Source organism: Pelodiscus sinensis, unplaced genomic scaffold (assembly GCF_049634645.1).
Source record: "Pelodiscus sinensis isolate JC-2024 unplaced genomic scaffold, ASM4963464v1 ctg40, whole genome shotgun sequence".
Taxonomy (NCBI): Eukaryota; Metazoa; Chordata; order Testudines; family Trionychidae; genus Pelodiscus; species Pelodiscus sinensis.
This window is the reverse complement of record NW_027465932.1, coordinates 1,187,137-1,301,401: the sequence shown is the minus strand read 5'-3', so window position 1 is coordinate 1,301,401 and position 114,265 is coordinate 1,187,137. Positions and strand designations below refer to the sequence as shown.

General features: G+C 49.5%; 1 protein-coding gene and 1 pseudogene across 5 annotated transcripts; both read right to left on the bottom strand.

Annotated features, from left to right (window-relative positions):
* Positions 1 to 16,084: 16,084 nt before the first annotated feature.
* Positions 16,085 to 31,650, bottom strand: LOC102453282 (GTPase IMAP family member 2-like). 5 transcript variants are annotated; one of them, XM_075916900.1, is made up of 5 exons: positions 31,361 to 31,650; positions 30,282 to 30,443; positions 28,284 to 28,354; positions 24,219 to 24,255; positions 16,086 to 22,660 (listed from the first exon to the last, which is right to left on the bottom strand). In XM_075916900.1, the coding sequence occupies exons 3-5, from the start codon at positions 28,317 to 28,319 to the stop codon at positions 21,876 to 21,878; spliced, it is 858 nt and encodes a 285-aa protein (XP_075773015.1). In that variant the 5' UTR covers positions 28,320 to 28,354; positions 30,282 to 30,443; positions 31,361 to 31,650; the 3' UTR covers positions 16,086 to 21,875. The 5 variants fall into 5 exon arrangements, with proteins under 5 accessions (XP_075773017.1, XP_075773016.1, XP_075773018.1 ...); XM_075916899.1 differs by having other exon boundaries at positions 30,282 to 30,436; positions 31,361 to 31,647; XM_075916902.1 differs by lacking the exon at positions 28,284 to 28,354 and having other exon boundaries at positions 16,085 to 22,660; positions 30,282 to 30,436; positions 31,361 to 31,649.
* Positions 31,651 to 48,434: 16,784 nt separating this feature from the next.
* LOC142825174 (GTPase IMAP family member 8-like) lies at positions 48,435 to 72,580 on the bottom strand (annotated as a pseudogene).
* Between the last annotated feature and the right edge of the window lie 41,685 nt (positions 72,581 to 114,265).

Genomic DNA, 114,265 nt, shown 5'->3' with positions numbered 1-114,265 from the left:
CCTGTAAACATGACAGAGGGGAAATAACCTGAGGAGAGGGAGTGTGTTTGCAGAAACCAGGAGACGTGCGCACCCCACAGAATTTAACTCAGCTTCACAAAGGCACTAGAGGGTGGCTATAATGTATGAAAGATTGCATCCAAGTACAACAGAGTAAAGAAGCTACATAACTAAACCGATACACCAGGGTCACAGTTTCATATCACAGCAAAACAACTCTCTGAGCTTTATGCACTCGGAAGGGAGCTGACAAGCTCGGTGCAAACATTGCATCTGCCTCATGCTGTCCTCGAGTCTGAGGCTTCCTGTTACCTTCACATTTCTGACACTTCCTCTTCTGCTTAGCTTGTGCATCAGATGGGGTTTCACGAGGCATAAGGGACCGGTCGACAAAGGCTTCCCTTGTCAACCGATCTGCATTTTGACTGTCGTGTTGTGCCGACAATCAGCTGAGCCGGCACAGCGTGGCAGCCATTTTTATTTTAATGAAGCTGGGGATATTTAAATCCCTGCTTCATTGACTATGTTGGCATGCCTATTTTACATGCCTCTGTCGACAGAAGCATGTAGTCTAGACACACCCTAGGAGACAAAGGGAAGGAATAAACAGTCAGTTTTCAGAAAGGGGAGCGGTGACTAGTGGGGTCCTGCAGGGGTCTGACCTGGGACAAAGCTGATCAACATATTCATCGGTGACCTGGGGTAAAACGGGTAAAACGGGTAAAACGTGAGGGGGCCAAAACTGCAGATCCCACAAAGCTGCTCAAACTAGTGAAGTCCCAAGCAGGCTGTGAAGAGTTATGGATGTATGGCCTGCATCTGGGCGACTGGGTAACCAAGGGGCACGTGAAATTCAGTGTTCATAAATGTAACTGGTGGTGTCCCCCGGGGCCTGTATTGAGACAAGTCCCATTCAATATATTCAGAACTGATCTGTAAAAAAGGGTAAATGGTGAAGTGGAAATATTTGTAGCTGATAAAAGCTACTCGAGGAAGGTAAGTCCTGAGCAGACTGCAAAGAGCTTCTAAGGATCTCACACATTTGGGCAACTGGGTAAGAAAAAGGCAGATGACATTCATTGTTGATAAAGGCAAAGTAGTACACACTGGAAAACATAATCCCAACTCTACATAGACAATGATGGGTCTAACTGAGCTTTTACACCTCAAGCGAGATCTTGGAGTCATTGTGGATAGTTTTCTGGAAACATCCACTCAGTGTGCAGCAGCCGTCAGAAAAGCAAATAGAATTTGGGAATCACTATGAAAGGGTTGATAAGAAGTCTGTATATGTCAGACGGCTTCTATATAAATCCATGGTATGTCCACATCCTCAATATCATGTTCAGATGTGATTGCCCAAACCTCAAAAACATATATTGGAATTGGAAAATGCTCAGGCAAGGCACAGGCATAATTAGGGTTATGAACTGTTATGCCATATGAGGAGAAATTAAGAAAACCGGTACTTACAGAATTGTCACAAGAGGGCGCTGGTGCACAGGTGATCAGTCCGTACAACAGTCTGATAGGCCGGCTTACATGGAACGATGAATTCACAGCAGACAAAATATGCCTTTAACAACTTTCTTGCAAGCAATTAAGAAGCAGTTCAAAAGCAAGGTTTAAATCTAATAGTTAGCAATTAAAAAGCAGGTCAAAAGCAATACTTAACTGGAATAGTTAACAGTCTAATTCTTAACCCAGTTTGACAGTCTAATTCTTAACCTAGTTTTGATGCATACTCTCATAAGCACAATCACACACACATCACTCACTGTCTGGGGCTGGCCAAACCCCAGGTAATGTGGGTTAATTTGTTTGAGGTGGAAGCCTGACGTGCATGTCACCCCAATATGCCGTATTGATGGACTCCAACCCGTGTGGCAAATTGGTGTGGTATATACCTCTTGGTGAGGGGCAGTTTGAGTGGGGGTGATGTCTGATAATCATATCACCTGCGGGTGTGCTTATGACCAATCTTGGAACATTCTGCTTACAACTCCCAATTCTTCTTGCCTAGCCATGAGCAATAAGCAACGGAATGTCATTCGTCGAGTTCTTTCCTGACACCTCTTATTTGGGAACTTTGCCTCCTTTGTATAGTTTTGCTTCTCTCAGCACACACAGTCTTTTTCTCAAAGTGACAAACAAGTCCATAATCCACCGGGGTACTGACTCGGGCCTTGGCATGGCCTCTCTTCAGCTAGTTCGAACTAGCGGGGTAGTGTAGACATACCCTAATAGATTAGTAAGGCAGGATTTCCCTTTACAGAAACCATGTTGACTTTTCCCCAACAAATTATGTTCATCTACATGTCGGACAATTTTATTCTTTACTATATTTTCAACTAATTTGCCCTGGACTGATGTCAGACTTACTAGTCTGTAATTTTCAGGATCACCTCTAGAGCCCTTTTTAAATATTGGCATCACGTTAGCTACCTTCCAGTCATTAGGTATGGAAGCCAATTTAAAGGATAGATTACAAACCACACTTAAAAGTTCCGCAATTTCCCATTTGAGTTCTTTCAGAACTCTTGTCTGAATGCCATCAGGTTCCAGTGACTTGTTACTGTTAAGTCTATCAATTTGTTCCAAAACCTCCTCCTCAATCTGGGACAATTCCTCAAATTTGTCACCTAAAAAGAATGGCTCAGGCTTGGGAATCTCCCCAGTATATTCAGCTGTGAAGACAGAAGCAAAGAATTCATTTAGCTTCTCCACCATGACTTTATCATCTTTATTGTTCTAGGGCCCCACTGGTTGTTTAGCTGGCTTCCTGCCTCTGATGTACTTTACAAACATTTTGTTATTACTTTTTGAGTTGGCTAGCTGTTCTTCAAACTCCTTTTGGCTTTTCTTATGATATTTTACACTTAATTTGACAACATTTATGCACCTTTCTGTTTTTCTCACTAGGATTTAACTTCTACTTTTTAAGAAATGTCTTTTCATCTGCCACTGCTTCTTTTACCTAGTTGTTAAGCCATGGTGACACTTTTTTGGTTCTCTTACTGGGTTTTTTAAAATTTGAGGTAAACATTAAAATTGAGCCTCTATTATGCTGTCTTTGCAAAGTTTCTATGCAGCTTGCAGAGATTTTACTTTTGTCACTGCACCTTTTAATTTCTGTTTAACTTCCTCATTTTTGTGTAGTTCTCCTTTCTGAAATTAAATGCCACAGTGTTGGGCTGCTGAAGTGTTTTTTCCCACCACGGTGATGTTAAATTTTATAACATTATGATCACTATTTCCAGGTGGTCCAGTTATATTTACCTCTTGAACCAGATCCTGTGCTCCACTTAGGACTAAATTGAATATTGCCTCTCCCCTTGTAGGTTCCAGAACCAGCTGCTCCAAGAAGTAGTCATTTAAGGCATCAGGAAATGTTATCTCTGCATCCTGTCCTGATCCTGAGGTGACATGTATGCTGTTAATATGGGGATAGTTGAAATCCCCCACTATTATTGAGTTTTTTTTTTGATAGCCTCTCTAATCTCCATTAGCATTTCAGAGTCACTATCACTTTCCTGATCAAATGGTCGATAATATATCTCGACTGCTATATTCTTATGACTGGAGCATGAAATTACTATCCATAGAGATTTTGTGGACTATTTTGGCTCATTTAAGATTTTTACTTCATATAATTCTAATTTTTTTTCATATATTGTGCCACTCCCCCAACAACACACCCTGTTCTGTCCTTCTGATATATTTTGTACTCTGGTATGACTGTGTCCCATTGATTGTCCTCATTCCTGGATTCCCTGGAAGGCTACTATGAGGCGAAAAAGGTCCAGAAGAGCCGACTGCATTTTAAACAAACCGTACTGAGGGTTCAGAAACTAACCATCCCAACGTGCAGAAAGAAAAGTAAACATGGCAGGTGATCTTCTTGGCTTTGCAGAGAAATCTTCAGTGAGCTGGAAGAAAAAAGGCAGCTGGCAAGAAGTGGAAACTTGGAGAGGTGACTAGGGAGGAATATAAAAATATTCTTCGAGCAGACACTGGTGTAACCAGGAGGGACAAAGAATAACTGAGCTGCAGCTGGCAAGGGATGTAAAAGATAGCAAGAAGGATTTCTACAGGAATGCTAACAAGAAGAAGAAAAGCAGGGAAGGTGTGAGACTGAATGTGGAAGGCAACCTAGTACCAGCTAATGTGCTCAATGCTTTTTTTGCCTTGGTCATCACAGACAAGGATAGCTCCCAGACTGCTGCACTGGGCAGCACAATATGGGGAGGAGGTGGGCAGCCCCCAGTAGTGAAAGAACAAGGTAAGAACTATTACCCAGGAGGCCAGATCCAATGTATCCATTGTGCTCTATGAACAATAATTTTTGATGGGATGCCACTGCAAGAATTTGGTAAGTGATATTCATGGAGAGAGTTGGCTGATTGCCTTGTAGGAGTAGACAACCAATTCTGTGGATATGGACGGAAAGTGGTGGATGTGATATACCCTGACTTTAGCAAAGCCTCTGATATCATCTCCCAACATATTGTTGCCCACGAGTTAAGGAAGTATGGATTGGATAAATGGACTGGAAGTGTACAGAAACCTGGCTAGATTGTTGGGCTCCATGTGTAGTGATCAATGGCTCAATTTCAAGTTGGGAGCCAGTATCAGGGGAAGTACCCTCCACCCAGGCAGTCTTGGGTCCAATTTTGTTCAACATCTTCATTAATGACCTGGATGAGGGGATGGATTGCACCCTCAGCAAGTTTGCAAGTGACACTAAGGTAGGGGGAGAGGTGGACACGCTGGAGGGCAGGGATAGAGTCCAGAGTGACCTAGACAAATGGGAGGATTGGATCAAAATAAATCCGATGAGGTTCAAGAGGTGCAGAGTCCTGCACTTGGGATAAAAGAATCCCAAGTATTGGTACAGGCTGGGGACAAACAGGCTAAATAGTAGTTCTGCAGAAAAAGACCTGGGGTTACAGTGGATGAGAAGCTGGATATGAGTCTATAGTGCACCTTTGTAGCCAAAAAGGCTAATGGCATATTAGGTTGCATTAGGAGGAGCATTGCCAGCACATCTAGAGAAGTGATTATTCCCCTTTATATGGCTTTGGTGAGGCCACATCTAGAGTATTGTGCCCAGTTCTGGGCCCCTCAGCACAGAAATGATGTGGGCGCATTGGCGAGTCCAGTAGAAGAGAATCTGAAAACAAAGAGGAGAGTGGGGGGAACTACATAATTCAGAATCTGTACAGGTAAGATTTCTGCTGCCTTTCGACAAGGACCATGCTTTTGTAGCACCACTTCAGCTCTCTCATCCTGGCCTGCCTCCACAATGGGTAAGAGGCACAATTCATCCTCTAGGGATGGAAATTTCCTTAGAGGAGGTTATGTCTCGGCTTGCCAAAGCCCTGGCTGGGCTGATTGAGTTAGGCTTGGTCCTGTCTTGGGCACACGGTTGGACCTGATGACTCCTGAAGTCTCTGCCAGCCCTGGGATTCTCTGATTCTCTGTATCTCATGGGTTAGGGGTGCCATGGCTCTGGGATGGATCAAGGAAAGATGCAAGCTAGGCCATAGGTTCCCCACCTCTGATTTAGGGGGATGATAGATAACTGATTGGACAGGAATTGGCAGCGAGTGTACCTGAAAGTAGGAATAAGAGATCCTCCGGAAAAGGGCTTTATTCCGGAGGATCGCGCCAGTCTAGACGCTTTTTTCTGGCTTTTCCCCAAGCTGGAAAAAAAGCGGCGGACATGTTTATTTAAATCCCACGGGGGATATTTAAATCCCCCGCGGATTTCCCTATTCTGACTTACCTGCTTTGCATGCCTCTTCCGGAATTAGGGGCCAATCTAGACATAGCCAGGATGTCAGACCAATTTATTTAGCTTGTCAGAGGTGAGGGTGAGAGGCGACTTTATAATGCTCTATAAACGCCTTAGTCAGGGAGACATTTTAGCTCTGTAATCTAGTGGCCAAAGCACTGTAAGAAGAAGCCAGACAAACTGACTGGAAACACCGAGAGGAATGAAGGTGAATGTAACAGGGGGCCTGGTAAATCTTCCGCCAGCTGGATCCCTTCAGTGCGGCTCTTCCCAATGATCAGGCTCAGCCCTCCAGCTTTTGCCGATGGCTCTGTGAAGCCCAGAGGAGAGGGGTGTGCCAGGAAATGCCCTGGGAGATTTTGAAGCAGGCGGTGCTAGCCTCAGAGCCAACTGCCGCCATTGCTCTGCAATCCCAGCTCAGACCGGGAGAGGCCTGGTCTAGCCTGTGGACCACCAGGAGAACTGGATATGGAGGGAGGGACTGTTCAAGCCAGGCAGGGCAAAATGCCTCTGGGGACAGCCCTGAGCCGACCCTGGGGAAGCCTTCCAAGGGTGGGAGGAGGACGGCCGTTCTCAGAGACCCAGGAACAGACAGTCCTGCTGACCCACTGCTGCGCTAGCCTGGAAGGGCGACTGCTGTGCCTAGAGAGCCTCGCTCCCCAAGCTACCAAAGGAGGAGCCCAAGTGCCGGAGTGACGTCACGTTACTAGCTGGGGAGCTGAGCCAGTGACACCAGAGAGGTCAGAGCCCTGCTACACACTGCCAAGCGCATCGCTTGTGAGTGCAGGGTGGTTCCCCCATTTCTGGCCATGCCAGGGCAGTGTCTGATGAGCTCATTAACTCAGTGTCTGTGCAACCAATTGCTGCTCACAGTGACAATACAGCACCTGGGTCATTATTTCCATCCAGTCCACCAGCGGGGGGGATCTGGGCACTGTGGGCAGTTGCCCTGCTCAGCATGGCGAGTCTCCGTTCTTGTACAGTTGGATTGTCAGTGATGCTGTTATTGCTCCAATCTCCATTGCTTCCTCCGACCCCTGGGGGCTGAAGGGGAGACGGCTGCAGCCAAATGCCTGGGGAAGAGCCCGGAGCCACCGCAGGTTCCTTACACCCTACAGACAAATCTCCCGTCTCACACTGCCCTGCCCCTCCTCCCCGTGGGAGTGTCTTGCACCCTCTCTGGGTTGATCTGCGTGGGCCAGTCACAGACCCATGGCCAAAGATGTCTGGGCAAGCGATGTTTTGCGGTGAGAGGCAGAGGCCGAGTTCCCACCTTTCTGGAGAGCGGGGATCCAGCTGCTCTGCAGCCTCCTTTGTCCAGAACGGCAGCCAGTGAGCAAAGAGCTGGGCTAGGTCGGCCTGGCCTCTGCATGGCCACTCCTAGCTCATCCCATCCATGTGCCCAATGGCCACGCCCCTTTGGACAGTAGTTACACACTCTGCCTGGGCTTTTCCACCGCTCTGTGCCAGCCGGGCCCACTCAGCTACGCCCCAGAGACACCTTCCCTGCACCATTGGCTCATCCAGCCCCTTTTCAGTCCTGGCCCCTCCCCACGGTCCGAGTGTGAGACAAAGCACAGCCCTGGCACCCCCAGAGCTCCCTCAAGGGACGCATTCACTCCTTCTGGCCTCAGTGACTTCCTGCCGCTTCTTCCCACCACTGCCTTGTCGCCAGGCCCCGAGTGTCTGTTCAGTAGGGGGGAGCCACTTTCTCCTCCAGGAATGCCAGTCTGACCCGATCGCCCCCAACCCTCACGTCCTTCATGGAGTCCACTTCCAGCGCCACACAATGACAGAATCTTGTACTTGTCTTCCAGGGGGAGTCATCACCGTTCTTATTCTTTTGCTGCTATTTTATTTGTGTTCCAGTAGCTCCCACAGTGCCCTAGCCATGGTCTAAATATGCACACACACACACACACACACTCCCTCTAACAGCTCTGTCACAGCCATGGACTCTATAATGTGTCCCTCACTGCTCAGTGCCTGCATCGTCCCTCTCGCCCTGCTCCCTAGTTTGATCCCTGTTCCCCCTCTCTGCTAGTTCCTCCCCCTCCCAGCTCTGATGTCTCCTCTCTCAGGGGCTGAAACCCCCTGCCGGCCTCCTCTGCTTTCCCGCCCATCTCACAGAGCAGGTTCTGCTCTGCAATCCTCTGGCCCCTGTTGTCAGAGAGCTGTTTGTCAGCTGTTTGTATGCCTGATGAAATGCATCCTAGAATACTCAAGGAGCTGATAGAGGAGGTCTCTGAGCCTCTAGCTCTCATCTTTGGAAAATCATGGGAGACAGGAGAGATTCCAGAAGACTGGAAAAGGGCAAATCTAGTGCCCATTTATAAAAAGGGAAATAAGAACAACCCAGGAAACTACAGACCAGTTAGTTTAACTTCTGTGCCAGAGAACATAATGGAGCAAGAAATTAAGGAAATCATCTGTAAACATTTGGAAAGTGGCAAAGTGATAGGGAAAAACCAACATGGATTTGTAAAGAACAAATCATGTCAAACCAATCTGATAGCTTTCTTTAATAGGATAACAAGTCTTGTGGCTAAGGGAGAAGCGGTAGATGTGGTATACCTAGACTTTAGTAAGACGTTTGATATTGTCTCACATGATATTCTTATCAATAAACTAGGTAAATATAACTTAGATGGGGCTACTATAGGTGGGTGTATAACTGGCAGGATAACCGTACTCAGAGTATGTCTACACTACCCCACTAGTTCGAACTAGCGGGGTAATGTAGGCATACCGCACTTGCAAATGAAGCCCGGGATTTGAATTTCCCGGGCTTCATTTGCATAAGCGGGGAGCCGCCATTTTTAAAACCCCGCTGGTTCGAACCCCGTGCAGCGCGGCTACACGGGGCTCGAACTAGGTAGTTTGGACTAGGCTTCCTATTCCGAACTACCGGTACACCTCGTTCCATGAGGTGTACCGGTAGTTCGGAATAGGAAGCCTAGTCCGAACTACCTAGTTCGAGCCCCGTGTAGCCGCGCTGCACGGGGTTCGAACCAGCGGGGATTTAAAAATGGCGGCTCCCCGCTTATGCAAATGAAGCCCGGGAAATTCAAATCCCGGGCTTCATTTACAAGTGCGGTATGTCTACATTACCCTCCTAGTTCGAACTAGGAGGGTAGTGTAGACATACCCTCAGAGAGTAGTTCTTAATGGTTCACAATCCTGCTGGAAAGGTATAACAAGTGCGGTTCCTCAGGGGTCTGTTTTGGGACCGGCTCTGTTCAGTATCTTCATCAACGATTTAGATATTGGTATAGAAAGTACGCTTATTAAGTTTGCAGATGATACCAAGCTGAGAGGGGTTGCAACTAATCTGGAGGATAGGGTCATCATTCAAAATGACCTGGACAAATTGGAGAAATGTTCTGAGGGAAACAGGATGAAGTTTAATAAAGACAAATGCAAAGTGCTCCACTTAGAAAGGAACAATCAGTTTCACACACACAGAATGGGAAGTGACGCTCTGGTAAGGAGTAAGGCAGAAAGGGATCTAGGGGTTATAGTGGACCACAAGTTGAATATGAGTCAGCAGTGTGATGCTGTTGCAAAGAAAGCAAACATGATTCTGGGATGTATTAACAGGTGTGTTGTGAGCAAGACACGAGAAGTCATTCTTCTGCTTTACTCTGCGCTTGTTAGGCCTCAGTTGGAGTATTGTGTCCAGTTCTGGGCGCTGCATTTCAAGAAAGACGTGGAGAAATTGGAGAGGGTCCAGAGAAGAGCAATGAGAATTATTAAAGGTCTAGAGAACATGAGCTATGAGGGAAGGCTGAAGGAATTGGGTTTGTTTAGTTTAGAAAAGAGGAGACTGAGGGGGGACATGAGAGCAGTTTTCAGGTATCTAAAAGGGTGTCACAAGGAGGAGGGAGAAAACTTGTTCATCTTGGCCTCTGAGGATAGACCAAGCAGCAATGGGCTTAAACTGCAGCAAGGGAGGTTTAGGTTGGACATTAGGAAAAAGTTCCTAACTGTCAGGGTGGTCAAACACTGGAATAAATTGCCCAGGGAGGTTGTGGAATCCCCATCTCTGGAGCTATTTAAGAGCAGGTTAGATAAATGTCTATCAGTGATGGTCTAGACAGTATTTGGTCCTGCCATGAGGGCAGGGGACTGGACTCAATGACTCTCGAGGTCCCTTCCAGTCCTAGTATTCTATGATTCTATGATTCCTTACGCCTTCTCTCCCCACCCTCTCACTGGGCCCCTCAGACTCTCCAGCCCTGTTATCAGCCCTGCCCTGCCGTGGGAGAGGTGGGTGTGTTACACTGCAACTGGGCTGGTGCCCCTGAAACGGGTCCGTACGACCTCATGTGCTGGGGGCTGGAAGGGCAGGCTGGGAGGAAACGGCCATTTTGTTTGGGGTGACACACGGGGAGGTACCTTCCTGGCTGAGTCTCTGTCCTGTCTCTAGCTGCAGGGTGAGAGCTGGGGGGGCGGGTGGCAGGAGGTGTTACTTGCACTGTGAAGGCCTCTCTTGGCCTTCCTGTTTGTGTCACTGTGATAGGTGCCTGGGAATAAATGTGAGAAGTTGTGGTCACCAGCCCCTGCGGTGAGGCTTCTACTTCCTCAGTTGAACCAGCTGCAACTGCCGATCTCGCTCTGTTTCTCGCGCTCAGAGCAGTTTCTCTTTCCATTCCTGTCCCTGGCTGCTCTTTTTGTAAACAATCTGCAGTCTGTGTGTGTGTGTGTGTGTGTGTGTGTGTGTGTGTGTGTGTGTACTTGCGTAACCCACACTGAGGCAGACTGTGTCTTTCCCTCGCTGTCTCTGCACTTGGACCATGAGTCTGGGCCTTTAACACGGGATTTGGTTTCTACTCAGCTCAGGAGCTGCCTCCTTGGAGCTTCATGAGGGTTCTGCAGGAATTGCAGTTTTGAATCATAGAATCATAGAATACTAGGACTGGAAGGGACCTCGAGAGATCATCGAGTCCAGCCCCCCGCCCTCATGGCAGAACCAAATACTGTCTAGACCATCCCTGATAGACATTTATCTAACCTGCTCTTAAATATCTCCAGAGATGGGGATTCCACAACCTCCCTGGGCAATTTATTCCAGTGTTTGACCACCCGACAGTTAGGAACTTTTTCCTAATGTCCAACCTAAACCTCCCTTGCTGCAGTTTAAGCCCATTGCTTCTTGTTCTATCCTCAGAGGCCAAGATGAACAAGTTTTCTCCCTCCTCCTTATGACACCCTTTTAGATACCTGAAAACTGCTATCATGTCACCCACAACAGTGTCACCCCCAACCTGACCCCTCCCAATGCTCCCAGCCCCAGGCGGGCCCTGCCTGCCCCCTGCTGATGAGCCCTTCCCGCCCTCGGTGTGACGCAGCCTCGCCTCAGCCAGGTCCCCTCATCTCCCCCACAATGGCCCCCTGTCTCCTCAGTGTCCCCTGGAACGCCCCTCGGTGAGTGAGGGAAACGCTCTCTCAGGCACGGCGGCCTGGCGGCACAGAGGGAGTCAGCTGAGGGGGGAGGCCCCAAGGAGCTAGTCAGGGGCAGCCTCCTGCTTCTCCTGCCAAAGTCCTTCTGGGCCTGGGGATCCCTCACAGCCAGACCCAGCACGTTTCTCCCAGCCACGGCCAGGGGCAGCTTTGTGCGGAGGGTCCCTTCGGGGTCGGCTCCCACAGCCCCGCCTCCGGCATCTGCACCTGAGAGCTACGCTGCTCATCCCCCGCCATGAGGTACCCAAGCTGAGAGCAGAGTCCGGGTGTTGCCCTGAGTGAAACGGGAGTTCACGCCCTGTGGCAACATTGGACTCTTCTCCCCAGGGCCTCAGCAAGGGTGTGTCCAGACTCCATGCCTCCGTCGACGGAGGCATGTAGATTAGCCAGATCGGCAGAGGGAAATGAAGCCGCGATTAAAATAATCGCAGCTTCATTTAAATTTAAATGGCTGTCCCGCTCTGCCGATCAGCTGTTTGTCGGCAGATCGGGGCAGTCTGGACGCGCCGCGCCGACAAAGAAGCCTTTCTTGATCGGCACAGGTAAACCTGGTTTCACGAGGCATACCTGTGCCGATCAAGAAAGGCTTCTTTGTCGGCGCGGCGCGTCCAGACTGCCCCGATCTGCTGACAAACAGCTGATCGGCAGAGCGGGGCAGCCATTTAAATTTAAATGAAGCCGCGATTATTTTAATCGCGGCTTCATTTCCCTCTGCCGATCTGGCTAATCTACATGCCTCCGTCGACGGAGGCATGTAGTCTAGACACACCCCAAGTGTCTGAACAGCCCCAGTTTGTCAGTTCTGGGCTGCCATGAGCATGTGAGGGCAGCCAGGCTGGGGCAGACCAAAGGTCCATGTAGCCCAGCGTGTCGTGTCTGCCGATGCCAGGTGCCCCAGAGGAGGTGAACAGAACAGGGAATCCTCACGCGATCCCCCCCGTTACCCTATCCCAGCCTCTGACAAACAGAGGCCAGGGACACCATTCCTACCCAACCTGGCTAATAGCCATTGATGGACCTAACCAATTTTCTGAACTCTGTTAATGTCCTTGGCAAGGAGTTCCAAAGGCGGACTGTGCAGTGAGGGTACGTCTAAACTACATGGCTCCGTCGAACGGGTCCCATATGAGGAGAGGTTAAAGCGACTGGGACTTTTCAGCTTAGAAAAGAGGCGACTGAGGGGGGATAGGATAGAGGTCTATAAAATCATGAGTGGTGTGGAGAGGGTGGATAAAGAAAAGTTATTTAGTAGTTCTCTTAATAGAAGAACTAGAAGACACCAAATGAAGTTAATGGGTAGCAGGTTTAAGACTAGTAAAGGAAAGTTCTTCTTCACACAGCGTGTAGTCAACCTGTGGAACTCCTTGCCAGAGGAGGCGGTGAAGGCTAGGACTATAATAGAGTTTAAAGAGAAGCTGGATAATTTCATGGAGGTTAGGTCCATAAAAGGCTATTAGCCAGGGGATAAAATGGTGTCCTTGGCCTCTGTTTGTCAGAGGCTGGAGAGGGATGGCAGATGAGTCAGGCCTGTACAGCGGGGCCGCCTAACTGTCGTCGCACCCCGCTACTCCTCAGAAGGGGCAGAGTGGTCCATCCCTGCACTGCGGGTGGAGTGTGGGCAGGGCACCCACTGACAAAGGCACCGGTAGACTCCCGCCCAGCCTTAGCTCATAGGAACAGGAGCCACCAGCTGCCTCAGGGGAGGGTGTCAGTAGGCTGTGTCAAAAGCCTTGCTAAAGTCAAGGTCTATCACATCCACTGACTTTCCCACGTCCACCGAGCCAGTTACCTCATCATAGAAGCTAATCAGATTGGTCAGACACGACTTGTCCTTGGTGAATCCATGCTGACTATTCCTAATCCCTTTCCTCTCTTCCAAGTGCCTCAAAATGGATTCCTTAAGGATCCCTTCCATGATTTTTCCGGGGACTGAGGTAAGACTGACTGGTCTGTAGTTCCCTGGATCGTCCTTCTTCCCTTCAACTGGTCCAGAATGAGGCTGCTTGAGTTTTCACTAGAACTCATTATATGGAGCACATCTTGCTGGTGTTCTTGTACCTACACTAGCTTCTGGTGTGTTTCTGGGCACAATTCAAGGTCCCAGTTATTTATTTATTTGTTTGTTTGCTTCATTTAAATATTTTTATCCCACCTCTCTATATAAATTATTCAAGGTGGCTTACAAAAATATTAAACACAATACAAATATATATAAACATTTTAAATGAGACCCCGGGGGGACATAAAACCTGCTAAAAACCTTTCAAGGAGAGGAACACACACATAGGGTATGTCTACACTCCTCCACTAGTTTGAACTAGGAGGGTAATGTAGGCATACTGCACTTGCAAATGAAGCCCGGGATTTGAATTTCCCGGGCTTCATTTGCATAAGCGTGGAGCCGCCATTTTTAAAACCCCGCTGGTTCGACCCACGTGCAGCGCGGCTACACGGGGCACGAACTAGATAGTTCGAACTAGGCTTCCTAGTCCGAACTACCGTTACTCCTCGTTACTCCTCGTCAAATCCCGGGCTTCATTTGCAAGTGCGGTATGCCTACATTACCCCACTAGTTCGAACTAGGAGGGTAGTGTAGACATACCCATAGAGACTCAAACACCAATAAAAGCATGAGTAAAAAGGGCAGCTTTAGCCGAAACAATGCTAACATTGGTGCCATACAAATAACCCGAGAGAGAGAATTCCACGTCCTGGGAGCAAAAGCTGAGAAAGGCCCTGCTCCACAAAGACGTTAATCTTATCTCCATAAGTGGGGGAACAGTAAGCAGAGCCTCCCTAGATGACCTCAATCCCCGGGCAGGTTCATATGGGAGTTCTCTCCCTCGGAACATTCCCCTGGCACCAATACTGTCAGGCTGCGACTAGACTGGTATGTTTTTCCGCAAAAGCACCTGCTTTTGCAGAAAAACTTGCCAGCTGTCTACACTGGCCACTTGAATTTCCGCAAGAACACTGATGATCTCATGTAAGATTGTCAGTGTTCTTCCGGAAATACTGTGCTGCTCCCGTTCGGGCAAAAGTCCTTTTGCACAAAAGCTTTTGCACAAGAGGGCCAGTGTAGACAGCTCGGATTTGTTTTGCACAAAAAAGCCCCAATCGCGAAAATGGTGATCAGGGCTTTTTTGCACAAAAGCACATCTAGACTGGCACAGACGCTTTTCCACAAAAAGTGCTTTTACACAAAAGCATCTGTACCAATCTAGATGCTCTTTTCCGCAAATGCTTTTACCGGAAACCTTTTCTGTTAAAAGCATTTGCAGAAAATCATGCCAGTCTAGATGTAGCCTCACTGTTTTAGCACCAAGCTAAAACTACCCCTTTGTAAGCCACCTCAGCTATTTTAAATAGAGAGGATGGGTAAAAATCATTTTAATTAAATAAATAAACAAACATACAAATAAATACATGAAAAATAAACAACATACAAAGCACAGGATCCAGAAGTGATGGGGAACTTAATCTACCCAGACACATACTGAGAAAATAAATAGCAGAGTATGGATTAGCCAACAAGTTCTTGAACTGCATTGGAGTTTGTTTGTTTGTTTGTTTGTTTGTTTGTTTGTTTCAGAAGTGGGAGAAGGCAACTAGGGTCAGGGCTCTTCTAGATTTGAGTTTTGACTTTGCTGCGATTTGGAAGTGGAAGGCAGCTTGGGGGGACGTGGCTGTGAGCTGACGCAGTTCTAAGGAACGCTCAGGTAGAGTGCAGCACAGGAAGGACAGTGGATTTCAGGGAGTCAGACGTTAGCAGAGTCAGGGAGTGAGCAGGTAAGATCCCAAGGGAAGCAAGTCGAATTGGAACAACAGCTCAAGCCCTGGCCACACTAGAGCTTTATTCCAAAATAGCCCCCTTAGGTCAAATTCATAAACAGAGTGTCCACTGTGCCAAGCCTGTTATTTTGAAATAACTGGTCACTTGTTTTGAAATCTGCACTCCCACTTTTCTCAGGGAATAATGCTAATTGCAAATTTGTTATTTTGAAATAGCCATAGTGTGGATGAGCCAGTCCTGCAATTTTGAAATAACTCGTCCCCCGAGTAATTCATACTAAGTACTCCTCATTTCTTCCTGGGGCTCTAAGTCAAGGTAGCGTCCACAGTAACAGAGCCTGGCTGGGAATCATTGCAAGGATTCCTCTTAGTGGGGACACACTAGCTCAAATGTATCATTTCAGGAGTTATTATTTAGAATTTAGTTATTTTCAAATAATTTTCTAGTGTAGACTGGCCCTTTCAGTGCTACACTTCTATGATTCTATGACATCTCTCAGGAATAGGGTGAAGGCTTGGAGTCCCTAGAGATTGGCGGGGAGGGTGCGGCCGCCATTATGGTGAAGCTGACTCCTTTCCCTTCTCTCAGCTTTCAGTCAGTCACCTTTCCCCAGAAAGGGAATGATGAGCGGACTAGCACATCCCCTTATGTTATCACCACTTAATTCTAATTTGTGACACAGCAGTTTTGGTTCATTGATATCCAGTCCCACCCTCCTCGGCTAAGTCTAGACTGGCATGATTTTCCGGAAATGCTTTTAATGGAAAAGTTTTCCGGTAAAAGCATTTTTGGAACAGAGCATCTAGATTGGCAGGACGCTTTTCCGCAAAAGCACTTTTTGTGGAAAAGCATCCGTACCAATCTAGACGCGCTTTTCCGGAAAAAAGCCCCGATCGCCATTTTCGCCATCAGGGCTTTTTTGCACAAAACAAATCTGAGCTGTCTACACTGGACCTTTTGTGCAAAAGCTTTGCGCAAGAGGACTTTTGCCCGAACGGGAGCAGCATAGTATCCGCAAGAACACTGACAATCTTACAGAGCCATACAGTCCTAGAATCCCAGCGCTGGCAGAGACCTTAGGAGGCATCGACTGCAGCCCCATACAGAGCCAACCACTGACCCACAATGCACAGCACACAAAGGCACACACTGACACAATGCAGACCACACAAAGGCACACACACTGACACAATGCAGACCACACAAAGGCACACACACTGACACAATGCAGACCACACAAAGGCACACACTGACACAGAACCCAGAGCACACAAAGACACACAGTTCAGGGCACACAAGGGGACATGCTGACACACATTGCAGAGCACGCATAGGAACACACTGACACACAACACAAAGCACCCGCAGGCCCAGTCTCCCAGGGTTATGTGAACACTCACAAGCTTCCTCTACCCTGAACAACCCCCCACTGGGACAGTGAACGGGGCTGCAGGGGTTCCCAAATGGCTCAGTAGCTCCCTGCCCAGGTTATCAGAGATGCTGCCCTTGCACACAGCAGGATGCACAATCCCACATCAAATCCTGCATGGGGGACCAGGCCTGCTCCGGCGAGCAAGGGACCCCAGCTGAGCTGAGGCAGGAGGTGACAGCTGGCCAGGGCACCTGTCCCTGCGTGAGGGCGTAAGGGGATGTTTGGGGGGGAGAGGCTGGTCTGAGGGGAGGGTCCTAGGTCTGGCAGCAGTGATGTGGGAAGGTCTCGGCAGCACAGAGCAGCCAGGGGCCTGTCAGGTGCAGGTCTCAGCTCAGGGCCATGCTCAGTTTTAAGCTCCTGGGGTGTGTAGCAGGGACGCTGAGGTGAAATTCCTCAGAGCCAAGTGAGAGCTGCCACCGAGCCAGCTCCCGAACCGATTGGAAACCAGAGCCCCTGCACATGGCCTGGGCAGAAAGGAAGCAGCTGGACAGGAGCGTGTGCTCCTAGTGCAGAGACAGCAGGGACACGAACACCAGCTCAGTGAGGGTCAGTATGTCTGTGACACACACACACACACAGACACACACACACACACCAGTGACAGGAAGGGAAAGAGAAACCTGCCTGCGGGGGACACTTGGAGCCTGTAGCTGCTGCTGGGGCAGAGCCCGGAAGGGAGAGGGAGCAGAAACCGCAGCAGAGGGCAGTTGGTGACCCAGCCACTCAGAGACGTGTGAGTTGTGCACGATACAGATACAAAACCAGGAAGGGAAAGTGGAACTAGCACAGTGTCGCTAATCACCGCCCTTCCGCTGTCGCAGTGCAGGCATCCGGGCAGGAGAGACCAGACTATGTAGCTCCACGTTATTATGCACAAATCTTTGGGTGCTTTTTAGCTGTCCCAGCACATCAGACCCTGTGGGCGCATGTCATGTAACACAATGGTGGTGTGTAGTGTGTTGTTCCTGCAGCTCCCCCACAACACCCGGCAGTTAGGAGAGTGGGACGCTGCTGGACCGTGGTCTGATTCCAGCTGGGAACGCAGGCAAAGTGAGCTAGATGGGAATATGGGGAACAGTGTCCCCAACCTCACACACCCAGCACCAGGAGTCAGGCCCTAGAAATCCTGAGACAAGTGACTTTTGGGGTCTTTTCATTTTCTTCCTGGGTAGTTTTATTGTGATTGTTTCCTATTCATGGGACTGAAACGCTTCCGAGCCCAGGGCCCCATTGCGCTAGGCCCTGCACAAACAGCACAACATGGTGCCCCTGGTCCAAAGGGCTCTCGCTGTATCTCTACATCAGGACCCCAGAGAGGGCTACAAAGAGCCCAAGGGGAGCACACGCCAGCTGTGGGAGGCGAGGCCTGAGGCTTTGTGTGTGTGTGTGTGTGTGTGTGTCTGCATCTCAACCCAACCCCACTCAGACAACCCCCCTGCATGTCGAGTGCAGTTGTAGGTGTGAGTCATAGTCTCAACACAGTCCTTCCAATTTGCCTTTTGCTCTGCACACAGGGTTCCCAGCATATTTATGAGTGTTCGGTTGAACTGCTAAGTAATCCCATTCCCCTGTGGGTGGTAGGGGGTGGTTCTGCTTTTCGAGATCCCCAACAGTTTCCAGAGCTGAACAAGGAGATTACTTTCAAAATTCGTCCCCTGGTCTTCATGTTTCCTTTTGGGGATGCCGTAGCTGCAAATGAACTGTTTCCACATCACCTTGGCCAGGGTAGATGCCCGCTGGTCACGAGTAGGTTATGCATGAACATGGCAACTGAAGTGATCAGTAGTTACAAAGATATTTTCGATGCCCCCTGGGATGGTTCCAGGGTGAGAAAGTCAATACATACTAGCTCCAGGGGCCTACTGGTATGGACTGAGACAAGTTGAGCTCTGCTTCCAAAGATACCTCCTATTTAGACAGCACCTTGGACAGGAGAGGCACCACTTCTGGACAGTGGACTGCATGCCTGGCCAATAACAGAGTGCAGATGAGGTCCACTGTATGATCAATGTCCATGTGTCCCAGGTCTGGGTGCAGAGCCTCGAACACTTCTCTCTGGAGTTTCTCTGGCAGCACAACTTCTTGGATCTGTTCCTCTGATGGGATTATTGTTTTCACGTAAAAGATCCCTTTTACGAGTTGCAATCGCTTCCATGAGTTAAAATCATATAATCAAGTCCAGCCCCCTGTCCAAGGCAGGACCAATCCCAACTAAATCAACCCAGCCAGGGCTCAAGCCGAGATTTAAAAATCTGTAGGGATGGAGATTCCACCACCTCCCTAGGGAACCCATCCCAGTGCTTCCCCACCCACCTAGGGAAATCCTTTTTCCTAATATCCAACCTAGACCTCCCCCACTGTAACTTGAGCCCATTGCTCCTTGTTCTGCCATCTGTCACCACTGAGAACAGCCTCTCTCCATCCTCCTTGGAACCTTCCCTCAGGAAGTTGAAGGCTGCTATCAAATCCCCCCTCACTCTTCGCTTCTGCAGACTGAACAAACCCAAACCCCTCAGCCTCTCCTCGTAGGTCATGCACTCCAGTCCCCTCAGCATTTTCGCCACCCTCCGCTGGACCCTCTCCAGTGCATCTGTAATGAGATGTAGTCACAGAAGACCCCTTGGGAGGCTCCCCAGGGTGCTGACAAGGCCACTGCCACTTGCCTTTCCTGGTCTCTGGGGCTTCTCACCACCCAGTCCTGCTGGGCCAGCTCCCTGATCTCCTGCAGCCAAGACCCAGAGATGAGGTCCCTGCCTCTGCCAAGCAGCACAGACACTGAACCTCTTCAGGTCCAAGGAGAATCCAGTTTAGGGCCCAGCTTCCCAGAATACCACTCCCCAGATGGGATCAGAACTCCACATGAATTATAGAGGTGAGCCCCCATTAGCAATGAAAGGGGAATGTTCACACTGGTTGCTCCACCAGGTAACAATTATTTGCACTGGGCTTGATAGTAAATAAAAGTAATTTTATGAAGTACAAGCAGTAGGATGTAAGTGATAATAAGTGCAAGCAGGCAGAGTAAAGTAGATCACAAACTCAAAATAACAGAAAATGCTGAGCTAACTCTACCACTGAAATGTCAGTGCAAATGTATTACAAACTCACCCTAAAACTGTTCCTTTTTAAGCTAAGCCTTCAAACCAGGCAAGTGCCTCTCCTTGGCTACATCTAGACTTCAGGCTCCTTGCTCAAGAAGCTTTTTGGAGAAGAGATCTTCCGCAAAAACTTCTTGGGCAGGAACACGTCCATACTGCTAAAGCACGTCAGGAAAGTGATGCACTTTTGCTCAAGAGCGTGTCCAGACTGCATGGATGCGCTCTTACAAGAGAGCTGTGATTGTCATTAGCAGAATGGCTGTCAGGGCACCGGTGCTTCTTTTGATAGGCTCTTTTTGCACAATGAACCCGTTTACTGTCCATACAGGCCTTTTTCAATCATAGCCTTTTTCAATTCCTCTTTTGGGCAAGAGGAATAACTATTGTGCAAACCCCCCTCTCTTCCTCTGATTTACTGTAAATTTTCTTGCACAAAAATGCACTTGCAGTGTGGATGCTCCGCGAGTTTTTGCACAAAAACTCTGCAGTCTAGATGTAGTCGCTGAGGTCTCTGGTTCGTTCCATTGGGTGTGTTACGCCAGCCAGCCAAAGACCAAGACCTGCTAGTTTCCTATTGTTTTCAAGATTCCCACTTTTGCATGGGAAGTTACCTGGCCAGTCCCTACTAGTTAGGTGGGTCATGTGACTTCCTATGACCACCCACTTCGAAGACTTAAGGACAAAAGTCTATTTACACATGATTTGTCCAGACAATGAGACATCCCAGCATTGGAAACACCCTTGATGGTTTTCCTTTGCACATTTAAAACCCTAAACCATTCCCTACTCCATGGGTATGTCTTGACTGCAGGAGGCATAAGGGATCTGTCGAAAAAGGCTTTCTTTCTCGACAGATCCCCCTCTAGACTGCCGCTTTTTGCCAACAAAGTGCTGAGTCGGCAAAACGCGGCAGCCATTTTTATGCAAATTAAGCATGGGATATTTAAATCCCTGCCTCATTTGCAATGTTGACCTGCCTAATCTGCATCCCTCTGCCGACAGAAGGATGCAGTCTAGACATACCCCATATGTTTATTTTAACATACAAGAATAATACATACACGAAAGTAAGATCATAGAATCATAGAACACTAAAACTGGAAGGGTCATCGAGTCCAGTGCTCTGCCCTTACGGCAGGACCAAGCTCTTTCTAGAGCATACCTGACAGAGTCTGTCTGACCTGCTCTTTAATATCTCCAGAGATGGAGCTTCCACAACCTCCCTGGGCAATTTATTCCAGTGTTTGACCACTCTGATAAGGGGTAAGGGAAGCCGATGGGAGATGTGCTCTGTGGACACAACCGTGGCTAGCTTAAATGGAAGTCGACTCCAGCTATGTATTTTGTGTAGCTGCAGTTGTGAACCTTAACCCAACCTGCCTGGTCTCATGTTGACTTGGCCTCTGAGAGCCATAGCTTGGAGAAATCAATTTAACTGCCACAGATTTGCAAGTAACCTAAGGAAACTTAATCTTAGCATTGTAACTTTTAAATGTGCAAAAATCCAAGGCTGTAAGTTAAATGCCTTGTAGACACAGCCTTTCCTAGTATTTAGGCATTGCTGCACTCAGCGTTGCTGTGTCTAATTGGTTTCAAGGCATAAGTCTTTTTTTCAAATAAGATTTAAGCACGTAGAAGCCTAAATGCCATTGGCAGAAAAGCTACAAAAAGACATAAAACAATTCAGCAAATGGCCATTTTCGTGGCCACATCTTGGTGGGGTTGTAAGTTTGCTTTAAAAGTATCACAGTAGACTACAGCAGTCAGGCCAGGCTAATACTTGGTGTAACTCCAGGAAGGTCGATAGAGTCTTGCCGGCTTGCCCTTTGCCTGAATTTCAACCCAGCAGGGTCTGCGACTGTGTTTTTACTACCATGGAAGCTACATGTGAGCTACTGGACGTTGACCTGGGAGCTGACTAGCTCTCCCAGCACCAGCGAAAGGGCCAAACGCATCTCTCAGTCACCTCTCAATGCTGCTAGTTCCACTGCTGCTAAGGGAGAGGCGCCGTTACAGATGCAAGTTGAGAGCTGTAACGTGTGTAAACCCAGTCAGCCAGGCTGAAATTAATGGAATTAATCCATTCGAAAAACAGTGTAGCTGAATGTAAAAACTAGATTAGCACATTTAAATTATTCAAATAGACTTTGTTAATAAAGAACAGCGGTTACAGACTTTGTTTATGCATGGTATGAATGGGCGGCACTGGAGAAAGTGCGGGTGCTGAGAAGCTGAGGTGCGAGGTTTGGGAAGCAGTGGGGTTCTGTTGCACTGAGAGACTGTCAGTGGCTGTTAGTGTCGGAGGAAGATCACAAGAAGCAGGACAATGAGAACCCCCACAGCTGCCACGATGCCCCAAATCACTTTCTTGTACTTGATGCAAGCAGCTTCCACGGTTCTCAGCCCTGTTCTCTTATTGACTCCAATGTAACCTCTCACTTTCTGCTCAGTTAAATGGGGCTCCAGGTACATCTCATTGGTGTAATACCTGTCCCCGTTCGCCTGCACCATTCTCTGGATCACTTCCACCAGCTCCGAAACCTGCTCCGTCTGCTCGGCCCCGGTTGCTTTGTTGTTGAAAGCGCAGTAGTGGTTTCCACACACCTGAATCAGCCCCTTAAGATCTTTGTTATCTGAGTATCTCACGTAGTCATGCAGGGAGCCGACCGCTAGATCTTCTTTCCGGGTGAACAGGAGGACCGTGTGCCTCATGGCTCCATCTCCAAAGATCTCCCAGACTCGCTTCACGGCTTCCTTGTCCTCTGCAGTGTAACGGCCCAGCTGGGTCACCAGCACCAGCGCGTGGGGGCCTGGGGCGGAGAGCTCGACACAGCGACAGATCTCACTACATGTCACTGTATCACACACCTTACGGTCAAAGATGGCAGGTGTGTCAATCACCACGAGCTCCCTCCCGTTCCAGCCCCTTCTCCCCTTTTCACAAGTCAGAGTCACTGGCGTTGCCCTAAGCTTGGACTCAAATGTTTTTTCACCGAGGATGGTGTTTCCCGTGGCACTTTTCCCAGCACCGGTTTTGCCAACGAGGATGATTCTGAGCTCTGATCTCCTGCTGTTGTCTGCAGGTTGGACAGTCAGAGCATCATTGCACAGATAGAAGATACAAGTCCTACCCATGTACTATTTATATACCTGCTAATTAATGCACACAGCGTACCCTGGGGCTGAGAGGCCCAGAGTAACTAATGTCCCTCCCGTCCCACATCTCTGCTTGTCTCTGTCCCCTTGGATTTCCTGACAATGACCAAACCTGAGCCCCTTCTCCTCTCTCCTGCATCTTCTCCTCTTCCTTCTTCCTCTGTCACTTTTCTCAACCCCTCCATTCCCGCCACCCCCCAACCCTGCAGTCTGGGGAAAATTGTTGAGCCCTCTCTCACCTTCACCCTGAGCATGTCGGCCACATCCAAATCCACCCTGTTCTTCCCCCTCAGCCCCTCCAGGAGCTTCCTTCCCTCTCCAGCCCGACCTCCGAGTTCCTTCCCAGAGCCCATGTGTTCCGCCTGGATTATGCAGTGTTCTCCTCTCCGGCCTCCCCAACACGCCCCAGGACCTCTGTCCAGTCACAACACGGCCCCTGAATGTGTCTCCCTTCCCCGTTTGACTGAGCCAACAGGGCCAGTTCTTACACCGCACTCCTCACTGTCCAGCCAGAGCACCTGTCTCTGGCGGGACACAGATAAGCTATGGGAGCGGAGCGGAGCTGATGCTCTGCCCTGGATCCGAGAGTCAGATGTGAACACGAGGCGCGTCCAAAGAAACCCTTGTTCTGCTCAGGCCACGTCCTCCTGCGGACGGGGCTCGGGGCTCTCAGACCTCTGAGCATTTCCCCAGGGCGTTTCTGCTCCTTCTTGCTGCCTTTCAGAAATGTCTGCAGAACGCTGCCCCCTCACTGCACCTCCTCCCCCGCCAGCCCCTGCACTGTCCCAGCCCTTCCTCTGCACCAGCGCTCTTCACATGAGGTTTTCAGAGTGTTGCACGACTGCCCTTGGCCCTCCTCTTTCAGCCCCAGCTCAGGGCAGGGCCTTGCTGGGCTCCCTGCCAAACCCCTGCCGCGCCCACGCCAAAGTCCCCTGCGCAGCCCCTTGTGTGTGCTGCACCCAGGGAGCCAGGCCGTATTGGCCTCAGATTGCCTCCTGCTCTCCCCTCGCACTGTGGAGCAGGGCAAACAGGCCAGCCCACCTCACACACGTTTGTTTGCACGGTGCAGGGCTGGAGTTTGCCCAGCTTGGCAGAAATGCCCAAGGGAGCTGGGGATGGGGCATGAGTGGACTGGAACAAGGCCCTGCTCTGCCTCCCTTCTCGTCCCCTTTCTCAAAAGCTGCAGGGGCTGGTGTAGGTGCAGTTCCTGCATCAGCCCGGTGTACTGACAGAATGACGGACCCTGGGAAAGGTTTTCTCTGTGGGGGTTGTCCCTGGAGAAGGCAAAGTTACACGGGACACGTCACTGCCTCCCTGGAACGGCCGCCATGCTGGAGCCTCTACACGATGCTGTGTGACCAACGATGCCCTCGGAACCTGCCTCGGTCCCCGAGAGCTTGTGGACTTCACTTGTCTATGCCAGGGCTGAGCAAAATCTAGGGGGTGAGGCTGGAATAGGGCCCCTGATGTCTCTCTTACCAGGGTCTCCTCTCGGCATCTGCCCGTCCATCTCGCTCTGAAAGAGATGCAGTAAAATGTGTTATTTAAACACATGCATTAGCCAAGGAACTCAGCAGATCGAGAAATACCCAGCTAGACAAATCCAGGGATAGAAACAATGGGCAGTAGCATGGACAAGCAGTGCTACCTGTGTGATCCTGAGTGAGACGGGAGTTTGGGAGCAAGACACCTTGAGATTTCATGTTTAACCATGGTCAGCACATCTGCTTAGCTCTGAGCACTGGGGGAGTTCTACTGACGTCCAGAGAGTGACTTAGGTGTTGTACACACACGTGTGTTGGCTGCCATGAGCCACAACAGCCGCTCTAAGTACAACGAGTCAGAAAATCAGTCCTGTTACTGCAGCCTCGTGCACACAAACGTTTTCATCAGCCATCGAGATTCTGGATTCGAGAACTGTCAGCAGTTTGACTTGGTCCATGAGGCAGAGGGAATGTAGCTTGTGCTACAGCACCAATTTGGCCCTTGTAAACCCACTGGTACAAACCAGGCATCAGTTCTTATTCAGACAAAGCCAATACGGGGAGAAGATGGCCATAATGGAGCTGGGCAGACTGTTTCTGGTCCAGCTCCTTTCCCCTGGACAATGCAAAATTGCATCGACCAAAACATGTTGTAAATTTGAGTTGAAATTGCCTTGTGTTGGCCTGGAAGAAACTTCAGCAAAAAGTTGAAATATTTCAAGTCAAGTCGTTCTACAAGAAATGTTTAGATTTTCTGTTCAAATGCCTTTTCATTTTGAAATTGGCCTTGACTTTACTCTAAAAAAAAAGTTTAAAAAATCCCAAATGAAACAAAACACTGTGTTGGGCCGAACAAAATATATAACCCAACATTTTTTCCTTTTGCCGTTTGCCAAAGAAATTGGATTTTCCCCCAGTTCAATGTGATTTGTTTAAAAAAATTCAATCCTGCTACTGAACAAAAACCCTGGTTACTTGCACAGCTCCAGTCACATCCTCAGGATTGAACATCGTGTGTGTGTTGGTACCGCACTGAGCAACCTGTTTGAAACTGGGAGAGATGAACAGCTGCAAATTCATTCTTATCCCCACTCTGCCCCCTCGTGCAACTGAGCACTGCTGTCTGGGGAAAACCTTCCCGGTATCTCAGCCAAAGCCTTGGTGGAGGCCACTGGACTGAAGAGAACAATTTCCACCGGCAAAACCAATGTGCTCAGTTGTGCCGACTCCAGACAACCCAGCATAGGGGCAGGGCCCAGTAACACCCCCTGTTCCTCTCCCTTCCCTCCTTGTCCCCCCTCTCCCTTCCTCCCTTCCCCCCTTGTCTCTCCTCTCACTCCCTCTTTCCCTCTCCCTTCCCTCCTCATCTTCCTCTGTCTCCTTCCCTTCCTTTCTTCCTTTCTTCCTCCCACCTTCCCTCCCTCCCTCAGACCTTGTTCCAATGTTGGAGTTAGGTGATTGTTTAAGACACCACCTGGCTCTACGGGGAGGCAGGGTAACTGGGCAGGTCCCAATGAGTAAGGGGCCTGGTGGGAAGGTGCATCTTTGACACCACTTTGCCGCAAGTGCTGCTTGCTGGAGTGACCAACTCGGGGAAATGACGCGGAAACGTTCACCTGGCTCTGCACTTACTGTCTGTCTGAAGCCCTCGGCCAGGCCACTTGAAATGCTGCTGCAGGCTCCTCTTTGCCCATCTCTGAAATCCCGGGGATGCCCCCCTTCAAACGCATTCCGCTCACAGGCCTTGGCTTCATCCCCACGGCCCCTTGAAACTCGCCCCTTCCTCTTGTGCCCTGTGGCCTCGGCCAGCAGCGTCCTTCCCCCTAGAGGTGCCTTTTCCCAGCCCTCTCTGCCAGCTGGGAACCGACATGCTGGCCCCACCCACAGACGCCTTCTGCAGGCTCCTTCTGCAGGCCCATCCCACCACGGTGTCCACAAGCAGGTCGCAAAGAGGGCAAAGGGGGCAGGCGCCACCAATTCAAAAGGGCCTGGGGCTCCCAACTCTCACTACTGCTGCTGCAGCAGAGGGGGCAGCCAGAGCCCTGAGACCATAAATTGCTGCCAGCGCCCAGCTTGGTGCTTCCCAGGTGGGGCTAAGGGCTGGTGGAGCTGTGTGTGTGTGTGTGTGTGTGATGCACTCCAGGTGGTGCTAAGGGCTGGTGGAGGGTGGGAGTGAGGGGCACTCCAGGAGGTACTAAGGGATGGTGGAGTGTGCGTGGTGTGTGGTGCACTCTGGGAGGCGCTCAGGGCTGACTGCCCCAGTGCCACCTCTTCCACCCAAGGCTCCTCCCCTTCCATCCCCAGAGCTGCCCCTCCCCCACCATGCCCAGCGCCCGGCAAGTCTGTCGCCTGGTGCCCACAAGGATTCGCTGTTTGATAACATCTAGGGCCACGGTGGGCAAGATACAGCCCAGGGGCCAGACCCGGCCAACAAGCCTTTCAGTCCCACCCATGGCCCACCTCACTGCAGCCACAGGCAGGGAGCCACCGCAGGGATCAGAGTGGCCGGCTGCTCCTTCTGCCTCTTTGCACCAGGAATGCCAACAACACCATCCTTGACCCGAACCCCCTCTAACACCCCCACACCCTCATCTCCAGCCCAATCCCCTCCCCGAGCTCCCTTCTGTATCCAATCTCAAGCCACACCCCACGCCCTTCCATGGAAAAGTGCCCCCTCCTATGAAAAATGATTGCCCATCCCTAGTCTAGGGGAAAGTCCAGTGAGGAGCGTTGGGGGGCTCTTGTTGTTTTTAGGGGCTTGTTATTTCTTAACATCTAGATGAAAATTCCCTGGAAAGATCATGCAGGAGATACTCCAGGAATCCATTTTGAAGCACTTGGAAGAGAGGAAAGTGATCAGGAATAGTCAGCTTGGATTCATGAAGGGCAAGTCGTGCCTGGCCAATCTGATTAGCTTCTCTGATGAGGTAACTGGCTCTGTGGACATGGGGAAGTCAGTGGATGTGATATCCCTTGACTTTAGCAAGGCTTTTGATACGGTCTCCCACAATATTCTTGCCGGCAAGTTAAGGGGATGTGGATTGGATAACTGGATGGTATGATGGAAAGAAAGATGGCTGAAAGGTCGGGCCCAGCAGATAGGCTACGTCTACACTGGCCCCTTTTCCGGAAGGGGCATGTAAATTTCATGAGTCGTAGTAGGGAAATGCGCGGGGGATTTAAATATCCCCCGCGGCATTTAAATAAAAATGTCCGCCGCTTTTTTCCGGCTTTTAAAAAAGCCGGAAAAGAGCGTCTACACTGGCCCCGATCCTCCGGAAAAAGCGCCCTTTTCCGGAGGCTCTTATTCCTACTTCGAATACTTTGGTACTTTGAAGTAGGAATAAGAGCCTCCGGAAAAGGGCGCTTTTTCCGGAGGATCGGGGCCAGTGTAGACGCTCTTTTCCGGCTTTTTTAAAAGCCGGAAAAAAGCGGCGGACATTTTTATTTAAATGCCGCGGGGGATATTTAAATCCCCCGCGCATTTCCCTACTACGACTCATGAAATTTACATGCCCCTTCCGGAAAAGGGGCCAGTGTAGACGTAGCCTTCGTGATCAATGGCTCGATGTCAGGATGGCGGTCGGTTTCTAGCGGAGTGCCCCAAGGTTCAGTTCTGGGACCGGTTTTGTTCAATATCTTTATTAATGATCTGGATGAGGGGATGGATCGCACCCTCAGCAAGTTTGCGGAGGACACGAAACTAGGGGGAGAGGTAGATATGCTGGAGAGGGATAGGGTCTAGAGTGACTTAGAAAAATGGGAGGATTGGGCCACAAGAAATCTGATGAGGTTCAACAAGGACAAGTGCAGAGTCCTGCCCTTGGTATGGAAGAATCCCAAGCATAGTTATGGGGTGGGGACTGACTGGCTAAGTAGCAGTTCTGTAGAAAGGACCTGGGGATTACAGTGGATGAGAAGCTGGAGATGAGTTGACATTGTGCCCTTGTAGCCAGGAAGGCTAATGGCATATTAGATTGCATTAGGAGGAGCATTGCCAGCAAATCCAGAGACGTGATTTCCTCTTTACTTGGCTATGGTGCCCAGGGCTGGTACTTACCCGGGCAGTTGTTCCCAGCGATTGATAGGCGGCCATTCCTCCTCTGAAATGGGGATTGGACTCGGCGTCTCCTGAAAAATCAGTGGTCGTGGTCACTGCACGACAGCCAGATCCCAGCCAGTCGGTGTCCCCTGGTTCCTGTGCTTTGCCTGTCAGTTGTGGTTTGGTGCAGAGAGTGCCATGGGTGTGTGTGACACGTGACCTGAGTGGAGGACGCTGGGGCTACGTCTACCCTACATGCTTCTTGCAAAAAAAGCCTTATGCGCAAGAGTTTTTGAACAAAACCTTATTGCGCAAGAGCACGTCCACACTTCAACACACATCGCAAAAGTGATGTGCTTTTGCACAAGAGAGCGTCCACACTGTATGGACACTCTTGCACAAGAAAGCTCTGATGGCCATTCACAGAATAGCCATCAGAGCACCTGTGCTTTTTCCCTCTGGACGTCCACACTTGCCTTGTTGCACAAGAACTCTTGTGCAAATGGAGTTATGTCTTGTAAACGGAGGTTTACCTAAGACAGAAAAAGCCCTCTGTTCTGCTGTTTTACTCTTGATTTCCTTGCACAAAGTGCATTTGAGGTGTGGACGCTCCATGGGTTTTTGCGCAAAACCCTTGCAGTGTAGACGTAGCCTGCGAGAGATGCTCAGAGGCAGACCCTGCAACACATGCCCGGGGGAGTTAGGCCCCTCGGGGACGCTGGGCCGTTGGAACTCTCCCCTGAGTCCCTGAAACAAGTGCTGAAGAGCGATGTCCTTACTCCTGCAACTGGAGCGGTGAGCATGGGGAGACTGGGCGGGGGTGGGGAAGCCCATTGGCTGTGTCTGTGGCTTTGCCGGGTGCATGTAAAGCAAGGCAGGGGAGGTTTCTGGAGCCCCACTGACAGGGAGCTAAGTCTCACTGACCCAGCAGAGCCTGGGCTGGTGGATTGAGCTGTAGGACCAGGGCCTAAGGCCTCAATGCGCAAAGGGGCCGAGGGGCGTAACACCTCACGTGTAGGCCTCTTGCTATTCCCTGGCACCCCACATGCCGGGTTAGGTGCCTGGGCTCCCACTGCCTGGGGAGGGACAGGGACAAGCCAGGAGCCAATGGGAGACCCGCCCCTCATGAATGTGGTGCCAAAGCCCGAGGTGCAGAGTGACCCCTTGTCTCTGCGGGTCCCACAGCCAGGATCCCCCAGCCAGGCAGCTGCCTCCGCCCAGCTCCAGTGAAATGGGAGGAGGACAATGGCTCCCTCACAACCTTCCCCCAGAGGTCGGACACTCACCAGGAGGTGGGAGACACGAGCAGATGGCCTGCCCTGTGCCTGAGCGGATGTGGGTAGAACCAGGGCTCAGGGAGAGCCCTGCAACACAGGGTTGGTCCAACTCACTGCGCATTCGGGCTGGACTGGGCTGCGCAGGCAAGACAGGAGCTCGCTCTGTGTCTTACCAAAGGGAAAGAGACGGGGTGACTGGCTCCCCGCCTAGGGGAACATGTGTGGGGCCCCAGGAGCTGACAGTGGGATCTGAAACACTCTCCAGTGGCTGGACGTTGAAGCAAACACAATTCTGACTGGAAATAAGATGACCGTTTAGAAATGGGAGGGTAATAAACCACAGGGTTGTGGTGAATTCTTTCTCAAGGTTAAAATTTAAACCAAGACTGGATCATTTTCTAAAGCCCCACCAGAATGGAGCTAAGGCCGGGACTTCGCTAGGGCCAAGATGGACGCTGCCACGATCAATCTTCTGGCATTTGATTTAGCTGGTGAGTGTCTGAATTTGACCTTCCCCTGTGGGGCAGACCTGGCTGAAGTGTAACTAGCCCAGCAGAGCCCTGGCGCGGGTTCAGACTCTCCGAGAGGGAGCCCAGGGCACATCTGTCTGTAGTCAGGACACCTGCCCACTTAGTGCGACTGGCATCTCGAGTGGGCAGATCTGGGAAGCTTGAAACACACCCAGAATTCCCAGAATCCCGCAGTGTCCGTTCGGATTTGCACGTTTTCTGCCAATCACCTGGTTCTGCTGGGATTCGGTGCCTCCCGTGGAATTCTTTACCCGCGGTTCATCGCCACCCAGCTCTTCCAAAGGGATCTCCCTCCTCCCTGGACGCTCCTGGCACAGGCACGACGGAGGCAGCAAGGCCCAGGTTTGTCCGGGTATTTCGGGGCCTACGAGCTGACAGGCGCAGAGTGGGATTTGCAAATGCTCCTAATCAGGCTGGCGCCCGAGGCCCACTGCAGTTAGTGAAACTGCTTCCAAATGCGGGAGTGTTTCCCCCAGCCCCTGGCACTGACCCCGCATGGGCCTGGCGGGCCCTGCAGGAGCTGAGGAAAGTCTGCGCTGCCGGGCCCTGGTGGAGCCAGGGACAATCCCACGTTTCCGTTGTGCTTCCCCCCCGCCCGAGGGTTTGCCGTGAGCCGCCGAGTGCTCCAGAGAGTCAGACGTGGCTGGATCCCGTGGGCCTGAGCGCTGAGGGAAGGGCTGGGGGGCCTGGGCCGCGGCACCCAGCCGAGTAAAGAGACTGATGGGGGAAGGTGGCTTTATAGAACCCTGGGTACTCGTCTGCCTTGGCCCAGGGCAGGGCCGGATTCTCTCCTGGGGCCCAAAATTCCACCCGCTGCCTGGGGGTTTGCGATATTCTCTGTAAACTATGAGTCTGCTCCTCATCTCTGTGTTCCCTCCCCTGCCCCATGCTCCCACCCCCGGGTGACTTTAGGCACCCAAATGTCAGAGACCGCGGCTCGTCCCCTGCTTTTCCTCCTGCGCACTCACCAGCATTTTCACTTGGCAAACTTTGTAGCCAGTTTAAAATACCCCCACTCTCGCCAGCCCTCCCCCTGGCCCTGCCTTTCCCTCTTATGCCATAGACACACACACACACACATACATACAGACGAATGTATGCACACACAGACACGTACGCACACAAACAGACACACACATACAGACAGGCACACACTCGCACACACACAGACACGCAGACATGCAGACACACACAGATGTGCACACACACAGATACACTCAAACACATACACGCGCACAAACACACTCACACACACGTTTCCAATATCAGCTCAATTTGGAGCCCAAACCTGCAATGTCTCTTCAGATGGGATAGATGTTTCCAGCCTCTGCCCAGTCCTCCCAGCTGGCGGTATTACACCAAAATGTCAGCAGCCATCTGGGTTCTTCTTTTCCACAGCCAGTTCATATTAACAGCTGAAGCAACTGGTCTGCAAATGAACCAGCCAGCGATCCACGTTTCTCAGTGAATGCAGTAGGATGAGCTTCTGCCCGGACTGAGAAACGCTTTGCAGTGAAGAGCGAAGTCTGATTGTACAGGAAGAGGCTTTGTGCAAGTAACAGCTGAAAACCCAGCTGGCCCCGTGTTCCCTGGTACAATCCCAGCTTTTGGCCCTGAGCGTGGGACACGTGTGCAAAAGTAACTCCTGGTGCTGATTCCATTTATGACTGTTGCTCTTATTGTGTGTTTGCCCACAGGGAACATTTGGGGTCAGTGCCTTGCTCTGTGCCAAGGCACTGCCTGTTCAATTCCAACTTCCTTCTTACAAAAGTGGCACAGAAAATCTTATTGAAACTCTGAGAAAAACCCGACAGATGTAGCTGTAGGTATCAGTCTGCGCACACACACGTGTATAGCTCTTGGATTAATCTGTCTGTGCATCTTGCCTTGTTTCTCATGCACACGTAGATAAGGCTTTGGAGACCCTGAGAAAAATACCTGTGAGAAAAGAGACAGAAAACTTGGGCTGCGATGTGTTTTCCATGAGGACACACTGTTGCCATTACTCATTCAGGATCATCACAATTCTCTGTGTGTTATTTTGGCACCATGTAGAGGGGTCAGTGGGCCCCCTCACCAGAGCAGTGTTCAATCCCAGAAAAGACGCAATCCTGTCCCAAAAGGGTGCACAAGGCAAAGATACAAACCGATGAACAGTGGAGATGGGGTTACAACACACACACAAAAGTATCTCATGAAGACCTGGGAGGCACTAAAATTGTGCCTGATTTCCCCGTACAGAAAACATATGAATGATAACGAAGGCTCTGTCCAAGAGGGGGATACTGCTTTGGACCTCAGCTTGACAGGGAAAAAGGACTTGGTCACCGATTACTGATCTGATAATTAATGCTAATGTAGGTGCAAGTAGTCTTTTCTAAAGCTGGGTTAATGTGATGGCAGTGTAGTTGCATGGGTGCTTCCTATGGGGCCGAAACCCATTCCTGTTGGTAGAGGATGGTGGGAAGAGTTCTTAGAGGGGTCACATGACACCCTTTACTTCTGGTCATGTGTTCATCTTGACCCCGTAAGTACTACCCCAGAGGTGGGACTTCCTGTGGCCGACAGTAGGGGTGTCAGGGGCCAGGGGCAGAGCTAGGGTTTTCAGGGACTGTGGTTAAGGTGTCCCTATTTTTGGTTTAGGAAATATGGTCACCATAGGTTTGAGGGTGAGTTTGAAAAGTCTGTGTGGGAGGTTTTCAGTGGAGAATTAGCCAAGCGATTTGTTTCTTTTGATTTGTAACTGACCTTGCTCTGCCTGTTCTCACTTACCACCACTTAAACCCTACTGCTGGTACTTCATCAAATCACTTGTATTTTCTATCAAACCCAGTGCAAGTAATTGTTACCTGGGGGAAACCAGTGTCCACATTCCTCCTATTATTGCTAAAGGGGGTTGCCTAATTCTTTCGTAGTTGATCCCATTTGGGGAGTGATATCCCAGGAAGCTGGGCCCTAAACTGCACTCTCCTTGGACCTGAAGAGGTTGTGTGTGTGAAGGCACAGGGGCATGAGGGAAATTGGGGCAGAAGGTGGTGAGGGGGTGGGCAGATGGAAACTGTTGGCTTCTAATTAAAGTTTGAATTCTAGAAGTCTCTGCTGATTGGCTGAGACTTGGTAGGGGGAGGGACTTTCAGGCAGTCCAGGGCTTTATAAAGCAGTGAGCAAGCGACCAAGGAGCTTGTGAACAGGTGAGTGCTAACAGGAAATTTAGAGAGGGAGTTGGGAATGGGAGAGGGAAGGGGGCGAGGCTCTCTTGCCTTTCTTTTAAATCCTTTTTCCAGGACAGCAGGTATGGATGGTGGTAGGTCTGCTGTTGTTACCTGCACAGTGTGTGCCATATTTGTCTTCTTCCCAGAAGAAAGAACGATTTCATCTGCACTAAGTGCTAGTTGGTCGCCATTTTGGAAGAAAAAATTAGAGGACTGGAGGCCCAAGTGTCGACCCTACGCTCAATCAGAGAGGATGAAAACTTCCTCGATAGAATAGTGATAGAGATGTAGCCGTGTTAGTCTAGTGTAGCTGAAACAAAATACAGGACTATGTAGCACTTTAAAGACTAACAAGATGGTTTATTAGATGATGAGCTTTCGTGGGCCAGACCCACTTCCTCAGATCAAATAGTGGAAGAAAATAGTCACAACCATATATACCAAAGGATACAATTTAAAAAAATGAACACATATGAAAAGGACAAATCACATTACAGAACAGAAGGGGGATTTGGGGGGGGGGGAAAGGAAGGTGAATGCCAGTTTTCCCCTTCCCCACCTCTAATATCAACAACTCACTGGCATTCACCTTCCTTCCCCCCCCCCCCCTAAATCCCCCTTCTGTTCTGTAATGTGATTTGTCCTTTTCATGTGTGTTCATTTTTTTAATTGTATCCTTTGGTATATATGGTTGTGACTATTTTCTTCCACTATTTGATCTGAGGAAGTGGGTCTGGCCCACGAAAGCTCATCATCTAATAAACCATCTTGTTAGTCTTTAAAGTGCTACATAGTCCTGTATTTTGTTCCTCGATAGAAGGCAGCATTTAATCCTGCAAGCAGGGCAGGCAGAAGAGCTGGAGAGGGCAGTACAGGACCAGGAAGAGAGCTGGTGGCATGTAACTTCTAGAAAGAGAAAAAGGCCAGCACAGGAATCCCTCAATGCAATAGAGGTAAGTAATCGCTTTCAAACTTTCTCCACAGGCTTTACGGTGGTCAGTGCTTTGGAAGGGACCTCACAAGGAGGAAACCGCAAGGGAACACCATCTACTGGAAGATTTGGGATGGGTAGTCCTAGGGATCAGGGTTCCACGACGACCACCCCCAAAAGAAGATGAAAGATGGTGGTGGTTGGGGACTCCCTTCTAAGAGGGACTGAGCCATCCATCTGCCGTCCGGACCTGGAATCTTGAGAGGTGTGCTGCTTACCGGGAGCTCGCATTCAGGATGTGACTGAGAGGCTTAAAAAACTGATCAAACCTTTGGATCGCTGCCCTTCCTGCTTCTCCACGTGGGATATAATGATACGGCCAAGAATGACCTTGAGCGGGATACTGCGGATTATATAGCACTGGGAAGAAGGATCAAAGAATTTGGGTCGCAAGTGGTGTTCTCATCAATCCTCCCTCTTTAAGAGAAAGGACTGGGCAGGGATTATTGAATTGAGAAAGTCAATGCGTGGTTGTGCAGGTGGTGTCGCAGAGAGGGCTTTGGTTTCTTTGACCATGAGACTCTGTTTCGGGCACAAGGATTGTTAGGAAGAGATGGGATCCACCTAGCCAAGAGAGGAAGGAGAATCTTCGCGGGCAGGCTTGCAAACCTAGCAAGGAGGGTTTTAAACTAGGTTCGTTGTGGGACGGTGACCAAAACCCTGAGGGGAGTGGAAAAGTTGGATACCAGGAAGAAATGCAGAGAGGAACGAGCAAGAAAGGAGGACCCATGTTTAGAATGGAGAAGATAGGGCGATCAACTGGTTATCAGAGGTGTTTATACACTAATGCAAGAAGCCTGGACAACAAACAGGAAGAACTGGCGGCTCTGGTCCAGTCCAAGAAATATGATTTAATTGGGATAACAGAGACTTGGTGGGATGACTCACATGACTGGAGCGCTGTCATGGAAGGGTATAGACTGTTCAGGAACAACAGGCAGGGGAGAAAAGGAGGAGGAGTTGCACTGTATGTAAGAGAGCACTACGATTGCTCTGAACTCCAGTATAAAGAGGGAGAAAAATCTGTTGAGAGTCTATGGGTTAAGTTTAGAGGTGCAAACAATAGCAGTGATGTGTTGGTTGGTGTCTACCACAGGCCACCGAACCAGGTGGATGAGGTAGATGAGGCTTTCTTCACACAACTGAGAGAAGTTTCCAGATCGCAGGCCCTGGTTCTCATGGGGAACTTGAATCCCCCTGACATCTGTTGGGAGACCAACACGGCAGAGCACAGACAATCCAGGAAGTTTTTGAAGAATGTTGGGGATAACTTCTTGACACAAGTGCTGCAGGATCCGACCAGCTTGACCTTCTGCTCACAAACAGGGAGGAACTAATACGGGCAGTACTTTAAAGAAGCCTTATTGAAGGCACAGAAAGAAACCATCCCGACGCGTAGCAAGAGAGGCAAACATGGTAGGAGACCGGATTGGCTTATAGGGGAAATCCTTGGTGAACGTAAGCACAAAAAGGAAGCTTACAAAGAGTGGAAACTTGGACAAATGAGCAGGTAAGGGTTTAAATGTATAGCTTGAGAATAAAAAAAAATAAAATTGATGGAGATTGCCTATCTCCTAGAAGTGGAAGGGACTGTGAAAGGTCAATGAGTCCAGTCCCCTGCCTTCAAGGAAAGACCAAGTACCATCCCTGACAAATATTTGCCCCAAACCTCTAAATGGCTACTGTAAGGATTGAACTTACAACTCTGGGTTTAGCATGCCAATGCTCAAGCCCCTGAGCTATCCTTCCCCCCAATACTAAGAGCTTATCAGGAAGGCAAAAGCACAAATGGAATTGCGACTGGCTAAGGATGTGCAGGATAACAAGAAGGGTTTCTACAGGCATGTTAACAAGAAGAAGGTGATCAGAGAGGGTGTGCGGCCCCTAATGGATGAAGGAGGTAACCTAGGGTACGTCTACACTACAACGTTAATTCGAAGTAACTTAGTTCGAATTAGTTAATTCGAACTAAGCTAATTCGAACTAATGGATCAGACTAAAAAACTAGTTCGAATTAGCATTTTGCTAATTTGAACTAGCATGTCCACATTAAGTGGACCCTGAACCAGGGTTAAGGATGGCCGGAAGCAGTGCCGGCAGGGCATCAGAGGAGGACGTAGAGCGTGGAGATGCTGTCTCAGGCTAGCCGAGGGCTTTGCTTAAAGGGTCCCTACCCCCACCCCGGACAGACAGTTCTCAGGGGTGCCCCGCTTGCAAAGCAGTCCTGGCTTGGATTGCCCGGAGTACCCACACTGGGCACATCACAGCACTCGGCCATCAGCCCGGCTGCACTTGCCGCAGGCTGCCATCTGGGGAGAGGGGGTAATTGGGGGGCTTCCACCCTGAGGAGCCTGCAGAGCCAGCCCAGTCCTCCCCATCGGGTGCTCGTGCCCCATTCCTCCCTCACCTCCTTCCACTTACCCTTCCCTAGCCCCTCTTCTTGATGTACAAAATAAAGATAATGTGTCTTCCAAAATGGAATCTGTCTTTATTGAACAAAACTGGGGGAGACTGGGAAAAGGAGGTGGGAGAGGGGAAGAGAGAGGCTGGGAGAGGGGAGGGCAACTACAATGATCAGGGGTTGGGAACTGGTCCCATATGAAGAGAGGCTAAAGAGACTGGGACTTTTCAGCTTTGGAGATGGAGGGGGGACAGGATAGACGTCTCTAAAAGCAGGAGTTGGGTGGAGATGGTGCATCAAGAAAATTTCTTCATTAGTTCCCATAAAGAAGGACTAGAGGACACCAAAGGAAAGGAATGGGTAGCAGGCTTCAAACTAGTAACAGAAAGTTCTTCTTCACAAAGCACAGAGTCAACCTGCGGAACTCCTAGCTGCAGGAGGCTGTGAAGGCTAGAACTGGAACAGAGTTTAAAGGGAAGTGAGATCAAGTCATGGAGGTTGGGTCCATGGAGTGGTATTAGCCAGGGGGTAGGAGTGGTGTCCCTGCACAAGGTTTGTGGAAGGCTGGAGAGGGATGGCATGAGACAAATGGCTTGGTCACTGTCTTCGGTCCATCCCCTCCAGGGTCCCTAGGGTTGGCCGCTGTCAGCAGACAGGCTACTGGGCTAGATGGACCTTTGGTCTGACCCAGGACGGCCGATCTTATGTTCTAAGCTCAGGGCTCAGGGTCGGGGGTCTCAGTGGACCCTCTTGATTCTCTTGCACACCTGTTTCTGGGTGGCCAGGCTGGAAGCTCTCCTGCCCTAGCCGGCCACATTCCTGTGCCTAGTGCGGAGATCGTGGACGAGGTCCACGATGTCCGCACTAGCCCAGGCGGGTGCCCGCCTCTTGCAGTCCCGGGCAAGCTCCTGGGAGCCACCAGCCTGGTCCCGGGAAGAGGGGGAGGGCTGGGGTGCATCGAGTGGGTGACTTGATCTGTGCCAGGTGTAGGGTCTGCTGGCTGGGTGCTGGCAGGCTTGCACCCGGCACGGGCACCGTAGCCAGTCCGTGCCCCTTTAAGGGCTCTGGGGCCGGGAGGGGGGCAGACGAGCTTCCCTGGTGTTGGCCAGAGTGGCCACCAGGGAAACCTGGGGAGGACTAGCCTCCCACTAGTTCGAATTAAGGGGCTACACACCCCTTAATTCGAACTAGCTAGTTCGAACTAGGCTTAATCCTCGTGGAATGAGGATTACCTAGTTCGGACTAAGCGCTCCGTTAGTTCGAATTAAATTCGAACTAACGGAGCGCTAGTGTAGCGCCTATGAAAGTTAGTTCGAACTAACGTCCGTTAGTTCGAACTAACTTTGTAGTGTAGACATACCCCTAGTGACAGATGTGGGGAAAGCTGAAGTACTCAATGCTTTCTTTGCCTCTGTATTCACGGACAAGGTCAGCTCCCAGACTAATGTGCTAAGTTTTGCAAGATGGGATGAAGATGGACAGCCCTTGGTGGGTAAAGAACAGGTTAGGAACTATTTAGAAAAGCTAAACGTACACAAATCCATGGGTTCAGAATTAATGCATCCGAGGGTACTGAGGGAGTTGGCAAATGTCATTGAGGAGCCTTTGGCCATTATCTTTAAAAAGTAATAGAAATCAGGAGAGATCCCAGATGACTGGAAAAAGGCAAATGTAGTGCCCATCTTCAAAAAAGGGAAGAAGGACAAGCCAGGGAACTATAGGCCGGTCAGTCTTACCTCGGTTCCTGGAAAAATCATGGAAGGGATCCTTAAGCAATCTATTTTGAGGACTTGGAAGAGAGAAAAGTGATCAGGAATAGTCAGAATGGGTTCACAAAGGGCAAGTATCACATTACTGGATCTTGAGGGGAGCAGCCAGATCAATGCTGCACCCATAGGTGGGGGTGTTGGCCCCAGAAAATGGTCTAAAAGGGAGCCATGTGGGGTGCTGAATAGAAGCTTATTATATGATAATCCTATGTAAGCTATTTATGTGGTTGTATAATGTCTGTGGGTATGTCTACACTACCCTCCTAGTTCGAACTAGGAGGGTAATGTATGCATACCGCACTTGCTAATGAAGCCCGGGATTTGAATTTCCCGGGCTTCATTAGCATAAGCGGAGAGCCGCCATTTTTAAATCCCCGCTGCTTCGAACCCCGTGTAGCGCGGCTACACGGGGCTCGAACTAGGTAGTTCGGACTAGGGTCCTATTCCGAACTACCGGTACACCTCGTTTCACGAGGAGTACCGGTAGTTCGGAATAGGACCCTAGTCCGAACTACCTAGTTCGAGCCCCGTGTAGCCGCGCTACACGGGGTTCGAAGCAGCGGGGATTTAAAAATGGCGGCTCCCCGCTTATGCTAATGAAGCCCGGGAAATTCAAATCCCGGGCTTCATTAGCAAGTGCGGTATGCATACATTACCCTCCTAGTTCGAACTAGGAGGGTAGTGTAGACATACCCAGAGTGTGTAGTTAGGAGTCTGTAGTCTGTGTGGATACTGAATATTTCTCTGCATGTGGTTGAGCATTGGGCAGAGACAGGGCCTGTGGACATGCTAATTAGCGAGGTCCTGTGGGACAATGGCACTCAATGGGCCAAGGACACACCTAAAGCATGAGGGCGGACATCTAAGAGCAGCCAGCAGAGAGAGGCTGAGGACCAGGTGACCGGCTGAGACCAGAAGAGGCCAGGAAGGAGGTATAAAGAGGCCATGTGGTCGATGCCATTTTGTTCTCAGCTCAGCACTTCATCCCAGAGGCAGCATTGCAGGGATCGAAGAGCCTGGAAGACCTGTGAACCCATCCTGATGCTAGGATGTGCAACAAGAACTTTTAAACCAGCAGCTGTAACATCTCTGCTAGAGCCTGCATCGAGGACTGGGAGATTCGGTGCATGTAACATACTAATCTTTAACAACCTCACTCTCATGCTTTTCTTGCTTGTGATAATAAACCTTTAGATATAGATTCTCAAGGATTGGCTCAGCGTGATTTGTGGGTAAGATCCAGAGGGTAAATTGACCAGGGATCTGTGGCTGGTTTCTTGGAACCGGACAGAACTTGTTCGGGGTAGGTGGGATTGGGTGCTAGGACCCCACCACCTGTGTATGAGGCCTGGGGCCATCTGGGGCACGGATATTGCTGGGGTGTTGGAGGGGTTTTGCTCAGGAGGCTTCAGGCAGGCAGCTGAAGCGCTCTGTGGGACTTGTTTGTGGCTGGTTTGGAGAGGTCACCAGTCTGGGGACTGTAAGGAGCCCCGAAGTTGAGCAATAAGCGCTGAGTGGACGCCCTCAGTTGTGCCCAGACACGGCCCGGTCCGTCACAGTGGCGTAGTCAGCAGGATCTACAGATCTTGGTCAATTGAGCTTTGGTATCAGGACCCCACGCGATCTAAATTTGATTTGTGGTACTGAGAGTGCGGTTGGTTAAAGGGCAGCTGAAATGAGTCAGTGCCAGTATGAGAGCCTAAGTAGAGAGGCTCTGAAGGATTTGTGCTCGGGAAGAGGCATTGCCTTTAGGAAAAGGGCCTCTAAACTAGATCTGGTAGTGTTGTTACTAGCCAGAGATGTGGATGAAAGGGATCAGAAGCGAGCCAAGGAAGCTGCTGAAAGAAGGCGGAAGGCAGATAAAGAAATTGCTAAGAGACAGAAGGAGATGGATCGGGAACTTGAAGAGAAAAAGGCAGAATATGCTGAGAGACAGCGGAGGGAAGAGGCAGAGCATGCAAAGAAGATGGCCGTAGCCAAGGAGGAAAATGCTAGACTTGACCTCCAGCTTCAGAGACTAAAAGAACAAGAGAGACTGTATTCTCCTGAAGGCTTAATGTATGACTCTGTGGGTATGCAGTGTGCTTATGATATGGCAGATGTATTTTGCCCAGCTGATGTGATGACCCAACCCCAAAGCATGTGTGAATGCAAACCTCTTGTGTTACCTGTAGCTAACAGGGAGGTTTGGGAAGGGGGTGCATGTGGGTATGGAAAGTTTCCTGGAGCTGGTCAGTCTCCCTGTAACCAAGGGGAAAGTGTCTTTACATGTGTGCCTGTGGCAGATGGCTGTGTGTCTGTGCAGGGGGGCAGTGAGCCTGTGGGTGAGGGCCCGTCTGATGCCTCAGAGGTGAGGCTGGAATCAGAACCAGGGCAGGAAGAGCCCAGAAGTCAGGGAAATGTTTCTCTGGGGCAGCCTGGAGTGGCTGGCCAGAGTGAAGTTTTAGTTGAGGAGTTGGTGGCTGGTGAGGTTTGTGGAATTGAACCTGCACAAGCTGAAATTGAGTGGTGTGAAGCACAGTGTGTGCAAGCTGGCAATATGGCTGGTGGAAGTAGCAGTGGGGCAGTAAAGGAAGCTGTCCCAGTGGCTAGCTGTATGCCTGAAATTAGCCAGGGGTGTTGGGACAAGGGAGAAGCTGTCTCTGGTTGTCTGTCTGAGTGTGGGGAGGAGCTTCTTCCTGTGTCTGAGGAAGGTGCCCCACAGCCTGTGATGGCTGAGAGCAGTGCTAATGTCCTGGAGTTGGGTCTGGAGATGGCTAAGGCCCAGAAAGGAGGTGGCTCTAAGTTTGTATCTGCTGGGAAGGAGGATGCTGTGACTTGGGTAGATCCAGGCAGTGTCTTGCCAGAACCCCAGAGACCAGACAGTGGTGAAACTATTGTTGTGCCTGATGCTGCTGTGTTGCTGGAAGAGGGGGGAGCAACCCTGTGGGACCAGGGTGACCCCTTAGCCCAGGCACAAGGAGAGAATGAGGGCATGTTGACTCTGGAGCCTAATGATGGTGTGGACGTTTATAGTCATCTGGAGAGCTGCAAAGGGGGAGATGGTGCCTCTGACCCTGTCTCTTGTGAGTCTGTCTGTGTGCCTGAGAGGGGATTGTTTGTGAATCCACCAGAGGAGCTGGAGATAGGGAGTTAGGGAATTGCAGGAGGAGCTGGTTGTGGCTCAGCAGGGCAAAGCTGCTGCAGAGCCAGGGAAGGGTGAACTGCTGCTTAAGGAAGCTCATAGGGAGGAGAGTCCTGGTAGTGCTTGTAGCAAGCAGTTTGCTGTGAGTGAGGGAGGTGACAGGACCTTGCTGAGAAAAGGCATTCAGGAGAAAGCTCTGCCTGTAAAAGGCAGCAGCTTCTTGTGTGAGGCACTTGTTGCAGTGCCTGACAGACAGAACTTGTCTGTTAGCAGTGACTCCACTAACTTGCGTTTAGGGAGACCCAGTGTGGATGGTGGTGGAGAAGTCTCGGAGGGACTGAGGGTTGTTCCAGATGAGGCAGGAACAGCCAGAAAACTGGAGCAGGCTGATAACCCAGTGACTGTGTGTGACCAGCTTGCTGGGAAGTCAGTGTGTATGGAACAGGATTATTCCCAGGTGAAGGAGGAGAGTGGGAAGTTAGTGTCTCAGATTCAGGAGAAGGGCTGGGTAGCTAAGTATGCAGAGCAGAACAGCTGTGTGGTTACTTTCTCTAGGATGCAGGAGATGGCAGTTAAGCTCCCATCTCTGGACACGGTGGACACTCATACTCAATCAGGGAGGTTGATATCTGGTTCCATGTGGAAACAGAGGTTGGAGGTGGACAGAGGAGAGACTTGGGAGTCTACAGCTCACTGCTGTTACCCCACTGAGTGCGGGAAGGGGGAGAATTCCAGGGCCATTGTGAGCCAGGGAGTCACGCCCAGCCAGCCCTTTGTCTTGGTCTGGCCAGAGGTTTCAGGCCTGGATCCCACAGGACAGGGAGGAGGGGTAGGACTTGCTTTGACAAAGAAGATTTGCAGGTTGAACCTGAAGGGCCAAAACTGCAATGGTGTGGGACCAGAGAAGGGGCAGGATTGGGAATGTCAATTTACACCTGGTATAGGATTGTTCTTGTTACTGATGTTAATTCTTGTAACCAATGTATTATTGTTGCAGAGAATTGTAACGGTATACAGTGTGCATGATCTTATGGAAACACTTGGTAACTTGTCAGGAAATGTGCCCAGTGATAGACGGTATATAAGGGGACATTATGATATTGCTAGTTCATGGTTAATGCTTGTAACTAGTCTTGGAACTTCTTACCGGACAAAAATGGTTCCCGCCAGAAGGTCCTGTGTGAGAAGGGAAATTGAGGCACGCCACCATTTTGTTGGGGGAGGCCTGTGATGCCCTCAGTGGTGTTACTGGCATCACTTCCTGCATCAATTTTGCGTTGGGGGTGTCACATTACCGAATTGGAGGGAAGCAGCCAGATCGCTGCTGCACCCCTAGGTGGGGGTGTTGGCCCCAGAAATTGGTATAAAAGGGAGCCATGTGGGGTATTGAATGGGAGCTTATTGTTTGTTGATCTTATGTACGCTATTTATGTGAGTATATAATGTCTATGTGTGTAGGTAGGAATCTGTAATCTGTGTGGAAGCTGCACATTTCTCTGAATGTGGTTAAGCATGGCTATGGACAGGCTAATTAGCCAGGCCCTGTAGGACAATGGTACTTGATGGGCCAAAGACACACTCAAAGAATGGGGGCTGTCACCTGAGAGCAGCCAGCAGGGAACATAGAGATTGGCCTCTGACCAGGTGACTTGCTGCATACAAGAAGAGGCCAGGAAGGAGGTATAAAGAGGCCATGTGGTCGATGCCATTTTGTTATCAGCTCAGCACTTCATCCCAGAGGCAGCATTGCAGGGATCGAAGAGCCCGGAAGACCTGTGAACCCATCCTGATGCTAGGATGTGCAATAAGAACTTTTAAACCAGCAGCTGCAACATCTCTGCTAGAGCCTGCGTCGAGGACTGGGAGATTCGGTGCATGTAACGTACTGTACTTTAATAACCTTACTCTCAGGCTTTTCTTTCTTGTAATAATAAACCTTTAGATATATATTCTAAAGGATTGGCCCAGCGTGATTTGTAGGTAAGATCCAGAGGGTAAATTGACTTGGGATCTGTGGCTGGTTTCTTGGAACCGGACAGAACTTGTTCGGGGTAGGTGGGATTGGGTGCTAGGACCCCCCACCTGTGTATGAGGCCCGGGGCCATCTGGGGCACTGATATTGCTGGGGTGTCGGAGGGGTTTTGCTGGTGAGGCTTCAGGCACGCAGCTGAAGCGCTCTGTTGGACTGGTTTGTGGCCTGTTTGGAGAGGTCACCAGTCTGGGGGCTGTAAGGAGCCCCCGATTTGAGCAATTCGCCCTAAGCGGACGCCCTCAGTTGTGCCCAGACATGGCCTGGTCTGTCACAGTTCACAGTTCTTTCCGGCTCTTTGATCCCTGCACTGCTGCCTCTGGGGTGAAGTGCTGAGCTGATAACCAAGTTGGCGTCGACCACATGGAACCTTTATACATTCCTCTCTGGTCTCTTCTTGGCTGCAGCAGGTCACCTGGCCAGCAGCCTATCCCTGTGTTCCCTGCTGGCAGCTCTCAGGTGACAGCCCTCATTCTCTAGGTGTGTCCTTTGTCCACCAGCCCTGCCCAATGCTCAACCACATGCAGAGAAATATTCAGTATCCAAACAGATTACAGATTCCTAACTACACACACAGACCTTATACAAACACATGAACAGCTTACATAGGTAAGCTTCTATTCAGCACCCCACATGGCCCCCTACTATACCATTTTTGGGGGCCAACACCCCCACCTATGGGTGCAGCAGTGATCTGGCTGCTTCCCTCAAATTTGGTAACTTGACAGGATGGTAGGGTGTGGTTCTGCTTTTTGAGATCCCCAACAGTTTCCAGAGCTGAACAAGGAGATTACTTTCAAAATTCGTCCCCTGGTCTTCATGTTTCCTTTTGGGGGTGTGGTAGCTGCAAATGAACGGTTTCCATATCACCTTGGCCAGGGTAGATGTCCGCTGGTCACGAGTAGGTTATGCATGAACATGGCAACTGAAGTGATCAGTAGTTACAAAGATATTTTCGATGCCCCCCTGGGATGGTTCCAGGGTGAGAAAGTCAATACATACTAGCTCCAGGGGCCTACTGGTATGGACTGAGACAAGTGGAGCTCTGCTTCCAAAGATACCTCTTACCTAGACAGCACCTTGGGCAGGAGAGGCACCACTTCTGGACAGTGGACTGCATGCCTGGCCAATAACAGAGTGCAGATGGGGTCCACTGTATGATCAATGTCCATGTGTCCCAAGTCTGGGTGCAGAGCCTCAAACACTTCTCTCTGGAGTTTCTCTGTTAGCACAACTTGTCAGATCAGTTCCTCTCCTGGAATTATTGTTCTCACGTAAAAGATCCCTTCTACGAGCTGCAATCGCTTCCATGAGTTAAAATCATATAATCATAGAGCTGGAAGAGACCTCAGGAGGTCATTAAGTCTAGCCCAAGGCAAGACCAATCCCAACTAAATCAACCCAGCCAGGGCTTTGTCAAGACGGGATTTAAAAATCTGTAGGGATGGAGATTCCACCACCTCCCTAGGGAACCCATCCCAGTACTTCCCACCCTCCTAGTGAAATAGTTTTTCCTAATATCCAACCTGGACCTCCCCCACTGAAACTTGAGCCCATTGCTCCTTGTTCTGCATCTGTCACCACTGAGAACAGCCTCTCTCCAGGCTCTTTGGAACCTCCCTTCAGGAAGTTGAAGGCTGCTATCAGATCCCCCCTAACTCTTCACTTCTGCAGACTAAACAAACCCAAATCCCTCAGTCTCTCCTTGTAGGTCATGTGCTCCAGCCCCTGAATCATTTTCGCCACCCTCCATTGGACCCTCTCTAGTGCATCTGTAATGAGGTGTGGTCACAGAAGACCCCCTTGGGGTGCTCTCCAGGGTGCTGACATGGACACTGCCACTCGCCTTCCTGGTCTCTGGGGCTTCTCACCACCCAGTCCTGCTGGGCCAGCTCCCTGATCTCCTGCAGACAAAGCCCTGAGCTGAGATCCCTACCTCTGCCAAACAGCACAGACACTGAACCTCTTCAGGTCCAAGGAGAATCCAGTTTAGGGCCCAGCTTCCCAGAATACCACTCCCCAGATGGGATCAGAACTCCACATGAATCATAGAGGTGAGCCCCCCTTTAGCAATGAAAGGGGGAATGTTCACACTGATTGCTCCACCAAGTAACAATTATTTACACTGGGCTTGATAGTAAATAAAAGTAATTTTATGAAGTACAAGCAGTAGGATGTAAGTGATAATAAGTGCGAGCAGGCAGAGTAAAGTAGATTACAAACTCAAAATAACAGAAAATGCTGAGCTAACTCTACCACTGAAATGTCAGTGCAAATGTATTACAAACTCACCCTAAAACTGTTCCTTTTTAAGCTAAGCCTTCAAACCAGGCAAGTGCCTCTCCCTGCCTACATCTAGACTTCAGGCTTCTTGCTCAAGAAGCTTTTTGGAGAAGAGATCTTCCGCAAAAACTTCTTGGGCAAGAACACGTCCATACTGCTAAAGCACGTCGGAAAAGTGATGCACTTTTGCTCAAGAGCGTGTCCAGACTGCATGGATGCGCTCTTACAAGAGAGCTGTGATTGCCATTAGCAGAATGGCTGTCAGGGCACCGGTGCTTCTTTTGATAGGCTCTTTTTGCACAATAAACCCGTTTTCTGTCCACACACACTTTTTTGTGCAAGAGGAATAACTATTGTGCAAACCCCCCTCTCTTCCTCTGATTTACTGTACATTTTCTTGTGCAAAAATGCACTTGCAGTGTGGATGCTCCGCGAGTTTTTGCACAAAAACTCTCAGGTCTAGATGTAGCTGCTGAGGTCTCTGGTTCATTCCATTGGGTGTGTTACACCATCCAGCAAAAGACCAAGACCTGCTAGTTTCCTATTGTTTTCAAGATTCCCACTTTTGCATGGGAAGTTACCTGGCCAGTCCCCACCAGTTAGGGAGGTCAAGTGACTTCCTATGACCAACCACTGCTAAGACTTAAGGACAAAAGGCTATTTACACATGATTTGCCCAGACATTGAGGCATTCCAGCATTGGAAACACCCTTGATGGTTTTCCTTTGCACATTTAAAACCCTAAACCATTCCCTACTCCATGGGTATGTCTAGACTGCATCCCTCTATCAGCAGAGCGATGCAGATTAGGCAGGTCAATATTGCAAATGAGGCATGGATTTAAATGTCCATGCCTAATTTGCATAAAAATGGCCACCATGTTTTGCTGACTCAGCACTTTGTCAGCAAAAAGCGGGAGTCTAGAAGGGGATCTGTGGAGAAAGAAAGCCTTTTTTGACAGATCCTGTACACCTCCTTGCAGGAGACATAAAGGATCTGTTGAAAAAGGCTTTCTTTCTCAACAGATGCCCTTCTAGACTGCCAACAAAGTGCTGAGTCGGCAAAACGCGGCAGCCATTTTTATGCAAATTAAGCGTGGGATATTTAAATCCCTGCCTCATTTGCAGTGTTGACCTCCCTAATCTGCATCCCTCTGCCGACAGAAGGATGCAGTCTAGACATACCACATATGTTTATTTTTACATATAAGAATAATACATACACGAAAGTAAGATCATACAGGTAAGAAGATACAGGTTAGATAGACATCTGTCAGGGATGGTGTAGGTGGAGCTTGGTCCTGCCTGGAGGGCGGGGGGCTGGACTCGATGACCTCTTGAGGTCCCTTCCAGTCCTATTATTCTATGATTCTATGATCATAGAATCATAGAACACTAAAACTGGAAGGGTCATCGAGTCCAGTACTCCGCCCTTATGGCAGGACCAAGCTCTTTCTAGAGCATACCTGACAGGGTCTGTCTGACCTGCTCTTAAATATCTCCAGAGATGGAGATTCCACAACCTCCCTAGGCAATTTATTCCAATGTTTAACCACTCTTCTAAGGGGTAAGGGAAGCCGATGGGAGATGTGCTCTGTGGACACCACCATGGCTCGGTTAAATGGAAGTCAACTCCAGCTATGTATTTTGTGTAGCTGGAGATGTGAATCCTAACCCGAACTGCCTGGTCTCATGGGGTATGTCTACACTACCCCGCTAGTGCGAACTAGCGGGGTAATGTATGCATACCGAACGTGCAAATGAAGCCCGGGATTTGAATTTCCCGGGCTTTATTTGCATAAGCCGGCTGGCGCCATTTTTAAATGCCGGCTTGTTCGAACCCCGTGCCGCACCTCGTGGAACGAGGTGTACAGATAGTTCGGAATGGCTCGCTAGTCCGAACTATCTAGCCCATGCCTCGTGTAGCCGCGCGGCACGGGGTTCGAACAAGCCGGCATTTAAAAATGGCGCCGGCCGGCTTATGCAAATAAAGCCCGGGAAATTCAAATCCCGGGCTTCATTTGCACGTTCGGTATGCATACATTACCCTGCTAGTTCGCACTAGCGGGGTAGTGTAGACATACCCATGTTGACTTGGCCTCTGAGAGCCAGGTGGTAGACAGCTGACATGGGAATTGCTGTTATAGGACAGTGACCCTTTGCCAATTGGGACTTGTGAATTCATAGCTTGGAGAAATCAATTTAGCTGTCACAGATTTGCAAGTAACCTAAGGAAACTTAATCTTAGCATTGTAACTTTTAAATGTGCAAAAATCCAAGGCTGTAAGTTAAATGCCTTGTAGACACGGCCTTTCCTAGTATTTAGGCATTGCTGCACTCAGCATTGCTGTGTCTAATTGGTTTCAAGGCATAAGTCTTTTTTTCAAATAAGATTTAAGCACGTAGAAGCCTAAATGCCATTGGCAGGAAAGCTACAAAAAGACATAAAACAATTCAGCAAATGTCCATTTTCGTAACCACATCTTGGTGGGGTTGTAAGTTTGCTTTAAAAGTATCACAGTAGGCTATAGCAGGGAGGCCAGGCTAATGCTTGGTGTGACTCCAGGAAGGTCGATAGAGTCTTGCCGGCTTGCCCTTTGCCTGAATTTCAACCCAGCAGGGTCTGCAACTGTGTTTTTAATACCACGGAAGCTACATGTGAACTACTGGATTTTGACCTGGGAGCTGAGTAGATCTCCCAGCACCAGCCAAAGGACCAAACGCATCTCTCAGTCACCTCTCAATGCAGCATGTTCCACTGCCGCTAAGGGAGAAGCGCTGTCACAGATGCAAACTGAGAGCTGTCATGTGTGTAAACCCAGTCAGCCAGGCTGAAATTAATGGAATTAATCCATTCGAAAAACAGAGTAGCTGAATGTAGAAACTAGATTAGCACATTTAAATTATTCAAATAGATTTTGTTAATAAAGAACAGCGATTACAGACTTTGTTTATGCTTTGTATGAATGGGCGGCACTGGAGAAGGTGCGGGTGCTGAGAAGCCGAGGTGCGAGGTTTGGGAAAAAATTGGGTTTGGTTGCACTGAGACTCTGTCAGTGGCTGTTAGTGTCGGAGGAAGATCACAAGAAGCAGGACAATGAGAACCCCCACAGCCGCCACGATGCCCCAAATCGCTTTCTTGTACTTGATGTAAACAGCTTCCACGGTTCTCAGCCCGGTTCTCTTATTGAGTCCAATGTAACCTCTCACTTTCTGCTCAGTTAAATGGGGCTCCAGGTACATCTCATTGGTGTAATACCCGCCCCCGTTCTCCTGCACCATTCTCTGGATCATTTTCACCAGCTCCAAAACCTGCTCCGTCTGCTCTGCCCCGGTTACTTTGTTGTTGAAAGCGCAGTAGCGGTTCCCACACGCCTGAATCAGCCCCTTAAGGTCCTTGTTATCTGTGTATCTCACATAGTCGTGCAGGGAGCCGATAGCTAAATCTTCTTTCCGGGTGAACAGGACGACCATGTGCCTCATGGCTCCGTCTCCAAAGATCTCCCGGACTCGCTTCACGGCTTCCTCGTCCTCTGCAGTGTAACGGCCCAGCTGGGTCACCAGCACCAGCGCGTGGGGGCCTGGGGCGGAGAGCTCGACACAGCGACAGATCTCACTACATGTCACTGTATCACACACCTTTCGGTCAAAGATGGCAGGTGTGTCAATCACCACGAGCTCCCTCCCCTTCCAGCTCCTTTGCCCGTTTTCACAAGTCAGAGTCACTGGCGTTGCTCGGAGTTTGGACTCAAATGTTCGTTCACCGAGGATGGTGTTTCCCGTGGCACTTTTCCCAGCACCGGTTTTGCCAACGAGGATGATTCTGAGCTCTGATCTCCTGCTGTAATCTGCAGGTTGGACAATCAGAGCATCATTGCACAGATAGAAGATACAAGTCCTACCCATGTACTATTTATATACCTGCTAATTAATGCACACAGCGTACCCTGGGGCTGAGAGGCCCAGAGTAACTAATGTCCCTCCCGTCCCACATCTCTGCTTGTCTCTGTCCCCTTGGATTTCCTGACAATGACCAAACCTGAGCCCCTTCTCCTCTCTCCTGCATCTTCTCCTCTTCCTTCTTCCTCTGTCACTTTTCTCAACACCCCCTTCCCACCTCCCCTCAGCCCTGCAATCTGGGGGCAGTTGTTGAGCCCTCTCTCACCTTCACCCTGCACATGTCAGCCACATGCAAATCCACCTTGTCCTTCCCCCTCAGCCCCACCAGGAGCTTCCTTCCCTCTCCAGCCCAACCTCCAAGTTCCTTCCCAGAGCCCATGTGTTCTGCCTGGATTATGCAGTGTTCTCCTCTCCGGCCTCCCCAACACGCCCCAGGACCTCTGTCCAGTCACAATACAGCCCCTGAATGTGTCTCCCTTCCCCGTTTGACTGAGCCAACAGGGCCAGTTCTTACACCGCACTCCTCACTGTCCAGCCAGAGCACCTGTCTCTGGCGGGACACAGAGAAGCTATGGGAACAGAGCGGAGCTGATGCTCTTTGCCCTGGATCTGAAAGCCAGATGGTGCATCCAAAGAAACCCTTGTTCTTCTCAGGCCACGTCCTCCTGTGGACTGAGTTCGGGCCTCTCAGACCTCTGAGCATTTCCCAAGGGCATTTCCGCTCCTTCTCACTACTTTTCAGAAATGTCTGCAGAACGCTGCCCCCTCACTGCGCCTCCTCCCCCGCCAGCCCCTGCGCTGTCCCAGCCCTTCCTCTGCGCCAACTCTCCTCACATGAGGTTTTCAGAGTGTTGCACAACCACCCCTTGGCCCTCCTCTTTCAGCCCCCAGGGCAGGGCGCGGCCTTGCTGGGATCCCTGCCAAACCCCTGCCGTGTCCATGCCACGGTCCCCTGTGCAGCCCACTTGTGTGTGCTGAACCCAGGGAGCCAGGCCGTCTTGGCTACAAATTGCCTCCTGCTCTCCCCTCACACTGCAGAGCGGGGCAAACGGTCCAGCCCACCTCACACGCGTTTGTTTGCACGGTGCAGGGCTGGAGTTTGCCCAGCTTGTCAGAAATGCCCCAGGGAGCTGGGGATAGGGGATGGAGCGTGCATGGTGCACGGACTCTCCCTGGACTGGAACAAGGCCCTGCCCTGCCTCCCCTCTCGTCCCCTTTCTCAAAAGCTGCAGGGGCAGGTACAGGTGCAGCTCCTACAGCAGCCCGGCGTACGGACGGAATGACGGACCCTGGGAAAGGTTTTCTCATGGGGGTTGTCCCTGCAGAAGCAAAGTTACACGGGACACGTCACTGCCAGCCCCTGGAACGGTCCCCATGCTGGAGCCTCTACACGGTGCTGGGTGACCAATAGTGCCCTCAGAACCTGCCTCGGTCCCCGAGAGCTTGGGGACTTCACTCGTCTATGCCAGGACTAAGCAAAATCTAGTGCTGAGGCTGGAATAGGGCCCCTGGTGTCCTTCTTACCAGCTTCTCCTCTCAGCGTCTGCCTGGCCATCTCGCTCTGAAAGAAGTGCAGTAAAACGTGTTATTTAAACTCACGCGTTACCCCAGGAACTCAGCAGATAGAGAAACACCCAGCTAGACAAATGCAGAGATAGAAACAATGGGCAGTAACAAGCACAAGCACTGGTACCCATGTGATCCTGAGCGAGATGGGAATTTCAGAGCAAGACACAGTGGCTACGTCTACACTGGCCCCTTTTCCGGAAGGGGCATGTAAATTTCACCAGTCGTCGTAGGGAAATCCGCGGGGGATTTAAATATCCCCCGCGGCATTTAAATAAAAATGTCCGCCGCTTTTTTCCGGCTTTTAAAAAAGCCGGAAAAGAGCGTCTACACTGGCCCCGATCCTCCGGAAAAAGTGCCCTTTTCTGGAGGGTCTTATTCCTACTTCCTTTGTGCTTCAAAGTAGGAATAAGACCCTCCGGAAAAGGGCACTTTTTCCGGAGGATCGGGGCCAGTGTAGACGCTCTTTTCCGGCATTTTTAAAAGCCGGAAAAAAGCGGCGGACATTTTTATTTAAATGCCGCGGGCGATATTTAAATCCCCCGCGGATTTCCCTACGACGACTGGTGAAATTTACATGCCCCTTCCGGAAAAGGGGCCAGTGTAGACGTAGCCCTTGAGATTTTATATTTAACCACAGTCAGCGCATCTGCTTGGCTCTGAGCACTGGGGTAGTTCTACTGACGTCCAGAGAGTGACTTAGGTGCCGTACGCACACGTGTGCTGGCCGCCTTGGACCACAACTAGCTGAGCTGCTCTAGGTACAACTAGCTCAGAAAATCAGTCCTGTTACTGCAGCCTCGTGCACCCAAACGTTTTCATCAGCTATCGAGATTCTGGATTCAAGAACTGAGTCAGCAGTGTGACTTGGTCAATGAGGCACAGGAGATGCAGCTTGTGCTTCGTCACGGACTCGGCCTTTGCGTACCCACTGGTACAAACCAGGCGTCAGTTCTTATTCAGACAAAGCCAATACGGGGAGAAGATGGCCATAAGGGAGCTGGGCAAACTTGTTCTGATCCAGCTCCTTTCCCCTGGAAAATGCAAAATTGCATCGACCAAAACATGTTGCGAATTTGAGTTGAATTTGCCAACAGGTTGTCCTGGAAGAAACTTCAGCAAAAAGTTGAAATATTTCAAGGCAAGTCGTTCTATAAGAAATGTTTAGATTTTCTGTCCAAAATACCTTTTCATTTTGAAATTAACCTTGACTTTACTCTTAATTTTTTTGTTTAAAAATCCCAAATGAAACAGAATGCTCTGTGTTGGGTCGAACAAAATATTTTAACCCAAACTTTTTTCTTTTGCCATTTGCCAAAGAAATTGTATTTTCCCCCTGTTTGATGTGATTTGTTGAAAAAAATTCAGTCGGCACCACTGAACCAAAACCCTGGTTACTTGCACAGCTCCAGTCATATCCTCAGGATTGAACATCGTGTGCGTGTTGGTACCGCACTGAGCAACCTGCTGTTTGAAACTGGGAGAGATAAATAGCTGCAAATTCATCTTTATCCCCATTCTGCCCCTTCGTGAAACTCAGCACTTCTGTCTGGGGGAAACCTTCCCGGTATCTCAGCCAAACCCTTTGTGGAGGCCGCTGGACTCAAGAGAACAAATTCCACAGGCAAAACCAATGTGCTCAGTTGTGCTGACTCGAGACAACCCAGCATAGGGGCAGGGTTTAGTAACATCTGTCACATTACCGAATTGGAGAGATCGCTGCTGCACCCCTAGGTGGGGGTGTTGGCCCCAGGAATTGGTATAAAAGGGGGCCATGTGGGGTATTGAATGGGAGCTGCTTGTTTGCTGATCTTATGTACGCTATTTATGTGAGTGTATAATGTTTGTGTGTGTAGGTAGGAATCTGTAATCTGTGCGGAAGCTGAATATTTCTCTGAATGTGGTTGAGCATTGCTATGGACAGGCTGAGTAGCCAGGCCCTGTGGGACAATGGCACTTGATGGGCCAAGGACACACCTAAAGCATGAGGGCGGAGACCTAAGAGCTGCCAGCAGAGAGAGGCTGAGGACCAGGTGACTGGCTGCATACAAGGAGAGGCCAGGGAGAAGGTATAAAAAAGGCCATGTGGTAGATGCCATTTTGTTCTCAGCTCAGAGGCAGCATTGCAGGGATCGAAGAACCCATCCTGACCTAGGATGTGCAACAAGGACTTTTAAACCAGCAGCTGTAACATCTCTGCTAGAGCCTGCATCGAGGACTGGGAGATTCGATGCATGTAACGTACTGTACTTTAATAACCTTACTCTCATGCTTTTCTTTCTTGTAATAATAAACCTTTAGATATAGATTCTAAAGGATTGGCTCAGCGTGATTTGTGGGTAAGATCCAGAGGGTAAATTGACTTGGGATCTGTGGCTGGTTTCTTGGAACCGGACAGAACTTGTTCGGGGTAGGTGGGATTGGGTGCTAGGACCCCCCACCAGTGTATAGGCCCGGGGCCATCTGGGGCACGGATATTGCTGGGATGTCGGAGGAGTTTTGCTCGGGAGGCTTCAGGCAGGCAGCTGAAGCGCTCTGTGGGACTGGTTTGTGGCCTGTTTGGAGAGGTCACCAGTCTGGGGGCCGTAAGGAGCCCCGGATTTGAGCAATTCACCCTGAGCAGACGCCCTCAGCTGTGCCCAGACATGGCCCGGTCCGTTACAACATCCCCTCTCCCTCTCCCTCTCCCTTCCCCCTTTGTCTCTCCTCTCCCTCCTTCTCTCCCTCTCCCTTCCCTCCTCATCTCTGTCTGTCTCCTTCCCTTCCTTTCTTCCTCCCTCCCTCAGACATTGGCCAATGCTGGAGCTAGGCGATTGGTTAAGACACCACCTGGCTCTACGGAGAGGCAGGTTAATTGGGCAGGTCCCAGCGAGAAAGGGGCCTGGTGGGAAGGTGCCGCTTTGACGTCACTTTGCCCCAGGCGCTGCTTGCTGGAGTGATGGTCCTGGGGGGAACGACAGGGAAACGTGCACCAGGCTCTGCACTTACTGCCTCCCTGCAGCCCTTGGCCAGGCCACTCGAAATGCTGCTGGAGGCTCCTCTAGGCCCATCTCTGAAATCCCGGGGGTGCCCCTCCCTTCAAACACATCCTGGTCACAGGCCTTGGGTTCATCCCCACGGCCCCTTGAAACTCGCCCCTTCCTCTTGTGCCCTGCAGCCTCGGCCAGCAGCGTCCTTCCCCCTAGAGGGGCCTTCGGTGCCTTTTCCCAGGGAGCTCCCCAAACGGTGGGAACTGATGCCCTGGCCCCACCCACAAACTCCCTGTGCAGGCCCATCCCACCACAGTGCCCACAGGCCGGTCTCAAGGCGGGCAAAGGGGGCAGGCGCCACCAATTCAAAAGGGCCTGGAGCTCCCAACTGTCCTTACAGCTGCTGCGGCAGAGGAGGCAGCCAGAGACCTAAATCAGTAAATTGCTGCCAGAGCCCAGCATCCCAGGTGGGGCTAAGGGCTGGTGGAGCCGTGTAGGGTGTGAGTGTGTGTGTGTTTGTCACGATCCTGAAAGCACTACGGACTGGTAGAGTGTGTGTGTGTGATGCGCTGCAGGTGGTACTAAGGGCTGGTGGAGTGTGCTTGGTGTGTGGTGCACTCCGGCTGCCCTAGTGCCACCTCTTCCACCAAGGCTCCTCCCCTTCCATCCCCAGAGCTGCCCCTCCCCCACCATGCCCAGCGCCCGGCAAGTCTGTCGCCTGGTGCCCACAAGGATTCGCTGTTTGATAACGTGTAGGGCAATGGTGGACATGATATGGCCCAGGGGCCAGACCCACCTGACAAGCCTTTCAGTCCCCCCCGTGGCCCACCCCACTGCAGCCACAGGCAGGGAGCAGCTGCACATCTCCCTCTAACACCCCACACCCTCGTCTCCAGCTCAATCCCCTCCCCGAGTTCCCTTCTGCATCCAACCTCGAGCCAGACCACAAGCCCTTCCATGGAAAAGTGCCCTCCCCCATGAAAAATGATTGCCCATCCCTGGTCTAGGGGAATGTCCAGTGAGGAGGGTTGAGGGATTCTTGTTGTTTTTAGGGGCTTGTTATTTCTTAACATCTAGATGAAAATTCCCTGGAAAGATCCGTAAGGAATCCATTTTGAAGCACTTGGATGAGAGGAAAGTGATCAGGAATAGTCAGCATGGATTCACAAAGGGCAAGTCGTGCCTGACCAATCTGATTAGCTTCTATGATGAGGTAACTGGCTCGGTGGACATGGGGAAGTCAGTGGATGTGATAGACCTTGACTTCAGCAAGGCTTTTGATCTGGTCTCCCACAATATTCTTGCCAGCAAATTAAGGGAATGTGGATTGGATAAATGGACGGTAAGATGGATAGAAAGCTGGCTGGAAGGCTGGGCCCAGCGGGTAGTGATCAATGGCTCGATGTCAGGATGGCGGTCGGTTTCTAGCGGAGTGCCCCAAGGTTCGGTTCTGGGACTGGTTTTGTTCAATATCTTTATTAATGACCTGGATGAGGGGATAGATTGCACCCTCAGCAAGTTTGCAGATGACACTAAGCTAGAGGGAGAGGTAGATACGCTTAAGGGCAGAGATAGGTCCAGAGTGACTTAGACAAATTGGAGGATTGGGCCACAATAGATCTGATGAGGTTTAACAAGGACAAATGTAGAGTCCTGCACTTGGGACGGAAGAATCCCAAGTATTGGTACAGGCTGGGGACCAACCAGCTAAGTAGTAGTTCTGCAGAAAAGGACCTGGGGGTTACAGTGGATGAGAAGCTGGAGATGAGTCAACAGGGTGCCCTTGTAGCCAAGAAGGCTAATGGCATATTAGGTTGCATTAAGAGGAGCATTGTCAGCAGATCTAGAGAAGTGATTATTCCTCTTTACTTAGCTCTGGTGTCCAAGGCTGGTACTTACCCGGGCAGTTGTTCCCAGCGATTGATAGGCGGCCATTCCTCCTCTGAAATGGTGGTTGGACACTGCGTCTCCTGAAAAATCAGTGGTCGTGGTCACTGCACGACAGCCAGATCCCAGCCGGTTGGTGTCCCTTGGTTCCTGTGCTTTGCCTGTCAGTTGTGGTTTGGTGAAGAGGGTGTCATGGGTGTGTGTGACATATGACCCGAGGAAAGGTCACTGGGGCTACGTCTACACTACATGCTTCTTGCGCAAGAAATCTTTTGAACAAGAGTTTTTGCACAAAAACGTATTGCACAAGAGCACATCCACACTTCAACACACATCGCAAAAGTGATGTGCTTTTGCGCAAGAGAGCGTCTACACTGTATGGACACTCTTGCACAAGAAAGCTCTGATGGCCTTTCATAGACTAGCCATCAGAGCACCTGTTCTTTTTCCCTCTGGACGTCCACACTTGCCTTTTTGCACAAGAACTCTTGTGTAAATAGAGTTATTCCTTGTAAAAGGAGGTTTATAAGGCAGAAAAAGCCCTCTCTTCTGCTGTTTTATTCTTGATTTCCTTGCACAAAGTGCATTTGAGGTGTGGACGCTCCATGGGTTTTTGCACAAAAACCTTGCAGTGTAGACGTAGCCTGTGAGAGATGCTCAGAGGCAGACACTGCAGCACATGCTCAGGGGAGTAAGGCCCCTCATGGATGCTGGGGCTTTGGAACTCTCCCCTGGGTCCCTGCAACAAGCACTGAGGAGCGACGTCTTTGCTCCTGTGACTGGAGTGGTGAGCATGGGGAGACTGGGCAGGAGGGGGGGCCATTGGCTGTAGCTGGGGCTTTGCCGGGTGCATGTAAAGCAAGGCAGGGGAGGTTTCTGGAGCCCCACCGACAGGGAGCTAAGTCTCACTGACCCAGCAGAGCCTGGGCTGGTGGATTGAGCTGTAGGACCAGGGCCTAAGGCCTCAATGCGCAAAGGGGCCGAGGGGCGTAACACCTCACGGGTAGGCCTCTTGCTATTCCCTGGCACCCCACATGCCGGGTTAGGTGCCTGGGCTCCCTGCCCACTGCCTGGGGAGGGACAGGCACAAGCCAGGAGCCAACAGGAGACCCGCCCCTCATGAATGTGATGCCAAAGCCCGAGGTGCAGAGTGACCCCTTGTCTCTGCGGGTCCCACAGCCAGGATCCCCCAGCCAGGCAGCTGCCTCCGCCCAGCCCCAGTGAAATGGGAGGAGGACAATGGCTCCCTCACAACCTTCCCCCAGAGGTCGGGGAGCTCACCGGGAAGTGGGAGACACGAGTGGATGGCCTGCCCTGTGCCTGAGGAGAAGAGGGTGGAACCAGGATTCCCCGTGTCTCAGGGAGAGCCCTGCCCTGCGGGGTTGGTCCAACTCACTGTGTATTCTGGCTGGACTGGGCTGCGCAGGCAAGACAGGAGCTCGCTCTGCGTCTTACCAAAGGGAAAGAGACGGGGTGACTGGTTCCAAGCCTAGGGGAACATGTGTGGGGCCCCAGGAGCTGACAGTGGGATCTGAAACACTCTCCAATGGCTAGACGTTGACGCAAATACAATTCTGACTGGAAATAAAATGACCGCTTACAAATGGAAGGGTAATAAACCACAGGGTTGTGGTGAATTCTTTCTCAGGGTTGAAATTTAAATCAAGATTGGAGCGTTTTCTAAAGCCCCACCAAAAGGGAGCTAAGGCCGTGACTTCACTAGGGCCAAGATGGACGCTGCCACGATCAATATTCTGGCATTTGATTTAGCTGATGTAGTAAGTCAAACTCAGAGGGAGCCCCTGTTGGCGGCTGGTACTCCTGTTATTGTGAGGAGTCTGGGAAGCCTCCTTTTACTGTGAACAAGAAGCTGGATATGAGTCAACAGTGTGTCCTTTTAGCCAATAAGGCGAATGCATGAGGAGGAGCATTGCCAGCAGATCCAGAGATGTCATTATTCCCCTTTATTTGGCTTTGGTGAGGCCACATCTGGAGTATTGTGTCCAGTTCTGGGCCCCCCACTACTGAAAGGATGTGGACACATTGGAGAGGGTCCGGGGTGGGCCACCAAAATGATGAGGGGGCTGGCGCACATGGCCTAGGAGGAGAGGCTGAGGGAGTTGGGTTTTTTCTATGATTCTAAGCCAACGGGAGCTGTAGAAGACAGCAGGGAAACTTCCATTAAGGTACGTTGACTCCAGTGAGGTCACTGCCGGTGCCTATCTGAATTTGGCCTTCCCCTGTGGGGCAGACCTGGCTGAAGTGTGACTAGCCCAGCAGAGCCCTGGTGCGGGTTCAGACTCTCCGAGAGGGAGCCCAGGGCACATCTGTCTGTAGTCAGGACATCTGCACAGTTGCTGCGACTGGCACGTCAAGTGGGCAGATCTGGGAAGCTTGAAACACACCCAGAATTCCCAGAATCCCGCAGTGTCCGTTCGGATTTGCACGTTTTCTGCCAATCACCTGGTTCTGCTGGGATTCGATACCTCCCGTGGAATTCTTTACCCACGTTCATCACCACCCAGCTCTTCCAAAGGGATCTCCTTCCTCCCTGGACGCTCCTGGCACAGGCACGACAGAGGCAGCAAGGCCCAGATTTATCTGGGTATTTCGGGGCCTACGAGCAGACAGGCGCCTAGTGGGATCTGCAGATGCACCTAAGCAGGCCTGAGGCCCACTGCAGTTAGAGAAACTGCTTCCAAATGTGGGAGAGTTTCCCTAGACACGGGTGCCGACCCCGCGGTGGGCCTGGCTGCCCTGCAAGAGCTGAGGAAAGTCTGCGCTGCCAGGACCTGGTGGAGTCAGCGACAATCCCACGTTTCCGTTGTGCTCCCCCCCGGCCCGAGGATTTGCCCTGCGCCACCGGGTGCTCCAGAGAGTCAGACGCGATTTGCTCCCTGGGCCAGAGCTCTGCAGGGAAGAGCTGGGGGCTGAGCAAAGGGACTGGCTGGGGGAGGGAAGGTGGCTTTATAGAGCGCTGGGTACTCGTCTGCCTTGGCCCAGGGCAGGGCTGGGGCAGGGCTGGATTCTCTCCTGGGGAGAGCAGCCCCCGGGGGGCCCAGAATTCCACCCGCTGCCTGGGGGTTTGCAGCAGTTGGGAGCAAGTGAGAGTATCCGTAAACTTCGAGTATTCTCATCACCGTGCTCCCTCCCCCGCCCCATGTTCCCACCACTGGGTGACTTTAGGCTCCCAAATATCAGAGACCGAGGCTTGTCCCCTGCTTTTCCTCCTGCGCACTCACCAGCATTTTCACTTGGAGGGCTTTGTAGCCAGTTTAAAATACCCCCACCTTGCCAGCCCTCTCACTCTTACACACACAGACACACACACACACATACAGACCAATGCATGTACACACAGACACGTACACATGCAAACAGACACCCACATACAGACAGGCACACACTTGCACACATGCAGACACACACACACACATAGATATGAACACACACAGACACGCACACACACACAGACATGCACACACATAGATACACTCAGACACACACACACACATTCGCACACACACATTTCCAGTATCAGTTCAATTTGGAGCCCAAACCTGCAATGTCTCTTCAGATGGGATAGATGTTTCCAGCCTCTGCCCCGTCCTCGCAGCCGGCGGTGTTACACCAACATGTCAGCAGCCGTCTGGGTTCTTCTTTCCCACAGCCAGTTCATATTAACAGCTGAGGCAACTGATCTGCAAATGAACCAGCCAGCGATCCACGTTTCTCAGTGGATGCAGTGGGACGAGCTGCTGCCCCAACTGAGAAACGTCTTGCACTGAAGAGTGAAGTCTGATTGTACAGGACGTGGCTTTGTGCAAGTAACGGCTGAAAAACCCAGCTGGTCCCGTGTCCCCTGGTACAATCCCAGCTTTCGGCCCTGAGCGTGGGACACGTGTGCAAAACGTGACTCCTGGTGCTGACTCCCTTTGTGGCTGTTGCCGTTATTGTGTGTTTGCCCACAGGGATCGTTGGGGGTGAGTTGTTTCAGGCGTTACTGCTGCTCTGCACCAAGGCACTTCCTGTGCAATTCCGACTTCCTTCTTACAAAAATGGCACCGAAAATCTTATTGAAACTCTGAGAAAAACCCGACAGATGTAGCTGTAGGTATCGGTCTGCGCACACACACGTGTATAGCTCTTGGATTAATCTGTCTGTGCATCTTGCCTTGTTTCTCATGCACACGTAGATAAGGCTTTTGGAGACCCTGAGAAAAATGCTTGTGAGAAAGGAGACAGAAAACTTGGGCTGTCGTGTGTTTTCCATGAGGACACACTGTTGCCATTACTGATTCAGGATCATCACAATTCTCTGTGTGTTATTTTGGCATCAGTGGGGACCCATCACCAGAGCAGTGTTCAATCCCGGAGAAGATACAATCCCAGCCCAAAAGGGCTCACAGGGCAAAGACACAAACCAGTGAACAGTGGGGGATGGGGACACAACATACGCACAAAAGTATCTCATGAAGACCTGGGAGGCACTAAAATTGAGCCTGATTTCCCCGTACAGAAAACATACGAGTGATAAGAAGGGCTCTGTCCAAGGGGTGGGGGGGATACTGCATTGGACCTCAGTTTGACAGGGAAAGAGGTCTTGGTCACAGATTACTGATCTGATAATTAATGCTAATGTAGGTGCAAGTAGTCTTTTCTAAAGCTGGGTTAATGTGATGGCAGTGTAGTTGCATGGGTGGTTCCTATGGGGCCGAAACCCATTCCTGTTGGTAGAGGATGGTGGGAAGAGTTCTTAGAGGGGTCACATGACACCCTTTATTTCTGGTCATGTGTTCATCTTGACCCCGTTAAATACTGCCCCAGAGGTGGGATTTCCTCTGGCCGACAGGAGGGACCTAGGGGGCCAGGGGCAGAGCTAGGGTTTTCAGGGACTGTGGTTAAGGTGTCCCTATTTTTGTTTTAGTAAATATGGTCACCATAGATTTGAGGATGAGTTTGAAAGTTCTGTGCGGAAGGTTTTCAGTGGAGAATTAGCAATGCTGTTTGTTTCTTTTGATTTGCATCCTACGTTGCTCTGCCTGTTCTCACTTACCACCACTTAAACCCTGCTGCTGGTACTTCATCAAATCACTTGTATTTTCTATCAAACCCAGTGCAAGTAATTGTTACCTGGGGGCAACCAGTGTCCACTTTCCCCCTATTATTGCTAAAGGGGTTTGCCTAATTCTTTGTTGGTTGATCCCATCTGGGGAGTGATATCCTGGGAGGCTGGGCCCTAAACTGCACTCTCCTTGGACCTGAAGAGGTTCAATGTCCATACTGCTTCTCGGTGGGGGCAGGGACCTCAGCTCAGGGCCTTGGCTAGGGGAGACCAGGGAGCTGGCCCAGCAGAACCGGCCGCTGAGGAGCCCCAGAGAGCGGGAAGGCGAGTGGCAGTGGCCATGTCAGTGCCTTGGGAGGCAGCCCCGAGGGGGCTTCTGTGACTGCAGCCTGTCACACCCAGGTTGTTTATTTTTGTGATACTTTGACTTTTACTCAAATAGGATTTTGTGGGGGTTTTTAAAGAAAATATTGTACTTTTTACTCCACTGCTGGTCAGGGGTAGACCAGCCCGGCGGGATACCAGGAATTTCCCGGTGGGCCATCCTCCAAAGGGCTGGCTGGCGGCTATTGGAGGAGGAGGGGGTTTGTGATGAGGCACCACAGCCCCCGCACTTAAAATTCCCCGGCGCCGCACACCAGCCATGTACAAGGCAAGGTGGGGCTGAGGGAGGGCATGTGAGGCATGCTCAAATGCTGTGCAACAGCTGAGAGGGGAGAAGTCACGGCCCGGCCCACAGTTGCACCGCACAGCTCAGCTCCAGGCCTGGCATGTGCTCTGGAGCCCTGGAAGCAGCTGGGGCCAGGGCTGTGGAGACTTCTGGGGCCTGATCACAGGCTCCAGACCCGCAAAGTGGAAGGCAGAAGGTGGGGGAGGGGAAGGGGGAAAAATAGGGCGAAGGGGCGGGTGGTAAGGGGAGGGGGGCAGGTCAGGAGAAGAAAGGGGAAGGCACCAAGGGACAGGGTGGAGGAGAGACAAATGGCAGGGGACAAGTGCAGACAATGAGGAAAAGGGCAGGAGGGAAGGTGTCAGTGGGAGGGGGCAGGGTGATGCTGGGAGAGGAGAGAAGAGGGTAAGGACATTGGGGGCTAAAGGGGGAAGTGGGAGGTGCTGGGAGAAGGCTTGAAAGAAGGAGTGGGAATGATGAAGTTGGGAACAGAGCAAATCATGTGAGAGGGCACAGAGGGGCATGAGGGGAATGGGGCAGAGGGTGGTGAGGGGGTGGGCATCAGGGAAAAAAGGGAGAGGGGGCAGGGGCAGTGAGGGAAGGGGGACACAAGGACGGTGCAGGGGTAAGGGAAGGTGCAGGTGCCAGGGGATTCTGGGGGTGAACCAGAAGGGCAGACACCTGCAGGGGAGGGACCAGCACCAGAGGAGAGAGGCAGGGCAGGGGTGTAGAGGGAGGTGTTAGGAGAGGGGATGATCCAAGTGGGGCTACTGGAGGAGTGGGCACAGGGGGGAGAGAAGGGCTGGTGGAGGGGGGCAGGTCTCAGGAAGGCTGAGAGCAGTGAGAAGGGCAGGAGTCAGGACAGCAGAGGAGGGTGAGGGGTTGGGGGGCAGCAGGCACCAGGGGAGCTGATGGAGCAAGGGGAGGAGACATGGCAGCAGAGGGAAAAGGTAAAGGTTTATAAGAGTATGTCTACACTACAAAGTTAATTTGAACTAACAGCTAACACCCGTTAGTTCAAACTAACTTTAATAGCATCTATACATACAAACCGCTATTTCAAATTTAATTCAAAATAGTGGAGCGCTTAATTTGAAGTTAGTAAACCTCATTCTACGAGGAGTAATGCCATAATCAAATTAAGTAGTTCGAATTAAGGGCTGTGTAGCCCCTTAATTCGAACTAGTGGGAGGCTAGCCCTCGCCAGCTTGCCCTGGTGGCCACTCTGGGCCAAACCAGGAAAACTCTTTTGCCCCCCTCCCAGCCCCGGAGCCCTTAAAGGGGCACATTCTGGACACAGTGCCTGTGCCAGTTGCAAGCCTGCCAGCATCCAGGCAGGAGACCCTGCACCTGGCACAGCATGAGCCAGCCACCCGCTGCTACCAACACTCCACCACTTCCCAGGACCAAGCTGGCGGCTCCCAGAAACCTGCCCGGGACCGTAAAAGATGGGCGCCCGCCTGGTCTAGTGCAGAGATCATGGACCTCATTGAGGGTTGGGGGGAGGCCTCCAATGCCCACAATCTCTGCACTAGCCACAGGAACGCAGCCATCTACAGCTGCATGGCTACCAGAGTCTCCACCAGAGGCCACATGTGGACCCAGGAGCAGGTCTGCTGCAAAATATAAGACCTGTGGCAGGCCTACTCCAGGGCCTCCCAACCAGGGGATAACCTGGACACCTGCCCTCATTATGAGGCCCTAGACCACATCTTGGGAGCTCACACAGTCTGTGCCCCCCAGGTGGTGATTGACCCTGGGACAGAGGGCCCAGCCCCTGAAACAGGGGAAGAGGAGGAGGACAACAGCCAGGAGCCACAGGAGCGTGAAGGGAGCCTGCCCAGGACCCAGGACCCCCAAGTCATCCCACAGAGCCCGTCAGCTGTGTTGTCTGAGGTTGGGGAGGGCTCCACATGTGAGTGCTATCATGGTCCCCTTATATGGCAGGGGGAGAGGGACCCCAGGGACCGTGCGCCTGGGCCTTGCCCACCATGGAACAGCAGCCGGGTGTCATGCAGGGGCCCTGGCCTGTTCCCCACACACCGACCTTGCCTTGCAGAGGGGGGCTGGGTTTCACCCACTGTCTCCCCAGGGAGAACTGACCACTGCTCTTGTTTCACCACAGCCGCAGCACATGGGAGTGCAGGGCACACAACCACGCCTGGAACAGCCACCTGCACCCGGGCCAGCAGGTGTACCAGGAACCTAGAGGACTACCAGCGGCAGCACCTGTGGCTACTGGAGCACCAGCTCCGCACCCAGGAGCACTGGGTCCAAAAGGACCTGCGGCTGCGGCAACAGAGCTTGCAGGCTCTGGAGGAGCAGGGCTGTCCATCAGAGGTCACCTCCAGACCCTTGTGGACAGGTCCCTGCATCCTCCTGCTCCAGCCCCTGCGGCTGCCCCAGCTCTCGCTCCTTCTCCCACCCCTGCTCTCCCTCCCACCTCCTCCACCCCCCTATCCCTCCTGCCCCCCCCACACCCACTCCCCCCGACTTCCCCGCACCCGCAGTGCTGCGAGATGGGAGAGCCAGCAAGACCCCAAACCCTGAGCTTTCCCTTCCCTTCCTCCCCTTCCTCCCCCTTCCATCTCCCTCCTCCCAGGTTTCCCACTCCCCTCTTCCACCCTCATTCCTCCCTTCCCCCACCTCAGTTCTGTGAAATAAAAGAGATTTTTGTTGGCAAAACAGGTGTTTTTATTTTACTTTAGGAAGGGGTGTTAGGGAGGGAAAAGGGGAAGGAGGAGAGGGTGGAAGAAGGCCCCAGTGGGGCATGCCAGGGAGAGTTCAGTCCTCCTCCACCTGGAAGCTTTCCCGCAGGGCTTCCTGGATCTGGACAGTCCCCAGTTGGGCCTCCCGGATGGCGGCGGTGCGGGGCTGCGTGTACTGGCCAGTCATATGTTCTGCCTCAGCCATCCAGGCTGGCAGGAAAGCCTCCCCCTTCCTCTCTCATAAATTGTGCAGCACACAACATGCTGCCACCATGCGAAGGATATTGTGCTCGGCGAGGTCGACGCAGGTGAGGAGGTATCTGAAGTGGGCTTTCAGGCGTCTGAAGACCCCTCGACCACAATGCGGGCCCTGGTGAGCCTGGCATTAAAGGCCTGCCGGGAGGGGTTGAGGTGCCCCGTGTAGGACTTCATGAGCCAGGGCTGTAGGGGGTAGGCTGCATCCCCCACCATGCACACGGGCATGTCCATGTCCCCGACTCTGATGTGTCGGTCGGGAAAGAAGGTCCCGGCCTGCAGCCTCTGGCACACGGAGGAGTTGCAGAACACCCTCATGTCATGTGCCTTGCCGGCCCAGCACACATTGATGTCCGTGAAATGACCCTGGTGGTCAGACATGGCCTGCAGGATCACTGAGAAGTAGCCCTTCCAGTTGATATACAGGGAGCCCTCATGGTCCGGGGCATGGATGGGGATGTGCATTCCGTCGATCCCCGCCCCCACAGTTGGGGAAGCCGAGGGCGCTGAACCCCTGGATGACCGTGTTCAGGTTGGTGAGGCGGACAACCCTGCAGAGCAGCACCTGGTTGATGGCCTTGACCACCTGCAGAGAGACACACCAAACTGAGAATCACTGGGGTGCCTGAGTAGCTGGGAGTGTTAGTTCCCTGGCACTGCCCCGCGCCCCACTCCCAGAAGTGGCCAGTGAGTGCTGTACCTGCATGAGCACTGCTCCAACGGTGGATCTCCCCACGCTGAACTGGTTCCCAAAACTGGATAAATAGCTGTCTGGCGTGGAGAGCTTCCGAGGGCAACGGCCACCCGCTTGCGGAGGGGAATGGCGGGCTTCATGTGAGTGTCCCGTTGCCGCAGAGCAGGGGTGAGCCACTCGCAGAGCTCCAGGAAGGTGTCCTTCTTCACCCTGAAGTTCTGGGTCCACTGTTGGTCTCCCCAGCGCTCCAGGATGATGTGGTCCCACCAGTCACTGCTGGTGTCCAGACGCCAGATGCGGTGGGGCACGCTGGTATCCGGGGCACTGCTGCAGCTCCTCCATGGCCCCAGGGAGGCCAGAGGGAGGGGGAGGGGGCTGACATTCACCAGATGGTGCCAGGCAGCCTCCAGCCATTGGTGCCAGGCTTGCAGCAACAATTCCAAAAACTGCACCAGAATGCCCAGGGCCAGCTCTGGCTCCATGATGCCAACTGGAACGGTGTCCCCAGTGAGAACAGACAGGCAGAGAGGAAAATGCTTTGCTGTCCCTCGGCGAGGTTGGCAAGCAAGTGGAAAAGCTGAGAACCGGCTGTCCAGGGGGATCCCTTTAAGCACGAGCCTCAGATAGCCTCAGACAGCAGCCACACAAAGCAACTACTGACCTGATGCCCTGCTGGAGCCGGTTTCAGCTGCCCTTAAATGCGACCCAGTGTCCAATAAATGTGGACGTGCTAATTCGAATTAGCAAAATGCTAATTCGAATTAGATTTTGGGTCTAGATGCGTTAATTTGAATTAGCTTAATTCGAAATAGCACTGTATTGTAGACATACCCTGAGATATTTATTAATAACTTGGATGCCACAGTGACACATCCAAACAAGCCACATGAACTCAGTACAGGTGCACAGCATAAAATTCATTCTGCTTATGGGAGGAAACTCTTAGAAGGAACACTTCCCCCTGCCTCTCCGCCCCTGAGTTAATGTCACACACATTGGGTTAATGCAATTGCAGGATAGTTGCATGAGGGGGGTTTGGTGGGAGCCAAACTAATCCATATTTGTAGGAGGATGGTGGGAAAAGTCTTTAGAGAGGGGTCACTTGACACCTTTTACTTCTGGTCATGTGTCCATCTTACCCTAAGAGTGTTACCTCCAGAGGCCTTGCTAATGGGAGTCAGGGGGTGTGGCTAATGGGGGCCAGGGGCATGGTTAACAGAGGTCATGGGTGTGGCTAATGAGGGTCAAAGAGTACATTTTAAAAAAATTCTTTGATTTCTGAACAAGCTTTTACAGAAAAAGGCGTCTTCCTTATAGAACAGGTTTACCACCGTTAGGAAAAAACCCTCTATTCTTTCAACTTTCTGTCAAAAGAACACAATAGCAGTATGGACATAAATATAGTTTTTCCAGAAAAATGGCTGCTTCCCTGGAAAAACGTTACAGTGTAGACATACCCTGAGAGGGGACATGATAGCAGTGTCACAAGTGGGAAGAACGAAAATTGTTCTCCTTGGCCTCTGAGGATAGGCCAAAAAGCAATGGGCTTAAACTGCAGCAAGGGAGGTTGAGGTTGGACATTAGGAAAAAGTTCCTACCTGTCAGGGTGGTGAAACACTGGAATAAATTGCCCAGGGAGGTTGTGGAATCCCCATCTCTGGAAATATTTGAGAGCAGATTGGTTTGACATCTATCAGGGATGATCTAGATGGTGCTTGGTCCTGCCATGAGGGCAGGAGACTGGACCTGATGATCTCTTGAGGTCCCTTCCAGTTCTAGTATTCTATGATTCTATATGGAAGTAGATTAATAATGAATTAGATGGGGAGTAATATTTTAATGCTAATCAACATGCATTTATGGAAAATTCATCCTGTTAAACTAACTTGATTGCATTTTTGATTAGGTCACAAATTTAGCTGACACCAATAATAAACAATTATGTATGATACGAGGTGGTGTTTGAGTTGGTATCACTTGATTTTGATTACGAAACTAGAACAATACAAAACTAACATGGCATACATTAAATAAATGAAATACCAGTTAAGTGAAATGAATAGAGGATTAAGTAAATCCAATCTATACATGCCATGCTGGCGATCAATCTTCTGGCACTCTATTTAGTATCGTGCCGGTACTCCTCAATTCACGAGGGGTAAGGGAAGCCAAGAGGAGTGTTTGCTCCTGTTGACCTCCTACTGTGGAAATGGTGCCAACCTCTGCTTAAAGTTGACCCGGGTAGACCTAGGCAGAGCTGAATTCATGGGCTAGGGGTTATGTCTCACCACTGGCCACATCTGTGCAGAAGATCTTTAGTTCCTCTCCCAGGTCAGGTTGCAGGGAGAGAGAACACAGGGCGCTCTGTCTCAGAAAAGGAATTTCAGGGCATGTGGCGAGGGCACTGGAATGGAGACAATATCAATTCATCAGCACTTTTATTGAAACAAATGGAGGAATAACAAACAGCGGGAAGTGTGAGGTTACAAGGCCATCGCCCAGTTCTAGGGCCCCCTCTGTACATTGCGAAGGTGAAGAATGACTCAGCCCAGCCCATTCACACCCCTTCCTGAAGGCCTCCCATGGCATGTCTGAGCAAGGGGAAGGTCCAAGCAGGTCGAATGGTCAGTGGCGAGGCTAGACGGCCAAGTTAAGCAAGCACTTTGCCAGAGCATTTCAACAGAGCGCACAGCTTAACAAGGTGCAACAATGATAACAACGATGACAATGACAACTTTTGCAGCGTAGCACAGACATTTACAGGGCCTTGGCTCTGCTCACGTCTGGCCCAACCTACTTCCCCAAAGTTTATCTCCTCGCCCTAAGAAATCTCTGAGCCCACTTACTCCATAGGTTAGTAGATTATGATGCTTATTTCTACATAGTAAGGAGGAGTATCTCACTCCCAAAACCATCACCTTGGCCTTTCTCACATTCCTCTGCCCAGAAGTCTGTTCTGTGGTGACCAGCTAACTCTGGGAACAGGATGAATTGGTTCAGTTCTAGGGTCAGTTCCCCTATTTGGTTTCCCAAAATCAAGGAGCAGCTGAGAAGGCATTTTATCTTCTACAGAGGTCGCTTATGCTAACTCACTCTACAGATTTGCTTTAGCTGCTCATACAGGAGTGAGGTCTGTAGGTTTCTTGCATTGCAGCTTAACAATGTGGATAACCATTAATCCTTATAACGAACAGGCATTATGTGTATATACTGGATATAACAGCAATTACTATGACTCAACCCAAGAAAAGACTGGTATCTGGTATGGCAGGCAAGCAGCAGACACGAGATAGAAACTGTTAAGAGACTCCTGAGCTAAGCAGGCACCAGGGCAGCCAGAGGCCTGCAGATGCCAGCTGAGCAGGTCTGGATTCAACTCCTGGACAACCACACAAAGCAATGGCGAATGCGACAGTCCAAGATGAAGCTGGTCCCAGGCTGTGTGAGGCAACTTCTGACTCAGGGCAAAGATGGAGAACAAATCAGAGGCAGTTGGCACATCTGAACAGACAACACTAAGGCCAGAGCCAGGAGAAAATAAGAACATGGGACCTCGAGAGATCATCGAGTCTAGTCCCATGCCTTCATGGCAGGACCAAATACTGTCTAGACCATCCCTGACAGACATTTCTCTAATCTACTCTTAAATATCTCCAGAGATGGGGATTCCACAACCTCCCTGGGCAATTTATTCCAGTGTTTGACCACCCTGACAGGTAGGAACTTTTTCCTAATGTCCAACCTAAACCTCCCTTGCTGCAGTTTAAGCCCATTGCTTCTTGTTCTATCCTCAGAGGCCAAGATGAACAAGTTTTCTCCCTCCTCCTTATGACACCCTTTTAGATACCTGAAAACGGCTATCATGTCCCCCCGCAATCTTCTCTTTTCCAAACTAAACAAACCCAATTTCTTCAGTCTTCCCTCGTAGGTCATGTTTTCTAGATCTTTCATCATTCTTGTTGCTCTTCTCTGGACCCTCTCCAATTTCTCCACATCTTTCTTGAAATGCGGTGCCCAGAACTGGACACAATACTCCAACTGAGGCCTAACCAGCGCAGAGTAGAGTGGAAGAATGACTTCTAGTGTCTTGCTCACAACACACCTGTTAATTTAGCCCAGAATCATGTTTGCTTTCTTTTCAACAGCATCATTCTGCTGACTCATATTCAGCTTGTGGTCCACTATAACCCCTAGATCCCTTTCTGCCGTACTCCTTCCCAGACCGTCGCTTCCCATTCTGTATGTATGCCTTCCTAAGTGGAGCACTTTGCATTTGTTTCATGCCCTTCGTCAATTATGTTTCCCTTCCATGTAGCTTCTCTAATTCTAATGGATTTTTTTGAGATGGGGTGACCAGAGCTGAGCACAGTATCTGGATGTGGGCGAACCAGGGATTTATACAGCGATGTTGTGACATTTTCTGCCCCTTTCCTAGCAGTTCCTAACATTCATTCAGGGTCGAGCCCGGAGCAGGTGTTCCCAGAGAACTCTGCATGCTGACTCCAAGGTTCCTTTCTTGGGTGGCAACAGTTAATTGAGACCCCCTCGTTATGTTTTCAAATGTGCCCTGCTTTGCACTTGCCAACAGGGAATTCTATTTGCCACTTTGTTGCCCAGTCACCAACTTTGGCAAGGTCCCTTTATACCTTTTCACAGTCTGCTTTGGACTCTGCTCTTCTGAGTGAATTTCTGTAATGGGCAAACATTGTATGAGGGATAAAGGATCTTTCAAAAAACGGTTTATTTTTCGAAAGATCCGCATCTAGACTGCCTTTTTTTTTAAAAAAAGCTCCATTTTGAAAAAAAGCAGCAACCATGTTAATGCTAATGAAGCGCAGGATATTTAAATCCCTGCTTCTTTAGCAATTTCGACGTGCCTAATCTACATCTCTCTCTGTCGACAGAGAGGTGTATTCTAGACCCAGCCTTACTGACTAGGGGGAGGCCCTTTCCCCTTATCCCATGGCGGCTTATTTAGAATGCGTCTCACACAACAGCTGGACTAATGCGGGTGGTGAGAAGTACAGGAGAGATGAGCAACATGCAGGACTAGCAGGATGGCACCCAGCAGACTGGGAGGAAGCAACAGGGTGAAATTGTGTCCCTCACCCACAGCAGTAACAGAGACAAGGCAGAAGAAGAGCAGCACACGTGTAAGACTGCGATGCCTGATCAGGCACAGTGGGCTGGTGACAAAGCCTGTATGCGTCTGGCCCCACCAGTAACCAAATGTCTGCCCAACAAAAGACAAAACCAATACATTATAAGACATAAAGGTGCAGCACCATGTGTGAGTTGTGCACGTTGCAGGGGGGAAGGGTTGGAGGTGGCTCCAGGAAGTCAGTCTGTGTGTGCATGGCTGGAATGCCAAGTAGAAGCAGGAGCAGCCCTGTAAGCAATTACCTCAATAAAGAGAAAATGTCTGTTGTACTTCCCCTGGTTTGTTTCCCTCTTTCCTTCCTGGTGTGGCTGCAGGGAAGCCAATGGAGTTCCATTTACTCACAGCGCTAAGTGTTCAAGATTTTACTTTTAATGGAAACTTTGCAGTGCTCAGTGTCTACCAAGTGCAAATGCACAAGCTAGTGGATGTTATTTCACATCTCTGGGGAGGGCACTTCTGCAATCCCTTGTCTGACCGTAAATTCACAGTACTCACCTGAAAGCAATAGAGGTATCCCACTGCAACTCCCATGTGACCGAACACAGCTACACGGCCATAATCCATATTTCGCCACCGAAATTCGAAACTCTACTGCAAATGGAGAGTAAATCAGAGCAGAGATTAACCTAAGCTAATATTGAGGCCTCTAGCCTGGACCACAGGACAGTTTCCAGTTCTGCCTGAGGGCTTCGGGGGTGCCTACAGGCAAATCACATCCCAGCTCTGAACTTTAGTTTCCGCATTTGTAAAATGGGGAGAATGCTGCCGTCTTGCTTGGTGAGCTACTGATGGAAAGTCTGTGTAAGAATTTGGCATCATAAGCACACATGATGTCAATAAAAAAGAAACACTGACATTGTAACTGGGATTTTGTACCAATGGGCTGCACTAGCATAAGGATGAGGATGCTGGAGAAACTGAGACAGAGGATTTGGGAAACTGTTAGGTTGGGTTGCAACAAAACTTTATGTATTGCTCTTAATAGGGGAAAAACATCAGGAGTAGGACAGGTACAGAAATACAAACCGCAATAACCCCCAAACACCAAATAATTTCATTATGGTTCACAGAATCTGCTTTTGCAGCCCTCAATGCACGAGATTTATTTATTCCCCTAGGAAATCGCTTCCTTTGCTCAGCTGCATAGCTCTTACTGGCATAATACCTGCCCCCGTTCTCCTGCACCATTGTCTGGATCATTTCTACCAGCTCCGAAACCTGCTCCGTCTGCTCTGCCCCGGTTGCTTTGTTGTTGAAAGCGCAGTAGCAGTTCCCACATGCTTGAATCAGCCCCTTAAGATCTTTGTTATCTGTGTATCTCACATAGTCATGCAGGGAGCAGCCAGCCCCTAAATCTTCTTTCCGGGTGAACAGGACAACTGTGTGCTGCACAGCTTCATCTCCAAAGATCTCCCGGACTGCCCTTCATGGCTTCCTTGTCCTCTGCAGTGTAACGGCCCAGCTGGGTCACCAGCACCAGCACGTGGGGGCCTGGGGCAGAGAGCTCGACACAGCGACTGATCTCACTACATGTCACTGTATCACACACCTTTCGGTCAAAGATGGCAGGTGTGTCAATCACCACGAGCTCCCTCCCGTTCCAGCCCCTTCGCCCCTTTTCACAAGTCACGGTCACTGGAGTTGCCCTAAGTTGGGACACAAACTTTCCTTCCCTGAGGATGGTGTTTCCTGTAGCACTTTTCCCAGCGCCGGTTTTGCCAACAAGGATGATTCTGAGCTCCGATCCCATATCTGGGTCTGCTGGTAGCAAGGTTCACACAGTAAGCACCTGAGAGGTATTTCTGCTGACATAATTACTGCTAAGAGGCCCAGGGGAATGTCGCTCAGAGCCTTTTGTTCTCCCTCCAGCCTCCTGCAACAAGGAGTTCCACAGGTTGACTCTGTGCTTTGTGAAGAACAACTTTCTGTTACTAGTTTGAAGCCTGTTACCCATTCCTTTCCTTTGGTGTCCTCTAGTCCTTCTTTATGGGAACTAATTAAGAACTTTTCTGTATGCACCCTCTCCACCCAACTCCTGCTTTTAGACACCTCTATCCTGTCCCCCCTCCATCTCCTCTTTTCTAAGCTGAGAAGTCCCAGTCTCTTTAGCCTCTCTTCATATGGGACCTGTTCCCAACCCCTGATCATTTTAGTTGCCCTCCCCTCTCCCAGCCTCTCTCTTCCCCTCTCCCACCTCCTTTTCCCAGTCTCCCCCAGTTTTGTTCAATAAAGACAGATTCCATTTTTGAACACAATTGTCCTTTATTTTGTACATCAAGAAGAGGGGCTAGGGAAGGGTAAGTGGAAGGAGGTGAGGGAGGAATGGGGTACACGCCCCTGATGGGGAGGACTGGGTTGGCTCTGCGGGCTTTTGGGGTGGAAGCTCTCCTGCAGCCCCCCAATTGCCTCCTCTCCCCAGATGGCAGCCTGCGGCAAGTGCAGCCGGTCTGATGGCCGAGTGCTGTGATGTGCCCAGTGTGGGTACTCCGGGCACTCCAAGCCAGGACTGTTCTGCAAGCGGGACACCCCTGAGAACTGTCTCTCTGGGGTGGGGGTCGGGACCCTTTAAGCACAGCCCTCGGCTAGCCTGAAACAGCAGCTCCACGCTCTAAGTCCTCCTCTGATGCCCTGCCGGCACTGCTTCTGGCCATCCTTAAGCTCTGTTCAGGATCCACTCTGTGTGCACATGCTAGTTCGAATTAGCAAAACGCTAATTCGAACTAGTTTTTTAGTCTAGATCCGATAGTTCGAATTAGCTTAGGGGCCAGAGATAACTCAGGGAGTAAAGGAAGTGCAGGAGGAGTTGGTTGTGGCTCAGCAGTGCAAGGCTGCTGCAGAGCCAGGGAAGGGTGAACTGCTGCTTAAGGAAGCTCATAGGGAAGAGAGTCCTGGCAGTGCTTGTAGCAAGCAGTTTGCGGTAACTAAGGGAGATGACAATGCCTGGTGTGGAGAAGGCATTCAGGAGGAAGCTCTGCCTGTAAAAGGCAACAGCTTGTTGTGTGAGGCACTTGTTTCGGTGCCTGACAGACAGAATTTGTCTGTTAGCAGTGACTCTGCTGACTTGGGTTTAGGAAAACCCAGTGCGGATGGTGTTGGAAAGGTCACCAGTCTGGGGACTGTAAGGAGCCCCAAAATTGAGCAATTCACCCTGAGCAGACTCCCGCAGCTGTGCCCAGACTCGGCCCGGTCCATGCCAGCCCCCTAGTTTGAACTAGGCTTTATTTGCATCTTCCCGTCTGGGCGCCATTTTTAAATCCCCTTAGTCCGAACTAACTGCCCTCGGCTACATGTGGCAGTCAGATGTTAAGTCCTTAGTTTGAGTTAACTGTTACACCTCATTCACTGTTAGGTGTCCAATCACTCCCAACTTTCTTATTGTCTTTGCCTCTTCATTGAGTTACTGATCTACCCTGACCATGGTCTTCCTCTTGCTTCTAATATATTTGTAGAACACTTTCTTCTTATCCTTTATGTCTCTAGCTCAGTGGTTTCCAAGCTTTTAAAGCACAAAATCATTTTTTTGAATGTAAGTGCAATGCAGAATCTATCTCAAACCCAAATCCCCTTACCCCGCCTCCGTCGTGCCTCTTCTCCAAGGCCACACCCCTGCTCACTCCATCCTCCCTCCCTCCCTCCCTTCCTCCCTTTCACCATGCAGGGGAGGGTTTGGGCACAGGCTCTGGTCTTGGGCTAAGGCAGCATTTCTCAAACTGTGGGTCCCAACCCCCCGGGGAGTCACAAGCAACTTAGAGGGCGGGTCTCAGTATCACAAGTTTGAGAACCCCTGGGCTAAGGGATGTGGCGTGTGAGAGGAGCTCTGAGCTGAGACTGGGGCAGGGAGTTGGGGTGAGGGAGGGGAACCAGGGGCCAGGCTCTGTAAGGGTATGTCTACACTAGCTCGTTAATTTGAGCTAGGTAGGCAAATGAGGGCAACCAGGGTTGCAAATGAAGCCCGGGATTTAAATATCCTGGGCTTCATTTGCATCTTCCTGAGTGCCACCATTTTTAAATCCCCCTTAGTCCAAACTAACTGCCCGCAGCTAGACACGGCAGTTAAACGTTAATTTGAACTAATTCATTAGTTCGAATTAACTGTTACTCCTAGTGGAATGAGTAACAGTTAATTCGAACTAAGGAGTTAGTTCAAATTAATGTTTAACTGTCACGTGTAGCCACGGGCAGTTAGTTCAGACTAAGGGGGATTTAAAAATGGCAGTCAGACGGGAACATGCAAATGAAGTCTGGGATATTTAAATCCCGGGGTTCATTTGTAACCCCGGTTGCCCTCATTTGCAAACCTAGCTCGAATTAACGAGCTAGTGTAGACATACCCTAAGGGAGTTTGGGTCCACGGGCTCAGGGCTGGGGTAGATGCTTGGGGTGTAGGAGGAGGTTTATGACTGGGGAAGAGGTTCGGAGCTGGCTCCAGTGGGCTCTACTTACCTCAAGTGGCTCCTGGGTGGTGGTGCAGTGGGGCTAAGGCAGGCTCACACGTGCCCTGGCCCTGGCCCTGAACCACTCTCAAAAGCAGCCAGTGAACTCCATCACAAGCCCTCTTGTGCCCTCACCCTCCATTCTGTGGAGATAAAATACAGAGTTGTAGGGGGTTTCCCTGACATCTCAGTACCCTCCTTACCCTTCTCTGCTCTGCACAGAAAACAGGAGGCTCCTGGGGTGGGGAAAGCTCAAAGGCAAAGGGAAGGAGGTGCACAGCAGTGGGAGGAGGGGCAGCTGAAGTGCTGGCACTTGATTGCTTCTTGGCCAAACCAGTCAGGATCACCCATTAGAGGCTCCCAGAATGACTGGTAGATCCCGATTGACTGGTTGGTGACCACTGCTCTAGCTAGATATATCAGGTTTTGTGCCTTCACCTTTATAATTTTGCCCCTACATACTTGTGTTCTTTCTTTCTATTCATCCTTTGTACTTTGACCTAGTTTTCACTTTTATAGGCTTCCCTTTTAACTTTTACATCTTTCAAGATCTCTTGGTGAAGCCAGAGTGGTCCTTCCTTTTCTACAGGGTGGGATAGTGTGCTCTTGCACCCTCTAAAATGTCCCTTTTGAGAACTGCCAACTGCCTTCAATTGCTTTTCCTCTTCGTTTTGCTTTCATGGGACCTTACCTACCAACTCCCTGAGGGTATGTCTACACTGCATTTCTCTGTCAAAAGAGTAATGCAAATGAAGGCATTCGAAATTGCAAATGAAGCCAGGATTTAAATATCTCACGCTTCATTTGCATAATCACATTATGGTGCAATTTTGAAATAAAACACACTGTGTAGACATGTATCAGAGGGGTAGCCGTGTTAGTCTGAATCTGCAAAAGCGGCGAGGAGTCCTGTAGCACCTTATAGACTAATTGAAGTGTAGGAGCATGAGCTTTCGTGGGCAAAGACCCACTTCGTCAGATGCAACTGTGTAGACATGTTATTTCAAGAGAAAACCCTTCTCTCAAAATAACTGTTAAACCTCATTTTATGAGGAATAAGGGTTATTTCGAGAGAAGGGTTTTCTCTTGAAATAATGCATCTACACAGTGTGTTTTATTTCAAAACAGCGCTATTTCAAAATAGCACCATAATGTGATTATGCAAACGAAGCATGAGATATTTAAATTCCGGTTTCATTTGCTATTTGGAATGTCTTCATTTGCATTCCTCTATCAAAAGAGGAATGCAATGTAGACATACCCTGAGTTTGCTACATTCTGCCTTCTTGAAATCTATTGTCTTTATTTTGCTGTTTTCCTGCCTACCATTCCTTAGAACCATGAACTCCATCCTTTCATGATCACTTTCACAGTATCATAGGGTTGGAAGAGACCTCAAGAGGTCATCTAGTGGAACCCCAAGTTTTCACCCACGTTGCCTTCTCAACCTTCTGAAATAAAAAAATGATCTCCAAAAAACTTGCTGTATCATCTGTACCATGCTGTGTTAGTTAAGAACATAATAACATTGGGACACAGTCATGCTGTGTCAAAGTAAAGGTCCATCTAGGCCAGTATCCTGTCTTCTGACAGTGGCCAATGCAAGATACCCCAGAGGCATCCCAACATCTTCACCAAGTCCTGTGCTTTGGATAATTTTGTTAGTTGTTTAAAAAAGCCTCATTCAGTTTTTCTTCCCAGGGAGGTGGCCTGTAGTAGACCCCCTAGCATGACATCACCCTTGTTTTTTAATCCCTTTTAACCTAACTCAGAGACTCCCCAAAAATCCGTCTTCTATGTCCATCTCCACCTCAGTCCAAGTAGGTAAATTTTTAATATCTGAGGGTATGTCTACACTAGTCCCCTAGATCGATCTAGGGAGGCTAATGAAGAGTGAGGGGGGATTTGAGAGCAGCCTTCAACTCCCTGAAGGGAGGTTCCAAAGAGGCTGGAGAGAGGCTGTTCTCAGCAGTGACAGATGGCAGAACAAGGAGCAATGGTCTCAAGTTGAGGTGGGAGAGGTCTAGGCTGGATATTAGAAGAAACTGTTTCCCTAGGAGGGTGGTGAAGCACTGGGATGGGTTCCCTGGGGAGGGGGTGGAATTTCCATCCCTAGCGGTTATAAGTTCCAGCTTGACCAAGCCCTGGCTGGGATGTTTGAGTTGGGGTGGGTCCTGCTTTGGGCAGGGGGCTGGACTCCTGAGGGCTCTGCCAGCTTTAGGATTCTCTGATTCTCTGATCATTTCTGTACTGGGGGCCCAGAACTGGATCCACGTCACCTCACCCATAGACACAGGCCTGAAAAGGTCAATCTGCTCTCACAGGCCCCATGCCAACCAGCGTGCCATCACCTTGTTCATTGTCTCCCTCGGCTTGTCACCCTGCAGGGTGTGTTGCTGTGTCCTAAGCACCAGTCGGTACCTAAGCATGGGAGAATGGCAGGTTCCCCCAGTGAGACGGGGAAGGACAAGAGGCTGAGAGCCCAGACAGGGGGCAGACAGGCAGCTCACCCTGTAAACCTGACAGAGGGGAAATAACCTGAGGAGAGGCAGTGTGTTTCCAGAAACCAGGAGAATTTGACTCAGCTTCGCACCCCACAGAATTTGACTCAGCTTCGCAAAGGCACTAGAGGGTGGCTATAATGTATGAAAGATTGCATCCAAGTACAACAGAGTAAAGAAGCTACATAACTAAACCGATACACCAGGGTCACAGTTTCATATCACAGCAAAACAACTTGGAAGGGAGCTGAGCAGCTCGGTGCAAACATTGCATCTGCCTCATGCTGTCCTCGAGTCTGAGGCTTCCTGTTACCTTCACATTTCTGCCACTTCCTCTTCTGCTCAGCTTGTGCATCAGATGCTATTTCTATCTGATGGTTTTAGGGGTTTGACTTTCTGGTCCCACTGTAGCATCAGAATGACCCAGGACTGTGGCGGAGACAAATGTAAAAAATACCTCAAAGAAACAAAGGTCCATACTGTGGCCAAGGCGGGAGTACTTGTCCCATACTGGGCTTTGTCCTCCTAGGGCCTGGGCTGCCCCTCCACATGCAGGGAGATAAAGCATCCTGCCGTTTGGCCGCCTTCTGCTGGCTGCAAACTGCCAGGAGATCCTCAGTCCCATGCAAGGAGCAGTTTAGCGTCGGGGTATCCCGGCCACACCCAGCACCCTGCCGCTCGGAGCAAGCTGTGACAGACCGGGTCGGTCTGGGCACAGCTGAGGGCATCCGCTCAGGACGAATTGCTCAACTTCGGGGCTCCTTACAGCCCCCAGTCCCCAGACTGGTGACCTTCCCAAACAGGCCACAAACCAGTCCCACAGAGCGCTTCAGCTGTGAAGGTGTGGGGGAAATCTCGCTCCCCTGGGGTACAGAGCCCCCAGAAGGGTCAGAGGCTGGACGTCAAAGCAGTGAGGCAGGAGAGAAACCTAGAAGGAAAACTTTATTATGCATGCATGCAGGCTGTCAGCTACCAGAGAGAGAGCAGCAGCAGCCCTGAGAGACAGGTTCAGGGATCCTTTATACAGAATGCTTAGACAGTTCAGTTGTTGATTGTTTTCTTTAACATATCAAAGTCTCAGCAGAAGTACTCTGAGATGTTTCTGGTCACACCAGGAGTGATAGAAGTAAGTTTTACAGTACAAAAAGCCACATGAGAACTTGAGTGGAGGAGTCTACAAGGCAAACTGTGACAAAGATAAGGGTTTACATGACAAATTGTGACAGACTAGGAGTCTCCATGAACTTGAGACGGATTACAAGCAATTAGAAACACTATCCCAGAGGACACTACTGCCAACCTGATAGCAGACCTATGTAACTTTGTTCTCACCCACAATTATTTCCAGTTTGAGAACAACTTATACCTCCAGATCAGTGGTACAGCCATGGGTACACGCATGGCCCCACAGTATGCTAACATCTTTATGGCTGACCTAGAACAACGTTTCCTCAACTCCCGTCCCCTTTCACCCCTCCTCTACCTATGGTACATCGATGACATCTTTATGATCTGGACGCATGGCCAAGAAACACTGGAGATATTCCACAGAGATTTCAACAACCTACATCCCACCATCAACCTCAGCCTGGACCATTCTACACGAGAGATCCACTTCCTGGACACCACAGTACAAATCAACAATGGAAAATTAGACACCACTCTCTACAGAAAACCCACCAACTCATACAGTTACCTACATGCTTCCAGCTCCCATCCAGAACACACCACACGATCCATCGTCTATAGCCAAGCCCTTCGATACAACCGCATCTGCTCTAATCCCACTGACAGAAACCAGAAGCTTCAGGATCTCTACCAAGCATTTATAAACCTCAACTATCCACCCAGAGAAATAAAAAAGCAAATTGAAAGAGCCAGACGAATACCTAGAAACCATCTACTTCAAGACAGACCCAAGAAAACCAACAATAGAACACCACTTGTCAACACCTACAACCCCCAACTTAAACCTGTCCAACACATTATCAATAAACTACAGCCTATATTGGAACAGGATACCATACTCAAAGAGGCTCTGGGAGACAGACCCATAGTCTCCTATAGACAACCACCTAACCTCAAGATGATTCTTACCAACCACCACAGGACATACCACACTAATACCAACCCTGGTACCTTCCCTTGCAACAAACCCCGTTGCCAGCTTTGTCCACATATTCATTCTGCTGATACCATTATTGGACCTAACCAAGTGAGTTATAAGATCAAGAACACATATTCCTGCGCATCCAGAAATGTAATCTATGCTATCATGTGCCGAAAGTGTCCGTCTGCTATGTACATTGGACAAACATCTCAGACACTTCGCCAAAGGATTAATGCCCACAAAACAGATATCAGACAAGATCACAAAGAGAAAACAGTTTCTTGCCATTTTAACCAGAAAGGACACTCTCTCAATGACTTAACCACCTGCATTCTGCTACAAAGACCTTTTACATCTGCACTTGAAAGGGAATCCTCTGAACTGTCATTCATGTTAAAATTCGACACTTTCCAAAAAGGACTTAACAAACATTTGAACTATCTTACCCATTACCAAGACAGTTTCCCCAATTATCACCTCTAATACCATTAACTCACAAACATCCCACTCTCCCTACCTCTAATATCATCAATTCACAGACACTTACCTTCCTTCCTTCCCCCGCCCGCCCGCATCCCCCTCCTGTTCTGCAATGTGATTTGTCCTTTTCATATGTGTTCATTTTTTTAATTGTATCCTTTGGTATATATGGTTGTGACTACTTTCTTCCACTATTTGATCTGAGGAAGTGGGTCTGGCCCACGAAAGCTCGTCATCTAATAAACCATCTTGTTAGTCTTTAAAGTGCTACATTGTCCTGCATTTTGCTTGAGTTAGGAGGCCTTGTAAGGGTCTTGATTAGAGTTAAGATGATTTCTCTCTGTTATAGGGAGAGAGGCCTGGAAAACTTGTAACCCTCACAGCAGTTTTCTTTTAGAGAGTTTTGATTTCCTGCACAGTCCCCCCTTAGACACAATTGGAGTTATTTGATTTTTCTCCCACAAAGGCTAGAACTATAATAGAGTTTAAAGAGAAGCTAGATACTTTCATGGAGGTTAGGTCCATAAAAGGCTATTAGCCAGGGGATAAAATGGTGTCCTTGGCCTCTGTTTGTCAGAGGCTGGAGATGGTTGGCACGAGACAAATTGCTTGATCATTGTCTTCGGTCCACCCTCTCTGGGGCACCTGGTGCTGGCTACTGTCTAGACTGCATGCCTTTTTTGATAGAATCATAGAATACAAGGACTGGAAGGAACCTCGAGAGGTCATCGAGTCCAATCCCCTGCTCTCATGGCAGGACCAAATACTGTCTAGACCATCCCTGATAGACATTTATCTAACCTACTCTTAAATATCTCCAGAGATGGGGATTCCACAACCTCCCTGGGCAATTTATTCCAGCCTGACAGTTAGGAACTTTTTCTAATGTCCAACCTAAACCTCCCTTGCTGCAGTTTAAGCCCATTGCCTCTTGTTCTATCCCCAGAGGCCAAGATGAACAAGTTTTCTCCCTCCTCCTTATGACATCCCTTTAGATATCTGAAAACTGCTATCATGTCCCATCTCAGTCTTCTCTTTTCTAAACTAAACAAACCCAATTCTTTCAGCCTTCCCTCATAGGTCATGTTCTCTAGACCTTTAATCATTCTTGTTGCTCTTCTCTGGACCCTTTCCAATTTCTCCACATCTTTCTTGAAATGTGGTGCCTGAACTGAACACAATACTCCAACTGAGGCCTAACCAGTGCAGAGTAGAGCGGAAGAATGACTTCTTATGTCTTGCTCACAACATACCTGTTAATGATTTCTTTGCAACAGCATCACACTGCTGACCCATATTCAGTCTGTGGTCCATTATAACCCCTAGATCCCTTTCTGCCGTACTCCTTCCTAGACAGTCCTTTCCCATTCTGTATGGCTGCATCTAGACTGGCATGATTTTGCGGAAATAGTTTTAATGGAAAAGTTTTCCATTAAAAGTATTTCCACAAAAGAGCATCTAGATTGGCACGGATGCTTTTGTGCAAAAAGTGCTTTTGCACAAAAGCATCCATGCCCAGTATATACGTGCTTTTGTGCAAGAAAGCCCCGATGTCCAATTTAACTGTCAGGGCTTTCTTGCGCAAAAAATTAAGGTGCCAGTCTAAACTGGCCTTCTTGCGCAAGTATTCTTGCACAAGAGGGCTTATCCCTGAGTGAGAGCGTCAAAGAATCTGCGCAAGAAGCACTGAATCCTTATATTACAACATCAGTGCTCAGAGACTTCCCACTGCCACTTCTATGGATGTCAGTGTCCCGTGATAGCCCCCGCACCCACATCCTTCATAGAGTCCTCTTCCAGCCCCACATGATGACAGAATCTTGTGCTTGTCTTCCAGGTGGCATCATCACTGTTCTTCTTCGAGTGGTTGCTCATGTCCATTCGAATTAGGTGTGTGCACCATGTGCACCGCGTCTTTGGGAGTGTTTTCCCTAGCGGTACCCGTAGTGCCGGCAGGGCACCTCCTAGAGTGGCACCACCATGGCAGGGCATAAGTACTCCTGCTGGCGCTTCCCCACCTCAGTTCATTCTCTCTCTTAGATTAGTTAATGGTTCTCTTAGCATTGTAAATAATTCAATTAGTTAGGTAGTTAGTGTCTACTTTGTTCTTTGTTCTCTCTCCCCCTTCAGGGTGAAGAATGCCAGGGCCGCAAGACTTCAAGGTGTGCACTGTCTGCTCAAAGTTCATGCCCAAAGGAGACCCACACGACAGCTGTCTGAAGTGTCTGGGTGAGAGCCATCTTACAGACGCCTGTAAGATCTGTAAGTCTTTCAAGCCGCGCACTAAAAGAGAGAGAGTCTCTCGCCTAAAACTCCTCATGGAGATGGCTTTACAGCCGGCACCGGCTGGGCACCCTGCGGTGCACAGTGCACTGGCGTCTACGCGGGATGCCCAGTCTTGGGCCCAGGTCTCGGTGTTGAGGACCCGGCACCGGTCTCACTCACCAGTATCGAAGAGGGCAAGAAAGTCTCGTGGGAGGTCCCCGTCTCGGAAAACCACACCAGCCCTGCACTGTGGTGCTGACTCACCGGTGCACACATCCTCTACGGTGTGGCTTAAGTGAGTGGAACGTCCCTCTAGTCCAGGGCAATTGCCCCCGCACTGCCTGTCCATGCTGGACACCTTTGAGGCGGCGCAGGACCTCATCAGTCTCACCACCTCCCCTCCGTCGTCGGTTGTGGTGGAAGAGTCGAGGTCGCCTATGCCAGAGGCCGTGTTGGCTCTGGCTTTGCCTCGACACTGGCATGACCGGCAGGCTCAGGCCACTTATGTGATGGGTCTGTCCCCGGTGGGACCAGCACCGCTTGCCTCGGCATCAACGCCGTTTTTGACGCTGCCTCCTAAGCCTCACTTGGCACCCAACTGGGTTCGGCCTACCTCGGTGTTGGGATCTCTCCCGGCCCCCCTTTTGGCTGCACCGGTGCCGTACCACCCTAGCCAGGTGGCTACGTCTGCGGTACCATCATCTTGGACGCCAGCACTGAGTAACTTTCCAGGACTATGCCTTCAATTGTTGGCACCGGGCTCTTCAGCACCGACGTACATCTTGGCACTGTCGCAAGCACCGGCACCGACCATGTGGATCTTGCTGGTACCCCAACAAGTGATGTCGACTTCTTCGGGGTTCATCTCGGCACCGTCATGCGCCATGTCGGAGATGCAACCGGCACCAGGACTGGGCCTCCCGGCATCTCTTTCGGAGCCAACACACTATTTTTGAACACACTAACGTCTGTTAGTTCGAATTAACTTTGTAGTGTAGACATACCCTATAATACCTCCTGATGTCCAGTCTACTATCCAAGATCTGCCTTTTGACGGCAAGGCGTTATTCTCAGAGCATACGGACTCGAGGCTCCATACGCTCAAGGACACGAGGTCTACCCTTCGGTCCTTGGGGATCCACACGCCTGCTCCTCAGTGTCGTCAGCTGCCATATAGACAGCAGGGGAGGCCCCAGTCCCAGATCCTTCATGGGGAATACTGGAGACGCCGTCCTCGTGTTTCCGGTGGGAGTACGGGGGTGGCTGCGGGTCCTTTGTCCTCAAGGGGGTGTAGGTGTCGCCCAAGAGGAGACAACCCCCCGTGGGGTTGGTCAAAGTCCCTCCCAACAGCACAAACAACAGTTTTGACAGGCTCCCAGACAGTCGCGCACCAGCCTCCCCTCCTGGCCTCCCATTTGGGGCCAGGTTATCCCGGTTTGCTCAAGCCTGGGCAAAAATCACAAATGACGCCTGGGTCCTAAACATAGTCAGGAGTGGCTATACCATCACTTTTCTGGGCTCGCCCCCTTCCAACCCACCTTCCCCATCCCTTTTCAGGGACACCTTTCATGAAGGCACCCTCCACCAGGAGGTACTGGCGCTTCTCCAAAAGGGAGCAGTAGAGAGGGTTCCATCGCACTTGGAGGGCAAGGATTTTTACTCCCGATATTTCTTAGTCCCCAAACCCAAAGGCAGGGTCCGTCCCATCTTAGATCTCAGGGACCTCAACAAGGAGGTCATGAAATCCAGATTCAGAATGGTAACCTTGGCTTCTGTCATTCTGGTTCTACAATTAGGAGACTGGTACGCCACTCTCGATCTCAGGGATGCTTACTTCCATGTGGCGATAAGACCCTGCCACAGGAGGTTCCTCCATTTCATTGTGTCTCAGTGCCATTTCCAGTTTACTGTGCTCCCATTTGGCCTTTCTACAGCACCCAGGGTCTTTACAAAATGCATGGCAGTCATGGCGGTGTTCCTCCGCAGATCAGGGGTACACGTATTTCCGTACCTGGACAACTGGCTAATTCGTGGTCATTCCTACGAACAAGTAGAAGCCCAGGTGTCCCTCACAAGGGCCCTCTTCGTAAGGCTGGGGCTCATGCTAAACGTGGAAAAATCACTTTGAATTCGTGGGTGCCCTCCTGGACGCCAGGGTGGCGAGGGCACTTCTCCCCAGAGCCAGGTTCCTGTCCATAGTGGAGCTGGTCTCCGAATTAACTCGGTCCTCTGTCACGACCACCTGGGTCTGTTCAAGGTTGCTGGGTCACATGGTGGCGTGCACGTACGTGGTACGCCATGCTCGGATGAGTCTCAGACCTCTGCAGGCTTGGCTGACAAAGGCATTCAACCAATCCAGGGGCCTCTGGGACTCAGTTCTTACAGTGCCCCCAGAGGTAATAGTTTCGCTGCAATGGTGGACTCAGGAGTCTGTGATGTGCAGCGGGGTCCCCTTCTCCGTACCTCCCCCCTCGCTCACTCTGGTCACAGATGCCTTGGACCTGTGTTGGGGCGCACACCTGGGGTGCCGCAGGAGCCAGGGTCTTTGGTCCCCTGCAGAGTGCGCTCTGCACATAAATGTACAGGAGGTCAGGGCAATCAGGACAGCGTGCGAGACCTTCCTGTCGAAGCTCTCTCGCCGCTCCGTTCTAGTCCGCCTTGACAACACGGCAGCTGTATTTTACAGCAACAGGCAGGGGGCTGCCCAGTTGCCTCCCCTCTGTCGCGAGGCCCTGCGCCTCTGGGACCTGTGTGTACAGCACAACATAGATTTGCAGGCAGAGTACCTATCGGGGTGCAAAAATTTGCTGGCCGATGCTTTGAGCAGGTCCATCGGAGCCCACGAGTGGTCTCTCAAGGACTCGGTTCTTTGCCAGGTCTTCATCAGGTGGGGCTATCCCCTAGTTGACCTGTTTGCCTCAGCACGCAATACTAAGTGCCAGAATTATTGCTCCCTGCTGGGGCTTGGGGAACACTCATGGGGGGATGCTATGATGGTGACGTGGCCGGCAGGCATCCTTTATGCTTTCCCTCCATTTCCCCTAATTCCCAGGGTCCTGACCAGGGCCAGGACGTTCGGGTGCACACTCGTCCTGATAGCCTCCCACTGGCCCAGGCAATTCTGGTTCCCTATACTGGTGGACACGCTCGCCAAGGAGCCTATAACGCTCCCACCAGCCTGGGATCTCTTGACCCAACCGTGGGACGGGGGGACCATGGTTCACCCAAATTTCAAGACTCTATACCTAACGGCCTGGTTTATCCATGGTTGAACCAACTGGAAAGAGAATGTTCCAAAGAGGTACAGATGATGCTCCTAAGTAGTAGGAAACCTTCTACCAGACGGTCGTACGCTGCCAAGTGGTGGTGCTTCTCGTCTTGGTTGTCCCGAAGAGGAGTGCACCTGTCCTGTGCTCCTGTCCCGTCCATTCTGGACTACGTTTTTGAACTTCGGTCCAGTGGCCTCTCTACCTCCTCTATCAAAGTCCATGTGACATTTCTCTCTGCCTTCCATGTTGGTTTGGCCGGATGCTGAGCTTCTCTGTTCTCTGACCCTGTGGTCAAAAAGTTCCTTACGGGTTTGGATAAGTTGTATCCCTCGGTTAGACCCCGTCTCCCCGCTTGGGACCTCAATCTTATGTCACCCCCTTTTGAGCCGCTGGCTATGTGCTCTTTGAAGCACCTCTCCTTGAAGGTTGCATTCATTGTGGCCATTACGTCAGCTCGCAGGGTTTCCGAATTGAGGGCGTTGACTATAAATCCACCCTACCTGGTGTTCTCTGACAATAACGCGAGGCTCCACCCTCATCCGGCTTTTCTCCCCAAGGTGGTATCACTGTTCCATTTGTCCCAAGAAATTCACCTCCCGGTTTTCTTTCCAAAACCCCACGCCTCCCCTAAGGAGCAGGTGCTCCATTCCCTGGATGCTAGGTGTGCACTAGCTTTTTATATTGATAGGACCAAACCCTTTCGCAGATCCCAGCAGTTGTTTATTGCTGTCACGGACAAGGTGAAAGGGCTCCCCATTTCAACCCAGAGGTTGTCCAACTGGGTCGCAGGGTGCATCAGGGAGTGTTATGCCTTGGCCGGGAAGGTCCCGCCCCGGGTTACAACACATTCCGCGCAGGCGTCCTCTGTAGCTTTTGGGGCGCAGGTCCCAATCACAGAAATCTGCAGGGCATCCACGTGGTTGTCGCTCCATACCTTTATGGCGCACTACGTGCTGGCACAACAGGCCAGAGAGGACGCAGGGGTGGGCTCTGCAGTCCTTAGCTCTGTATTGTAAATATGTATGGTTTATCAGTGTCACATTGCACTTTCTACAGTTTTCTGTGTTCGCTTGGTTGAATAAATTTGTTTGGATTGTTCAACTTTTGTGGACCTCTCTTTCTGAGTGCTCCGACCCCTCCTCCTTGAAGTGGGGTTGGCTTGGAAGTCACCTAATTCGAGTGGACATGAGCAACCACTTGAAGAAGAAAAGAACGGTTACTTACCTGTAACCGTTGTTCTTCGAGATGTGTTGATCATGTCCATTTGACTCCCCCCTACCTCCCCTTTGTCGGAACGTCTGGCAAGAAGGAACTGAGGTGGGGCAACGCCGGCAGGGGTACTTATGCCCCGCCATGGCGGCGCCACACCAGGGGGAGCCCTGCTAGCTCTACGGGTACCGCTAGGAGAAAACGCTCTGGAAGATGTGGTGCACGCACCTAATTCGAATGCACATGAGCAACACTTCTTGAAGAACAACAGTTACAGGTAAGTAAAAGTTCTTTTATTGCATTGCTGCTATTTTATTTGTGTTCCAGTTGCTCCCACCGTGCCCTAGACATGGTCTAAATACACACACACACACACACACACACACACACACACACACACACACACACACAAACACAAACACACACACACATCCCAACCATTCCTCTAACAGCTCTGTCACAGCCATGGACTCTATAATGTGTCCCTAGCTGCTCAGCGCCTCCATCTGCCCTCTCACCCTCAGCCCTAGCTTGATCCCTGCTCCCCCGCTCTGCCAGTTCCTCCCCCTCCCAGCTCCGATTGCTCCTCTCTCAGGGGCTGACACCCCTGCCGGCCTCCTCTGCTTTCCCGCCCATCTCATAGTGCAGGTCCCGCCCCACACGCCTCTGGCCCGTGTTGTCAGAGAGATGTTTGCCAGGCCCTCCCACCTCCTCCCCCTCTCACTGCCCCCCTCAGAGTCCCCAGCCCCGTTCTCAGCCCTGCCCCGCCATGGGAGAGCTGGCTGAGTTACACTGTGACTGGGCTGGTGCCCCTGAAATGGGTCCCTACGACCTCATGTGCTGGGCAGCTGGAAGGGCAGGTTGAGAGGAAACGGCCATTTTGTTTGGGGTGACACAAGGTATGTTCCTGGCCGAGTCTCTGTCCTGTCTCTAGATTCAGTATGAGAGCTGGGGGTGAAGGGGGGGGGGCGGGGAGAGTTACCCACACTGTGCAGGCCTCTCTTGGCCTTCCTGTTTATGTAACTGTGATAGGTGCCTGGAAATAGCTGTGAAAAGCTGTGGTCACCAGCCCCTGCTGTGAGGTTTCTGCTCCCTCGCCTGAACCAGCTGTAGTTGCAGGTTTCACTCTGTTTGCCACACTCAGAAAGAGAAAGAGAAACTAGTCTGTCTCTGTCTGCAGCACTGGCAAACTCTGCAGGCTGTGTGGTGCATGTGCATGCATTATCCACACTGAGGCAGACTGTGTCTTTCCCTCACTGTCTCTGCATGGGCAGCATATGGACATTCCTTGAACATGGGTTTGGGTTCTACTCAGTTCAGTTGCTGCCTCCGTGGGGCTCCATGTGGGTTCTGCAAGAGTTGTAGTTTGGAGTCAGGGTATGGCTACACTACCAGAGTTTTTCCATGTCCAGGGACACTTGTTCTTCCCCTTTTTTTTAGCAGAAGAACAAATGCACTATTTCGGCAGCCCCTGCATTCCTCATTCCACGAGGAAAAAGGCGGCTTCTGAAAGAGTGTTTTTTTCCAACATTTGCCCCAGTCCAGATGGGCCAAATGTCTCAAATACCTCTTCCAACAGCAGGATCAACAAAGTGGCAGTGTAGCTGCACCCTCAGGCTGTGTCTAGACTGGCAAGTTTTTCTGCAAAAGCAGCTGATTTGGAGGAAAAACTTGCCAGCTGTCTACACTGGACGCTTGAATTTCCGCAAGAACACTAACGATCTCATGTAAGAAATCAGTGCTTGTTGTGGAAATACTATGCTGTTCCCATTTGGGCAAAAGCCCTCTTGGGCAAAAGCAGTGAGACCCAGTTATGTAAAAGAAGCATGTCATTTGTAAATCCAAGCTTCATTTGCATTTTCAATTTGCTTCATTTGCATTCCACTTTTGAGAGAGGAATGCAGTCTTGACATAGCCTTGGTGTCTTTAGCACTGTCAGGCCTGCAATTTTATCCACCTGATGTGTGTAGCTTCAAATAGTGGCTCTTCCCATCTAGCCAATTTACTATGCCTGCAACTGTAGTTTTGTTTTGATTATAAAAGATTGTTTTTTTTCTAATTAACCAGTATTGGTTGATTATTGTGTCCTTAGGATTCAGTGCCTAGGTACAAGGGCAGAGTCCATTGTTCTCTGTGGATTCCCTCAGTTTCTCCCAACTCTCTTTCCCCCCTAAAGAGCTTGAAAAAGAAAAAAAAACAAGCTGCAGTCTCTGACAGCTGACAGCTAGTCAGGCATGCAGATACACACAGACAGACCTTCAAAGACACAAAAATCAACCAATATCAGTGTCTTAGAAAAACCCCCAATTGTTTATTATCAAAACAAAACTACAGTTGCAAGCGTAGCAAATTGGCTAGATGGAAAGAATTCCCCTTGATATAGATACTCAGGGAAAGTCCCTTGGCTGAAGGCTTAGTTACAAAAAAGAAAAAAGGAACAATTAGCAAGCTCAGACATTATTTCCAAATCCCCAAACAAGGAAAACAATAAACCCCGACAGACTAGCTAAAGTTTTCCCTACTTACGCATTTTAAGAAGTTCGTTCTTGGAGAGAGAATCATCTCCCATCTCCCCCAAACTGCTCTGCCTCTCAAGCAAAGAAGCAAGAGAAAAACCCCTCTTTTCCAGTTTGAAATTCCTACCTGCATTGTTATTGGCTGACCGCCCGACACCTGGCTAGGTATAGAGTTAACCCTTTAGTCACCAGGTGCTTGTCTGCATTCCTGATCATGACAGGCCCTGTTTCCTCTAGCGGCATCTGCACCTCCCAGACGGCGTGTGAGCTCGGGTGACTGGCTGCCAGTGGCTGTTGACTCAATGCAGCTACCCCTAGCCAGGGTCAGTGTATGTGTGGGAGGAGGAGGGATGGAACAGACCTGGGATGGTCACAGAGCTGGTCAAAAATGTCCAGCCAGGACTAGTATCCCATGCCACTGGCTTTGCAGCTGGACACACCTGGCATGTGTCATGGCCTGTGTCTCATTTCCATGCAGAATTCTGGATTGTCATAAAAACCATCTCAAAGTTGAAAAGTTCAAACCCTGAAAACGTTCAGCTCAGAAATGCTGCTGTGTTACCTTGTGGGAGGTGACGTTCGTTGCAGTGACTAGCACAGTTACAGATGGAAGGTGCATTTCTGTCAGCTGAGGGACAACCTAGTTGACTGATCACACCAGTGCACACAAGGCCTAAATTCACCTGGCCTGTAATGTTTAATGATTCTCTGGTTGCTACTTTCCTGCCTCTCATGCACAACTCCACAAACCATGTCATCTTCACTCTTCACCCTCCCGTTTCCCTTCGCTTTCCTTCCCTCTGTCTCTCTCTGTCCTCCCACTGCCACAGCTCGGCTTCTCCCTCTCTTTCCACTCCCTTGTCCTGCCCTTGCATGCCCAGCTTGGCAGGTGCTTGGGAGGTGCAGGCTAGCGAATGGGGGTGGGGGTGACTGTGACTAGCTGCTCACTAGAAGAAGACTCTTTCTCTGCACCCTCTTGCCTTAGTCACCCTCCTTCCCTCAGCCTCAGTATCCCCTCTAGTGATCGTGAGCAGCTGCATGGAATAGTGCCAGAGCAGCTACACTTGTCATAGACTTTGGGGGGGGCACGATGGGGAGAAATGCAACTTTTGTCCCCCCTCCCATCCCAGGAGTGGCACTGTGAGCCTGTGTGGTTCCTGCCGTGAGTGCTGGGCCTTTGGCTGCAGGGTGCATGGGCTGTGAGGAGGGTTCTTGCTGCGAGCAGCCAATCACGCTAACGGCAGTTCCTGTGACATGTTTGTGGGTTTTGGCAGAGGCAGTTTGCTGCGCCGTGCACTCAGCCGGCAGGTGCAGAACTGCACAGTGCTCGCCCTCTGCCTGTCTGCCCCATCTCCGCCCTTCACCTCCTCCAGGTGTGCCCAGGCCAGTTACAGAGACAGACCAGGAGGAGCGAGTCTCTTCTCATCTGACGTCGGCAGCTGACGCCAACAGTAGCACAGAGGAGGTATTGTGAGTAACTGTGTGTGTGTGTGTGTGTGTGTGTGCCTGCACGCGTGCCTATACAATGAGGTTCAGTATCCTGTTTTCTGCTCACATTGTCTACTATTTTGCTGTGTAAATTTCCTTTAAACATGTTTTCTTATTGTCTGTGCAATTTACTGATACCATGGGAAATAAAATGGTCTTGAAAAGAATGACCCTGGCAGGGCTCTCTGGCCCAGGAGGACAATGGATGTTGTGGGACCAGACAGCCCCTGGATCAGAAAGCCCTAGCAGTTCAGAGCGGGGGCCAGCTGGGAGCCTGGCAGTGAAGCGCTTGGTAGGCAGGTGTCTGGCCAGGGGGCCAAAGCAGAGCTGTCCCATGGCGGGGGCCCTGGGGGAGGGGGGGAGCAGAGCTGGAGCCCAGCCTGGGGTTGGGAATGGAGCCAGTTCAATGGTCAGAGAGCTGGGGGACGGGGGCTGGAAGCAGAGCCAGAAGCTGTAGAGGAGGCAGATGTGGAGCCAGTCCCATGGAGACAGGATGGATCTGGGGGGGCAGGGGTAGAGCCGGTCCCATGGCTGGGGGCCCCCAGTGGCTCAGATGTTGTGTAGCTGGAGTGTTTGCACAGGCTCCCTGGAGCTCCTGAGTTTTGGAGATTCACGTTTAGCCACTGGCCATGGTCAGGAAGGGCATCGTGGAGCGAGCTCAGCTCTGTGTTAACAGAGCTTCTGGGCAGGGCGTTTGCTCGCTTGTTACAAATACAATTCCCCAGCATCCCCTCTGCTCCAGCCCTGATCTCCTCTCCCTTGCTGCTGGCTGCTTGGCACGGGTCTGCATGACAGTCCCTTCCCTCCCTTACATCGCCTCCCCCCATCCCTCTGCCTTTCCAGTGCGGCCCTGGACTCCCTCCCCACAGACAGGCAGGCAGCTGCTTGGGCCCCACAGGCTGAGGCTATGGGGAGAGGAGGTAGACACAGAGCAGGGGGTACCAGGGAGTCATTGGGACAGTGTGGCAGGAGCTGTGGGCAAAGATGTTTAACTTCTGTGCCAGGAAAGGCCCTAAATCGAACTACCTGTTATTCCTCCTGCAAGAAGGTTTAACAGGTAGTTCGATTTAGGGGCTTTAATTCGAAATACCAGGTCCCTGCCACATGTAGACGCGAGCAGTTAGTCTGGACTTGTAAATTTCAAAAATGGCAACCGGCCGGGAAGATGCAAATCAAGTGCGGGATATTTAAATCCTGGGCTTGATTTGCAATTCCAAATGCCTACATTAGCCTCCCTAGTTCAAACTAGGGGGCTAGTGTAGACATACCCAGAGAGAGTTAGACAAACAGATAAAATAGATAGATAGATTTTCTAGGCCCTTTATTATTCTTTTTGTCCTTCTCTGAATCTCTATGGGTATGTCTACACTACCCTCCTAGTTCGAACTAGGAGGGTAATGTAGGCATACCGCACTTGCAAATGAAGCCTGGGATTTCAATTTCCCGGGCTTCATTTGCATAAGCGGGGCTCCGCCATTTTTAAATCCCCGCTCGTTCGAACCCCATGCAGCACGGCTACACGGGGCACGAACTAGGTAGTTCGAACTAGGCTTCCTAGTCCAAACTACCGTTACTCCTCATTCCATTACTCCATACCCTTACTCCTCATTTCCCAGGCTTCATTTGCATAAGCGGGGCTCCGCCATTTTTAAATCCCCGCTGGTTCGAACCCCGTGCCGTGCGGCTACACGCGGCATGAACTAGGTAGTTCGAACTAGGCTTCGTAGTTCGAACTAGGAAGCCTAGTTCGAACTACCTAGTTCGTGCCGCGTGTAGCCGCGCGGCACGGGGTTCGAACGAGCGGGGATTTAAAAATGGCGGAGCCCCGCTTATGCAAATGAAGCCCAGGAAATTCAAATCCTGGGCTTCATTTGCAAGTGCGGTATGCCTACATTACCCTCCTAGTTCGAACTAGCGGGGTAGTGTAGACATACCCTTTGAGCACTCTCCCTTTGGAGCTGGCATGGCCAGTCCTGCACAATTGATCAGATGACAGTGAAACATTAATTTATGTTAACAGCCTTATATTATTTACTATGTCATACTCCATCACATTCCTTCTGCATCTTAATGTCTTCTTATCTTTCTTCGCTATAGATGCACATTGAGGAGACAAGTAACAGAGAGGTAGCCATATTAGTCTGAACTTGGTAAAACAGAAAAAGCAGTCATGTGGCACTTTGAAGACTAACAAGATGGTTTATTGGTGATGAGCTTTCACGGGGCACACCCACTTCAGTCTGCCCCCAGAATGCTCATCACTAATAAACCATCTTGTTAGTCTTTAAAGTGCTACATGACTGCTTTTTCTGTTTTATTGAGGAGAGCGACTCACTGGGCTATCCATTGTGTTGCCCTGGTCCCTTTCCTGAACTGGCACTCTGAATTTAGATCCTGTGCAGTGAATGAGTTCCAATTTCCCTCTGCCATGTGTAGCTTGTGGCCAAGGCAGAGGCTGCTCTGCCTAAGGAAAGGAACATGCAGGAATGTGGCAGGGAAGTCCCTTTCACACAAGGACCCCGGTTCCACATCTCCTCTCCTCGGACTAGTCCAATCAATATAGGAAAGAGAAATGTGTATTGACAGAGGGAAGACTGGAACAAACCAGGGAGGAAGGAGGGAACACAACACACATCCCCACAGGCCCAGTGGTACCACACTACGACAGGGCACAGGCTAAGCAGCGCGTCTACACTCAGAGTTCAGGACTTCCCAGAGGGAGCACACATCAGTGAACAATGGGCTTGCTAACCTTCATGAACAACAGGAAGCTTTTCTCTCTTATGGGAAACTCTTTTTTCATAAAAAACAGAAGAACGGCCATATTGGGTCAGATCAAGGCTACATCTACATTGCATCCCTCTTGCACAAAATCCTATGCAAATGAAGCATGGATTAGCATATTGTTGCACTTCATTTGCATAATTAATTAGGGGCTGTTTTTGCGCAAGAGGCTTTTGGGCGAGAGCTGTTCTTCCTCATATTTTTAGGAAGAACAGCTCTTGCACAAGAGGGGGGTTTTGCACAAAAAGGAGCTGTGTAGACGGCTCCTTTTTATGCAAAAGCCTCTTGTGCAAAAACAGCCCCTAATTAATTATTCAAATGAAATGTGGCAATATGCTAATGCACGCTTCATTTGCATAGCCTTTTGCACAAGAGGGATGCAGTGTAAATGTAGCCCAAATGTCCATCTAATCCAGTGTCCTTTCTGCCAACTAGCGCCAAAGCCAGAGGGAAGGAACAAAAGAGGGATCAGCAAGTGATCTGTCCCGTCACCAATTCCCACCTTCTGGCAAACTGAGTTTAGGGACACAACCCTGTCTCTTCTGGCTAATAGCCACTCCACCCTCTCTGCATTTATCTAGTTCTATTTATTTATAATCGTGGCTTTCACAACATCCTCTGACAAGGCGTTTCACAGGTTAACTGTGTATTGTGTGAAGAAACACGTCCTACGGTTTGTTTTAAACCTGCTGCCTATAAATTTCATTTGGTGATTCAAAGGGTACGTCTAGACTACATGCCTCTGTCGCCAGAGACATGTAGATTAGGCTACCAGACATAGGAAAATGAAGCGGCGATTTAAATAATCGCCGCTTCATTTAAATTTACATGGCTGCCGCGCTGAGCTGACAAACAGCTGATCAGCTGTTTGTCGGCTCAGCGCGATAGTCTGGACGCGCGGGTGTCGACATCAAAGGTATTTGTCGACCCCCCAGGTATGCCTCCTGGGATGAGGTTTACCTGGGTGGTCGACAAATACCTTTGATGTCGCCACCTGCACGTCCAGACTATCGCGCTGAGCCGACAAACAGCTGATCAGCTGATTGTCAACTCAGCACGGCAGCCATGTAAATTTAAATGAAGCGGCGATTATTTAAATCGCCGCTTCATTTTCCTATGTCTGGTAGCCTAATCTACATGCCTCTGGTGACAGAGGCATGTAGTCTAGACGTACCCTTAGGTTCAGAATAAGGCAAAAAGAATGAGAGAAATGGCATTAAAATTGGTCTTTGTCTCATGATTGTTAACTGGCTGTATTGATTTTTACTAAAATAGGCAGTGGTGGATTTAGGGTTAGTGGGGCCCTGTACTAACTGGGGACCCAGGCATGAATAACAACATTCACTCTTCCTGCCCCTCCCATTTTTCATTCTTTTTTCTTCATCCTCTTATATTATAAAGAATATGAAGTAAATGAAAATGAAGTGAAGTACCTTGTTGCTTTTGTTGTCTAATTTTTTTCACAGGTCACTTGAAAATTGCAGAAGGTCTCAGTGGATCACATAATGATCTGTCCAAATATTGTTTGTACCATGAACTAACTATTGTAAAGTGCTTTAGATAAGAGTGCTTTATAAAACAAAATAAACTTTCCTCAGTCCACTTGAACGGAGTTCTCGGAGTGCAGTTTGAGAACTTCTGGCCTAGATGAAACCTTGTATTTGCATTGAGTTAACATGAAAAACATGTAAAAATATGTACAGCGGATGCACGAATTGAAAAATAGAAGATAACTTCCTCTGAAGAAATTCAATTTGAAAAAAGTATTTATTCAGATAGCTTTCACTGTACACGTTTTCTTTCCAAAATTTCTCAAACGTAAATGTAAAAATATAATAAGAAAAGCCAAAAAAGAGTTTGAAGAAGAGCTAGCCAAAACCCCCAAAATATTAGCAAAAAAATACATCAGAAGCAGGAAGCTGGCTAACCAATCAATTGGGCCACTGGACAATTGAGATGCTAAAGGATCACTCAAAAAGAATAAGGTCATTGTGGGGAAACTAAATGAATTCTTTGCTTCGCTCTTCACAGCTGACGATATTGGGAGATTCCCAAGCCTGAGCCATTCCCTTTAGGCGACACATCTGAGGAATTGTCCCAGATTGAGGTGTCATTACAGGAGGTTTTGGAACAAATTGATAAACGTAACAGTAACAAGTCACTGGGACCAGATGGCATTCACCCAAGAGTTCTGACATTGTGGGACTATTAACTGTGGTTTGTAATTTATCGTTTAAATCGGCTTCTGTACCTAATGACTGGTACATATTTTAAAAGGGCTCCTGAGGGGGTCAACAAACATGTGGATAAGGGAGATCCAGCGGATGTAGTGGACTTAGATTTCCAGAAAGCCTTTGACAAGGTCCCTCACCAAAGGCTCTTAAGTAAAGTAAGTTGTCAGGGGATAAGAGGAAAGGTCCTTTCATGGACTGAGAACTGGTTAAAAGACAGGAAACAAAGGGTAGGAATAAATGCTTAGTTTTCAGAGTGGAGAGAGGTAACTAGGTCTGTCCTAGGATCAATACTATTCAATTTATTTATAAACTAGCAGAAATACCCCGCATCACCCAGGAAAAATATAGTAAAATGTGCAATGAATGAACTACGTTGATTACATTAACATTGTATATTTTATTGGAAATACTTTTCTCTAGTATATTACTTTAAGAAATTAACCTAGGTAGTGATGTGTTTACAAAATGACAGATCTCATAGGGTGTCTTTTCTCAGTCCCCACAAATCAGGAAGGCCCATCTTCCCTTAAAGACTCTGTGCAAACCAATGCCTGCAGCCTCCTTGCCAGAAGCCCTGAGAAATGGAGGGGACGTCTCCTGGGCTCTGCAGCAGCAGCAAATCACTGCTCCCTAAGTAGTCACTCCCCAAGTGCCTTCAGTGCACACTCTGAATGCCTTCAGGGCAACCTGAATGGACTTCCTAGCGGCAATTGGACCAGTTGCATTGATCAGACAAAACAAAACACCTTCAGACCAGGTGCAATTAGTGAGATCTAGACCAGTGGTTCTCAACCGTGGGCCATATGGCTCCCCAGAGGCCACACCCTACCTCTAGGGGGCCACATGGAAAAAACGGAACATTAGGTAAATTATGTACCTTTTTTTCCAACTAACGGCGGCTATGAGGGGAGCCACAGAGGTAAATGAGGCTCAGAAGGGGGCCATGAGCAAGAAAAGATTGAGAAACACTGACCTGGATGATCAGAATATGCAGCACCTGAATGTATTTGTTCTAATGAGAATAGGCTGTTCTGAGTGTACCGTGTCCTCCCCAGGCTCCACAGTGCTCAAAACCTTGTCCTCCTACCCACTTTCTCTTTGTACTGTGAGCTGAATCCTGCAAAGTGCATAATACCCGTGGCACTTGCTGATAACGCACACAGCCCTGCCAGGAGAATGCATAAAGCCCAAAGAAGGGCAAGTGATGGGATGGCTAGTTTGGTTGTGTGGGGGGGGGGGGGGGGGAGAGAGGAGTGGGGAGGAAGAAGCCACTTTAATTTCCAGAATTGGTTCAGTCAGAGCCCGACTGTGTGAAGATGTTGAGAGGCTGTGATAGCTGGAGGTTTCTCCCAGACACAAATAGCAAAGCTAGACCCCAGCCAGCATCAGGCACATTTGGGTCTGTCTTGGCAACCTGCTAGTGCCCTAGAACAGGGGATGTTACTGATTCTCTGTCCCACTGCAGCCTCTCCCCCATAGGCTTTCCCTTGATGGTGCTGCAGGTGCCCACATGCTTTATCCTCCAGTATCTCGTAGTTGCAATTTATGTGATACGCTTAACAGAAGAGTCCAGCAAATGCCTACGATCAGGCACTACTAAAAGCTAATTATTAGCGGGCCCAATTGGGGCTCTGGGGGAACCAATTTTGAGATATAACCTATCCAGTGATTTAAGTTAGGAAATCAGGAGTATCCGTGTAAAATGCTGTGTTTCTATGATCAGGTGCTACTAAAAGCTAATTATCAATAGGCCCAACTGGGGCTCTGGGGGAACTGATTTTGAGATATAACCAATCCAGTTATTAAAGTTAGGAAATCAATAATATTCATTCAAAATTAGCTGTTTCTATTGCTTACTGTTTCTGAGATCTTTCAGAATTATCAATAGGGCCAATTGGAGCTTTGGGGGAACCGAGGGAACCGATTTTGAGATATAACCAATTAAGTTATTTAAATTAGGAAATCAGTAGTATCCGTGCAAAATCTGGTGTTTCTAGCTCTTACTGGTTCGGAGATCTTTTGGGACAAACAAACAAACAAACAAACTTTCAGAAATATTGCTGAAGATACACCTCCCTAGGGAACCCATTCGAGTACTTCACATCCTCCTAGCAAAATGGTTTTTCCTAATATCCGACCTGAACCTCCCCAACTGTAACTTGAGACCATTGCTCCATGTTCTGCCATCTGCCCCACTGAGAACAGCCTCTCTCCATCTTCTTTGGAACCTCCTTTCTGGAAGTTGAAGGCTGATATCAAATCCTCCCTCACTCTTGTCTTCTGCAGACGAAATAAGCCCAAATCCTTCAGTCTCTCCTCATAGGTCATGTGCTCCAGGTCCCTAATCATTTTGGTCACCCTCTGCTGGACCTTCTCCGAGGCATCCACATCCTTTTTGTAGAGGGGGCCCCAGAATTGGACATAATACTCCAGATGTGGATGAGAAGCTGGATATGAGTTAGTAGGATGCTCTTGTACGCAAGAAAGCTAACACAATATTAAGGTGCATTAGGAGTAGCAGTGCCAGCAGATCTAGAGAAGTGATTATTCCGCTTTTTTTCATAAGATCATAAGAATGGCCATACTGAGCCAGACCAAAGGAACATCTAGCACAGTATCCTGTTTGCCAACAGTGGCTAATACAAGATGCCCCAGAAGTAGGAAACAGAACAGGTAATCCTAACGTGATACCTCTCCTGTCCCCCATTTCCAGACAAACAGAGGTTAGGGACACAACTGGCACTGGTGAGGCCACATAGAATCTAGAATGATCCTTGGTACGCTCTGCTAGAAACTGAGGGTATGTCTACACTAGTGCCTTACATTGATCTAGGGAGGCTAATGAGGGTGACCGGAATTGCAAATCAAGCCCGGGATTTAAATATCCTGCGCTTGATTTGCATGTTCCCAACCGGTCGCCATTTTAGAAATTGACTTGCCTGAAGTAACTGCCCGTGTCTACACGCGGCAACGAAACGGGATTCCAATTTAAAGCCCCTAATTCGAATTAGCTGTTAATCCTCATTGCAGGAGGAATGCCAGCTAATTTGAGTTAGGGCTTTAAATCGGAATCCCGTTTCACTGGCCTCGTGTAGACGCGGGCAGTTACTTCGAGCTAGTCAATTTCTAAAATGGTGACCGGCCTGGAACATGCAAATCAAGCATGGGATATTTAAATCCCAGGCTTGATTTGCAATTCCGGTCGCCCTCATTAGCCTCCCTAGATCGATGTAGGGGGCTGGTGTAAACATACCCTTACTGTCAACCTGACATCAAGCAATTAATCACTACCTGTTGGTCCCAACAACCTAGCCAACTTTCTATCCATCTTACAGTCCATTTATTCAATCCAAACTTCTTTAACTTGTAGGCAAGAATTTTGTGGGAGACCATTATCAAAATCTTTGCTAAAGTCAAAGTATATCACTGCCACAGACTTTTCCATATCCACAGAGCCAGTTACCTTATCATAGAAAGTGATCAGATTGGTCAGGCATGACTTGCCCTTGGTGAATCCATGTTGGCTATTCCTGATAATTTTCCCCTCTTCCATGTGTATCAAAATGTATTCCCTGAGGATCCCCTCCATGATTTTTTCTGGGGGCTGAGATAAGGCTGACTGATCTATAGCTCCCTGGATTGTCCATTTGCCTTTTTCCAAAGATGGGCTCTACATTTGCCTTTTTCCAGTCATCCAGGATCTCTTCCAATTTCCACAAGTTTTCAAAGATAATGGTCAAAGGCTCCACAATGACATTTGCCAACTCCCTCAGTACCCTCGGATGCATTAAGTCCTGACCCATGGATTTGTGTATGTTTAACTTTTCTAAATAGTTCCTAACTTCACCATTGCATCCAAAACGTGCCTCTTCTGTGGCATGAGGGAGATCCTGGCGCACATCTACATCGAGTGCACCAGGCTACAGTCCCTCTTTCGGCTCCTCCAGAACCTCCTGTGGAGGTTCTGGCTGCACTTTTCCCCCCATTTGTTAATTTACGCACATCCCATCCATGGCCCCACAAAGTCGTGGGACCTCCTGGTCAACCTCCTCCTGGCTATGGCCAAATGGGCAATCTACAAAGCCAGGGAGAAGAGGTTTGCCAGGGGAGAGGCCTGCAACTGTGGGGCCTATTTCCGTTGCTGTGTCCGCTCACGTATCTGGGCAGAGTTCCAATGGGAGGCATCCGCTGGCTCTTTCGAGACCTTCGGGGGGCAGTGGGCACTGTCTGGGGTTCTCTGCTCGGTATCCCCATTCGGTTCCCTTGTTTTAACCCTTTAACTCTCACACCCGTACCTGTTTTTTGATTATTTGTCCCCAGTAATTAGTTGGTTCTTCCGGGTTCTGTAGACCCTCCCCGCAGGCTACAGGGTCACCTCCTAGACACCAAATAGTTGAGGAAAGAAAAAAAAAAGTCACCATTGCTGGTCACATATCTTAAAATTAATGTTAATTGGTCTACATGACTCAAAACTGGTGTTAAATTGACTATTATGGAATAATACTTAGCATCCTTTACTTCATCAGTGACTTGGTTTCTGAGCTGCTCTTCCATTATAGTAATGAATTCATTGTAGATTTGCTGCATTAAGAAGTTAGTCTTCCCTGAGAGATCAAATTTTTCAAAATTTCTTTGAGAAAATTGTCAAATTCACTAAGGGTATGTCTACACTACAATGTTAGTTCGAACTAACGGATGTTAGTTCGAACTAACATTCATAGCCGCTACACTAGCACTCCGCTAGTTCGAATTTGAATTGAACTAGCGGAGCGCTTAGTTCGAAGTAGGAAAACCTCATTTTACGAGGATTAAGCCTAGTTCGAACTTACTAGTTCGAATTAAGGGCTGTGTAGACCCTTAATTCGAACTAGTGGGAGGCTAGCCCTCCCCAGGTTTCCCTGGTGGCCACTCTGGCCAACACCAGGGAAACTCTATGCCCCCCTCCCGGCCCCGGACACCTTAAAGGGGCACGGGCTGGCTACGGTGCCCATGCCAGGTGCAAGCCTGCCAGCACCCAGCCAGCAGACCCTGCACCTGGCACAGCACAGAGCCACCCACCCGATGTCCCCCAGCCCACCCCCTCTTCCCAGGACCAGGCTGGCGGCTCCCGGGAGCTTGCCCTGGACCGCAAGAGGCGGGCACCTTCCTGGGCTGGTGCGGACATCGTGGACCTCGTCCACGATCTCCGCACTAGGCACAGGAAAGTGGCCGTCTAGGGCAGGAGAGCTGCCAGCCTGGCCACCCAGGAGCAGGTGTGCATGAAAATCAAGGGGGTCCACTGAGACCCCCGACCCTGAGCCCTGAGCTTACAATGGCCGTCCTGGGTCAGACCAAAGGTCCATCTAGCCCAGTAGCCTGTCTGCCGACAGCGGCCAACACTAGGGACTCTGGAGGGGACGGACCGAAGACAGTGATCAAGCCATTTGTCTGGTGCCATCCCTCTCCAGCCTTCCACAAACTTTGGGCAGGGACACTACTCCTACCCCCTGGCTAAGACTACTCCATGGACCCAACCTCCATGACTTGATCTCACTTCCCTTTAAACTCTGTTCTAGTTGTAGCCTTCACAGCCTCCTGCAGCAAGGAGTTCCACAGGTTAACTTTTTTCTTTGTGAAGAACAAATTTCTCTTACTAGTTTGAAGCCTGCTACCCATTCCTTTCCTTTGGTGTCCTCTAGTCCTTCTTTATGGGAACTCATGAAGAACTTTTCTGAATGCACCCTCTCCACCCAACCCCTGCTTTTAGAGACCTCTATCCTGTCCCCCCTCCGTCTCCTCTTTTCTAAGATGAACAGTCCCAGTCTCTTTAGCCTCTCTTCATATGGGACCTGTTCCCAACCCCTGATCATGTTAGTTGCCCTCCCCCTCCCAGCCTTTCTCTTCCCCTCTCCCACCTCCTTTTCCCAGTCTCCCCCAGTTTTGTTCAATAAAGACAGAGTCAATGTTGGAAGAAACGTTATCTTTATTTTGTACATCAAGAAGAAGGGGGGCTAGGGAAGGGTAAGTGGAAGGAGGTGAGGGAGGACTGGGGTACGAGCCCCCGATGGGGAGGACTGGGCTGGCTCTGCGGGCTTCTGGGGGTGGAAGCTCTCCTGCAGCGCCCCAATTGCCTCCTCTCCCCAGATGGCAGCCTGCGGCAAGTGCAGCCGGGCTGATGGCCGAGTGCTGTGATGTGCCCAGTTTGGGTACTCCGGGCACTCCAAGCCAGGACTGCTTTGCAAGCAGGGGCACCCTTAGAGCTGTCTGTCCGGGGTGGGGGTCGGGTCCCTTTAAGCGCAGCCCTCGGCTAGCCTGAGACAGCAGCTCCACGCTCTAAGTCCTCCTCTGATGCCCTGCCGGCACTGCTTCCGGCCATCCTTAAGTCCTGTTCAGAGTCCACTCAATGTGGACTTGCTAGTTCGAATTAGCAAAACGCTAATTCAAACTAGTTTTTAGTTCTAGACGCGTTAGTTCGAATTAGCGCTGTAGTGTAGACGTACCCTAAGATATTCAAGGCAGGTTTAAAAAATACCTTTTTCATTTGACACTAATGACTCATCTCACTGATGACAGCATGCCCTCTTTGAGGTATTCCCAAAGAAGACTGCATTTTCACCACTGCAACGATACATCTCAGCACTTTCCTCCGAAAAGAACACTCCTTCTCAAACTGAGCCAATAACGCAGAATCAAGTCTTCTGGATAATTTATATTCATCATCAAATTTAGACAAAAGATTAATGTGAGCTTTGGAAGTTTCTTGATTAGCAATGTTCCCTGAACATTTCTCCGATTAGCATGCCCAACAGCAATTTTTTCCCCCTCCACTATGGTAAGGGAATAATTTGCAAAAACATAACTGTAGAATGCCTTGGTGGTTTCCAAAAAAATCAACCAGTTTCTTATTTCTCTGGTTCCATTTTTCTTCATCCTCGGAAAATGGGACTCATGAAGACCTCTAAATTGCATCCTGATTTAAATGTGTGTTAGAGGAGAATCATTCTGTCTATTGTAGGAAACGCTGCAGGTGAGTAACATTTGTGCTTTGTTTTGTTTTTTAACAGACGGTTGAATCCATTATGGGAGGAAAACAGAGTTCCGTGAGTATCATGATACACAGATTATTGCAGAGTCCAGCAAGAGGGGGCAAGTATGTAGGGAGCTAGGATAGCCATAAGGAAGAATGTGTGAGATTTGAATTGAAAGCAGTGATATTCCTGCTGCAGTTCGTGGTGAGGTTTTGGGCGAGAACAGCTGGGAAGAGATGGAATGAACCTTGGAAGCAGGATATGAAATGTCCTTCAGCAGTATTTGTGTCTATAAGGGTATGTCTACACTACCCCCCTAGTTCGAACTAGGGGGGTAATGTATGCATACCGAACTTGCTAATGAAGCCCGGGATTTGAATTTCCCGGGCTTCATTAGCATAAAGCCGGCGCCGCCATTTTTAAAAGCCGGATAGTGCGAACCCCGTGCCGCGCGGCTACACGCGGCACGGGCTAGATAGTTTGGACTTGCTAGTCCGAACTATCTAGCCCGTGCAGCGTGTAGCCGCGCGGCACGGGGTTCGCACTATCCGGCTTTTAAAAATGGCGGCGCCGGCTTTATGCTAATGAAGCCCGGGAAATTCAAATCCCGGGCTTCATTAGCAAGTTCGGTATGCATACATTACCCCCCTAGTTCGAACTAGGGGGGTAGTGTAGACATACCCTAACAGACAAAACAAGGGAACAAGAAATGTGAGTAAATAGGGAGTGTGTACTTAGACACAACAGGGGTGGGATTGTTTCTATTTATGGTCTGTAAACTCCGTGCTGAGCCCATATGATCCCTTCTCCCCATACACTGTAACTGAAGCTAAATCCCAGAGAAATAGTTCTGTGTTTTAATCTGTTTTCTCAGTTGCTCTGTTTCCCCTGCCACCCAGGTATGTTTTTACCATGTACGCTTTTTTGTTTTGTTAGTAAAATCACCTTTTTAAGGCGATGCTCTGATTCCTGTGTCCGACAGGGCAGGAGGGGCTGTGTGCACATTCCTGAGACAAGTAAGGCAGTGGTCCCCAACCTTTTGGGGCTGCCGAGTGCCTGAGGGTAGGGCCACTCACACGCCAGGCACCTGGGGGCGAGGCCGCAAATGCGCCTGGGGGTAGGGCTGCACATGTGCCTGGGGGCGGGGCCACCCATACGCTGCATGCCCAGTGCCGGTGCCACCCATGTGCTGCACTCCCAGGGCTGGCGCCACTCCCGTGCCACACGCCCAGGATCTGCCATCAGCCACACGCAGTGCACCTGGGGTCGCTGCCGCTCCTGCACTGCGTGCCCGGGGCTGACACCGCGTACCCGGGGCAAGCGCCACACATGTCCCGTGCACCCAGAGGCTGGCACATCCCTTGCGCCGTGCATCCGGGGGCAGAACCACCCATACGCTGCGTGCCCAAGGGCCAGCACCGCAAATGCACCACGTGCCCGGGGGTGGGGCTGGCCTCAATCACTCGGCGGGCGCACAGAAATGGCCCAGCGGGCTCCATGGTACCCACGGGCACCGTATTGGGGACCACTGCAGTAAGGGGTTAGTTAGAAATTACACTTTGTTTTCAAGCTCTCTCCTGAGGGAGGATAAAAGAGTTTGGACAGGAAGAAATTCCCATGCGAGTTTTCCTGAGTTTAGAAAAGGGGTTTTACATGTGGCTGGTGGCAGCATGTCACTAAATGCCAGGGAGTCTGTGACTGTGGGGACTTTTAAAGCAGAAGCCTGTAGAGCCATTTGAACTGGCAGAGGGGGAAACAGCCTTGATAGTTCTGTGGACTTCAGGGAAGTTACTCCTGATTTACATCAGTGACTATTGGAGGAGAATCATTCTGTATGTTCTATAAATATCTGAAAAAGAATCCCATTTGTGTTTGGTTTTGTATTTTAGCAGGTAGATGAATCCAGGAAGGAAAGAAGAAAAAGTTCAGTAAGTACAATGATAAACAGATTATTGCAAAGTCCCACTAAATGAAATCTTCTGGTGCAAAGAGTGCATAATTTGTAAGGTGATAAGCTTTGTGTTGTGGCTTCATCTCATCTCTACTCATCTTCAAGTCTGAAAAGCCGAGCAACTATCTCAGGATATGTCTAGACTGCATCCCTCTGCAAACACAGGGATGCAGATTAGGCAGGCTGACACTGCAAATAAGGCAGGGATTTAAATATCCTGTGCCTAATTTGCATAAAAATGGCTGCACTCTTTTGCCGACTCAGCACTTTGTCACCAAAAGGTGGCAGTCTAGAGGGCGATCTGTCGAGAAAGAAAGCCTTTTTTCACAGATCCCTTATGCCTCCTGCAAGGAGGTTTACAGGATCTGTCGAAAAAGGCTTTCTTTCTATACAGACCCCCCTCTAGACTGCCGCTTTTTGCAGACAAAGTGCTGAGTCGGCAAAAAAGCAGCCATTTTATGCAAATTAGGCACGGGATATTTAAATCCCTGCTTCATTTGCAATGTCGACCTGCCTAATTTGCATCCCTCTGCAGACAGAGGGATGCAGTCTAGACATACCCACAGAGAAAGGGAACCTGGGGGCGAGAACTGCACCCCCTTATAGCTTGTACCTCAACCCAGAGATTTGCTCTATTTCTCTACTGTGTCCCTTCCTACATATCATTCTATGCCCTGAATTTGACCCTTCCACCTCTTCTCTGTCTGCAGACCTGCTGCCTCTTCAACATAAATCCTGCTACATAACTGCTGAGCCACCATCTCTGAAATCCTCACCTAGGCTTCCCCCTGTCATGACTGACCCAAGTCCTATCTGTTGATTTCAGGATCCTGTTCAAAAATGCTCTCTGAATTTTTAATATTCTCCACAGACAAACAACAGCCTATTGAGAGGCTCTGGGTTAGGCTAAAAGTGGTAAAAAATAAGGGGAACTTCAACTATCCACACATATGTTGGGATACTAAGACTGTAGGGCACAAACTAGCCAATAAGTTCTTGGACTGCATTGAAGACAACTTTTTATTTCAGAAGGTTGAAAAAGCTACCAGAGGGAAGCTGTTCTAGATTTGATTTTAACAAATAGAGAGGAACAGGTTGAGAATTTGAAAGTAGAAGGCAGCTTGGGTGAAAGCGATCATGAAATCATACAGTTCACAATTCTAAGGTATGGTAGAAGGGAGAATGGTAAATTAGAAACAATGGATTTCAGGAAGGCGGATTTTGGTAAGCTCAGAGAGCTGATAGGTAAGGTCCCATGGGAAGCAAGACTGAGGGGAAAAACAACTGAAGGGAGTTAGCAGTTTTTCAAAGGGACATTATTTAGGACCCAAAAGAAAGCTATTCTGCTGTGTAGGAAAGATAGAAAATATGGCAAAAGACCACTTTGGCATAACCATGAGATTTTGCATGATCTAAAAATAAAAAAGGAGTCCTATAAAAAATGGAGAGTAGGACAAATTACAAAGGATGAATATAGGCAAACAAATACAGGAATGCAGGGACAAGATTAGAAAGGCAATGGCACAAAACGAGCTCAAACTAGCTACAGCCATGAGGGGAAACAAGAAGACATTCAATAAATACATTAGAAGCAAGAGGAAGACCAAAGACAGGGTAGGCCCATTGCTCAGTTAGGAGGGAGAAACAGTAACAGGACACTTGGGTCGTGTCCAGACTCAGGGTTTTTTTCGGGAAAAAAAGCCTTTTCCCGAAAAAACTTCCCCTGCGTCCAGACTCAAGCCGCGTTCTTTCGAAATTATTTCGAAAGAACGCGGCTTTTCTTTCGATGGCGGTAAACCTCGTTTCACGAGGAAGAACGCCTTCTTTCGAAAGTTCCTATTTCGAAAGAAGGCGTTCTTCAATGTAAAGAGGCCGTCTTCGAAAGAGAGCATCCAGACTCGCTGGGTGCTCTCTTTCGAAAAAGCGGATTTCTCTTTCGAAAGATCCGCCTGCAGTCTAGACGCGATCTTTCGAAAGAGGCTCTTTCGAAAGATGCTTTCGAAAGAGCCTCTTTCGAAAGAAGCCTGCAGTCTAGACATAGCCTTGGAAATGGCAGAGATGCTTAATGAATTCTTTGTTTCAGTCTTCACCTAGAAGTCTGATGAAGGAAAGCCTAATGTAGTGAATGCTAGTGGGAAGGGTGTAGGTTTAGAAGATAAAATAATAAAAGAACAAGTTAAAAATCACTTAGAAAAGTGAGATGTCTTGCAAGTCACTAGGGCCTCATGAAATGTATCCTAGAACACTCAAGGAGCTGACAGAGGAAGTATCTGAGCCTCTAGCTATCATCTTTGGAAAATCATGGGAGACAGGAGAGATTTCAGAACATTGGAAAAGGGCAAATCTAGTGCCCATTTATAAAAAGGGAAATAAGAACAACCCAGGAAATTACAGACCAGTTAGTTTATCTTCTGTGCCAGGGAAGATAATGGAGCACGTAATTAAGGAAATCATCTGCAAACACATGAAAGATAATAAGGTGATAGGGAACAGCCAGCATTGATTTGTAAAAAACAAATCATGTCAAACCAATCTGATAGCTTTCTTTGATAGGATAACGAGTCTTGTGGATAAGGGAGAAGCGGTGGACATGGTATACCTAGATGTTAGTAAGGCATTTGATACAGTCTCACATGATATTCTTATCGATAAATTAGGCAAATACAACTTAGATGGGGTTACTGTAAGGTGGGTGCATAACTGAATGGATAACCATTCTCAGAGAGTAGTTATTAATGGTTGATGATCCTGCTGGAAAGGTATAACAAGTGGGGTTCCTCAGGAGTCTGTTTTGAGACCGGTTCTTTTCAGTATTTTCATCAACAATTTAGATATTGGCATAAAAAGTACGCTTATTAAGTTTGCAGATGATACCAAGCGGGGAGGGTTATGACTAATCTGGAGGATAGGGTCATAATTCAAAATGATCTGGACAAATTGGAGAAATGGTCTGAGGTAAACAGGATGAAGTTTAATAAAGTTTAATATATAGAGCAGTTTTTAAACTAAGAGATGGGGGAAAGCCGATTGGTGCGGAGATGCACGTAAATCGGAGGGAGACTTCTCTTGGTGGAGAATCCATTGAGAGAGATTCTGTAAGCTGTAGTCAGAAAGAGAGGAGGGGAGTGGGCAAACCATGGGCCAGAGCAGACAAACAACCGCATACAAAGGAATCCAATGCATCAGGGAAGGGCAGACAAATAAGCTGTGGCAAACTTTTGAAGTGCTTGTACACAAATGTTAGGAGTCTGACTAATAAGATGGGTGAACTAGAGTATTTCGTATTAAATGAGGAGATTGACATAATAGGCATCACTGAAACCTGGTGGAATGAGGAAAATCTGTGGGACACAATCATACCGGGATATAAATTATATTGAAAGGATAGAGCAGGTCGGGTGGGTGGCGGAGTGGCACTGTATGTGAAAGATTGTGTAGAATCAAATGAAATAAAAATATTAAGTGAATCAACATGTTCCATAGAATCGCTATGGATAGTAATTCCATGCTCCAATAATAAGAAATTATCAGTAGGGATATATTACCGACCACCTGACCAGGACAGTGATACTGACATGGAAATGCTGAGGGAGATTAGAGAGGCTACTAAAATAAAGAACTCTATAATAATGGGGGATTTTAATTACCCCCATATTGACTGGATACATGTCACCTCAGGAAGAGAACCAGAGATAAAATTTCTCAATGGCTTAAATGACTGCTTCTTGGAGCAGCTGGTGCAGGAACCCACAAGGGGAGAGGCAATTCTCGATTTAGTCCTGAGTGGAGTGCAGGATCAGGTCCAGGATATAACCGTTACAGGACCGCTTGGGAATAGTGACCATAATATAATAACATTCAACATTCCTGTGGTGGGAAGAACACCTCAGCAGTCCAGCACCCTGGCATTTAATTTCAAAAAGGGGAATTACACTAAAATGAGGAGGTTAGTTAAACAGAAATTAAAAGTCAAAGTGACTAGAGCCAAATCCCTGAAAGCTACATGGAAACTTTTTAAAGACACCATAATAGAAGCCCAACTTAAATGTATACCCCAAATTAAAAAACATAGCAAGAGACCTAAAAATGTGTCACCGTGGCTTAACCACCATGTAAAAGAAGCAGTGAGGGACAAAAAGGTATCTTTTAAGAAGTGTAAGTCCAATCCTAGTGAGATAAATAGAAAGGAACATAAACACTGTCAAATCAAGTGTAAACATGTAATAAGAAAAGCAAAAAAAGATTTTGAGGAACAGCTAGCCAAAAACTCAAAAAGAAATAGCAAAATGTTTTTTAAGTACATTAGAAGCAGGAAGCCTGCCAAAAAACCTGTGGGTCCCCTAGATGATCGAGATATAAAAGGAGTAATCAAGGACGATAAAGCCATTGAGGCTAAACTAAATGATTTCTTTGCTTCAGTCTTCATAGCTGAGGATGTTGGGGAGATTCCCAAATCTGCACCGTCCTTTGTGGGTGATGAATCAGAGGAACTGTCCCGGATTGAAGTGTCATTAGAGGAGGTTTTGGAACAAATAGAAAAACTTAATGTTAACAAATCTCCGAGACTGGATGGCATTCATCCAAGGGTTCTAAAAGAACTCAAATGGGAAATTGCTGAGCTCTTATCTGTGGTTTGTAACCTATCCTTTAAATTGGCTTCCGTACCTAATCACTGGAAGGTAGCCAACGTGACACCAATATTTAAAAAGGGCTCTAGAGGCGATCCTGGCAATTACAGACCGGTAAGTCTAACTTCAGTACCGGGCAAATTAGTCGAAACAATAGTAGAGAATAAAATTGTGAAGCATGTAGAAGAACATAATTTGTTGGACAAAAGTCAACATGGTTTCTGTAGAGGGAAATCCTGTCTTACTAATCTATTAGAGTTCTTTGAAGGGGTTAACAAACATGCGGACAAGGGGGATCCAGTAGATATAGTATACTTGGATTTTCAGAAAGCCCTTGACAAGGTCCCTCACCAAAGGCTCTTGTGTAAATTACATGGCCATGGGATAAGAGGGAAGATCCTTCCTTGGATTGAGAACTGGTTAAAAGATAGGAAACAAAGCGTAGGAATAAATGGTAAATTTTCAGATTGGAGAGGGGTAACTGGTGGTGTACCCCAAGGGTCAGTCCTGGGACCAATCCTTTTTAACTTATTCATAAATGATCTGGAGAAAGGGGTAAGCAGTGAGGTGGTAAGGTTGGCAAATGATACCAAACAGTTTAGGATAGTCAAGACAGAAGCAGACTGTAAGGGACTCGAAGAAGATCTCACCAAACTGAGTGATTGGGCAACAAAATGGCAAATGAAATTTAATGTGGATAAGTGTAAAGTAATGCACACTGGGAAAAATAACCCCAACTATACGTACAGTATGATGGGGGCTAATTTGGCAACGACAAATCAGGAAAGAGATCTTGGAGTTATCGTGGACAGTTCTCTGAAAACTTCCACGCAGTGTGCAGTGGCAGTCAAAAAGGCAAATAGGATGCTAGGAATTATTAGGAAAGGGATAGAAAATAAGGCCCAGAATATCTTACTGCCCCTGTATATAACTATGGTACGCCCACATCTTGAATACTGTGTACAGATGTGGTCTCCTCACCTCAAAAAAGACATTTTGGCCTTGGAAAGGGTTCAGAAAAGGGCAACTAAAATGATTAGAGGTTTGGAACGGGTCCCATATGAGGAGAGGTTAAAGCGACTGGCACATTTCAGTTTAGAAAAGAGGCAACTGAGGGGGGATATGATAGAGGTCTATAAAATCATGAGTGGTGTGGAGAGGGCGGATAAAAAAAAGTTATTTATTAGTTCCCATAATAGAAGAACTAGAGGACACCAAATGAAATTAATGGGTAGCAGGTTTAAAACTAATAAAAGAAAGTTCTTCTTCACACAGCATGTAGTCAACCTGTGGAACTCCTTGCCAGAGGAGGCTGTGAAGGCTAGGACTATAATATTGTTTAAAGAAAAGCTAGATAATTTCATGGAGGTTAGGTCCATAGAAGGCTACTAGCTAGGGGATAAAATGGTGTCCTTGGTCTCTGTTTGTCAGAGGCTGGAGAGAGATGGCAGGAGACAAATTGCTTGATCGTTGTCTTTGGTCTGCCCTCTCTAAGGCACCTGGTTTTGGCCACTGTCGGCAGACAGGATACTGGGCTATATGGGCCTTTGGTCTGACCCAGTACGGCCATTCTTATGTTCTTATGTTCTAAAGACAAATGAAAAGTGCTCTACTTAGGAAGGAACAATCAGTTTCACATATATAGAATGGGAAGCGATGGTCTAGGAAGGAGTATAGTAGAAAGGGATCTAGAGGTTAGGGATTATAGTGGACCACAAGCTAAATATGAGTCAACAGTGTGACACTGTTGCAAAAAAAGCAAACATGATTCTGGGCTGCATTAACAGGTGTGTTGTGAGGAAAACACAAGAAGTTATTCTTCTGCTCTACTCTGCGCTGATTAGGCCTCAGTTAGAGTATTGTGTCCAGTTCTGGGCACCACATTTCAAGAAAGTTATGCAGAAACTGGAGGAGGTCTGGAGAAGAGCAATAAGAATGATGAAAGGTCTAGTGAACATGACTTCTGAAGGAAGACTGAAAAAATTGGGCTTGTTTGATTTGGAAAAGAGAGGATTGAGAGGGGACAAGATAGTGGTTTCAGGTATCTAAAAGGGTGTCACAAGGGTGAAGGGAGAAAACTTGTTCATCTTGGCCTCTGAGCATAGAGCAAGAGGCAATGGGCTTAAACTGCAGCAAGGGAGGTTTAGATTGGACATTAGGAAAAATTTCCTAACTGTCAGGGTGGTCAAACACTGGAATAAATTGCCCAGGGAGGTTGTGGAATCCCTATCTCTGGAGATATTTTAGAGCAGGTTAGATAAATGTCTATCAGGGATGGTCTAGACAGTATTTGGTCCTGCCATGAGGGCAGGGGGCTGGACTCGATGACCTCTCGAAGTCCCTTCCAGTCCTAGTATTCTATGATTCTATGATTCCACAGGCCCACAATCCTCTTTTCTCCTGTTCCCTGTCCTCTCAATCTCCAGGGGCTCAGCTCATTATTTCTTTAATGAAAACCATCACTATTGGTGGGAAAACATTCTCATCTGTAGCTCCTGTCATCTGGGATATCTTTTCCAGGATTGTCCATCCAATCGATCCCTGTCCCAGATCCAAGCCTCTCCAGGTTCCTCAGCTCCTTTTTTATGTGACCCCACCTGCTTGGAGACTCCCCTCAAGCCTGCTTTTCTCCCTCTCTTCCCCAAGGTGTTCTCCTTCTTATTAATTTCTCCCTATCACGGAAGAGCTTATCTCAGCTCTGAAACATCTCCCATTGGATGCCCTCTGTCTCAGAACACAGACTGGGGTCACCGTCCCAACTCAGCAAACCCATGCCAGGCTCAGAACTTTTTCTCCTCTGGAATGAAGGGGGAATGTGCTTAGGGTTCTGGCATTCTGCGAACCAACACAAATATACTAAGAATGACCAACCCTCAGTCACAGTTGGACATAAAAATAAAATGAATGATTGAATAAATTAGGGTATGTCTACACTACCCCGCTAGTTCGAACTAGCGGGGTAATGTAGGCATACCGCACTTGCAAATGAAGCCCGGGATTTGAATTTCCCGGGCTTCATTTGCATAAGCGGGGAGCCGCCATTTTTAAAACCCCGCTGGTTCGAACCCCGTGCAGTGCAGCTACACGGGGCTCGAACTAGGTAGTTCGAACTAGGATTCCTAGGATTCCTATTTCAAACTACCGGTACACCACGTACCCGGGCTTCATTTGCAAGTGCGGTATGCCTACATTACCCTCCTAGTTCGAACTAGTGGGGTAGTGTAGACATACCCTTAGCGTTTAACTCCTAGAAATGGTATTACTTCCTTGTTCTGCACTGTCAATCTTTCAGGTGGGGAGTCAAACTGCATGTCCCTGAATGTTGTCTTCTGTCAGCCTGCTTCACCTTCCACTGTTGCATTTCTTGGTGTTACGCGATTGACTCCAGATTTACATTCATGTGTGTCAGAGGAGAACCGGCCTGTCTGTTGTAGGAATTGCTGCATGAATGTAACATCTGGTCTTTATTTCCTTTTTTAGCACGCAGCTGAATTCCTTAAGGGAAGAAGAAAAAGTTCAGTGAGTATCAAGATAAATGGATTATTGTAGACTCCACCTAAAGGAAATATTCTGGGGCAAAATGTGTATAATGTGCAGGGAGATTATCTTTGTTTTGTGGCTTCATCTCATCTCTGCTCAGCTCCACGTCTTAAAGGCAGAGCAGCTTCCCTGAGACAAAAGGAACCTCCCTGAGGAGAATGGCACCCTTCTTATAGCTTGTTCCTCAACCTAGAGATTTCCTCCATTTCCCTTTTATGTCCCTGATCTACTTAACATCCTATATCCTGAATCTGACTCCTCCACCCCCTCTGTGTCTGCAGATCTGCTGCCTCTTCTACATAAACCCTGCCACACAACTGCTGAGCCACCATCTCCAAATCCTGGCCCAGGCTTCCCTCTGTCATGACTGACCCAGGTTCTCTCTGTTGATTTCGGGATCTTGTTCAAAACTGGTCTCTGAATTTTTTAAGTTCTCCACAGATAAAAAGCAGCCTGTTCTGCAGCCCTGCCCTCCTCTTTTCTCCTGTCCCCCGTCCTCTCAATCTCTAGGCCTCCGTCATTTATTTTTTTTAATGAAAATCATCACTATTAGTGGGGAAACTGTCGCATCTGTAGCCCCTGCTATCTGGGACAGACTTTCCGTATCATTCCCTATCATTCGACTCTCACACTAGATGTAGGCCATTCTCCTTTGTCTTCATTATACACCTCTTCAGGACTGAATTAGTTAATTGAGTCCCCCAGTAAAAGACTCATTTCTCCTCCCAGTCACATGGAAGGGAATGAGGAGGAACCCCTATGAGCTGCCAACAGCCTTCTTCTCTATAGCAGGGGTATGTGGCTCCCAGTACTGGCATCCATGTTTAGTTCTCAGAAATCACTCCTCTGACTGTTAGGCCTGGGGCCAGTTGATTTCTGTCCCCCAGTAGGTTTTGTGCAGAGATGATAACTTCACAATGATTATGTGTATGGGTCAGATCCTGTTCCCTTTTACATTCGAGTTCATCCACAGTAACTTAACTGATGTCAAGATCTGTCTTTTCTCATTCAATTCAAGGTAGTTAGCAAAACTTCCATCCCATTCCTTCTCCCCTATATCCAGAGACAAAGGACATCTGCAGGGCAGTACAATAAATA

Excerpts from the sequence above, each read along its gene's own strand:
- LOC102453282 (XM_075916900.1), bottom strand. The coding sequence starts at position 28,319 with ATGGCCGCCTATCAATCGCTGGGAACAACTGCCCGG. Across the intron at positions 24,256-28,283 it reads CGCTGGGAACAACTGCCCGG|AGCGAGATGGACGGGCAGAT; the intron begins GTAAGTACCAGC and ends CATCTCTTTCAG. Across the intron at positions 22,661-24,218 it reads GATGCCGAGAGGAGACCCTG|ACAACAGCAGGAGATCAGAG; the intron begins GTAAGAGAGACA and ends TCCAACCTGCAG.